Source organism: Diadema setosum, chromosome 3 (assembly GCF_964275005.1).
Source record: "Diadema setosum chromosome 3, eeDiaSeto1, whole genome shotgun sequence".
NCBI lineage: Eukaryota > Metazoa > Echinodermata > Echinoidea > Diadematoida > Diadematidae > Diadema > Diadema setosum.
In genome coordinates, this window is record NC_092687.1 from 40,484,041 (window position 1) to 40,611,042 (window position 127,002).

Sequence of the window (127,002 nt, forward strand, 5' to 3'; positions counted from 1 at the left end):
TGCCATAGCTGTGGCCTTCCAGTGAAGGAATGACGATAGGCGCATTTAAAATCTTTTGAAGCTTTTTTTTTTTTTTTTTCTTTTGAAGCTAAGGGCATAATTGTTTTTAAGGCGCATTTCCGTGTTGGTAAAACATTCATTGTCTTGCAAGTTAATTATGCTAGTCTGTGCTAAATGCATGTATAAAGATAAAAAAACAACAACAACAACAACAACTTATGTGCATGGCGTTCACCCCGGGATATGCCCATGTTCTTCCAATAACGGGAGAGGCGTGATACTGTTTCCTTTTCCAGGTGATATGGGATATGTATGCAGGCCTATGTTTGTATGTATATCATACATGTATTTCTTCATCTTCTCATTTACGAACAATTTTGATCCGTCAAGTAACACAGAAGAAAAAAACGTACACACACACACACACACACACACACACACACGTAAACTAACATTCACTTATACACTGTAGGTATTAAATTCGGATACAGGTCAGGCTCATATTACGCACACGGCTTACACTAACATTGCATAAGTATACACAAAGATGATTTGGTTCTGATCTGTTTTACAGAGGTTTCTTGCCACAGTCCCATATCTCCGCTACAACCATGCCATCCCGACCTGAGGCACGTTCTCAATTGGCAAAACCTAACGGCAAGTTCTTACCTTGCCAATCCCCTTTTGCACAAACAATTACGATAAGAAAATAAAAACACACCAAACCACTCAAACAAAAATGCACACACTTTAGAAATGTGCAGAAAATAATTCCGTTTGAAATTTTCCTATATATCTTTCTGCGTATATAGTAATACACACGTTAAATGTACATGTATAATAGCGGGAACTTATAATGCGCCAATTTCACATAACTAACGTGTTCGAGGCGCGCAGTAGGAAAAGTAGTACAAAAATCAATACAAAAACATGCACATGAAAATGAATGCCATAATAATGATGATGAGAAAAAAATCATTATATGCAATTCTACTGGAAAACGGTTAAGAACAAATGAGTCTTAATGGCATCTTTAAAGGAGTCAACATTCGAAATGTAACGGATAGCTTCAAGGCAACTGATTCCACAGAAGGTCCAGTATGTGCGAATAACCGATCCCCCTTTGATTTTTTTTTTTTTTTTTTTGAACAAGCAATCTAAAATCGGGTGATCTTAAACATCTGAGAGGATTATAAAATGTAGGCAAAATTGATCATATAATATCTTACAGCAATACTTTTACAATAAATTTCATATTTGCTTTGCTTCACTGTAGTAAGGATAACTTATTTTCGATGGCTTTCAAAGATGTTATCATTTACTTTATTAGAAAGTGAAGGTTGTAATAACCTTCATCAACTTAATCAAGTAGTAGTATCAAAATGTAGGAAAATATTATATAAATGGACGGATATATTTTATGAACAGTCTACGCTTTGGCAGCATCAGTATGAATTATTCTACATATGAGTAAGAAAGTAGCCTACAAAGCCAAATATAATTCACTTTTGACATACAGTGGTAGTTAATTGCTATGATGCTCTCACCAAAGAACAAAAAAAAAAAAAAGAGTAACCACTGTACTGCATTGGAACGTGACCTAGGAGTCTTAATAATTCACTTTTATTTAATGTTTTAATGGAAAAAAATAATGTTTTCCCCATTATTTTCCTTCTAAAAACATCCAGGTTTGGTATAGTCAGACAAGGCACACCCACACATGCTTTGTGTCTGTCTTCAAACTGCTTCAAGACTTAGACGTTTGCTAACCAAGTGCCTAAATTTTGATTTAGTGACGTCATAAAATCTGTGTATTAACAGATTTGACAGTGCTTTACATAAAAGGGTAAGGAATGACATTAAATGAAAGCACGAACGATTTGGTACACTACAGCTCTTCATGGACGTCTCGCTTCCGTCGTTTCTTCCGTCGCCTTGCGTCAGGGTACGTCACCTGGAATCGGCCGGCATCCAACGTGCTGGCTACGAAGTTCGAGTCGCCGTAAATTCTACCATGGTTGCCGTTGGGGGAGCTATCAACGAGCATTCTTGAACCTGTCATGGCAAAAGATTACATTTGCAGTAGGCCTACCAGGAGACAACCATCGATGAAAGGATAGTCAACCGTTGTAAAGAGAAGATAGCGAGAGGGATGTTTTATACACACGTAAACGAGTGAAACCTGCTGACAACAACTGCTTCTTTGAAATGTTTTGTTGGGCTTGGCCTTTATCTACCGAAGCCTGCACGTTGGAATCTTATGTCGCCTGATATTATATTATTATTATATTGTACATATTATGTACAATTTACATGACATACACATAAGACATGTACAAATAGTTTGTTTCGTCACTTAAGACAATAAACTATTCTAAAAAAAGAACATGAACGTGGTATTGTTTATGAATTATATTCCTGTAAAGTACCTAACTTCGGCCTGCGCGCTGCCATGGCAGTTGTTTGAAAACCATTAACCAACAATTGTTATTCAACTACTGATACATAAATGAATAAACGTCAATGTAAGACTAGTTGGATGAAAAAAAAAAAATGATAAGAGCCACTGGGTTTAACTGTGTTCTTTTGTACAGTGAAAAAAAGACAGAAAAAAAAAACCCACTAAAGGTGTCCCCTGTCTAGTTGAGTAACTCTCCTAGAAGAGTTGGGCGGTCGGACACACTGTAAACTGTCGTCTCGAGAAAACTGATAGGCAGGTGGTCGCTATTAAAGACTTTATTAAAGTAAACAACATGAAAGTAAAAGATCACTTGACTTACCACTCTCTTCCTCGTCCATGGTGTAGTGTCCGTCCAGCAGGTTTTTGTGTTTCTGCCACTCAAGGCTGGGTAATCCCATGTGTTCCCGGATTTCGTCGTCGAAGAGAGGAAGGCCCCAAATCCGTACCTTCGAAAAGTATTTTGTGACAATCAGTCATCACATTACAGAAACCCTACCTTTTTACGCCTTTATTTTGGAATAAAATAAAGCCCCCGACCCATGATCGATGCATGCTCAAGATATTGGAACAGCAAAAAACAAAAAACAAAAAACAAAAAAATAAAACAAAACAAAACAAAACAAAACAAAACAAACAAAACAAAAACAAGAACAAGAACAAAAAAACAAAACAAAAAAAAAACAAAAAAACAAATCTTTAAAGGACAAGTCCACCTTCATATACATAAGGATTGAGAGAATGCAGCAATATTAGTAAAACACATCAGGGAAAGTTTGAGGAAAATTGGACAATCCGCTCAAAAATTACGAATATTTTAAGTATCTGCGCAGTCACTGCTGGAAGAGAAGACTACTACAGTGTATGATGTCACATGCGTACAGCTATCTAAGGAAAATAAAAAAGAGAATTTCATAAAACTTTACTTTTTGAATAAAGTGCACATTTCTTCGACTTGCTACTGACGTATGTTAAGGGTAATATTATTCCCCCTGCCTTCTGAAAGGGAGAAGTCGAGTGTTCTTTTGTTATGCGAGAAAAATGGAAATATGTTGAATTGTCTTTATTCTTTCTTTATATCGTTGTACTCATGTGACATCACAAGCTACAGTAGTCTTTTCATCCAGCCATGACTGAGCAGAAACTTCAAAAATTCATAACTTTTGAACGGATTGTCCGATTTTGCTCAAACTCTCACTGATGTGTTCTACTAATATTTCTGCATTCACTCAACCCACATGTCTATGAAGGTGAACTTGTCCTTTAACGGATACATCTTTAACGGATACTACTGATTCAATCCCATGGTGTTTGTATATGGCAGACGTGTCCATGAAAGGTTATCACATAATTACTTTTAACGTTAAACGAATTTTGATTTCCCAAACGGCTTATCACTTTTTTATTTCCTTTTTTTTTGTGTAAGCATATCACCTTCTCGAAAATGGTTGGACAAAGAATGAAAAATTTTTCTTACAACATCCTGATGATCTAAGTGAAAATAACATTTTCAATTTGAAAACAATCAACATTAAATCCGTGTTTTATCAGATCCGTTTCGATTACATCTTATGCAGACCAAAGGACATTGTATACATGCATAAAGCATGGAAACATAAGTGAAATCCGCTTTACCTCATCCACAGTCCCTTGAAAAAAGAATCCGGCAAGGTTTCTTCCTAACTGCATTTCAGTATCGGTTTCCTAGACAAGAGGAGATTAAAACGCAAAGACGAAGGAAACAAAAATCAAACACCGTTTCATAAACAAAATTTCATATCATTTTCACGGAAACAACCAAGGAAAATGTACTTTAGTAACACTGAAAAAGAATGACACTGAAATACGCACCGAAGACATTCCCCCTCATCCTGGCATCTTAATGTCTTTTCCACGTACCAAACATTTTTACATATTTGACATCAGCTGCAAGTTGACGAATACCATCAGAGATGTTAGAAATGATGAAAACGTAATAGTACATCCAATCCCCTGCATCAAATCATTGTATTATTGGTACACGAGTTTGAGAGTTACATGTCGAACGGTATGGATATGGGTATATCAAACGATACTATCGATCCTAACAGAACTTTCATAGAACGTGAAGAGACATGTGTCAGTCAATTTTTATTTCAACTTGACGGGTTCAAAAAGGAGGAAAATATCAGAAATATAATGAGCTTACCCAAGTATATGTCTCAATATTAGAGAGTGTGGCTTCTTTCGTCCCATTGACAAACAAGGACATCGAAGAATCTGACGAAAATTTGGAATTAGGAAAGCAAATTGCATTATATCACAGAAAATTTTGTGCTGTTTTTACACAATATGCAGGGAATATATGAAAAGTTTGTTTGCAAAAACCGATGTCCATATTTGCCAAATAGAGATATTTGCGATTAACCCGTTTAGGACGGTTTGCTTTGGCGAGCGAACACCCCCACAGACGGACAGGTTTTCCAAAATCGAACCCGAACCGAGGGTTACTAAGGGGGTGTGACTTACGGTCCCGCTTTACCCAATCATCAAATTGCCGTGTATGCGGTGTAGGAATCCGCTTTCTGATTGGATGAATAACGACCGCTCATGAATAATAATGTCGCTTCCCTTCGCTATCTGGGTTCGCGCGCGCGGTTTGAACTTCACGTACTGAACGATCGTCAATTTACGTTCCCTCGTCAACTCAAACTTGTCAAATAAATAGCGTCTTTTATTATTGAGCACCAGGCTATGTCGAGGGTGTCGCAAATTTCTACTACATAATTGTCTTGAATTTACTGATTCATGGAGGCAATCTTTTATGGAAACTGTAATCCGTTGATCACAAGCCTTCAAAGTCTTTCAATGAAAAGCGATCGATCGTAGGATTGTGTACAGGCTTGCGTATTTCCATTTACACGACTGTAAGACACGCCAAGTAAATCTCGTATTGTGGCGATATCAAAGGCACACGAACCCACTTTTGACTTCCTGTTGTTCACAAAATTCCTTACCATAGCTAGTCAATGAATTTTGGAAACAGAAGGAAGTTTATTCATTTTGAAAATCTGTTACACCTTGTTTGTCCCCGCTACTTGTATCCAAATACAAAGCTCGCGTGTCTGTAACAGAAGCACGTGGCTTTATTTCAACACTAGGCAAACCATCAACGATGTAATATTACAAGTAGAATTGGTGATACTGATTTATCAAAGTCGAATTTCGTAATAGAATAACGTCCACTTGAGTTTATTTCTTGGTTCTGTTTCAGTAATTCCCATAATATTGACAAGAGCCTGGAATATGTTCAATATTCAAACAAATCTTTGCATCTTTCTAACTTTCTTTGAGACGAATACAAATGCATAATCCACGCTTGCGCGATACCTGCCATCCCCTGAAGAAGTCTGTATAAAGAAGTATGCTTCCTGAAATTATCAATCGTGAATACCCACAAATCAAGGTCAAGAAAAATGAAGAGAATAATTAAAACATTTTTGCTTCTTTTGACCATTACTTCAAAAATATACCTTTATATGTAGTGACCAATATATCATTTAAAAGGTATCATTTTGTACTTTATGACAAAGATCTTCAAAAATGGACTTATCGGTTTTTGCAAACAAACCCTTCATATAATACCAACTGTTGTTTGAAATAATAACTCCAGAATCATGTTATTAAGATAGTAAAGAGGAAAGACTACGTGGTCACTTGCAAATACTTCCGGAAGTATAATAAATATGCACAGACACGACATGTTTAAATTATCTCTTTTGAATTTGTTACTGCAAAAAAAAAAAAAGAAGATGTTGATGAATTAGAACAAAAAAATAATGATAACATTTTTATCAACGTCCATTTTGTGTGCTTTTCAAGATTTTCAAAACCACAGCGAAGGATATGTTCAGTAAAGTCTTAATAAGAATATTGTTATTATTATTATTATTATAGAGCCAGATGACAAACAGACAAATGAACTCAGAAAGGGGTGATTAAGAACAAGTGAAAATACCCCGCCACACAACGATCCCTTATACTTGTTTGTGCTCATTAGGTGATACGCTATCAGCGTATCACCTATTGTGATTGTCAAAATGTCTCTTTTTAGGTGATACGCTATCAGCGTATCACCTATTGTGATTGTCAAAATTTCTCTTTTTTTTATTCTTCTTTCTTTCTGCCACATTTTGTGTCGTCAATATCTCAAGAATGACATTACGAAATAACATGACATTTTCAGTCAACATGTCTCATGACAAAATCTAGCCACAATAAGGTTTTCATGACAGTAACATATCTATGACGTCATCTAGGCGCCATTTTGTGATTTTCGGACTTTGTCACATGACAACTAGATGTCATTTCTGTATCATTTTCGGTGGACATAAAGTTCAGGTCACGCTCTATCTTACTTTTTAACGCTAGTTACCAAGGTCATCATTAGGCGCGCGTAAGCGCGCGTCAAAATTTTAAAAGGCTCAAAACGACTTCCCAATGGGAAATCTCGAAGTTTCAGACAATTTTAAGCGTTTCAAACATTTTCTCGCGTGCGCGTCCGTCCGCGCAATTTCGCGCGCAGAGCCCGTAAGCAACATGAAAATGCAATTTTTTTTTCTGACTGATTTGGATTCCTTATACTTTGAGTAACAATATCCATTGATTTCCGATCGATTTCGACCTATAACAAAGGAATGCACTGGCGTCAAATTTGAAATTCCGCGTGCGCGTCTTTCTGCAAATATAGTGAAAAAACATGTCTTTGTTTATTTCGCCATAGCTCTTTAAATCGTCCGTTGACCCTATATTTCTATTGCATATTACAAAAGTATATGAATTGTAAATAACATTCCAAGTATCAATATTGCCAGGAAAACGCGATGACGTCATCATATCGTCATTTTAAATAAAAAAGTGGAATTATTTTTTTTGAGGTACTGTTTCAGACATTCATTTGCTCGTATCTCTGTTGTTTAAGCTTAATATTATCCCAAATTCAGATATGTTGTACTTTGAACATTTGCCTCTCAAGTCCATGTGATGGTTTTGAAATACGATTACGTCATCATACTAGAAATTGTGATTAAAGGTAAAGACTCAAATTCAGACAAGTTTACGTGTTATGTCTATGGGAGGTGATTTTTTTTTAAACCATGCATTGACTTGACAACGTTTAAGCACCTTTAACTCATCTGATTTTGCTCCATTTCCTCTGAAACATACGTATGTTGTAGCTGAGACAATAAGCTTTAGTAATCGTGCATTTTATGTTTTCAAATCTCCTCATTAGGTTGATAATTTTGTAGTTTAAAACTGAAAATGAGAATGCAATCTGTACAGAACGATTCCCAATTTTTCTTTGCAACTGTATATTGATCGAATCCACGCTGCCACTTGTGAGAAGTTGAATAGCGCCATCACAAGTCAACTAGTCACGATAATATTATTATATATTTAAGTTTCGCACTCAATCTTCAGGACAGCCGTGTGGCGTAATCGCTTAGCGCTGGGTGTTCATAACGCCATACCGGAAGGAGAGAAGTTCGACTCCCGCAGGACTTTTCCCGTTCTTTATTTTATTTCTTTTTTTTTTCGGCAGGTCAGCTTTACTCCGATGTCATTTATCATATTATTTTATCAAGTGTACGTATTGGAGTTTGGAGATTGGGTTTGCTTCATTAATTTTTTTCACACTTAATGTTGTAAATTGCCCCTTGTTACAGTGTCCCGCTTGCCACCTTTCGTTTGCTCTTTCCTTTTCTCTTCATTGGTTATTGTTATACTGTAACAGGATAGGCAGGAACATGTACGTTTAGATAACTGGCAGGAATCGGAGCTGAATTGATTAACTCTAGTCCAGGTGTATGGCGTCTCGCTCATCTCTTTGAAATTCCAGGTTGTTATTGTTTGACCCAATAACCGAGACGTAGACAGGTTTTATGTTGCTATAGAGGTATCTTGTGCCACATGAATGGAAGGCATCACTGTTTAGTAGTAGTGATGAACTTTTTCATGTTGTAAATGATATAAAGATATGAATTTCACATCCAATCTTCGGGACAGCCGTGTGGCTTTATAGTCGCTTAGCGCGCTGCATGGTCATTATGCACTACCTTAGGACGAGATGTTCGAGACCCGCAGGACGCTATTATTTTTTTTCTCTCTCTCTTTCTTTGTTTTTCTTTTGGCAGTTCAGCTTCATTCCAATGTCATTACCCCACGACACACAGTCACTCAAGTTCCTTTTTTTTTGTCGGAGGCTGGAGGTTGGATTTGCTTCATTTATCATACGTACACTGCAAAAAGTCCGGTGTTAAATAGTGAACACCGAGCTGGTGTTAAATTTTCGGTGCTCATTTATGGTGTTAAATTAACACCCACAGGTGTCATTTCCAAATTTTAAAATGTTTTTTGAAGAGTTTCTTAGTAACTGCACTTCTTGTTGATTTTTAATTTAAACAAGACGATCAAGAATTTTACATTAAAATACTAGATTTTTGAAAAAATGTGAAAATGAATTTACACCAAAGTAACACCAGCTGGTGGGGTCCCTTATTGAAGCTGGACGGGTGTTAAACCATTGGTATTAACACCAGCAAATATCAAATCAACACCATGTGGTGTCATTTTTGAATTAACACCAGTACAGTGTCAAAATAACACCAGGTACAGTGTCAAATTAACACCACGAAGTGTCAGGTGAACACTTTTCAACACCATCACAGTGCATTTTTAACACCTGTGGGTGTGGTCCTTTATTGAAGTTTGATCGGTGTTAGATTTAACACCCGTGGTGTTAAATCTAACACCGATGTTTTTACAGTGTAATGTTGTAAATTGCCCTTGGTATACAGTGCCCCGCTTGCCACCTTTCGTTTTCTCTTTCCTTTTCTCTACGTTTGTTCCTGTTACACTGCACAAGACAGGTCGGGAAATAATTTACATAACTCAACTGGAGCAGGAATGGCGACTGAATTAATTAACTCTAGGCCAGGTGCATGGCGTCTAGCTCATCTCTTTGAAATTCCAGATTGTTATTGTTTGACCCAATAGCGAAATTGTAGACAGGTTTTATGTTGCTATAGAGGTATCTTGTGCCACATGAGTAGAAGGCATCACTGTTTAGTAGTAGTAATGAACCTTTTCATGTCCCTCCATGTCAGTTATAGGGGTTATAGGGGTTGTGTGTCTATCTGCCAAAGAAAAGGAAAACTTATTTTCGTCATGGCTGTTTCTTTATACGTAGTCGTAGGTGATGAGTGTTGTTGGTATCTGAGCAGTGAATAACACAACATCAGGCTGAAATCCCCCTTATATACGCGCTAAGCGTTCAATTGATATTTATCATCTTGATTTATGTAGTCAATCACTGCTAATGGACGGTTACAGAATATATATATATGTTATGACACCTTTCACTGAAAGTTTGTAAAGCAAAGTTTGTGGACAAGGCAAGCAATTGTACATGAATAATACCATTGATTTCAGAGGGAAATTATGGTATACCTAAATTAATGTAAGGGTATCATTGCTTTGGAATTGCTGAGACAATATCTTGGCACGAGGGCTTCCACTTCTAATAACTGATCCCTTTGAAGATGTGTCAGTCACGGGTGATCGTCATGATTCACCTTTCACGTAGAAGGTATACGTTCCACACTCTTAGTTCGAGAAGACTTACCATCATACTTCAAATTGTGATTAAAGGTAAAGACTCAAAATCAGACAAGTTGACGTGTTATGTCTATGGAAGGTGATTTTTTTTTTTAAACCATGCATTGACTTGACAACGTTTAAGCACCTTTATTTCAGCTGATTTTGCTCCATTTCCTCTGAAACTTAAGTATGTGGTAGCTCAGACAATAAGCTGCAGTAATCATGCATTTTTATTTTTTCAAATCTCCTCATCAGGTTGATAATTTTGCAGCTAAAAACTGAAAATGAGAATGGAATGTGGAGAAAACGATTCCTGAATCATCTTTCACATATAAGCTTACGTTCCTCATATTTTCTCGTCAAGACGTACATGGCCGAGAGGATAAAGGCGACGTCACAAGAGACGTGAGGTTGCACACGTACGGGTTCGAACCCCATAAGAGCACGAAACAAAATACTTATATCTTTTGCTTTTTTCCTTTTATGGAGTATTCACCTTCGTCCATGTAGAAATCACGTTTTCATGTAAACGTACACACACACACACACACACAAACACACACACACACACAATATCCCTTTGTTTTGTGTTTGAGACCACATTGCTTTGACAGGTAACTTGGACTTGAAATTACAAATGTTAAAGTGAAGATGACTCTTAAAAGACCGCATGGCCATGTTTGATTTTTTTTTTTTTTTTGCAATATAAAGACCTATTGGTAAATATTCATTCACATATCCTTTCCAATCAACTTACTTGGACACGCCGACACCAAACGAAATTTTCAATTAGTTGCATGACAGAAACAATTTCATCTGAATTATGTAGGACTGTATAAAGAATTGGACTTCACGAACATTTCTCAATATTACTTCAAGTCGCTACTTAACATTATTTTCGTTGTCGATCACTGAAAATGAGAATGGAATCTGGTTGAAACGATTCCCCATTTATCTTTGTAACTGTATATTGATCGAATCCACGCGGCCACTCGTGGGAAGTTGAATAGCGCTATCAGTCACTTGACGTATATAGCCAAAAAACTGAATATCAATGTATAGCATACATAGATATATTTAAGTTTCGCAGAAGATCTTCGGATCTTCCGTGTGGCAGATTTGCTTAGCACGCTGCGTGTTTATAATGCCCGACCGGAAGGAGAGAAGTTAATCGAGTCCCGCAGGACTTTTTCCTTTTATTTGTTTTCTTTTTTTTTTCTGCAGTTCAGCTTCACTCTGATGTCATGAACACAGCTACTCTATTTCCCTTATTTTGTATTGGAGTTTGGAGGTTGGGTTTGCTTCATTAATTTTGTCACACGTAATGTTGTAAATTGCCCCTTGAATTAAAACAGTACCCCGCTTGCCACCATTCGTTTTCTCTTTCCTTTTCTCTTCATTTGTTCTTGATATATGTAGCAGGATATTTAGGAACGTGTACGTTTACATAATTAACAGGAATGGGATCTGAATTAATTAACTCTAGTCCAGGTGCATAACGTCTCGCTTATCTCTTTGGAATTCCAGGTTGTTATTGTTTGACCAAATGACGGAGTTAAAGACAGGCAGGGAAGGAAGTGACGTGATATTGCTTCATAATGAGGAATTTCGGGCAACACCTTTCCAAGTGTAGTGATTATGACGGGGTTCTCTGTCGTTTATTTTCGTCATGGTTGTTTCACTAGTTCAGCCATAGGTGACATATGTTGTTGGCATCTGGGAGAATAGAACAGATCTGTACCAAACTGGAATAGCCCTATAAGCAATGTGGTAAGCGTTCAATTTTTTGCATTATCTTTCTTCTTTAAAGTCAGTCACTACTGATCGAAATACACAATATAATATGACACGTTCTACTGGTAGTTTAGGAAAAGGGAGTTAATGCACGATGCAATGATAAGTGTGCTACCACTGATTTTAGAGACGTCATTGTGGTGTGGTACTGGTGATGGTAAGGGAACCATAGATTGCTTTTAAAGTAATGAGACAATCATTGGACCTTTGCATCAAGACCGTATTCCCATCTAGAATATAATGCATGTTCGTGCGGCGTTTTTTTTTTTTTTTTTTAATCTTGACGTGGGCATTTTCTTTTTCTTGTTTTTAATTCAAGAATGTTATATCTAAATTTGTTTCTTTCCCCTAACATTTTTTTTTTGTTGAATATAAAGTTGGACGTTCCGTGACCGAATAGAAAAGCAGCGATTTAGTTACAGTTTCAATGCATCTTGTTTACCATCTTCTCTTACATTAAATTGATGGTTTTTATATTTGAAATGGTCTGTCTATTTGCCAGTTTATGCTTATAAAACACTGCTATAACAACTAATACATTTGCTTCACTTGTCACACGCAATGATATGGATTGCAGTTGTGCTTGCAGTTTTCCTTTTGCCACCTCTCGTTTTTCTCTCCCCCTTTCCCTCACTTTGGTTTTGTTATACTGCAGATGGGAATGATTACAATAACATAACCCAACTTGAGGTAGGAATGAGAACTGAATAAATTAACTCTAGGCCAGGTGTATATAGCGTCTCGCTCATATCTTTGAAATTTCAGGTTGTCATTGTTCGACCAACGGAGTTGAAGACAGGCTTTATGTTGCTATAGAGGTATCTCGCGCCACATGAATGGAATGCATACGCTGTTTAGTATTAGTAACGAACTTTTTCATGTCCATCCCTGCCAATAAAAGTGTGTTTGACGAGGTTCTGTGTCATTCTGCCTACGAGAAAATAAAGTTTTATTTTCGCCATGGCTGTTTCGCTATGCGTAGCCGTGGGTGATGGATGTTGTTGGCATGTGGGCAGTAAAGAACCGAGTATCATGCTATAATACCCCCCCCCCCCCCCGTTAGGTTCTAAGCGTTCAATACGGTGATATATCTTTCTTCTTTATTATATCAACCACTGCCGATGGAATTACAGAATTATGTTATGACACGTTTCACTCAAAGCTTAAAGAACTAAGTTTATGCACGATGCAAGTAATGGTGCATGAGTCCTATATACCATTGATTTTAGATGAGAAATTATGATATGCCTATAGTAGGGGTGTCATTGATTAGGAATTAATGAAACGATTAAGCACTCCTTCCACTTCTAACTGTCCCCTTTGAATGTGTGTCGATCACGTGAGATCGTCATGAATTATCATCCACGTATAAGCTTACGTTCAAAGTGTACTCTTAGTTAGAGGAGACCTATAGTTACATGGTTAAAGGCGATGTCTCTTTCGCTGGAGCCGTACGTTTGGCCCATTTTTCTTTTGCCCTTTTCTCTTTAATTGAGGTATCACTTTCGTCCAGGATAAATCACATTCTTATGTAAACAGACTCACTTGCTCTATATCCCTTGTTTTGTATCGGAGGCTTCATTGGTTTTAATGCTGGTAAATCTCACAGGCTTGTATATATAGCTGTAAGAGATCTCTGAACTGATCATTGTAATAGCAAGATTAGAGGGAGTCATATTGGTTATGTAAATAATGGTCAAAGGTTATGTTTTAAAAGGCCACTGTTAATGCCAGGATGGTTATAAACACTTAATTGTCATGTTTTATTTGTACGTGCCGAGGATCACTTGGACCCCGTTTACAGTGCGAGGCTCGGCCGCGGCTCGGCCGCGCCGAGCCCACCTTCATTTCGGTGTAAACGCGCAAAAGGCCAAATGCGGGGCCAAAATTGGCCTCGCATTAGGCCACGCTCTGGAGGTGGTCTCGGCCGCGGTCGAGCCGCGGTCGCGCCCGGCCTTTTTCGCAGTGTAAGCGCAAACTGGGCTAAATGCGCGGCCAATTTTAGTCTGGCTTCCAAACCCTCGCCTGTACTATTTCGCTATTCAGGATATTAACCACTTCAACGTCGAAAACTAGGATAGTTTAAGGTGGTTTTGTCCTCCTAAGGTTTTTCTCCTTCGGCAAAGGCCTTTGCCCGAACGGCGACTTCGTCGCCACGGAATTCAGTTGGCAAAGGATCTGAAAACCAGACAATACCAAATTGCGTTTGTTTAAAAGTAGATCGCCACTACGACAAAATATTGAAAGGTTTGAATCAAAAGTGCGGCCGAGCCCGGCAGTGTAAACGGACTAAATTGCGGGGCTCGGCCTCGCAATTGAGGTTGACCTTGGCCGCGGCTCGGCCGCGGCTCGGCCCAGCCCCGCACCGTAAACGGGGTCTAAGTTTATGCACTGTACGTACTCAAAAAGTCCGTAAATCGACTTAGTCGCACACGCACAGAATTTCCACTTAGTTTGTGTGACAGAAAAACAAATGTGATCTGAATAATGTAGGCCCAAAAAAAGTTCAACGAAGTATCTCATTATAACTTCAATGTGCTATATTACATTCTTTTCTTTGTCGATCACGGATGACCGACATCTGATGACCCCAAGCGTATCACCTAACTCGTCTTCAGTGTGACGAGTTTCATATCTCGTTCAAAGTTGTGTGTATGTGTTTTTCTGTGTTAGGAATAAAGGCTAAAACGCCCTACCCTGTACGTCAAGTCGAACAGCCACGTGGGCCCAGCTTCCACCAATCAGAGGACTTGTTGTAGAAGTTATGTTGAATGATCCGTATTTACCTTGAAGATATCTGCATTGATGTAACCAGGGAAATAAGCGTTAGCGAATTCTGATTGAGCGATGAAAAAACAAACCACACATATACCCAGACACACACACATGCACACAAAGCACAGCAGTCACTAACAATAATATTGCCAAGTGTCAGTAACTTTGAAAGAACGTAACAATGCTGCGGTAAAATAGTACTAGAGTATTACATGTCCTACTATTACTGCAGTACAAAACTATAACAGTGATGATAATGGTTACAGTTCGTTATTCCGAAGGTTCGTTATTCCGAAGGTTCTTTGATCCGAAGGTTCGTTATTCCGAAGGTTTGTTATTCCAAAGATTCGTTATTCCGAAGGTTCGTTAATCCAAAAATGTGATAAGGTCTGCTATTCCGAAGGTTCATTAATCCGAAAATGAAATAAGGTTCGTTACTCCGAAGGTTCGTTAATCCGAAAAAAAAAAAAAAAAGCTCGTTGCTCCGAAGGTTCGTTACGGAACCTTTTTCACTTCGGATCAACGAACATTCGGAATATTAAACCCTACTTCATTTTCGGATCAACGATCCTTCGGAATAACGAACCTTCGGAATAACGCCACAAATGTTCGGATTAACGAACCTTCGGAATAACAAACCTTCAGAACAACGAACCTTCGGAATAACGAACAGCACCCATGATAATGATGATGATAATGACAATAATAATATTAATAATTATAATGGCAATAATGATAACAATAATGGAAATAATACTAGTAATATTAGTTGTATAGGTTAGTAGTTTTATCATTATTATTATCATTACCATCATAATCACTATCATTGATATCATTCGTTATTCGAGATTATTGTGATTGAAATACGATGACTGAACAAAAGCAGATGCTGATATTTTAGTAATTTCCGTACTATTGTCGTTTGTATCAAATGTCGGTTCTTCTTTTTCTTTTCTTCTTTTTCCACTGGAAGAAGATAAGAATTCATGCCGGAGTTGATCCATCATTAAAAGACATCTTACCTCTTAATAGACTAAAAGGTAAAATGAACTTCAGTAACACTTAAACATAATGTCTACTATAGGTTCACAACCATCACAATAAGCACAAAAGGTCACTTCGGTCTTCATCATGTCCAACCTCATGTAAATTTTTTTTAAGTATTATTATTTGGTTGTTTAATGTGTCATAGCTCTGCCGTTTCCATGGCAACGTACCCATCCTGTATGACGAGCGAGATGCTATCATCTTCCGCTGCGAAGAGGGGAAGAGGAGAGGAAGAGTAGTTCTCCTCCAGAAAACACCAAGCTTCCAGCGTGTAGCTACCAGTGATGCCCAGCCGCTGAATGAAGGGCAGGATTACGTAATCATCCACCCCATCAAATTTCAAAGCCATGTTGAGTCTGTAAAAAGAGACTAGATCTGTAAAAAAATTCCAAAAGCAAATAATGCTAATAACTTCTTTTTCGTTTTTCTTGTATGTACTTTTCATACTAATTAATTCTACAACTAAGCAAACAAACATATGGAAAGACAAAATGAGAGACGTTGAACCCGAAAGAAAGCGAGAAAAATAACAAGAGAAAGGGAGAAGGAGATAGGAAAAAAAGTTGAGAAAGAGGGAATTATGTTCCATAAATAACATACAAGGAACTTCAAAAAAAAAAAAAAGAGCATTAAGGGTATGTGGGGTATGAAAAGAGGATATAGTAATGATTAACGAGGATAAATGATGACGGAAACAATTACATGGAAAATAGTTAAGCTTTCATTAATAATATTGATATAATGAATCATGATAAGCAATAGCCACTATGGAGATAGTATATTGTGTTTGTGTGTGTGTATGTGTGTGTGTGTGTGTGTCTTTTTATTTCTCCAATGACCATCACCACCAGTATTATCACCATCATCAGTTTTAGAAGTGGATCAAACAGACCTGTCAGCGCATTTGTATTGCATGTTTGAGAAGATGACATTTGGCTGGTCGTAGACGAACACTCCTAGATGACCACCAAGGAAGGTAGAGTCAAATAGATCACCAGTGTCCGTCAAGATTCTTCCTTTGGACTGTATGACCAGTCTGTTTGAAACATTGAAGTCATTAAACATCATCGTCATGAGCATAATAATTATCATCATCTTCATTTTCAATCGTGCCACACTCACTATTGCTGTCATCATAATCATCATTCTCAACATGATTTTTGTCATTAATGGGAGTGTGATTATTTCCATGACCATTGCTATCACTATGATCAACGTCATCGTATTCATTATCTCTATATCTGTAGTCACAATTGACATTGCTATCATCACCTTTACCATAAACTTTTTTTTTTCATAATTATTAACAGCGTCATCATACTTGCCTCCGTTGTGATCATGTCACTGTCTGTATCATCACTATCAACGTCATTACCTTCGTTATCCTGGTAATACGTATCATTGTTATCATCAGCATCATCCTTATCTATACCATCATCATTATTGGCTTTGTTATCCACGTTGTAATTAAATTTGCCACCACTATAACCATTTAATGGTTATATCATAACAAATTTTGTTATGATCATCATTATCATTTACCGCTAACATTATCACTACCAACCTCATAATAGTCATGTATTTGTGTTTATGGTTATTATCATTATCGTCATTTCTATTGTCATCGATTTCGTCATCGCCAACATTATCATCATCTTCATCAATATCTCAATTGCCATCGTCACTCCCACCTGATGAGGCCAAGTGAAGGTCTGAAAGTGAGTTGCCATAGATACGCAGTCCTGTGCTGCCATCCCTGCATCAGCGGGTCGTGCCAGATGAGCTCCACCTCATCGTTGGTTGTGTAGGAGTGCCACAGGGCGTTGGCCAGCGTGGACCCAGGCCCGGTGGATGAGTGCACTCTCTTCAGTTATGATGGGTAAGGGGAGTTAACGGATTCATCTAAATAAATTGTGTGCTTTCTCACATTCTTTGCGCATTAGAAGGAAATGAAACACGTCGTACAAATTAGATTATTGAGAACATAGTAGTAAATGTAGAGATTATAATTGTCATTATGCTAAATATGTAAGGTCGACTCATTTTGAGAGTAGAATCAGACAAAAGGCACATGGCTCTAAATTGTTTTTCAGTCTATCCCTGACACTTTTTTTATTTATTGAAGAGATTATGATAACAGCGTAAGCACCAACCGGATAGATTATATCTTGCCATACTAAACAATGTTATATCTACACTTTTTGGTCTTGATACTATATATATATTTTTTTTTTCACGTCCTTGTCTGTAGTATAATTATATTCTTCTAATTCAGATAAAGAAACGTATTTCCATCCTGACATTGCACCACAAAACCAACAAGAAGTTGTACCTCTATCATAGCTAATTTTGAAATTTTCCATATTTTGTGAAAGATCCAGTATTCCTTTTTTTCATTCATCTTTAGTTTGGAATCATAAAATGTATGGGAAAGAGAGTTTCAACGTTTTTCTTCTACAATATTTTGTTTGTTTGTTTGTTTGCTTGCTTTAGTATGAGTAGTATGATCAGGTACGTGTTACAGACGCCTTGTCATTTCTTGAAAATCCTTTGCACACTCTTCACTTTCAATTCTAATCACTTTTGAAAGGGTAATGATACTGCTATGAAAGTTGACATCAATCGTGAACAGAATAATAGAGTTAATAGAGCATTTTCAATTTTTGCTTTAATAGCCTAAAAATCCATTCATTGTTGTTGCTACAGTGTTTTAAAGTCTATTTTTGTCCCATTCATCGCACAGGTAGCTCGGCTTATCTTAAAGAGTAAAGGCCCGGTCACACCGCCCAAACTTTGTTGGAGCGTTCCTTGAACGGTAGGGAGAGGGGGCCGAATTTCGACAACGCTCGTCACCGCGCACAAAATGGGGAAAAAATCGAAAACACGGGCGTTGCCTTAGCGGTGCACCGCTGAAGCCGGGGTTGCTTTAGCGTTGGTTTAACGGTAGCGAGCGTTGGTTTAGCGGTGACGCGAGCGTTGGTTTAGCGGTGACGCGGGCGTTGATAGAGCGGTGTTCTGCGTATGTGGGCGTTGGCTCGGCGGGGGTTTAAAGTTGGCTTAGCGGCATAGCGCTTTTGACTACGGAGCTGAATGGATCGCTTTGATAGAAGTTCTGATAGATATTTGATAGAAGTCGATAGTTGAAGTTCATCATGCCACGTGGACAAAAGAAGAGTAAGGCTGGAGAAGGAAGATCATTACTGAGCAGGCAGCTTCTTCTCTCTCTTCTCCTTCTGTCAACAGCTTGTTGCAATCTGAGGAGGTTCTGATTCTGCTGCTGGACTAGTGCACCAATCATAGCAAGTCTCTCAGCATCCATGGTAGTACAGTTTTACTGTAACTTTGAGCAAATTCGATATAAATGAGGTCTGCACTCAACGGCAGCTCGATTCCAAATGGGCTCCTGGTCCATTTCTCCCCGTATTGATAGCCAAATTCTGGTCCCGCTCCGACACCTCCACACCAACGCCAAACCAAAGTTCATCACCACAATGGATCGCTGCTTCAACGCCTGACACCGTTCCAGCAATCCTGTGTCCGCTCGTAAAACGCTTACAACCGCTCCACCAAAGTTTGGGCAACGTTTAATCACCGCCAGGGCAAAGCTGGCGAAGCAGCGGTGGTCCAGCGTTCAAGATTTCTGCGTTGGCCTAGCGGACCCAAGCGTCCACGAACTTGCGTCTAGCGGTGCCAAACTTTGACTGGGCGTTGTTGGAGCGGTGGTGAACTTTGCCGGTGCGGAAAATTGCCCGCTCCTCACCGCTCGCAATATTTTGTGCAGCTCAAAACTTTCGGAGCGGTAGGACGGACCATCAGCGGTGGCCGAGCGTATACGGCGTTGCCTTAACGGAGGCCAACTTTTGTTAAACGGTGGTGAACGGTTACGAGCGGTGATGAATTTTTTTTCACCGCTCCAGGAACTCTCCAGCAAAGTTCTGACGGTGTGACCGGGCCTTTATTGTGACCGTGCAGCACAAAACAAACAAAAAGTCGCACCCCTTCATTTTACTTGAGGACTCAAAAAAAGGTGAAATGGGTTTACTGAGTCAATCTTGAGTTTTTCATATTTTCTGAAATAAGTTTCTTTCTTCTACATTATTCTTTAGAATGGGATCTTAACAGGACTATGAAAGGGTGTTTTTAGCAGTTCTTCTACAACCCTTTTTTGGGGGAGAGTAGAATGATCAGGTATGTCTTAGAGTCTGCTTTTCATTTCTTGAAATCATTTGCAGACTCTGCACTTACAAGTCTTATACGTATTGAAAGGATGAGGTTACTGCTTTGAAAATTAGCACTAATCATGGGCAGAATGTGTTAATAGAACATGCTCAATTTCACCTAAATCTGACAATACCTTCATTGTCGGCGGTCCAGTGATTTACATTCTGTGTTTTGTCCCTTTCATGGCACTGCCAGCACGGCTTGGGAAAGATTATGGGCTTAAATAGATCCTGTAACTTCAGAGCCTCTTTTTTTTTTAGTTCACACATTTCCAGACTGCGTGCTATCTTTCCAATATTCAGATAGTTTAAGAGAGTCCATTTGAATTGAGTTATATACATTTTTTTTTTTAAGCTTAGAGTTTGCTCTTTTAGAATCTGCCCTTAACTAAAATCCATGTATGGCGACTTTTTGTTGGTTTTGCGATGCAGGGTCACAATTATTACGCACTTGAATAGACCGTGTACTTCAGAACCTCTTTTCCCAGTACACACTTTTCCAGAGTGTATGTTTTCTTTCCATGTTTTAGATGTATTAGGAGGGTCCATTTGAATTGAGCTATACATCATTTTTAAGCTTAGAGGCTGCTGTTTTAGAATCTTCCCTTAATTAACTAAGAAATCCATTCCTGGCGAGTTTTTGTTATCTAAATGGTACAGGGTCACATTATACATACTTTATGTTGACACTGAAATAACAGCTTGGATGTATTTCATCAATACGACTAATAACTCACACCTACAGACGCGTTACCATCTCAAGAATTCATATCAATCGCCGTCATACCTTAATTTGCAGCCCCCTGATGCCAGCAACATATTTGTTCCTGTTAAGGTTGCTGTGCCTCCACATTGCGACGTAAAATTTCCTGTTGCTCTGGTAACCAAATACTAAACCGATGTAGCTGCCACCCTCGTCTCCATTGACGAACGTTGTGCAGCGAAAGTCTACCGGTCCAACGGTGTCACGCCCGATCAGCATTACTGGGGATGGGGTTGAGCTTGGTTGTGATAACTGAACTTCTTTGCCCTATGAAAATACGGGGGGGGGGGGGAAAGATACGCACTTGCTGTAACAAATGAAATGACAACGAAGAATAACAAGAGCGGAAACGTGTGGGCCTAAAACATTAAATAGTTGGAGAAAAAAGAAAGTAGAAAAACAAAAAATGTGGATCATGTTAGCACAATTTTGCAAAGAATCGTTGGGACGCCAATAGAGATGAAGTGAACATAATTATAGGGGGTCTACAAACGAAGAAAATCCGGCACACTGTGACACTCATGAAAGCAATGCTACAATATTTCTTTCAATGGAAAGTTGTTAAATGTCAACGTACACGTTGTGATATCGCTCTCCCTGTCAGTACAGGGTACATTTGAATTCATTCACCACAAATGCCACATTACAGTGATATTATCATTTTTGTATTTTTGTGACCACAAAAAAAGACAAAATAAGACAGCTTTTGTAACATTCGTCAAAACGATTCAGATACAAGATACTTTCGCCATTACTTACAGAATCAGTGATATCCCACGATGGCTGGGAGTCAGTGAACTCAAGGTTGACCGAATAGTACGGGTCAAAGGTCGTAATGTAGTATCGATTGCTCTTAGGGCAGATATCGTAGATATCGCTGGTGCCGTCTCCGTCGTAGTCTGTTTCACATTCGTCGCCGATACCATCATCTGAAAGATGGGATAATTGACGTTTTTTTTTTTCTTTTCTGTCTTTGTTTTGTTTTGTTTTTGTATGTGTGTTTGGTTTTTTTTTTTGCTTTGTTTTGTTTTGTGTTAATTAGGCCTACTTGCGGTGAAATACATTCATAGTGAATGCATTCATTGTCTACTTATGGAGCATATCGCATCAAAGGTGCATAACGGTATGCAGTTGGTCAATGCAAGAGCGACTAGAAAGTCTAGAGCCACATTCAAACTATTTTCTTTATACAGTCTCCTGTCCCCTTCGTTTAACTCTTTATGTGCCACGTTCTTCGCACCTCGAACTCAGTCGACGGCGTGCCATCTTCGCATGTTCTACTCAAAAGCACAAAGCCACCCAAACGGACAGATAAAATCGCCAAATACCACGGTACGATGAAAGCGTTTGTCGTGATTCCATTCCTGTCACAGGTAGCTGGATTTCATGTGGTGATTGGCTACCAAGTGGTGTGCTCTACTGGATTAAGTTTCTGGGTACTGGTTTGCGTGCAAAAGAAATGTCTCTACAATGATATACTAGTAGCAACTGGTCATTTGAAAGAAAAACGAGAGTTGATTTGTCATACAGATTACATCAAAGCAAAGTCTGGCATTTTCTCGATAACTTTGCTCATTACATTTACAGGATAACAAGGATCTACTTTAAACTGAAGAGACTTGAAAAGCGGATTATTTCTCCAATGCATGGCTACATTGATGTCTCAGAATAATGTGGCACACAAGGGGTTTACACAATGGCACATAAATAGTTAAATGTCTTGATAGATTATAGTGCCTAGATTTCAATTAATATGTTGCAAAATTAATATACCCTCTCTCCGTCCAACAAAACAAAGTCATGTCATATTCACAATATTGCAATATCACAAAGTATCTCATCCGGTTTTTTTTTTTTAATGCAGTCAACATTTAAACTTAACATCCAAAAGATCAATAATAAAGCTGACAAGATAGAAAAAAAGAACAATTACTACTACCTATTAAACATTAAACTTAACATTCTCAAAATTAGAATGAGACAAACAAGCAAACGGGACATACATTTTAAAACCAACTACGCGTTACCATTTGTGTCTTCCTGGCTTGGGTTGGCATATAGAGGGCAGTTGTCAAGCCCGTTTGGCATTCCGTCACCATCCTTATCATCGTCACATTGGTCGCCTAGCAACAAAAGAAGCAACCATGCTAACAACAATAAAGAAAAAGAAGATATGTAGCTCTGCCGCTGCCTAGTAGAGAAACATGGTATCTACTTGAACTTCGGTGGCATCAAAGACACTCGCTGAAACGTCAAGAAATAGTATTCTCGTAATGCTAGGACTCTGTAGTTGAACATTTCAGAACTGAATAAAAGATATAAAAAATAGAACACAAATATGTTCTCCTTCAAGATTCACACAATTGTTGTTCAAATTTATAGGCCTTAATATGAAAAGACAATGTCGAAAAGGAAAGGATATTTGCAGTCTGCACTGTTTCTGTAAGAGGAAGCTCGGCAGCTGTAAATATTCAAAGCAAATAGGGAAGCTGCATCCACTTGACAACGCCATCTATCGGCTAGATTCATCCTAACTTTTCTTGAATTTCCTATTCACATAGAGGAACTGTAGTCTAAAAATAATATTGTTTTGTTTTCCTTCTTTTCTTGCAGGTACCTTACTAGCCTTTTGTCAAGGCCCTCTCGCTGTAATGGGCGAGCGAAGCGAGCCCAGCCGAGCGCGCCAGCGCGAGGGCCTTTTGAGATCTGCTTCACACATTATTATTCATGACACGTGAACCCTTCTGAATACTCATTTTAATGGCTTCCGGTCAACCAATGGAATGGCGCGCTCCCCGCATCCTCAGCCTTGGTGGTCATGCCTGTTCGCATGCATCACTGACCACCCGAGGAGGTCTGCCACGGAACTCTACACACTCTGTGTGTAGAGTTCTGTGAGGTCTGCGGCAGCGGCGTGCATTCGCTCTATTCAAATCGGGTTCGAGCAGACAGACACGCTGATTGGACCCCGACTTTTGCTCCCGAAATCGGGGAGCAAAAGTCGGTAATTCAAAGGGCTAACAAAAGGATGCGAAGCAGATCTCAAAAGGCCCTAGCGCAACCCCACTCAGCTGGGCTCTCTTCACCATACAGCGAGAGGGCCTTGACAAAAGGCTAGTACCTTACCTGTTCCATCACCGTCAGTGTCAGTCTGATCAGCGTTGGGAATGATTAAACAATTATCTGAGATATCTAGAATGCCGTCACCGTCCCTGCAGTAAAAATAAAAAAGAAGACATGATAATGTAACAGTCCAGCCTATCATTTTAAGCGCAAAGCTATTGTGATTGCTTGGTATAAATTTAAAACTTCTGTAGAAAGTCATTTCAGCGCCCACAAGCTTTACACCAGCTGAGACATTAATGTATTTTTCTATGGCACGAGAGAGTCATAATCATACACTGTGGTGTAATTTGATCAACGATCTTATTTCAGACATTCATGCGGAAGGTTTGTGGTCACTAGTGGTAAGCATTTCTTTTTTCTAATAAAAACAAGGTTATCGACGCCTTTATGAGAATGTGAAAGAAGGACTGAAAATATGAATAAGGAGAAAAGGAAAAGAAGAAACAGTTGTATTATAAACATGTTTTATAATGTATATCATGATGTCTTGGTGATTATACCACACACTTAAGAAATTCAAAAGCTCGGCACAAAGCATTGCATTGGCTTCGAAAATATGCTTTCAAGTCAAAATTATAACAGACAGATAGAAAAGAAATAACGAAAGGAATGAACTTGTAGAAAATTCATAAATATCGTAGAATGGAAAGAGGTGGGTCGGATATAAGAAAGGAGATAATAAATAGAGATAGAGAGAGAGAGAGAGAGATTAATGCTCACATGTCTAGATTAGGTTGACCGACGTTGTCGCACGAGTCGCCGTATCCGTTTTGATCGGAGTCGCCTTGATCTGGATTGGCATGATCCGGGCAGTTGTCGCACAAATCGCCCACCCCGTCCCCGTCTCGGTCAGTCTGGTACGTGCTGTTGACCAGTGGGCAGTTATCGGCCTGATCTGGGATACCTTCGAAACCAAAGAAGAGAGGAAGAGAGAGAGAGAGAAAGCGGAAGTGGTGGCAGAGAGCAGTATGGAAATTCAAATTAACACTGGTTTATATAACTGTGCTGACTAACTTTGACTGTTCCATTACTTCTGTCAACGGCTGCAACTCGACAAGAATTCATAAAACTGCTACAACATTACATCTTTTGGTTCAATTAGCATTACCATTTTCGAAGGATTTTTAAAGAGGTTTGTACGCCACTTACCTGTCTTTGTGATTATGTAAATCTATCGGTTGATTAACCTTTTTTGTTTTCTTTCACACATATCACATTGTCATCTCTAACAAAAAGAAAGAGGGAGGATAAAGCGTAATTATACGTGAAGAAAAGAGTAATGGAATCCTACCATCGTCATCGTCATCATCGTCGCAGTCATCTCCAACACCGTCCCCGTCGGTGTCGATCTGTCTGCTGATATTAGACGGACAGAAATCGCAGAGATCGCCAAATCCGTCGCCATCGCTGTCCCGCTGATCTGGGTTCCACACAAACTGACAGTTGTCCTAAGAACGAAGAGAAAATAATAACAGACTTCTAGGTCCGGACGTCTGTATTTTATACATAATTATGCAGACCCTCGCGCTCGCATAGGTGTGTGCATACGTCTAGATTTGATTTTGATTTGATTTATCTCTGCATTTTTAACAACGTATATATAACAACATAACAAACAATTTTTCTGTACTATGCATATTATATCCTACACAAGATGAAAAGAAATACAGTCATAATGTACCGACGACGAAATATTGTTTAGGTGAATTATCATCATTCAAAAACGATTGAAAAATCATTGATTATTCAATCGACTTAATAATAAAAAAAAAATGTTGGAGACTGTCATCTTAAGCTGTAGCTTCAGTTTGATGGCGACCTGTCTAAAAGGTTGGTGCGCTTGCTTCTCATATCGGAGGTGAAACTCCATATCTTGTTAGGCTATTTCACACCTCGAGTAAACGTCAAATTTCTTGAATAACCATTTCATGATTAATGGTGTCATCATGATGATAAAATTTTGAATACCAGCAGAATCTGCAGTTTGACGCTTATACAGTCTCAAGTAGTAGTTTTAGGGTAAGATAATGATAGTACAGTATCCATTTGGTGGGAGTCTCGTCGCTAACACATCTAAGATCAAAATAAGGTCAAATTGTTGCACGTACCCTGACTTTAGAGTACTGTACTTTAGATTGTTAGTTTCTCAATTAAACGGAATAAAAATTTAACGATTTTAGATTTCTGCGCAAACGTTCTTCAATCATGTTTACATTGCATAATAATTGTATGGAGCAATGGAAAAAGGTAAACTTTGTCCTAAATGACTGGAGGACATATATTCTATGTTAAGCAAGGCTTCATCCTCTGCAAACCAGCACTAAAAATAATCATCTCAACCCTCAACATTTGTTCTATGACATTTGCTCCTACGACACTTGCTCCCTTGAAATATGTTTACAAAAAGTCAAGCATAAATTCTACCCACGAGGTAATCCTAACCTATCACCATTATCCTCACATCAAATGAAACCTAAAGACCTGTCACAACCCCTACCCCAAAACCTATAGAGAACATTGGAGAAAATAAGACCGGATCAATTGTCCAAGGAGAAAAAATTCATTGTGCTAAAAACGCTTTGGGTGTTTTGTGTGCGTTGCATAATATACTAATGATGCACAGGATAGAGTGTGTTAGTGAAGGTGCGGCGCGCTCGAGAGTATTGACAATGGTGCGACATGCACGAGGCGCAGCCGAGTGCATGTTTGCAACCGTTGTCAATACTCGAGAGTGAGCCGCACCTTCACTAACGCCACGAAATAATCCTGTGCATCATTTGTTTTATAAAATGGGTCGAAAACTAACAGCATTATTCACGTACCTTTGTGGGTCAATACCAGTCAGCTACACGTAGCACTCGCTCAAAAGTCAAGATGTCCGAAGATGTTCGTCCCAAACATTTACGCACGTCGCACACGGAAATCCAGCACATAAGTACTGTACGTACGTATAAGAGTATACGTACGCCACGTACTATGCACAAGAAAGGCCGCCGGCTGTTGTGGCAGCCCGCGGCCCGAACTAGAAGTTGTTTACAGGATTAACAGCGCGTATAGTAGCGCGTGACGCACTTGTAACAACTGATTGAGTGCGCACTGCTAGTGTAAAACATTGTGACGTACGTCAGGGCAGGGAGGTGGAAGAGAGACTCTTCTTAGTGCATACCTGAAGAAAATAATGCACGCACACGTGACTCATTTCAGCGCTTCCAATTGGCTACATTCTTGAACCCATTTTATAATATGCTGCCCTGAACTCCGGGACTGCTATAGGCAGGGCTAAATCTCATGCGACGCGTTTCCAAGTTGTAATAACATAAGAGTTAAAGGGATGACACAGTCTTGGTGGAGATGAGAATTAGGCGTTTAACTTTTTTTCAGATACCAAGAAAACGCCTATAGTAGAGCATAACATTTTAAGAGGAATTCAAAGTTTATTTGATAAAAATCGGGTTTGGAATGACTGAAACATCCAAAAACAAAGCAAAACAAGGCGAACGTAATAAAAGGTGGGTCCCAAACTTTATTAGAATTGCTTTGTTTTGGATACCTCAGCCATTTCAAAACCAATTTTCATCAAATGTTAAATTCCTTATGGAATTACATGTTCTTTTATATTTCTAAAGATGTTTCTCATTATCTCATCAAAAAAATGTTAGATACCTGAAATTAGGTCTCAACCAAAATTATACAATCCCTTTAAGCAGGAAGGCCTATTAGTTGCTAGTCCTATTACCTTGGCATCTTTTATGCGATCACTATCGTCATCCTCATCACACGCGTCCCCGAACCCGTCACCATCGACGTCTTCCTGGCCACTGTTCGGGAACGTCGGGCAGTTATCTCCCTGGCAACCGTCAAAGTTGTCAAGGTCGCAGGCCAGAGTCGCGGCTGGTCGTCCGTCCGCGTCGTCGTCGAGTTCACAAACGACTCCGTTTCCCGCAAACCCGCCGTCACACTTTATAGGAAAGTTAAAATGACAGAAATGTGCACATGTGATATCAATATGATAAAAACAACAACAACATAACATCATGCTCAATTAACACTACTGAAAAAAAAAAATCCACATTGATTTGCTTCTACCTATGGCTCATCAGCCTCTCCCAACCACGATATTTATAACATAGTCATGTAAAATATAACTGTTATTAAAAAAAAAGAAAAAAAGAAGAAAAATAGCTATTTTGGTAGATATGTAAAAATCATTATTGCTGACGTGGGCAATTCTACTGTGTAGATTAGATTTGAATTAAAAAAAAAAGAAGGATATGCGTGGTGTTGGCTTTATACCTCGCATTGGAAAGTCCCCTCTCCCGTGGTTGTACAAGATGCGTTGCCATGGCAATCGTCCAGATCCAAGAAGCAGTAGTCTCCCGGTGTACATCCTCGTCCATCGTCTCCGATGATATAACCAGCCTCACACACGGTTGTGCAGGTGAAACTCCCCTGTTCGATTTAAAGGGTGGTTATAAAAAACGCTGGTATTTCTATTTATTTATTTTAACTCATGTTTCCTTTGTGATAAAAACATACTGGTAGAGTAATATTACAGAGGGGAGGAAAATGATGGTGGCACACCAGTATGTCACCATTTCTTACAGCAAGCAAATCATCACCACTAAAGCCGAGTAAGTTCAACCATTCCTCTCCTCGACACAAGCCCCATCGCCCCCATCTCGATCCATTCTCTTTTCCAACGTGGGCCGAACAGGCCACACCCACGTTGCTGAATATGCATGTTCATGACAGTATACACATAGTTATCAGAAATCTGTATTTCAATCTGTATTTGAGCAGGATGCAAAGATTGGTGATTCTGATTCCTACAATTAAAAAGAGCAAGACGAAAAACAGGAGAATACCAATGTTGAAAAGATAGGTGAGGGAAAGAGAGAGAGAGATGGGGGCCTGCATAGAAGTGGAGAGAAAATGGAATATGGAAATGAGAGATTAAGGTTGACGTAGTAAAGCACTGCTCACTGCGCAGACAAGTTTGATGATTGGTCATTCTTCGCTAATTGTATTTTTTGGCCTTACAAATTATTGACAGAAAAAAGTACTTCAGAATTTAAAAATCTTTCAAAGTGGGAAAATCACAATTAATGTTGACTTCATCTAATACTGACGCAATCGTATAATGGTGTTTCCTCATTAAAATTCAATTTTTAGGGTTGCAGTAAAAAAAAAATATATAGATATATATGTATATATATATATATATATATATATATATATATATATATATGCAAAATGTGATGTGATGGAGAGGAAATTTTGTGATCTGATATGGCATAAACAAATTTAAGGACACACATTTAATACAACTGACCCCGTTTCAACATGCTTCCATCTTGAAAAGCGACATAAAGATATTTAATTTCGTTTTACCGGGACATGGGGTTTTCAGTGAAACGGGTTCGGAAAAATAAAAATAATAGGTCAGGATAATATTTCCTCCTTTTTTTATGTTATCTTAATCATATAAATGTAAGGCATTGTAAACGAAATATTAAGTAATGAGATGGCCTTTTTTGTATATAATCATTACATTTAAAATAGCGTGACACAGAAATTATGACCCTGATGCGCGCATCCGCCAAACAACCGCACGAAGTGGGATACTCACTATAGTGTTCTCGCAAATCGCATGAACGTCACATCCTCCGTTATCAGTGGCGCATTCATTGATATCGGTGCAAACCTGCAGACAAAAAAAAAAAAACAAAAAAAAAACACACAAACATGAAGACACTGATCAAAATAAGAGAAAACGAAATGTCCCCATCATAAGTTTGTTTATTGTTTTTCGTAAATGATGCATGTTATTAAAAAAAATAGGAAAAGGCTTGAAAACAATATTGTTGTTGATTTTTTTCATTCTATAATCTGGTCATCAATCAGAAAGATAACAAAAACTCTAATAACATGCTTTCAGGTGAGGGCTCAAAATAGGTAGAATGGACCCGTCTTGTCAATCCTGAGTTGTTGTAAACCCGATGATCACTTTTAACACAATTCCATATATAAATCTGGTTCCACGTTTTATTTTACCGCAATGCTCTCATATTATTATTGTGTGTGTGTGTGTGTGTATGTGTGTGTGTGTGGTTCGTAGATACTATCCTGCTGCAGTTGCTGCAAAATATAAACTTCGTGTGTTCCATGTGCGAACACGGCTAACACCATAACCACTATTATGATTATGAGAGAATGGACAGTCGTATTACTCCAGACTCGTAATCCTTCGAGACGATCAATGATCACGTTGTCTACTCGAATTCAAGATTGGCACACTCATTGCCCCTCCCCCTCCCCTCCCCATGCCCTCCTTCAACTTTATCTCCCAACTGCAAGATTTTCAACCCACCTGTAGGTGGGACCGAGCGTACTCCAAACCGATGCCGTGCGGTACCTTCCCGTTGAAACCCGGCGGACAGCTCCCGCACTCGAAGCCTGGTTCCAAGTTCACGCACGAGGTATTAACATAGCACGGGTTTGCCTCTGAACACTGTCAACACGGCAAAATGAATAGTTATACATGTCGATTGCTAATTTTCAAACGCTCTTGGTTTCTTTGCGAAGAAATAAGAGAACAAATGAAATGTTGTACAGAGACACATACTTTCCTTCTTGTTTATTATTTGAAAAATTGAATTCATTATTACGAACGTATTATTTTGAAATTCGAATAAGAATCTCTACCGTTACAAAGCAGTGTTTACGATGACATTCAGAATGGTACTTCATTTGGCTTTACCTTCGTATATCAAACATGTAATATATCTGCATAGGCTAATCTAGAAAATGCAAGCCATTTTTTTTAATCAATTTTGTCCTTAGGCCATGTGTCATCGGCAATCATCTTACGTAATTATTATTTTTTTCTGTCTTCTACAGTAATCTTGCTACTGGGTGAACGATGCTTATATGTAAATGTCTCTCCGTCATAAGGCATTATAAAATGTGCGTTTGAATCTCTGCATTCTGATTGGTTAATTGTTATGCGCTGATTTTTATTGTTCCACACTGAGCCATGCGTCCGGTAAAATTCTGAACGCATGGCTCAAGTCATGTATAGTGTAGTGGGTATAGCGGAAGCACGATGGGGGAAAATGGTTGTATTTCATGAATTTACTGGCTGATTTTATTACACACATGATGCGAAGGCCTAGCTGGTGAATCAGTAAAAATTGGATGCAGCCTAAATTTTGGAGCAGCCTAAAACCAACTCGCAGTTCCAAAGTTAAAGTTATGCATCCGATTCATTTCAATCTACTCTGTCCTGTACATCCTTTGTATACTAATTTATCTTCAAATCTTCTAGACTTATCATGTATACTTCGTTAATGTCTCGGCAGTTATCTCCCGTGCCAGTAAATCCCTTAGGGCAGTCCAGACACCTGTAGCCTCCGTTACCTCCCGTGTTCACACACGTCACCCCCTCGGTGCATGGTCCAGGGAGAGAGAGACATGGACCTGTTTGCCGTGAAGAAATTTAAAGTAAAAATAATTGTATATGTGCTACATACCACCATACAAGACTATATACTTAATTGCCACGTCTACTCTGTATGATAAACCCAGGAGAATCTGGACAAAGGCAAAACATATAATTATGCACAACTTCCAAAACAAAAATTAATACAAATATTGAAAAAAAAAAGGGGAACGACAAGTACAAATATTGTATGAAACGAAAAGTGGTATATCGCATTTTAGACGAGAGGTGTCATTCTTCTTCTTGAACGTAAGAGATCATCCAAAGAGACTCGACTGAAAAGTACCCGATTTCCTTTGAAAACTAAATGCTACTTTTATCACATTGGTACAAGGTTATTCAAGAGCAAGCACTTTGGGCATGATTGTACAGGGTGAGGATGGTAAATTCTAACATTCAGAAAAAAAAAAACAATTTTTCGTGATTTCATTTTATTTTTTTTTTTTGGCAGAATCCTCTTTTGCTTATGGTTATTAAGATAATAGCAGCATGTTTAATATTAGAGATGCCACACTTTTGAGAACGTGTCATAGTGGGGCAGATATGTGAAAAAGATGCTCACATCCGGCAGAAAGTATGAAATTTTGCATATAGAGATCTGGCCACGGGGTCGGCCGCCATTTTGAATTCCAATAATATGGCCGCCGTCAAAGAGCCCTATCTTCAGTTCTGAATGACATAAGCCACTGAAATTTGATACATAAAAGAATGGTGATATGATGACTTCAATAACAGACTTATTTGATATGTCTGACAAGCTGCACGGTAGCCAGTTTGAATTTTCCTACATGGTTGTCATGTTGGAGTGTTGAAAATCTCTCTCTCGGGTTTGTAAATTAGGCTACTTGATTGAGCACGCGTTTGTAACTGATTGAGTGCTCGCGGTTGTATTAACATTGTCACGTCAGTGAAAGGTGCATTATGCTTCATTTTTGCTGCACTCTTTGGCATGCCCGTGAATATTAGTCGTGATGTCTGTCTTCGCAGCCATATTGGATTTCAAAATAGCGGGTATTGCGTTAGTCAGACACATTACATTAGTCTATTTTTAACTCAGTATGTTAAAATAGTTGTTTGCACCTAATTTCAGCGTCACTCACCACTTAGAACTCGAGATAGGGAGTTTGAACATTTCGTCGAGGCGGCCATGTTGGAATTCAAAATGGCGGTCATTCGATGTTCGTCAGACACTTCAAATTAATCTGTCATCAAATTTAAACATGTCAAAACGCTCTTGTGTACTAAATATTGGTGCCACATGTCAGATATCTTGGACCCGGCAATTTTTGAAATTAGCGCCACAAAATACCCTTACGTGCAAAATTTCATACTTTCCGCCGGATGTAAGCATCTCGACCATTTTTTTTTTTTTTTTGCAACATATCTGCCCCACTGTCGCCAAGCCCCTTTTACGCTTTCACGGATTGTTTCACGGATGACCACGGATCGTCATCCGTGGTGTTCCGGCATGCAAAATATCGACTTTCCTCTCAATGCCGGTGTGAATACGATGCCAACTGGATGTCTACACGGACAAGTATGGAGGCTTCACGGACCGTAGCGGAAACAATACGGAGCTAACACGGCCATATCAAGGAAGAGCACGGATGCAACTGGGTCCCTTCGCGGTCTTTACACGGATATCCCTAAAGTGTTGACAGATGACATTTATTTTTGCTTTTGATACTTTATTGTTCTCGGGGAACATGCATGTCTCCAGAGCTAATAACAAGCACATCAGAAAATCTACAGCAGCCTACGTATGCCTCGGCTTGTCGACGTCAGGGAAATCGCTTTATTGCAAACTCTCATTTTGCGAGAACATCATCGCATAAACAAAGCAAAGCAAAACAAAACAAATCAAAACACGCACAAAAAAAAACTTCAAGGAAATGTGTCGGGGTCACTGAAGCTTTTCAGGCGACCATTATACGAACAGAGTATGGGGGTTGCTGGCTGTACTGATGGAGGGAGATGTGAGCAAATTTAACGGACTTCTTGAGCTTGTACTGGCGAAAAACACGAATTTTTCATCCCGGATGGAGCAGATGCTAATACGGACGTCCCGATGTCTTCATGGATTGACCCGGAATGAGTCCGGAGGCAACACGGAATAGCCGGTGCCTACAAGGAAGGAATACGGAAGCAACACGGAATAGACGGTGCCAACAAGGAAGAGTTCGTATTGATTTTCATCAGTGATGTCCGGGATAAAGAAATTGAGCAAGCTTATTTTTTTTTTTCCGCGCACATTCCGGATGATCGAGGATAATGCCAGATGACTTCACGAAGTCAACTTTTACACTTTCACGGATGGCATCACGGATGACCACGGATCGTCGATCCGGGATCATTCGTACTGTTTCTGGCATGACCGTATTGACTCCGTGAAGTCATCCGGCATTATCCTTGATCATCCGGCATGTCCGCGGAAAAAAAAAAAAATAAGCTTGCTTTCATTTTCATCCCGGACATCACGGGTGAAAATCAATACAAACTCTTCCTTGTTGGCATCGTATACTCCGTGCTGCCTTCGTATTCCTTCCTCGTAGGCATCGGCTACTCCGTGTTGCCTCCGTACTCATTCTGGGACAATCCGTGAAGACATCGCGGACGTCCGTATCAGCATCGGCGCCATCCGGGATGAAATATTCGTGTATTTTGCCAATACAAGCTCATAAAGTCCGTGAAATTTGCTCACATCTTCCCCCATCAGTACAGCCATCAACCCCTCATACTGTTCTTACAGTGGTCGCCGGAGTAATACCCACACATACCTCCTTGCGTTTTTTCTTCTTTGTGTTTTTATTTGTTTTGTTTTGCTTTGTTTATGTCTTGATTTTCCAGAAAATGAGAGTTTGAAACAAAGAGATATGCCTTAATGATGTCCACAAGCACAGAAGTATGTACGCTGCTGCAGATTTGTGGTGTGCTTGTTATAATAGCTCTGGAGGCATGTTGCCCGAGAATGATACAGTATCAAAAGCAAAAACAAAAGTCATCTGTCAACTTTTTAGGGATATCCTGGTAATGACCGTGAAGGGACCCAGTTGCATCCGTGATCTTCCTTGATATCCGTGTTGCCTCCGTATCGTTTCCGCTGTGGTCCGCGTTCATTCCTTGTCTGTCCGTGTAGGCACCGTACTTGTCCGCGTAGCCTCCGTACTTGCCCCTGTAGACACCCAGTTGGGATCGTGTTCACACCGTCATTTAGATGAAAATCGATATTTTTGCATGCCGGACCACCGCGGACGACGATCCGCGGTCATCCGTGTAGCAATCCGTGAAAGTGTAAAAAGGGCTTAAAAGGAGCTTTACTCACAATCAGCTTCCGACAGACATGGCTGGCACACCGAACAGTCTCCCAACGAGAACTCGCTGGGCTGACATGGGGTGCACTCCGTCTTTCCCTCGGTGCTGCTAAACCCGCTGTCACAACAGGTGCACTCAGACTGGAGAGATTCGTTGTTGTAAGATCCAGGGGCGCAGGGTTTGCAGGACTCTTTGTAATAGACATAGGCCAAGAGTAAATCCTGAATACCACTTTGTATTCAAAAGGTAATAGTTTCATTGAAATGTCACTATGCGTATAACACATTCAATTTCTGGATTATTATTTTCCTCCTTTCCGAGGTGACACTGAAATATGATTAACTTCAGGTTAGCAATTGTAATTGGAACTATACTTGCATAATAAAAGAAGAAAGATATGGTTAAAACAATAAATATAGAAAGAAATAAAATCAAGCGTTAACGAATATCGACATTGATTTATAAAGCGGTCAAGTTATTGTCCGCGAAAAACTAACTCCAACGAATGAAAATATTGGAAATACTATTAATAGTTCCATTCATGTGACTTTCTCTTAAATCACTTGCGATATTGAGGTTACCTGTGTCATATCCCCTAGAGAAAGTCCCTGGTCCGCAAGGGAACCTCTGTCCATCAAAGCAGGCTGTCCCTGCCTCACAGGTTGTACACTCATCAGGACAGTACTGTGATAGAGAGTATTGGACAATGAAAACTTACAATATTGTATCTTCACAACTAACAAAAGCGAAATTTTATAGTTCAGTCTCATACCTCATATACATTAGTAATCAAGTGCACACTTTCATCCTTCATTATTGAACATCTTCCGTTGGCGTCTTTCCATACGAATGTAGCCATGTACTCATTTTCAACATAATCACTAATATAGTTGTGACCGTGCACCTCAAAACGAAGTCGCACACACTGACTTTGCGTGAGGACTGAAAATAAGTGAAATGGGTCAACCTAGCCGAACTTGATTTTTTCATATTTTCTGAAAGAGCGGGTATTCTTTTACATTATGCTAAAATTTGGTATCATAAAACTGGCAGAAAAGTGTTTTTTTTTTTTTTTTTAGAAGTTTATCTCGAACTTTTTTGGTAGAATAGTGTGATTAGGCGTGTCTTTAGAATCCCTTTTTCATTTCTGAAAAACCTTGTCCACACTCTTCCCTTTCAACTCTAATAACTTTTGAAAAGATAGTGCTACTGCTTTGAAAGTTGGCATTAATTATGGACAGAATGTGTTAATGAGGCATGCTTAATTTCAGTTTAATCTGATAATCCCTTCATTGTTGTTACTCTGGTGGTTTACTTCCTGTTTGTTGTCCCATTCATTGCACAGCCAGCACGGTTTGGTAAAGATTATAGCGCTTGAATAGACACTGTACTTCAGAGCCTCTTTTCTCAGTTCACACTTTTCCTGAGTTTGTGCTTTCTTTCCAATATTTAGATAGGTTAGGAGAGTCCATTTGATTTGAGTTATACATCATTTTAAAGCTTAAAGTCTGCTCTTTCAGAATATGGTCTTAACTAAACATTCATGTCTGGCGACTTTTTGTTTGTTTTGAGGTACAGGGTCGATATATTATATATATATATATATATATATATATATATATATATATATATATATAGTGCTCTATTTTTGCCGGGATATTACCTTCCGAAGTGTACAGTAGAAGTTGAACAGAGTAGTATCATATCTTCAAACAGGTGATATATAGAAAAGCAGTTCATAAGATTAATGTTATTAGGGGGATGGAGATCTTGAATGAGTACTTACTGTGGTGTTGCAGGTAACATACGTGTACGTTGGACAATGGGTAGCATAGCCGTCAACACACAACTTTGGGGAGAGATATAAAAGAAAAAAAAATAACCAGAGGCATAAATGGAAAATGCATAGAAATCACCATGCGACATCAAATCATGGTGTGTGTGTGTGTTTTTTGTGTGTTTTTCTTTTTGTGTTTGTGTGTGTGTGTTTTGCGTTTTGTTTTGTTTCTCTTTGTTGCACATTCAACATTCTTGATGGAGTGATCGGAATAGATGAAAAGCGGCTCTTACAAAGAAAGTAACTCAGATATCCTTATAAACCACACAGTTCTTTTGGAGCAATGGAGCATTACCATCATCATCATTACTTTTGTAAGTACTCACATTAATTTTGTAAGTAAAATTTTGACCGGAAAAATTGGAGTATTGAATAGAAAAGCTTAAACATTTCTTTCCTGTTTATATTTTGCAGAGTATAAGTATATTCTTCTTTAATATCTCCACACTTTAAGTATGGAATTCTGGCGTGGGGAAATGCAGTTCACTCATTATTAGATTCCCTTCTCCGTATTCAAAAGCGTGCAATAAGAATCATAAACCACGCCGGATATTTTGCTCATACCAACTGTTTTTTTCATCAAAACAATCTCGGAATTTTCATGTATAAACTAACAACTAATGAATTACCATCTTTTTTTTTTATCCACTCTATCCACTGTTATCCCTATCGCCAGAGTGACGCCTATCACCTTCCCTGTACTCGCACTATATTTGCAAAGAAAACAATAATTATATCACTGGACCCAGATATTGGAATGACCTCCCTCAAGATATTACTTCTTCCTTATCTTTATTCACCTTCAAACGCAAATTAAAACAGTTATTACTTAGTGGATACACACTACCACGTGTTTAGCAACTTTTCTTTTATACTCCCAGTCTTTTGTCCTTGTCCGCAGCACCAAGTTATTAAAGTTATTTAATGGTACCAATACATCTTTGAATATATAGCATTCTTTTTCAAACACCGCGAGATCCGTATGCAGTCTGGTTTGTGTCATATCTTTGTGGTTCATTAGTTCATTCTTTATCGATTTTTTAACTGGTATAATTTTAGTTCGTCAAGACAAACATATCCGTTCTCCGTATAATTAAATGCCTATGAATTTGGGAACCTACAGTTTTACAAGCGTTAAAGCTTTTATGTAGGCCCCATCATATTTCTGATACTTATTTTTGACATCTTCATATGATATGACCATGTGCATTTGTATCAAGAATGTTTTTTTTTTTCTTCTTCAATCAAAAGACATGATTGTATATATTTTGTATTCTTGTTTTATTGTCAAAAATTTTGTAATTTCATCATTGAGAAAGTGGAAATATGAAATAAAATTTGAACTGAACTGAACTGAACTACATTTGCACTACAAGAACCTATCAACACCGTAACCATAATCATTATTAATATTTTACTTCTAAACTTCTTCTTCTTGTACTTGTTGCCATTATTATCATTTCAATATTTTCATTAATATTACTATAATTGACACTCTTATCGATACGATCCTTATTGCTGACAACTCCCAAAGGCAATGAGGTGCGACACACCCATCCAATGGGGCACTCGGAGCATTCTGAAGCGTGGCCGAATGAATGCTCTGTGGGCGAGCGAGGGCAGTCAACCTGTGGCGGATCGCATCGTCCACACGGCCTCTGGAGACCATCCCCGATGCAGTAGTTTGTAGTCTCGCATCGCTCGCATTGTGAAAGATCTTTGAAGGAAGAGGGGAGAGACAGACAGAGAGACAGAAAATAAGAACAATTGAAGAAACAATTAACCCGTTCCTTACGGGAACCTGGTTTACCAGGTTCCCGTGGGAGCAACTGATATACGGGAACCTGGTTTACCAGCTTCCCAAAATGAAGACAAGGGTGCCTGCTTCAGTGGCCTAAATGCATGTTTCTTTGTGTTAAAATGCTCAGAAAAGTGGGTTTGATAAAAAGATCAGAGTTTATGCTATCAGGATTTGTTCTCCTGCTGTTTAAAAAAAAGGGGGGTTTTTACCGTATTATGTACCTTTTCCTGATTTAGTGTTTTGCTTGTTCTGCTGTAAACTCGTACGAACTGCTCTCATGTACATAATGATCAAGGCTGAGATCAGTTAGAAATGCGGGTTCGCTGACCCCAGTCACACCTCATTCAGGTACCTGGTTTTGTGTAGAACAAAAGATTCTGAGAGCTCATCAAACGCTCTTTTCATACCTCGCACCCGATCGATATTTCCATTGTTCACGGGCACATGTACCTGTACATGACCGTAGAAAGGGGGACACAATGAACCGCTTGACTGCCTTCACACAGCTGGATTACCAACCTGTGTGCCTCTCTGTCGACGGGCGAAAAGAATCTCGTTTGGGGGCATTAAAGGCACTCAGAGAATTGCGGAAGGAACGGGTTAACCAACGATCAACAGCCCTTCACAAGCAAAATACTTATGAAGATGTAAGATCTGCAAAGATTGGTATAATGTGCAAAATAATTATTCACAAACTCTTAGCATAATAACCGACCAAAAATGTGCTCTTCACATTGACACCACGAAAAAAAAAAAAAAAATATCAGAAGGAAATATCGTCAATGCAAGAGATACAATCTGGATAGTGATGACTAAATACGAAAGTTTGACTAATTAGACTAAAATCATTAACAAAAACAGTAATATAAGCTCTTAATGACACATTTTTTTTCTATGGACAATGGAACTGGGGGATGACCCAATAATAATAAGATAATGTGATTTACGTCGGAATCTTCTCTCTGTTGTACAGCCAAGTATCTCAAAGCGAAGCCCGATCTCAATGTTCCACGTCTTGGGGTATATCCTGATGTACCTGGCATAAACCTCCTCAAACATGTTTAGTTTCACCCCATTCTTGTTTGAGTTGGCGGTAAAATTCTGCAAGGAAAAAAAAATATTCTTGAAGCTATTGTACACATAGTTCTTCACCAACCTAATGTTAATTAAACATCATTATCGACTGATTCCCCGGATCAGAGTTTCTAAGAAAATGCTGGGTCAGGTATCCCCCTTAGGCCGCATACTTTTCCCCTCAAAGCATCACTTTTACGTAACAGCATGAGACATTCCCAATGCCATCTGAAGGGCCGTTTGACAACATAGACGGACTTGATCTCCACATTCTTAACAGAAAAAAAAAAACGCCCTCAAATTTACGACGCACAACATCAATCGGCCCTTTTAAAGAAGTAGAAGATCGGTGCAGCCACATCACTCATTGAAAAGGTGAGTTTATGTTTGTAAATAATAAATGATACTTAAACTACAAATTGTGTTTCCTGCTACTTGTACTTCTTACATGGCAGTCATGGTATGTATGGATTTACGAATCTACGGTCCATGGTGAGTAATGATAACTGTTTTATCGACGTCTGATGATCATGTTATTTATGATTCTCAGGACCGACATCAGAGTTCAAATTAAGAAAAAAAAAAAGGTTACTGTGAATTAATCATTATTCCTGTCCAACGGTGAATAATAATAAGCTGTCAAAGATTATGGCATTGGCTACCGGAGGCGGTTGGGTTGGGGTAAAACGCACCTTGATGTTTCTACACTCTTCAATGTAAGTCCAGCTTGAGGTGTCGTTGCTATAGGCAACCTGGTAGGTCTCCACCCAGTGGTCATTGTCCAGGCTACCCTGGGTCTGGAGTCCAGAGAAGATAGTGACCTCCCCCATGTCCACCTGGATCCACTGGTTAGTGTCCGAAACCGCTGGAACCCAACCTAATCAAGCAGCGATGCAATAACAGCTATCTGCTCTATAGGATTTTTTTTTTTTTGCATCATTATTGATTTCTTGTATAAGGTTTAGAAATTTCCTTTCATTAAAGACTAATTATGAGTAACTATCTTGCATTTTTGCAAACGTTGCAAGTCTCTGAAACAGCAAAATATGGTTTACTGCGACAAAGCATTATTATTTTCAGATCTACCCTTTTAGAGCAGGAACTGAATCACACAAAAAAAATATGCATATATCATATCATACCTATATTTATATCCAATACCACCTAAGTTATTCACCTAGTCTGTTTTGGTTGGTATAAGACGCATTTTCGGTAATCAAACCCATAACACGAATATTCGTATCTTCTACTAACCGGATCCGATTGGCCCACGTTCGGTGGCGGCAGAGTAGAGCCTGGCCTTGTCTGGGCTGTAGTCATCCCTGAGCACGCTTGACGCCGTGATCATGCCATCTTGTATGATCCCGTTCTCCATTCCTCTCGGATCACGGCAGTCTATTGATTAAAGAAGAGAGATAGCCTAATAACCTTACTTTCCTTATTACGTCTTCTTCTGCTCTCCTGTTTCTCATTTTTCTTTTATGAGTTGGAGGAGACCTTTGTACGTTCAGTGGTGCGTCGTTATAACAATTGAAAATCATACATTGTTTGATGAATTGCTTAAAAAAAATCACAAATTGATGTGTGTGTGTGTTTTCTTTTCCGCTAATGGTCACTTTTCTTTTAATGGCATGTATGTCTGGGGTTGAATCAAACCATAGTTGCAAATAACTATATATAATTTTTTTTTCCCTTCCACATGGTGTTTTATTCATACACATATTCAGAAAGTCACATTTACAAATAATTTTTCTAAATACAAAACAGAATAATAATTTGGTTATCGACAAACAGTGGCCTACTGCACTTGTACATATAATAACAAAATTTCTTTAACTTTATTTACAACATATAACTTATATCATTCTTTTATTTTATTGTATATAAATGATAGATAATGATAGATAAAGAATTATATAACTTTCACGAATAAACTTATATAATTAAAATTATTTCAAATCAATTCAGTGTGAATGCAGTCAATTTCAGTCGCAGATAAATCCTAGGGATAAGATGTACAAAAACGTACAGCTAATCATACTTACCGTACTCGAAGAGGTAATACTTTGGCACCCTTAGATGCAATTCTCCAGTCGTTTCGTTAATGTAAATGCTGGACTCAATCGATTCTCCCAGAATATCAAATATGCAAGTTTCGCTGATCGTTAGATTTACTAGCACCACGTCACCAAGTGAGGGCGTTCCACCGTCGATAGCGGCCACAATAACTACGACCATGTAAAAGCTGGAGTTATCCATAGGCCTGGATGGTATCACAGAATAAACGTATATCAGCGTGCAATTATGATGCTTTAGGAAACAGAGTCGGACGGTGATCAATAGATGAATTGTGGTTGCGAACACAGCATGCCAAACAGTTGCACCTAGAAGTCACTTGTTCATGGATATTGTCGACGCTAGTTTTAATCCAGCATTAATTGTCAATAACGTCAAAAAAAAAAAAAAATGCCTGAAATTTCTACACCTGTCTGCTATAATAATGATTAAAATTATCCTAAAACAACAGCAAAAGAATAAATATAGCTTATTAAACGTTTCGGATGACTGAAATCATATTGACATAGTAACGTCTGTACAAAAATGTCCCTTAAAAACAAAATAGATAAACATTATAGCAAAAAAAAAAAATACATTAAACAAAAAAAGACACTATTCTCCGTAATACAAGCACACCCATACCAGGTAATTTCATTTATTATATAATGCCTGAAGAGATCCTTGTCATTTGATTGGTTTTTTGCCCTTGATCATTCGGCCGATTTCATTATGACGTCATCATTTATGCAATTGTGGCTCCATGAACCGTGCTAGTTTGGACATACGATTTGCTCTATTGCAGGCTCCCTGAGAGTCCTGCAAAATACGCATTTAAAACGCTTGCGTTTGCAGTGTGTGTAGGCGACAGCGCGCTGACGTAAAGTGTTCAGTGAGCACTCTCGCAAACTGAGATTCTCTCTTGTTTCTTAATTAAGAAAACAACAAATGACAAAAATCTATTTGGTTTTTGGCGTGATATAAAACAATTAATAAATGTTTTTCATTCATGAAATGGATAGACAATTTCATTCGGTGAAAGATGAAATAACTAATCCATTCAACTCGCCTGCGCCTACTTGAATGGACCATTTCATATTTAACCTCATGAAATATTCTGTCCATTGCACTCATAAACATTCATTATTTGTATACTAGACGAATTGTATGTATCGGAAGATTGGAACTCACATGCTGGAGAGCGTTGCAGTCGTGAATGTAAGCTGTGAGTTTACACCCACGTCCGCATCCGTTGCCCTGACAACAGCCAAAGGTTCTCTGCTCAGCACGGGAAGAGGGAAGAAGCTGTGACTGTCGTTGCCATGGAGAATGGGACAGTTGTCATTACTGTCCTCCACAAGGATCTGTAGATGTATTTGATAAGCACACATGCACATAGAGTGCGTTTGTGATAAGAGATTGATTTTACGAGCATATTGCGGGCAGAAGTTGACGAATGCAGAGCACAATCAACGGAAAAAAGGATCGAAATACGATATGCATACATGCTATTTAAGATAAAGAAAAAAAAAACAATATATGTTATTGAAAGAGACAGACAGAATAACGCAAGGCGAGATTCTAACAATTTCGTTATAGGGGGATATGGAAAAGTTTTAAACAGTTAATCCTTCGTAACACACCTGGATTTTGATGGAACCAGTCCGCGTCGGTACTTGAGAGTCGTCTTCGACGAGGATAACAAGAAAGTATTCGGTTGCCACCTCGTGGTCGACAGCGACATCAAGCACCAAGTCCGCAAAGACAGTGGTGATAATGAATTTTTGGATTCCAGTGACGTTAGGTTCCTGGTCTAGATATCAGAGTTAGAAAGAAAAATATAGTATTATGATATAAGTTACAGTGTTGGTACAAAAACATAAAATACCAAAAATTAATAAATTAAAACAATAATGATTAAGAGACGTATTGCATTGGCGTGTTAAACCAATGCTACGTTAGCACCAAATGGGAAATACGACAAGCTAGTTAGCGCATTGTATGAAGTGTTCACAATGTGCTCTAACCGAGCATACCACGTCGGAAATAATGACCATGTTGTGAGCATCCACGAAGTTTATGTAAAATTTACCATGGCTCTTGATAATTATTACCCTGGATATTTTTTTTTTTCTTTGCTACTTCTTTTCCATATAATCAGTTCACCACTGTCACAATTTGGGGACAATTGAAGTATTCTGCTTAGACACTTAAATAAAGATAGCTGCATCGTTACTAAAAAAATTGATCAGTGCAGTCAAAAGAGATGAATATCGAAAGTTTCTCACTTAGAACTGGGTCAGTCGGGCACGTGGAGAAGACAATTCCATTAACTTCATAGGTAGGACCATCTTGTGCTATTCCGGTAAAGTTCCCAGCTCCAACGTTTGGTCCAGTGCTGTTTTCAAATGCAAAATGTCGTGCCTCATTGCCTGCCGGAGGAAAAAAAAAACAACAAATAATAAGGAAAACAATGAAGATGACGACGGAGACGCCACTACCAATAATGCTGCTGCTATTACTACTAACGTTTCAGCTACTACTACTACCACAACCGCTGCTGCTACTACTACTACTACTGCTACTAGTACTACTACTACTACTGCTGCTGCTACTTACTACTACTACTGCTACTACTACTACTACTAATACCCCTATTAACTCCAAGCTACTACTACTTTCACTAGTTCTACAACTAATACTGCTTCAAGTTTTATTACGAATAATTAGTTGTAATAATATTCCACTAGTATGATAATAGTATTGCTAAGATTAATAGAACATGATCTTCTTAATCAATGCTGTTCCTCGTTGTATTGTGAACAGTGATAGATCCAAGACTGCAGGGTCCTCATAGAATAGATGAGATAGAATAGATAGATAAATAGACAGACATATAAAACGATTGATAGATAGCAGCTGCTATAAAGTAACTACCTATCTAGGTAGATAGATAGACAGATAGATAGATGGATAGATAGATAGAAAGATGGATAGAAAGATCGATAGATAGATAGATAGATAGATAGGTATTTTCATGATTTCCTCCATCTCTCACCGCTTATGATCGAAACGCTGAGGGTGCTTGTCGAGAATACATCTCCGACCGTGATCGTTGCAAGCGAGGAGTTAACCGAGAGATCTTCGCTGATGACAACGTTGTACACGTCGACTCTGTCATCGTCACCAAGAAGAGAGAACCCTCTCAGCTCGAGGAGAAAATCAGACGCGCAACTCTGCCTCTCAGTGTGGAATATGTCCAGGCGATACTTCTCGCCGATCTGAAATCAAATCATACAAAAACACTTATGAAACAAACGCTTCTTTACATAGGCTAAACACAATTGTTTGAATCCCAAAAGTATTAAAGAAATAATTTGTATAAGTATTACCTTTCTTATGACACTTATATTATATGAAAAACAAACTTCAATTTAAGACTGCTCTCCATCAATACTGAGTAGATACCTATTCATCTTTGCTATTTTGCCTTCCACGTGTTTATGACACATATTTTCTGTACTTTATTTTCTCTTCAAGTGTTTACGCTATTGTGGAACATTTTCCTACAAAATGACTGCGAAAACGAAGGGCCTTTAGGTCAAAGGTTCACGTCACGACACAACATAATGTTTATTAAATTTCAAGTGATTAACATTATTGACGCAAGGTTAGCTAATATGACGGCAAACGGTGTAATCCCTATCTATGTCTTGACTAAACCCTTAAATCAAAACATCGAGAAATTTTGGTGTAATTTCGTAATAAAAAAAACACAAACACTAAGCACAAAAAAGTGGAAAAGGCTGTAGAAAAAGGAGATAGAAATAACCTTACCACTAAGTCTAAATACTGCACGTCAGATTGATCACTGTTTACATGACATTCTCCTGCAATCACGTCGCCCTCCCGGATGGCGAAATAAGTGCCAACTAAAAAATCAAAAATAAAACAAAACAAGGGAAATGGTTATAGTGCATTATTCTTAAACATAATGATATTGTTTCTCGCCAGACATTGAAAAAAAAAGTGATTGAATATCACACACAGTAAGGCAGTACCAATATAATATAATGGAGTGAGCCAACTATATTTCATAACTGTGTTCATTGCACTTTTGACAGACAGTGCAAGTGACCATAATCTCGAACTTAAATTACTCTTCTTCTTTATTTGGGGTCATGTCTTGATCATTATATGATTTAGTGACTGATGAAAATTGTTGGCAGAAATAAACTTACTGTGATCTTGCCTAAGGGTAATTTTCTTGCAGTTTGTTGAAAACTGATATCCTCTGTGTAGCTCTACGACCAGGACTTTGTTTAGGAAGACCCAGATTTCTTCGCCTCCTCCGACGGCGAGTTCTTCATTCCCGTTGAAGTGAATCGCTGTCCTGATAGCGCTGGTAAAACTTCACGTAAATATGTATTATTTTCGATTTCAAACAGTTGGTTTATTACCCCGATGAATGCCGAAATCGACTGTTGAATTTCAATCACCTTCAGTTTTACTTCAAACAATGGAATCATGCTTGAATCACATGCAGTGAATGCATCACATCGTTCTCATCATGTTCATCAATAACATGATATACTATCAATAAACTAAAATGTACATTGTTTTATTAAAACTATGTATCTTGAAAAAGCAGCGGTACGAGTTATTATGACATCAGTGATAGCCAAAGTACACATAATACGCACACACACTCTTGCCCACACTCACGTAATACAATCACATACCCTTGACATATTAATGGACATACAATGTACATACGATACTACGTTTTTGTTTTCTAAAAGTAAAAACGACAACGTTCTCGAACCCAAAATTGTGAAGCTGGAATACACAGTCTCGCTGGGATTGGGAGCCATACCCAACGTCATCCAATGGAAAGAAAGAAGCTTCCCAAAATCTGCACAAAGACACAAATAGAATTGGAAACACATTTACCTTATTTTAATCATTTTATTACCATATTTTAAGGCAGATACTAGTAGTAAAAGTGTCATTTTGTTCATACACTACAAACAATAGTCGTCATTAGATCCCTTGCCTCTATATTTTCAAAAATTACGAAACTTTCGATACGCAACAGGAAAACCGACTGGAGGCGGAAACAATCAGCTTTGATTTTTCCCGTACTCGGACTCCCGTACTCATTTCTAAGTCTTTGTGAAAAAAAAAAAAAAAAAATCATCGAACAAGGAAGAAACTAGGAATCAACGAAAGTGTTAGACACACTCCAGTGTACATAGTACCGAGAACATGAATTATTATACCAACCTGTATATTGACTGATTTGTTGACGTTATATTGACCAGTGGGAGCACTAGCTGGGCCTCCGTCACAAAGTTATTGTCGACGTCATGAAACCACCTTGAGAGGCCCCCACTGGTTGGAGGGTCGGTCTCGCTCAACCAGGAGGTAAATGGTGTTTCGACGTAATGTGGGGTGGTCTTCAGCATTTTCACGGTAGAATCGAAATCTCCTTCACTGGAACTGGAGTGTGGTTGGCGAGAAACACACACACACATACACACACACACACACACACACACAAATGAATACTGAATGTAAGGCAAATATCATGAAGAACCATGAAGTGTGAGCGTGAATTTGTGATCTTTGCTTTGTGTCTTTGATTACCGCATGATAAACGAGGACATAAAGATCTAAAAGAAGTTTTATGTACTCAAGATGACTGAGGCATTCGAATTACAGTTTTGTTCTTTGTCGGAATATTGCATGGGGTCAATATTTCACTACATAACAATCTAAAATCATTGATACACTGGTATAGTGTATGTCCATGACACTACCTATCAGCAGCTGCATGAAGGGATAGACATAATTATTATACGATGTTTGACAACAATTAAGTTATCCGTACACCATAATGAGGATTTCATTTACCTGAAATCATAGTAGGTTATAGGCAAGGTGATGTTGCTTTCCCTGTCAACTGAGCCATTGACGCTATCTGTTGAATGTGAAACCCCAATATTGAAATAATCAATCATATTACATATTGGATCACATAGATACCAAAGGAGAAGGGAGAGTTAAGAATGAAGGACAAGGTGATTATTTTGATTGAATGTTCTATTAGACAGAAAGTATTTCTTTTTTCTGTCTCTCCTTTTTTTGTTGAGAATTGATGAGTATAATTAATGCTAAAAAATGATTGCCTGTCGTTTATATTCTTTCCGAACAAAATGCAGATTACACATAATAATAACTAAAAATGGATAAAACGCTAGTACATTTCAGTAGGTGTTTAGAAAGTTTGAAATACATGTAAAAAATAAAAAAAAATATTACACCGTAAAGCAATTTATGAGAATGTAATAAATACAATTTGAAATAAGAGCAGTTGTCTGAATGAATATTTATAATTGCATTACTTTGTAAGGCGTCTCTAAAGGTGAAAACTGTGGGAAATTATGATACACGAGAAAATAATCATTCAAAAATGTCTGTTAGTCATACTTTGCATATGTAACACATTCATAAATAATATGATAGGGCGATATATTCTAAGCAGAGGAAACAATTAAGATGTCGCACGATAGCGAATAACATTAATTTCTGCGAAATATATTAATTTCAACATTCAAATTTAGACCATCCATATTCAACAAAATCAGTTGATTTTCAAAAATTCACTAAAATTACTCTTTAACAGGCAGGACTAACGCTTGTACACAATTGTGCTCCTGTAGGCATCAATTTATGGAATAAAGTAACCAATCTTCCTGACTTTAAGGCTTTCATCACTATCGTACCATATTAGATTATGCCAAAACGTTATTTTTGAATAAATTGTATTATATTTACTTATTTCTTTTTTGCTCCCTACAAACAGAACGATGATATGTATAAGGTGCAGCTTCACTTTCCTTTCCTTCAGTCACGAAACTTACTTAGTTTTGCCAAAGTCAAAACTGATGCACTGTTTCCAGCCACACTCGTGTTGCCATTAAACGTTAACGTGGCGGAGCACGTGTACAGGGTGTTCTCCTTCACCCCGTCGTCTGGTCCGAGAAGGAGGAAGAGCTCAGTCGTGTTGCCCGTGGCAACGAAACCTTCGTCACTGTTGCAAGTGACTGTGTACGTGTATGTCCTTCCATATCAGATAAAAAAAAAGAATACAAAAGGAGAAACATGTTCAAAGAAAACTGCAAAGTTGAAGAGAAAAGAAATTACTGAAAACTAGTCGGTCGGGGAAACGTCATGTAGAAAAAAAAAACAATTAGCTTGGTTTGTTTTTATTCTATGTCCTCTTTTCCTAAATTGTGTTTTCTTTGTTGTTTTTTTACAGAATAAAGAATGACAAGAGAATAACAGTAGTAGACAAAATATCAGCAACAAATAAATATGCGCTATAAAATAGAGATGCGGCATGAAAGAACAATAGTTCACATTATTTGATTATGTATTTTTTTAGTAAATATTACATATCATGGTCAAACTAGTTTCGAAACTAATTATTGCTTAATATACTTGACAACACCTGTCTCTCACAGGGGCTTTGAATCGAATATGCAACTAGTGACAGAAGAGTAAAAGTAATGTTCTAAATATCAGCAGCAGATAAACATGCATTCTATATGACACAACCTGCATAAAGTCATATAATGATATATTTGATTTTTCCTTTTTATGCTAAGATCAAACTTCTTTCGACAGGCGTTGTAGCTTATGTACATATAGACACCACCTTCGTCTATACGAGCAACCTTGACTCGAATACGTATAATACAATAATGTTTACAAGAAAACGCAATTTGACAGACATGTACCAGTCCACATAGGTATTTAGAGCCAGGTTGTCATCAAATATCGGGTAAGGCGTGTCAGGCGCGGACCACTTCGCAATGATTGTCTGGTAGGCAGGGGCACTTGCCTCGAAATCCAGTGGAGCTGAGATGGGGCAATAAAGGGTCATGAAATATACATCAAGAGTTTCGGGGTGCTTGCCAATTTCCTGCTCTATCCTCTCATTTATTACGTGTTGTTTTGGTGATAGCTTTAGCTTCGAATTTCGAAAGAATTAAAAAATAATTATGTAGTTGTTGATTAATGCATTAGAAAAATCAACAACAGTGCTTCTAACGAACAATTAGACCTTAAACATACATTTTTTTTTTGTATATTCGTTGTTTGTTTTGTTTTGTTTTGTTTTGTTTTTGATAGCGGGGGAATTACCTCAAGGGCCACTAATTTACAATGATTGAAAAAAAATTCCTTTCATTTCAATTATATAATTCGGTAAATTATTATATACAGTATATAAATGTACATAATAATATATTACATATATATATATATATATATATATACATAATATGTATATATTATATATATATATATATATATATATATATATATATATAATATACATGTGTATATTGCGTGTGATGAGGGAAGCACCTAAATATCTTATCTTACCCTTGGTAATGTAGTATACGTATAAATGCACGCAGACACTAACACAAACACACACACACACACACACAAACAAACACACACACGCACACGCATAAAACACATCTTAACCCGTTCCTTACGGGAACCTGATTTACCAGGTTCCCAAAATGAAGAGAAGGGTGCCTGCTTCAGTGGCCTAAATTCATGTTTCTTTTTGTTAAGATGCACAGAAAAGTGGGTTTGATAAAAAGATCAGAGTTTATTGTATCAGGATTTGTTCTCCTGCTGTTAAAAAAAGGGGGGGGGTTACAGTATTATGTACCTTTTCCTGATTTAGTTTTTTGCTTGTTCTGCTGTAAACTCGTACGAACATGTACATAATGATCAAGGCTGAGATCAGTTAGAAATGCGGGTTCGCTGACCCCAGTCACCTCATTCAGGTACCTTGTTTTGTGTAGAACAAAAGATTCTGAGAGCTCATCAGCGCACGCTCTATTCATACCTCGCACCCGATCGATATTTCCATTGTTCACGGGCACATGTAGTTGACCGTAGAAAGGGGGACACAATGAACCGCTTGACCGCCTTCACACCGCTGGATTACCAACCTGTGTGCCTCTCTGTCGATGGGCGAAAAGAATCTCGTTTGGGGGCATTAAAGGCACTCAGAGAATTGCGGAAGGAACGGGTTAACTCGGTCAGACACAGTGATAAACTAAAACGTGCTTACTGCAGTGAAAGAGTTTTTCGTCCCTGTTGAGGAAATATAACGGTGATCCTGACTTCTTCCACACAAAGTGAGTGCCTACCAGCGAGGAGGGACCTTCGCACTCTCCGCCGATTATGGCGCTCTGGATTTCATACATGGTGTAGAAGACGCCACAAGTGCAGACGAGGGGGTTTCCCGATATATCACTACCAGCAAATATTATGAAGACGAGAGAGAATTTACAAAAGAAATACCAAACATTGCAAGCTCATGCATAAGTTCGGTGATTTCCGCATTTACCTTCACCACGCAGTAAATACCTGAAAATTATATAGGGCCCAAGTCACCTGCGATAATTTAGCGAAAATAAAAAAAAAAACTAACGTCACATTAGCAATAACCCTATAAAAGCCACTGATGAGGGAACATTGGGTGATTTCAAGTTCGTAACTATCGCTAGTATCTAAAAACTCAGGATCAGACTCTCTCGTTTTTTTGTTTTTTGTTTTGTTTTGTTTTTTTCTTTTTTGGGGGGGGGGGGGTTCATTGATCTTCTGCCAGTGACTTATCAAATTATATGAGCATTGTCCTTTTATTATTTTTCTTTTTGCACATTGCATATTGGCTGTTTTACTGTGATGACTTCAGTGTTGATATACAACCATCGATATTGTCATGTTTCACTATTGATGCATATTTTTTTAATATCAATGTCTTGTTAACCTTATTCTCTTTTTTGAAAAAAATACTATAATATGATTGTGCTGTGTTTGTTTGCTTTATTTTTTTTTTTTTTGTGGCGAAAAATGAAATCGATATTGACGGAAACTCGAAAAGAACTGAATACAGCTCACGAATTTAATGGTGTTTGAACAGGTATACTTCTTAAACTTGTCAACGAACCAGGCTCTACACACTTTACGGCAAAGGTTTGTCACTTTCATCCAGCACTGTTTTCATGTCTATTTCTCTCATTTTAATATTTAATGCTTTGTTTTTCTTCCTTAAGTGTTCATAAGTACATGATTTTTTGTGTAATACATGTACAAGTACATGTATTGTTACTGTTATTTTCATCATTCACACTGATATGAATCTATTTGAAAAAAAAAATATATATATAGTGATTCATTATGTACATATCTAACGTTTGAATACCTCGCCAAAAATATAAGGCTAACACAAGTAAGCTAAGAATATTGTGTTGTTGTTGTTGTTGTTGTTGTTGTTTTCTGAGATACCTCAGTGTTAGATCACTAGTTTTAAAGAGAAAGAGGGGGGAGCATAATTATACAAAAAGTAAACGGTCAGATTAGGCATTTCAAAGTGTTTCACTTACAATGACGTAACATTCAGGTGGCGAATGGAAGAATCGGTGCCAATGGTCTCAATATTATTATTCGCCAAATTTCTGTATATGAGAGAAAAAAATAAAGAAAAATAAAAATGAACAAAGAAAACTCTAACATCAACAGAAAAAGTTAAACATTTAGATATGCTGCCTATGATAATCTATAAGACTATACCGTGTCCGATTCATATAACGTCATGGTTAAAAAAAGACAAAAAACACCCCTCTGACTCCGTCAATTAAAATATGAAACATAATCATTTGTCCACGAGCAAATATGAAACTCAGTCCATCGTTATGACTGCAACAAAAGTGAAAGCTAATTTTTCTGTGCCATCACAATTTCGTACGGACACATTTTCTACACTGCAAGTGAAGAAACAATGTTTACAAACTCTCTTCACGTAATTAACACAGAACCACCCGTTCTTTTTGTATTTGGTTCCATACAAAACATTAATTAATTACTAACCAGTCAACCTGCTTGATCAGTTTTATACTCACATTGTGCGAAGATGTCCTAATCCGTCAAACGCTCCATCATCTATTTCTGATATGGCGTTGTCATTTAGTGTCCTAGAAAAAAAAAAAACGATTTTTTTTTCTGTGTTTGCACTTTCTATAGCCTTGAATACTTTAATAGTTACTACACCAAGTATGTTATTAATTATAAATTGAATAATTAATACGTATGCAAATTATGCTCGGATGAGGGGAAGGTACATTGAAATGTTAATTGTAATTCGAATTATTTCGTTTGAGCAAACTACTGACTATCATGATTTCTTGTTCCCATATTTTATAAATGAGCCTCTCTTCGTGTACGTCATTTGAAAGTTTTGGATCACAAAGTGAATGAAAAAGTAAGTTTTAAGCGGTTTTTCTACAACCCATTTTTGTTTTATTTTTTGTAAAGTAATATAATGAGGTATACCTTTAAAGGTTCCGTTGCATTTTTTGAAAATTCTTTGCACACTCTTTATTTTCTACTATTATAACTTCTGAAAGGATACTTACTGCTTTGAAAGTTTGCATCAATCATGGACAGACTGTGTTAGCAGAGAATGCTAGATTTCAGGTAAATCTGATTATCCCAGCCTTCGTTGTTTGTGCCTCTGTGCGTTACATCCCATCCATCGCACAGCAAGCATGGTTTGGTACTTAAAATATTAAGAGCTTAGATAGATCATATACTTCATCCTGCCTCTTTCCCAGTCCACACTTTTCCAGCGTGCGTGTTTTCTTTCAAATATCTAGATAGCTTAGGAAAGTCAATTGCCATTGAGATAAACAGCTTTTTAAAGCTTTGAGTCTGTTCTTTTAGAATCTGCCCTGAACAAAAAAAAAAAAGTGCACGGTGACTTCTTGTTTTTAGTTGATGACGCACGATCACATTATTCTTGTTACAAAAGAGATGGCCAGGGTATAGTAGATAGACAAAAGTCAACATGCATTTGCATTGCATAGGACCTGTAACCTGTAATGGGTTCACGGTAAAAAAAAAAAAATAATAATAAATAATAATGATAATAATATATATATATATATATATATATATATATATATACATATACATATATATATATATATATATATTGATGGTACTTACAGGATTTCAAGGCTGCTTAGCGGAGAGAAAAGTGCCGCCGAAATACGGGAAATTTGATTCTGCTGCAGATTTCTGCAAAGGAATAGAACATTGTGTTGAATGAAAATTTTAAACCAATGTATTCACTCGTCTTCAGTGAGATTATGGTAACAAGTTTTCTTATTTTGACCCAATGTTCCATTTGCCTTTCTTTGAACGTTATTCAGCATAAATCTTATGTTATTTTTTATTGATATTCATCACTTCAAAGACAAGACAATCAGAGCAAAACAAACTACAGATTATAATTGCGTTGCCAATTGCTGCAGGTTTACATAGTCTCTTTAAAATATCACCCATCTATCTTTCTTTCATTCAACCAATCTCTTCAGTTGCCTAAAAATGACTGAATGAGAATTGCAGACGATATTCATAATTTTGACATAATGTGGCACCCCAACACCCCCCCCAAAAAAAAAAATAAATAAAAATAATAATAAAATAATACAAATGATAATGCCTTGTATATTCCCGGGAAGTTGTTGGATTTCTGTCGTCCTTGATCTATTACAATATTACTTGCCTGACAACTTTACCTGAGTATGCATTTTCTACGCGCTTACGTGGTTTGTTCTACAAATTGAGTCCCCACTCATGCACTCCTATAATTCAGCAGCCCTGCCATCAACCTTTTTCATCATTGCGATTTGTAGATCTTTAAAATAAAATTATTGTTATTCTTCGCCCCAACCACTGTGTATTCTGAAACTCTGTAACAAGTATAACAATTTATACTTTAACTGTTCGAATGAAAAGTTTGAAAATCATACTGAGGTCTCCTTTAAACCATGCGAGCGCGCATGCAGAATGACACTATCTGCAGAATACGCTTAAGAAATCTGTGTTTTTGGCAACTGCAGCAATAAACCGGAATTTTATAAAACGTCATTCCAAACAATGATACAGATGCGCATTCCATGGAGCCCCGAATATTTTTTGGTTGAATTGCCTTGGAAAAATAGCACTGGCATAAAGTTATACCATACTTACTTGACCCTTTTGGTTTTTATCAGCGATATGCAACCAAGTGTAATTAAAAAGGAAAAAAACAAAAACAAAAGGAACAAACCAACCAAGATAACACAAATGTGATATTTTCCATACATGATACGAGTATTCGTGAGGAAAAGGAAAACGCCATCCGGAATCGTTCCAATCATATTTGATGCCAGGTCAATGTGTTCCATGTTCAGAGGCGAAAAAGCCAGTGCTGGAAAAACTTGCAGTCTGTTGTTTTCCAGAAACCTGGTGTGATATAAAACAATAAATCAAACACAATACAAGAAGTATAGCTTCCATAGTATCCATGATAAAGGCAAAAAAAAAAAATGTGTTATTGTAAAAGACCTTCTTTAAAAATCTTAAAAATGGTCAGGATGAACTATTTCAGCAGTATGTCATTTGAGTTCAGAGTACTATTGACTAACCACCGACATCATTCGACATTAAACAATAAAACAAGTGGAACAGTTCTCGTTTGCATAGTAACGGGAATAACTGTCTAGAAGTACACGTTTTTCTCTTCAATCTAAGGTTATGGAATGCACTCAAATTTATTTGTGAGTGTGACAAAATGCATTGCCCCTTTGTATTATTGTAGACAACTACTTACACTCTTTCTGCTGAGACGTCTTCAAATGAATTGTCGGGAAGGGATGCGATCTTGTTATTTTGAATATGACTGTAAATATAAGGAACATTGAGAAATACGACAGTCAGAACATTTTTTTATCGAGCAAATTCATACATTCTATATGCATTTCTGTTTGCGGAGTTTCAATTTCTTCTCAAGCTCTGTTTGACATAGGGACAAAGCAATACAATTTAGACCAAGGAGACTAACAAAAATAATAGTATGTCGAAGTTAGCGCTGTGTTGTTAGCATAATGGTTAGTAGAAGAGGATTTCGATACAACCAACCTTTTCCTAATGTTACAGAAAAAAAAAAATCTTCAAACACCTTCTTAAGGGGAAAGGGGTCAAGGGATAACATTTAAACCTCAACCTACGAACTGTGCTTTTAGATTATGTTTCAACTTGTAAGACATTAGCGGAGAACGCAATATAATGATTATTTATGAGAAACTTCAGCTCTGAAATTATGATACTTTGAAAAATCACAGGGAAAGCGAAACAGTAAAAATACTCACATTTCGTCCATATCGCATGAACCCCCAAAGATCTTGCCTTCAATCTCCTGTATGACATTGTCTTGGAGGTACCTAGAATCGAACGTTTTACAGTTCAACATTAATCCAGTTACTTAAGCACGTCAATCAAACTACGTCAATTTCCACAAAAGGAAAGTAAGAAAGGTTCGTGTGCAGTAACTTTTCTTTGTTGTTCATGTTTGCCAATGCCTGGTTTCAATACCACTGTTATATATATAAAAAATGTGTCTAATCTCCTCTACTAAACGAATGAAAACATGTAATGTTTAACAAAATAAACAGAAACCAACTGAAATTGCATGTCGTCGTTCGTTTCAAATAAAAAGTTTTAGAAGAAAACCAACTAAATACGCACTGTTTTCACTAAACCAGTAACAGGACAACAATTGCGACACGTATCTTCCTCTTTGCCAAGAGCTGATTTTGTTTTCCCCCTTTAGTGTTTATTCTTGTCACTGCTGTTACTAATGCTTTTGAAAGTTTAGGTGAATAGCTTCGAAATATCAAAGTTTTACAATGTCTAGTGTAAAAGAAAAATCAGTTTTATTTACATTTTTTTTTCAAATGTACTTGATCATAAAATATTGAAAACTTTACATTAATATATGAAGAGTTTGTTCGCAAAAACCGATAAGTCCATATTTGCCAAATGGAGATATTTGCGATTAAAAGTCAAGAACAATAAAGAGAATAATAAGAAAATGTTTGCTTCTTTTGATCATAACTTCAAAATTGAACCTTTATATGTAGTGACCAATATATAATTTAAAAGGTATTATTTTGTACTTTATGACAGAGACCGTACTTCAAAATCTTCAAAAGGACTTATCGGTTTTTACGAACAAACTCTTTATATAATAAGAATTAAATATAAAGGTTTTGTTTCAGGAAATCAAATACTTATATGAAATCCATCATTTTCTAAAAACTTACAGTTTTGTAGAAGAGTGAAAACGTCTAGAGATCCGTACGTCATAAAAGGCTTCCCTCCCAATGAATGCTATGTCGTTTCGTTCCAAACGCCTAAAAGATAAAGTAGAGACAGACTAAGGAATTTTACCCCTACAGATAGTTTAACTTCATGACATAGACGCGTGTCAGAAGTTGTCCTCATGTTCTTGTGGCAAATAAATGTTTAGCATATACATCACCTTATGTACATGGAATTGCTTGACAAGACACTTTTGTTTTCCTAAACGTCTTTCGTTATTCTTCTTAACATAAATCCACTAACAGTTACAAAGTTCTCGGACTCTGAATGTGTATGTCCTTGTTAACTCCTTCCGGTTTTAAAACATGAACATTTTGTCCATTGTATGTGCAGAGTGATTTACAACACATTTATCTATCCTCTTGCACTTACAAACTGTCGTATACTCGCAGTCCGTAGAAGGCATGGGTAGGAAGTGACGTCAGAGAGAAGTAAGCCAGGTTTCTATTCTCAGCAGATGGATAAAAATAAACGCATCAGAATTGTAAAAGTAACTATTGGTAGTAACACATTTATTTCATTTCGTACTGACGGCAAAGGTCTGTTGTGTATTGAAAGGTAAATTATCAAGAAAATTGGAAAATACACCAAACATTAACATTAAACAAAACCAACAAGGATTTAGGAAACTAATAATTTGGTTTTGACGTTTCAGTTCAAAACAATTCTTTTTGATAATTTCATACTAATGTTAATTATTACTCAGTCTGAAACCAAGGTTGAATTTATTATTTCATATTATTTTGCTTTCAAAAACAAGAAATGACATTTTGCATTTGTTATTGTTACATCAGATGTATATGAAAAAAAAAGACGTGTATTTTACACAGTGCAATGTATATTTCACTCGGGATGAATTTCAAATGTTCACGTACAACCATTATTGAAAGTTACATATTGTTATATCCACTTACAATTCGGGGAGTTCCACGTCTACGAAGGCTCTTGTTTCAATCTTCTCTAGCAGGTTGTTGTTGATAGTGAATGTGATACTGCACAGTATAATAAAAATGATAATAATAGTTATATTCTTTTTTTTTTCTACAGTCAAGGTAACCACTGCACATAAGGAAACATAAACATTTTCCGTGTTGCCAAAGGTTTAAAAGCCTCGGTTTCAACTTTAACTAGCGAACTTCTTTAGCTCAATGAAATAATTAAAATTGTTTATATACATATACATTTAATGAGTGCCAATGGTTAGAAAAGCCCATTTAATTGCCGAACGTTACATAAACACTAATAGTCAAACATTATTATTCGGGGCCCACGGTCGAACAGGCTTGTTTCATTGTAGGTCCCGTTAAATTTATCTTGAACAATCTGATCTAAACAAGTTATCATTATGATTACAATTTATATCATATATCTCTATTATTTTGTCCGTATACTATTGACAGGATTCAACAATCTGTGCTATTAATGTTTTATCTAATATTGATATTTGTCAAGTATAATATGAATTAACACTTGCGTAGCAATCTGCTTTGATATAAACATTCTGGTGACTGTTTTACCTTTTCAGTGTGTATACATGGAAAACATATATTTTTTTCATTAAAAACAAAATCCCTAAACATTTATGGTATTTCATATTCTAATTCATTCCAAGAAAATTGTCTCTGAATGGACTTGGGACATAGGTATATCAAGGAAATAAAAAAAAAATCTAAAACATAGACGTGAGAAGAGGAAAAAAGAACACGCTATTATGCACAAAATGCAACAACAGCAACAACAACAAAAAGAAATCACCTCACAGATACTTCAACAAAAGATTCAGTTGCAATCACACGAATGTTGTTGTCATGTAGATTTCTGAAATGAGAGAAAACACATTAAGTAAATACTTGTAAATGCAGATTTGTAATTCTATTATTTAGAGTTCTGCCTCTTCGGTATTGTTTTTTTCCTTATTGCCCATATCGATTACTTTTTTACAAATCATTTGAAATGTAAGGACCCTTACACTAGATGACAAAATGATATTTAGAAAAAGCATTTAGGCTTATATAATATATATATATATATATATATATATATATATATATCATTTATGTGTATTACAAGTCTACAAATCACATCTATTATGGTTATATTTGATTAGACTCGAGTGAGAAACGAAGCGTTCTTATTTTGTATATCTATGTATCTGTCAATGATGTGCTGTAATTGTAATAGTTGGTAGTGAAATAAAAGAAATGCAACGAATATGAAAGCATAAAAAATATGTAATCATGCATATGTATATATAACGTATAGATATATACTATATATATATATATATATATATATATATATATATTAAATATTAACGAAAATCTATGTAAGTATCCATAACTTACAAATATGAACAACGAACATTCTTGAAAGCGTCTTTTTCGATTCTGTCGATTCTGTTGTTCTGTAGGTAGCTTTAAAAAAAAAAAGAAATAGGGGAAAAAGTAAAACAATCATTCTAAACAAGTTGTGCCGGAAGTCACATGGGTTCAAATTAGTAATATTTATCTGACAGCTGATGCGTGTCGTGAGTTAAGAAACGGAATCGTTAGATTGTTTTGCTCTGTTAACTCGCATTAATGCAGCATATTTCATCTTGAATCTCTTATGCTATTAGATAAGCGTGATTGGTATCTAAAAGATGTTTATAAAATCTGATTAGTAAGGGCATTATGAATGGAAAGATCTGACAGACAAATGCGGCATAACAAAAAGAAAAAGCAAGAAAAAAAGTACAAGTAAAATATGTTTATAATTTGTATTCGTTCGATAAAAGCTAGTCAGGTGTATCCTATGATGTTCGAAACAAGTGTTTCAGAAATGATGTATGTATATATGCATTAAAGAGTTTGTTTGCAAAAACCGATAAGTCCATATTTGCCAAATGGAAATATTTGCGATTAAAGGTCAAGAAAAATAAAGAGAATAATAAGAAATTGTTTGCTTCTTTTGGCCATAACTTCAAAATTATACCTTTATACGTAGTGACCAATATATCATTTAAAAGGTATTATTTTGTACTTTATGACAGAGACCGTACTTCAAAATCTTCAAAAATGGACTTATCGTTTTTTGCGAACAAACTCTTTATTATGTATATGTATATATGTATATGTATATATATATATATGTATACATATGTATATATATATGTATATATATATATATATACATTTGAATGTCAAAGACTTTTTCTCTCAATCACAGGATGTTATATATACTGCCTGCAATAATGACATGTTTTACCCTATCTATCATTAATATTCAAAGCCCTTTTTCAGGAAATCGCGCTAAAACAGAAAATAATATGGTTATACTGTGAATTAGAATCTGAATTTCAACTATTGTAAAGAGGTATACTGTACAGATAGGTTGTTTGAAGGTTCCAGAATGTCCTCGCTTTGATGGAAGTGATGCGATTAGACTGTAGATTCCTGTTAAAGAATTGATGTAGAAAGATGAATTTAACATTCTAAAAGAAAATGTAAAAATAATAGTATATTTATAGCTTTTAAAATTCTTGCTATCAATTCCAAATCACAAAATCCTGTCCGCAAAATCTGCTTAGTGTCATTTTATTTAAAGCGACAATGGTTGGGAATCATTCCATTGTAATATCTTAAGCTCATATATTTTACATTGCTTACTAATTTTTTACCTCAATTTTAAAAGACATAATCACTAACTTTAGATCCTAAACTGTTTTTGTTTATGTCTTGGTGGAATGAGATCCGATATGCAATATTTAATCAATAATTTTAGTAAACATTGGTTCTCCCCAACTCTCCAAGAAAAGAAATACTAATAAAGGCGGTCCTAACGAGTCCTAGGACTAAAACTATTGATGTCTTCTCACATATTAAAGAACAATAATTTACCACGCTTGGTTCCACTTTACTTACTACCAAGATATAGGTAAGAGACCAAAAAAAAAAAGAAATATCAAGAGAAGAAACTGGCAATTATAAGTAGGTTATTCTTAAAATCACCTTTTTTATTGTTTGTTAATACATGTAACTGCTACAACTTATCTTACACCTTTGAATACTCAAATCGTCTACTTTTGAAATGTGCTGGAAGTGTGACGAAGTTTTGAAACATGTCTACCAATCAAAACAGGATAAACAATTAGCTTACAGATACGTCAGTTTCTTGTTGTGGAATCCCTTGACAAACGAGATATCTGTGAGCTCATTTTGTTCCAGATAGACAGAGGATATTCCTGTGACATTTGAAAATGTTTCCTCTTCGATATACGCGATCTCGTTATTTCTCAGATTAATCTGGCTGGTCAGAGGGCAGTCTTTGAAATGAACCTTCAGGATCCGTCCGAGTCTGTTGTTATCAAGCATCCTTTGAAACAAAAGCACAACAATTTACCCTCCATCATGGAATTTACAAACAAAGTTATAAGGGTTCAAGATAAAGAGTTTGTAAAGGTGTTGAAAAAAAAAATGGAAGGCATTCTTAAGAGCACTATTCTATAAAAAAAAAGGTCTTCAAATAAGAAAACTGCCGAAAACGGTTTGTTTAACCCAAATAGGATTTACATTACCTAGGTAATTCAACATTTTATATGACATTCCAAAAGTGCGAAAAGCAATACAGTGTACTTGGAAGAAAAAAAAAAACATTTTTGGCATAAAAAAACCAATTACAAACACTTATCATAATATACATGATTTGCTTATATAATTATGACTTTTCTTTTCATTTCATTTTTTTTCAATTCTTTTACAAATTTTTCTTTCACAGAATATTGGAAATAATTAGTTTCACAGCACTTGATCCCTCTGCTATTTGTTAGCAGCATATATTTGTAAATACACGAAAAGGCAATTAGCAAAAACAACTTCATTGCTGCCTCTTATGGGCCTTTAGCAGATGCATTCCTGTCATGAGATCAATAATTTCTAAATTTGATTGTGACTATCAGATAAAGAAATTGTTATAAATACTCTCAATAAACACATGCATGTTATCATCGTTATTAAATGATTTGATTTATACCTGTCAGCTACTTATTCTCAAAAAGAGAATCTACTGTTGTGCGCTTCTTTAAGAATTAATGCGAAGTGAATCCTAAACAGTTTAGTAATAGAAAGGGAAGTGTAAAACATATGAAGGACAAAGACATATTTACGAAGAGCGACTGTTTCGTTTCTTTATAACGTCGACATTATTGAAGGAATCTTTTTCATCGATGGAAGGGATACTAATTCGGAAAAAACTTGCTATCAAAAATGGTTAAACTTGTGCTATAAACTCTAGTGTAACATAAATGAAAATTTCTCTTGAAAAAAAAAAAGATTTCCTAGGATCACCCATCTTATCTATACCTAATTAAAGTGGGTAAAGGGGCGTTTGACATTTTGTGACTTTCGTGAAGCACAGTTATTTATAGGCAGCAAAACGTTTTCTTAACATCAATCTAGAATAGTTCATTATTTTATCAAATAAGATTGAAAATGCTGAAATTATTTTTGCATTATACTTACAATTTGATTTTAATTGAAAGGAACACACTTTGTGAATTTTCTTGAAAACAATTTAACATTTACTTCCTCATCCAACATCACTCAACACTTACAATGTTGTCAGGCTAGTGCACCCATGGAAAGCAGTTTTCGGAAGAAAATCTATTTCATTTGTTGACAAAGAAAGGTAACTGAGAGAAGAGAGATTTGTAAAGACATTCTCGTGAAGAAAGTGAAACCTGTTCCCGCTGAGATATCTGAAACAACAAAACAAAACAAATACAACAGTCTATAACATAGTTAATAAGGTGAACATTGATGAACATTTACAATTGACGAAAAACAAAAAAACACAAAACTTTCTCTGCACAAATCAACTGCCAAGCAATACGAAATGGTCTATTACAGCAAACACCTGAAAACAGGACAAGGACCACATATCTTTTTTTTTTTTTTAATAAATCAAATTAAAATTATCGCTGTCGAAAAATTAGTGATGAGGATTCATGGACGGGATAGGATGCAGCAGGACATGTTTGTTTGTTTTTTCTGATATAAATCTGTTGTTAAAGGAAAAGATATCAACCCTTCAAGTGGAATTATGGGAGCTTAAGAACAACTTTAATGGCATTAAGAAACTATGATAGCTATGGTACATGGATTATTTTGGACAACGAAAACCTTTTTTTTTAAATAATTTTCCTTTCTCGTGGCAAATGTTTTGTTTTTTCTATATTGGAAAAGTTTGTTAGATTCGAACTCACACTACGGAAACAGAAAATAGAAGTTGTATAAGAATACTACATTAAGCTGAAACAATTGCAGACATACATGTTTATCCACAAATACATGCATAACCTCAGCAAAGTATTCCTGAAAGAAGAGACAGCATTGACTCACATGTTTGAAATGTCCGCGGGGAAAGTCTCATCTTCAATCGAAATGATTCTATTGCTTCTGAGATACAGGTATCGGAGTGTCGTTAGATTGGAAAAAGTTCCTCGAAGAAGGTACGTTATGTCGTTTCCATCCAGGTTCCTACATGAGCCAACGATACAGACAAATAGCATGATGATCCTACGAGAAATCCAACTGAAGATTATCATCATGACAATACACTAGGAAACCAATAAAAAAGAGTCACCAATACTAACATGAAATATCCAGTTATTGAATGACAGATTTTAGAACAGCAGACTTCTAAGCTTCAAATACCCAGATAACAATTCTCCGTTGGGCCAACGTCAGCAATATGGTCGCCACGGTCGCCGCCGGCTAGATGACGTTGGCTCTATGTCGTGCCAAAGTCTTAATGTTCGCCATGGTCGCGGTCTTTGAGATGATGTTGGCTCAACGTTGGGTCAATGTCTTTATGATCGCCACTTGCGGTCGGTGGATATAGTTGCGTATCCTACGTTGGGCCAACGATGGCGATGGTCGGTACGGTTGCAGTTTGTAAACTAACGTTGGCGAAACGTTGGGCCACCGCCTCACCTTGTCGGTGATGCAAGATGGATATTGGTTGGTAATCCTACGTTGGGGCAACGTTGGCAATGGTCGGCGCGGTCGCAGTCGGTAAGCTAACGTTGGTACAAGGTTGGGCACTTGTTTTTCTTTCGTTCCCGGGGGTAGGTGGAAATTATTTGGCAAACCTACGTTGGGCCAACGGTGGCAATTTTTGTTTTCGTACAGCCGGTAAGATAACGTCGGCACAATGTTGGACCACCCGTTTCACTTTTGTCATTGATGCAAAATGGATATTGGTTGGCTATCCTACATTGGGCCAACATTGGCGATTTGTCGGCATGATCGCAGTCGGTGTGCTTATGTTGGAACAACATTAGTCCATTGCCTTGCTTTTGCTTTTGCTTTTGCTAGTGTCGGCAATGGTTCGCACGGCTGCAGTGAAACATACAGTTGGCAGGCACAGCCTTGGGTTAGGCCAATATTGGCCTAAGAGGCAAAGCCTGACGGTTATATAACTATGGAACAATAACAGACCATTGTTATATCAACCATTTTTTTCAAACTCGAATGAACCTTTGGGCCAATATCGGCCCAGCAGTGAAAGTCTGACGTTGGACTGACATCGGTACAATATCAGACCAACATCATATCAACTATTTCTTCCACATTTTCCAATGTTAATTCAACTTGCGAGTGTGTATGCTGGCACGACATTAAGAAATTCGACGTCGCGCTAACGTCATTTTGGCCACCGGGCCAACATTGGCCCAACAATGAAAGCCTTACGTTGGAATGACGTTGGTTCAATATCAGACCGACATTATACCAACCATGTTACCACTTTGAATGCTGCGTTGGCCCAATGTTGGTAAAACGCCATGCGCGCATGTGGACACAACATCGGAATATGACGTTGGTTTCACGTCATGTTGTTGTCGGGGCAACACCGGTCAAACAACGAATGTCGGACGTTGGTAAAATGTCAAATCAACATCACATCAACCTTTTTTTCACTTTGAATACTGCATTTCTCCAATATTAGTCCAAAATGGGAGTGTGTATGTTGGCACAACGTTCGAAAAATGAGGTCACTTCGACGTCATTTTGGCCATCGGCCCAACATTGACCCAACAGTGAAAGCCTGACGTTGGAACGACGTTGGTTCAATGTCAGACCGACAAAATACCAACCATGTTACAACTTTGAATGCTGCGTTGGTCTAATGTTGGTACAACGTCATGGGTGTATGTTGACGTCAACGTCAGAATAATTATGACTTCGGCTCAAAGTCATTTTTGTCGTCGGGCCACCACTGCCCAACATTGAAAGTGTGACATTGGAATAACATTGGCACAATGTCAAATAAATATCATATCAACCATGCTTCCACTTTGTTCACTGCATTTTTCCAATGTTAATCCAACTTGAAAGTATAAATGTTGGCACAACGTTCGAAATATGGCGTCGCTCCGACAACATTTTGGCCATCGGGCCAACCTTAGCCCAACAGTGAAAGCCTGACGTTGGACTGACGTTGGTTCAATGTCAGACCGACATTATACCGACCATTTTCTACTTTGAATGCTGCGTTGGCGTAATGCAGGTAAAACGTCATGCGTGTATGTTAGCGCAACATCAGAATATGACGTTGGCTCAACCTCATTTTGGTCGTCGTTCCACCACTGGTTCAACAGTGAAAGTCTGACGTTGGAATGACGTTGGCACAATGTCAAATCAACATCATATTGACTACATTTTCACTTTAATCCTGCATTTGACCAATGTAAGTCCAACTTGAAAGTTTGTATGTTGGCATAGCGTTCAAAACATTACGTCGCTCCGATGTAATTTTCGCCAACCCGCAAACACTGGATGACGGCACAATGTCAAATCAACATTATTCCAACCATATTTCCACTTTGAATACTGTATTTGTCCAATGTTAATCCAACTTGAAAGTGTGTATGCTGGCCCAACGCTTGAAATAAGGGCCAATGTTGGCCCGCTGGCCAAAATGACGTCGGAGCGATGTCATATTATGACATCGCTCCGACGTCATTTTGGCCAGCGGGCCAACATTGGCCGAACACTGAAAGCCTGACATTGGACTGACGTTGGTTCAATGTCAGACCGATATTATACCAAAAATATTATGATGTATAATTGTATTCGCATTGACTCTCCCAAACTATTTTCTTTTTGACAGAACCTATAGAAAAGAGTGTGCCGAGAAAAGACACTCTGAATTGTAGTGTACAGCCCTTCAACTTACAAAGGGATGCTCTGTGCAATGAATGAGACAAAAAAAAAATAAAATGTAAACCCCAGCAGCAACAAATATAAAGGGATTATTAGATTGGTCAGAAGCTAAGCATGTGCTTTCAACAGATTTCATCCATGACTAATTATGCCAGCCAGCAGAGAGGTAGCATTATTCTTTCAAAACTATACGAGTTGAAAAGTGAAGAGTGTATACAGGATTCTTTTTAAAATATGAAAAATGAGTTTTTCAGATATGCTTAAGAGTTAACACTATTCTACAAAATGTAAAAAAAAAAATAAAATAAAAATAACGCAATGTTCATAGTTCCATGATCCCCAACTCTGACTGGTGATGAAAGATAATTGTTACTTTAGAAATAAAAAACCTACGATTGACTAGGTTAACTTGTTTCACTTTTTTCTGTCCTAACGTAAAATCAGGGGGGATGATTTGTCTGGTTTTCTAACGCTCGGTCACATTAATTATTGTAATGGCAGACATATTGTAATTTCTCCAGTTATTGTGTAGAATCTTTTTTGGTAAGTTCGGAGACGCCTCACTCAGACTCACAACGATCACATTATATCGCATCATCACGCCGAGACAGCATCATTCACCGAGTTGACAATCGAAGTGAGTACGAAGAGGAACTTTATTACCGTACTCGCCAATCCGGCCACCCGTCAGGACCGGTCGCCTGACACGATGCACCACTGTATCGCCGCACGAATGCCCAGTACACACAGCGTTACAAGACTTTAGTGTACAGTACACTACAAAAACCACGGGGAGACACCGCGGGCACGTCTTCCCCCGACGAGTTTCAGCTCACCACTCCTCGCTCCTTCTACCCGAGCGAGAATGTAACCAGGTGCGACCCGTGACCCCCCCCCCATCCCACCCCCCCCCCCCATGGGGTCACGCACGCCCCCAAAGTCCTAACCAGACGTACCAGAAATACAAACTCCAGTGCTTTAAACGTATTTCATTACTATATTCTTTCCTCTCGAGACAGTGCTGGTAATAATCATGATATGATTTCTTTTCTTTATTTGAAGAGCTTGCTTCCAAAAGGCGCTAAATCCATCATTTTCAACAGATTTAGCGCCCTTTGGTTGCAAGCTCTTCATTTGGTTAAATGTCAAAATCATTTTGTACCTTAGAAAATGTCAACTTGTATTTGATATTCATGTTTTAAAGGTTTTTCCCTGTCGTTCCATGCTATAACAAACTTCAAGATGAGACGAAAAATAAAATGTAAACCTCAATAGCAATAAAAATAATGTTATTATTAGACCTGTGTTAAGTCTTTGTCTGGGCACAGGTGTTATCAATTTATGTCATCCATGACTAATGCCAACATGCAGAACAGTAGCATTATTCTTTCTGACGTAATATAGGATTTGAAAATGACGAATATGTAAAGGGTGTTGGAAAAAAAAAGGTCTATAAAAATAGTCTTAAGATAATGTTTAAGGATTAACGCAATTCTACAAAAAAAAAAAGTGTGACAGAATAAAATATGATAAAAATAACATAATGTCCGTAGTTTCCTTTCAAATTTAATATAGGAGTGTAAAGTGAAGAGTGTATAAAGGGCAATGAATGAAAAATAGGATTATGCTTCAAGGGATCATATGGATTTGGTTGAGGGCTAAAATCATGTTTCTATAGGTAATGAGATATCTCTTATGAAATATGAAACAACATGAAATTCCGCGAGGAATTCGAAGTTATTTTGATGAAAATTGGTTTTGAAATTGCGAAGATATCCAAAACGGAGGGATCCTAATAAAGTAAAGGACCCATACTTTTTTTTTCAAGATCGCTTTGATTTTACTTTGTTTTGAATGTTTTAGTCATTCCAAACCTGATTTTCATTAATAAACTTTGACTTCCTCTTAGAATGGTTTTGCTCTTTACTATTTCATAAGTGTTTTCTTGGTATCTCGAAAAAACGTTAAAAGCCCAATTGTCATCTCCACCAATACTATATAGAAATTGTTTGATAGAGTGCGGATAATAATCATGATATATATTTTTTTCCTTGATTTGCTTCAAAGTCAAAGTCATGTCGTACTTGGGAAAATGTCAAGTTTTGTTTGATATTCATCCTTCATTTTTTTTTTTTTTAACTGTCGTTCCATGTAATAAAATACATTGCAACCTGCTGTAGACCCACTGTGCCTTTAGCTCATTAAAGTAGTATACGAATAACTTGTATGGGAAGCCACGTGCCTTCGTTTTTTTTTTTTTCTAAAAATGGTATGTTGGATTGTTGGATATTGTCAACATTTTTTTTTTGTTTTCTCCCTTTACATTGTAGTGGTAAATAATAATGACATTTAAGTTTGATTATAATTTTTTAATACACTTAATGGAACTTGCATCCTCGTTTTTAATATGAAATCATGTTTCCTATGTTAATAGGCCCTTGTGATATTTATGCATTTACGACCCGAACACGAACACACACACACACACACACACACACACATACACACACACACACACACACACACAAATAATGGGCGAAGATAATATTAACATGTTAGGGTTTAGGACAGCTTTGAGATGACCGAAAAAAAACCACCACTTATTTTTGCATAATGTGGCTGTGTGTGTGTGTGTGTGTGTGTGTGGGGGGGTACGTGCTTAATTCAATGTTACAAAGAAGCTGAATTTACAAATATCAAACTAACGATGAAAAAAAGGTAATTCCAGGAGTACATACGGAACTCTGAAAATTAACTTTTTTTTTTAACCAAATCTCAAGTCACTTCCTCATGTGAACTTCCAAAAACATGCGTGTTCAGGGTATTACCGACAACTGAAACACTTAATTCCATCCATTCCGTTTCATTTTATTTCATCTCCGACAATAGGGCAGATGTTCTTTTTTCACCAATATCTTACTCACAGGGAATAAATTCTTGGCAATCTATCTGCATGCTGAGTGGCGTTTGGAACATAATCGAAGTCGTTCCCGTCGAGTTCCCTGCAGCATAAAAAAAAAAAAACACGAACTGCACAAGTAATTTAACCTTACTAAAAATTTGTATGCCTGTGCAATGCACAAACACACACACACACACATATACACAAACATACTTTGTCCTTATTTTATTTGGCTATATGTATATATATTATACACACACACACATATATATATATATATATATATAGAGAGAGAGAGAGAGAGAGAGTGAAAGAGAGATTGGGATGATGCTGATACCCCTACCGTACGCCTCTGTCATTTACGAAGAATTATCATGTTTAATTACAACACAAATGACCTTCCCAGCATTTTTATTTCAATGTTTCCACGAAATCAATCTTTTCATAATTATCCCACCAGGCGATCTAATGACTTTTATTTACCCCTTCTGAGAACTTTATTGGCTCGAAATTCATTTATATACACTGGCACTAGATTGTGGAATTCTTTAAGCTGTGATATATATAAAAAAAAAATCTTGATCTTTGAATTCGTTTAAGCGGAAGTTGAAACTGTTTGTTTGTTTTTTGTTGAATTCATACTAAGTTAACATACTATGTATTACTTAGCTGGTCTCTTTAACCTAAGGGTTCATCGTCAATCATTGAATTCAGCATCGTGTATTTTTCTAGATTATCTTATTTGTACAAACTTTGCTTAGGTGCACAAGCTCTGAAACACCTCAATATTACTTCTTCCGATCCCGATGTTCAGCTTCTTGGCTTTCCTTTCATTTCCTGTTTTCTTTCTTCCCTTTCTCTCCATTATTATTTTGTGCTTTATTACTTTTAATGGTATACCCTTCTGACGTCAAGTCATGTAATGTCATTGTGTTTTTCCTGTCTTGTTCTGTCCTGTCTTTGTAAACAAATGATATGTTCACAAGAATCCTTTGAATGGTTCACAATTTACAAGCATGCTTTTCAGTGGACCTCTCAATACTCTTTCTTTTTTTCTCTCCTGACATAACTTTTTGCCGGTATGCATGTATAATTTTGTATTTTGTTAATCATTATCTATCATGTAAAGTCGAATACATGCCTATGTTATATCTTCTGATTCACTTCATGTTATGTTTGCCGAAGAGAAAGGAAGAATGAAGTAAAATGAAATGAAATGAAATAATCGTCGAGACAATGTTGTGATGAAAGAAGATGTTGCAGGATGGCGGCTGGTGGAACCTTTCGACCATCTGTCTTCTTCAGCTTTATTGTCTGCTAAGCAGACGTGTGTGTTATCGTGGGTCGCCCGCCAAATAACAGGACAACCCAAGAAACACAGACACTTCTGCTTAGCAGACAGTAAAGCTTAAGATGACCGGAGGTCGAAAGCTTCCACCAGCCGGAATCCTGCAACATCTGTTGCCATCATTACATATGATTTCTCAATGATATATATATATATATATATATATATATATATATATATACAGATATATATATATATATATATATATATATATATATACAGAATATATATATTGAGTTGTTCAATAAACTCATTCTTATTGGCGAAATAATGCATTACTATTCAAATTTATGAAATAAAATAACAAAGCAGTACCCGCTGCATGATATAAGGATTAGAACCAACACTTGCTGTCGGGCGAAAGCTCGGTGGTCTAGTGGAGATGACGCCTGTCCGGTGATCAGGAGGTCGTAGGTTCGAATCCTGCTCGAGTATGTACGCCCATGATTTTTTTTATCATGGCTACTACTAAAACACTGATCAATTCAGTGCTTATTTACGTCGATGTAGGGCAATTTGTCAATCAGTTGCAATAATGCATTACTAGTTTATTTCTTGATTCTTCGCTATATATATATATATATATATATATGTATATGCAGACTATATCATTGAGAAATCATATGTAATGATGGCAACAGATGGCATTATATATATATATATATATATATATATATATATATATAATCATATATATATATATATATATATATATACATATATAATGCTATTTTTGGCATAGGGGGAAATCCATAATTTGTTAAAGAAAAATAATGATAATTTGGTAATTAGGGAGAATTTTATGAAAAAGACAAAAACAAGCATTTTAATGAATTAACTGATCCCATAATTGATAAATGTAAACTAGTAACTTATATAAACTTTACTGTATAACCATAGGATACTATTTCCTTTGTTGTATATGATTAATAGTGCTTGATAGATTTTTGGTTTATTTTTTTTTTAATTAACAATTTCCCTTAGTGCATTAAAATGCGCTAAGGTGACTTATATAACAAATCTATGTGGCAAAATATAGGGTGAATTAGAAGAACTCTCCCATAGTACAATATTCTCTGCTACCCTCTACACTTTATTTCACGCAGTTCCAAGGGTGTAAGGGTACAGGAAAGCTAGTAAACAAGCGTTGAAAACGCTAAGGGGAATCGAATATTTCCCCCAAAGGACAGATTCCCCTTTTCAATAGGATATGGCCCAAATTATATAATTTTTTTTATACATGTTATATTATGAAGACTTGAATATAACAACGACCAAGTCCAAGTTTTGGCCAAATTCAGTTTGCATGACAAATTGTAGCTTATGGATGGACTCATCTTGTGTATTAATGGTAAATCCTAAGTACCCGCGGCAGTGCCTAAAATGAATGATTTAACTTGTATATGAATATAAGAATGAAGAACTTGGGTCATTTTTACATTCATATTATAGCGCCCTCTCTCATCTTTCTCTCATCCTCTACAGCAGAATATCATGTATATGATTCAAAGAACGACCCAAGTCCATACGAATCAAAGAACGACCCAAATCCATCACACAAAATGCCCTCTCCACAATTAATGTAAATGTTAATTGTCTTATATTGTATGTTTTTGATAATCAGGTTATACAATGTTGCCTTCCCATCAAAGTGAAAAAGAATATTATTAGACACAAACACAAAATGAAGGTTTGTTTTTTTTTTTAAGTTTACTCGAAATGGTCTTCCATGGTCTTCCATGGACTTGGATCGTTCTTATATTCAGATACTTATATATATATATATGACCGTGCACCACAAAACGAACAAAAAGTCGCACACACTGATTTTTGCGAGAGGACTGAAAATAACTGAAATCGGTCAACCTAGCCGATCTAGACTTTTTCATATTTTCTGGAAGAGCAAGTCTTTTTTGACATTATGCTAAAATTTGGGGTGTTAAAACGGGCGGGAAAGTGTGTTTCTTTTTAGCAGTTTATCTCGATTATTTTTGGTAGAATAGTGTGATTAGGTGTGTCTTTAGAGTCCCATTTTCATTTCTGAAAAACCTTGTATACACTCTACACTTTCAACTTTAATAACTTTTGAAAGGATAGTGTTACTGATTTGAAAGTTGGCGTTAATTTTGACAGAATGTGTTAATGAGGCATGCTTAATTTCAGTTTAATCTAATAATCCCTACATTATTGTTACTCGGGTGGTTTACTTCCTGTTGTTGTTGTTGTGTTTTTTTCCCCCATTCATCCCACAGCCAGCACGGTTTGGTAAAGATTAATCGCCTGAATAGACACTGTACTTCATTGCCTCTATTCTCAGTTCACACTTTCCCTGAGTTTGTGATTTTTTCCCCATATTTAGATAGGGTAGGAGAGTCTATTTGCTTTCAGTTACACATCATTTTAAAGCTTAAAGTCTGCTCTTTCAGAATATGGTCTTAACTACAAATTCATGTCTGCCGACTTTTTGTTTGACTTGTGATGCAGGGTCATATATATATATATATATATATATATATATATATATATTATATTAACGTTTGTGAAATACATCTCTGTGACATTACAAACAAATGTATAATAATGATTCATGCTCACAAATATTGCAATTGAGGAAGACAATCAAATGCATGTGGATCCAGCGTATCATCGTCCAAGGCGTTGTGTTCGTTTTCGAGATAAAGACGGCTAAGTGACCGCAACTGGCACAAATCTCCTTTATTTACACCAGAGATGAAGTTATTCCCGAGGTATCTGAAGGTGGATAGTGATAGAAAATGAGACACAACCAAAAGGAGGTACAATTTTCATTTTTTGTTTTCATTTATAAAGACAAGCACTGCAAACATCATCAATTATGTAATGATTTCAAAGCCACAACTGCTGTCATTTATCGTTATGAATGTTCTATAGGATCTTGACCAAGTGTTCTTTCAGTTGGGCAGATGTTTGAGACCTTTCATTATTCACCTGTTATTATCATGTTTTCCATTGATCTCTACTAGCAGTACTGTTCGAAAAGAACATCAATGTTTTAAAAAGTATCTATCTATTTCCATTTGCAGATCAAATCTCTGATTGACTGATTGATTGATTAAAAATACTATCCATTTTGTGTTCACAAAAGCAATAAAGGAATATGTAGTTACTGAGTTATAAGAATTAATGATTTCTAATATACAATATCAATTTTCCTATTTTAACGGAGAAAAATAATTAAAACAAGTATACAAATAACATCACTGGTAACAGATGGTAGTAGTCCAAAGAGCCAACATAGCATTGTGGAGGTTTAATCAAAAGTGCACCTTCCATTGATCAAATTAATTAACAACCAAAAAAAAAAAAAGGATGATAATTATTTTGACAACATGATACAACAATAGAACATACACAGGAATGGTATAAAGAACCACATCAACTAAAATAGCTCCGGTGTACAGAATGAAGATGAAATTGCTTTTGATTAGCCCCCAGATTGATATCTGGGGTTTTATGTTACACTGTTCTAGCGTTTCCATTGAATCACAAATGACGCCATAGCAACAGTTTAAAATTTCATTATTATAATTTTTACTATTGTTATCATCATTATCTTCATTGTTATTGCTTTTTCATACAATTGACCTCCAACATAACGCTAACCAGACTAATCATAATTAGTCTGGATCGATGCCCTAACAGGCATCGATCATCTGATTTTAGTCGAAATTTACGATCACGCAATTGAAAAAAAAAAGAGAGGAGAAATACGGAAATTACACGATAGCTTTTTGAATCACTTACAGCTCTTGAAGATTTGGAAGAGTGCTAAAAGGCACGTGACTGTTAAATCTCTTCCGGTGGAGGTCATTTGAAATCCCTCCGAAAGCATCGACAGCAAATAGGGTTATGTTTCTTATGAGGTTGTGGTCAACGTGTCTGTTGTTGGGTAAAATGAAAAACGTATCCAAACATGCTTCACGACAGAAGAAAGTTAACAATCATAACAATGTTTCCATTGTACATGTACATCTACTAATAATCTGATAAGATTGACTTTATTATTATTTTTTTTTTTGTTTGGGAAGGGGGGGGGGGGAGTAATATCTTAAGAATCTCTAAACCAAACTTGGTACAGCGGTGTATAATGACATGTATAGAAGAAAATAATGATTAGATGTGGATGATTAGGTCCATTTCAGGTAAAATTACCACGGACTCAAACCATACTATACATTGTAGGAATAGTGGAAAATTTTGGTTTATTTGTACTTAAGAAAATGCTTCAGCTTAGTATAAATTCATTTTACCGAGTGTATTACTGCTACAGTGAGATGACTGATTGAACGAGAGAAAAAAAAAACTGAAAGCAATTAGTATCCCTGCTTTTTAACGTTTCTGTTTTAATAGCAAACCGCCGAGAACGATAAACAGTAACGGATGTGCCATTATCACAGTAGCATACAGCACTGTAATAGCAAAACAACAACAAAAAGTAAGATCTGTCTTTTGGTTGATTTTCAAGACATAATGTACAGCTATCGTTGCATTATGTTTTCCAGAATTGTCGGAAAGTGTGACTTGTACAGCTTTACACAATGTTTTGTTTGTTTGTTGTTGTTTCTTATTTTCTACATTTTGCTTGATTCTAGGTTATAATGCGTTGTTACCATGGTAACACAATTTCACTTACTATTTAAAAATTTGTCGTGCATAGCTAGTTATTAAACTAAGCATGTGTATCATATTTCATTTGAATCTCTTGAAACCTGGAGAAATAGTTCTACCTTCAAGTCTTATCCGATTTAGGAATATAGGCCCCAATGTGCTGTTACTTTGGAAAAGATACATTATGTTGAAGCTGTGTCCTGCATCTTCACAAAGAACTCAACATGACTGCCAGAATCCATATGAATTGCTTGAATGCTAAATGGTTCGATTAGCAAACATTTTATCTGATATGTGTGTGTGTTAGAGTCAAAGAGTCACACCGTTGAATGTTCATGTATGTCTGTACGTTCGCGGGTGCTATAACTATTAAACGCATGTGCAGGGGTGTGCCTGTATGACGTCACTGCATGACGTAGGATACGATACTCTCCTGAAGAGTCTTAGTTGTTATGGTGTGACTGATCAAACGATGTGTGTGTGTGTGTGTGTGAGTGTGTGTGTGTGTATGTGTGTGCGCGAACGAGTGTGTGTTATTTTTGTTTGCCTTCACCTGTATGTATCCAGTGATGTACATGTGTCATGTATGTATTATCCCTCGGAGTACTTGTGAATGTGTGCATGTGCCACGTACTTAAACCTTTTGCATAAACGTATCATTTCTATTTCCTATTCTATTCTTTCCATGGTTGTTGTCTGTCAAGATTACTACAGCCAATGAAATTCCCTATCACCAATATTCTAATTAGTATTCATATATAAATATGAATTTCTATGAAATGTCTCGGCGTATTACGAAATTGATTTAAGAAAAATACACATTTCTGGTTTTTGAACTTGACCATCACATAACAAAAAATGCGGCGAATATCACGTAATGTAAGCTTTTGGCAAATCTGTAATAATTTTTTATACCATTTTTTTTCTATTTTAAGAAAACTCTTATGGTGATAAATAGGGATGTGTTTATGACATAGGTCAAGAGTGTGACTTCGTTAGAGTTTTTCCCTTGAAGAGAGAAAGGATCAAAGTCAGAGCTATAAAAAACACGATACTTTTTTGCATTAGTAGAACGAAAAGTGTCCTCACGAAAGGATAGGAAATGTGCGTGACTTTTCATAGTTGAGACAGTATGTTATGTTGCTATTTATATCAAATTTAGGTCCTAAAGCAATCATTAAAATGCTCGTTTCGTTTCACTGGAAGTATAAGCAAATGACTTTCGAGTAAACTTGGATCAGAGAGCCGCTGAACAACATTTTTTTTTTTTTTTTTTTTTTTTTTTTTTTTTAGCTGTTGCTGCGTGTCACATCGCCGTGTCCGCAGCAGGCCTGCGCTTTTAGTCCCACCTTGTTAAAACGCGCACTCACACTGTACGGACAAGGACCAACTTGCCCATGACGTTACGTACCTATTTTATCTATGGTAATTTGTATGGAATGCAGAAGTAACTAAATTGGTTATGATTGAAGTAGAATATTGATTGCAAATCACCTGAAATGCTTAGATTTTGGATTCTAACTGCACAAGCACTGAGTTAGAAGTTGGGGGAATCAAGAAAACGCAGCTGTAACATTAGGTTCTAGGCACCTGACTGTTGATTTATCAGACTCTCATAATGACTGTAAAATCAATATGCAGGGTAGAACTTTTATTCTGCAGTTTGCTAGGAAGCGACAGTAAACTGTATCATGATTTTATATTCTGTGTCAGTGTGTGATTAGTACTAGCTGCTCAGACGCGGCTAGATCTCTAATCCTACATAATTCTGGTTTATGAAGTTCTATGCATTTGGAATAGAGGCTAAATCTGGAAGTGTAATATTAAGTTTGACACATTTGTGAATTATGTCAGAGAAAAAACAACCAAGAACATCACAATAATTTTGTTGAAGTGTCACAGCTCAGTGCGACAATTACCGGTAACTAAAAAGGCAGTTACACTATAGGTAAAAAGATCAACATGTTTCCTTTTACTTGCATGGTGAATTTCTATTTACGTATACCCACTTCACCTGGATATGTATTATAAATATATGTATTTCTTTATTAATCTTCACATTCAGGGTTATGGTTCCATTTATTTTTTTTTAATGGTATAGTTCCCCCCCCCCCCATAGCAGGAATAAATCTCTACCATCTACCAAGCCATCAAAGAATTATGGAAAGTCTTGATTCCCTCATATTTTGCATGTTACTATAATTACATAATATTATGACCATATGACCTTGGAGTGAATGAGGGAATTGCAGCAATAACCATCGACCAATATAACTCAAGCCATATCAAAGAATTATGGAAAATCTGTCCAGTTTTCTGATTCCCTCGTAATCTCGTAATCTTTAAGGTTCATATGACCAAATATGATAACATAATATGGCTATTCAATGGGTTGTCACTGACTGGCAGTGGGCTTGCTTTGCTACACCATGCCCTGCGTAGGCCTACAGTAGCACTAAAAAAAAAAATCAGAATCTAGCTGGATAATTGGTCCCGAAACAAGCCTAAATCCAGGTTTACGACAGATTGAAGTAATTTGTGATTATGATTATTCAGTTCAGTTTCTTTTCTTAAATGAAGCACCCTTTTAGTCAGTCAACCTCTGTAGCACGGTGGGGCCCATTTCGATCCAGCTGGCTAGCTACGCGGGCGGGCATGTGTGGAGGGGGGGGGGTGCAAAGGTTTATACGTAAAAGATGTACTTCCTCAGAAAGGACGAACTTCACGTTTTCTTAACTTGTTTGTTTCCTTGTTGATCGGTAAATATAATGAATTGTGATGCATAATACATTTGTAATGATGTATGTGTTTGCCGTATTGTGATTATGAATTATGCTTGAATAATTGAGTATATAAGGACATTTTATCTATTTGTATGTGTACATGTACATAAATATTATCATTTATGTTTGTGTGGATGTATGTATGCAGATATTCCTATGTGTATGCCCATATGCCAACAAGAAGAACTTCCTAAATGGCAATAATGAATCTGAATCTGAATCTGAATCGGAAGCTGAATATGATTATATGCATACCGCTCCACCCTGGTCAGTCAAGAATAAGTCATGATGCTGTTCGCTGATTGGTCATTGGGGGAAGGGACTGTCTTCCTGGCTTTGGCAGGTTTTGGAAACAAACCTATATCAATATGTTATGAATCTCTCATGATACTACACTGAAATTCTCAATTCATTAAAAAGGAAGTTTCAGATTGTGGGCATGGTGATCGATAAAGCATAGAACACACACGTATGTCAACACGTGAAAAATTACCTTTTTTAAGTGATTTGAACAGGTTTTGGAAACGAACTATTCTACATTGAATATTTACATTGACCTTTAACAAATATGTATGACTTAATGTTGAAGTTTCGTTTATGGTAATGCAACACGTCAGGTACGTATACTATGACACTAGAAAACACTTACAAATATTTCAGATTTTCGTAGTATTCCGTGGAAAGGACACCGTGGGGGAAGTACGCAAGTTTGTTGTCACTTACAAACCTGTATATCGTTAAATGGTATGTTAAACCAAAGTTGAAATAGAAAATATAAATACATATATATATATTTGCAAGGTTTGCATATTAACTACTCAGTCCATTTGAATCAGAATGATTCCAAAGTACCAATTGAAAATATCAAACAATGCTATTATACCATTATTATCTATTTGACAATTCAGTGTTTAAACATGTATGCATTAATATCAATCACTACATTATGTTTCAAATGTAATTGATTGCTTGCGAAAAATTTGGGATGGATTGGCTAGTAAATATTATTGTTTTTTTTTTCTTTCTCTTTTTTATATGTGACCGTGCATCACAAAACGAGCAAAAAGTAGCACACACTGATTTTGTGTGAGGACTGAAAATAAGTGAAATGGGTCAAACTAGCCGATCTTGACTTTTTCCATATTTTCTGAAAGAGCAAGCCTTCTTTTACAATATGCTAAAACTTGGGATCATAAAACGGGCGGGAAAGTGTGTGTGTGTGTTTTTTTTTAGCAGTTTATCTCGATCATTTCTGGTAGCATAATGTGATTAGGTGTGCCTTTAGAGTCCCTTTTTCATTTCTGAAAAACCTTGTACACACTCTTTACTTTCAACTCTAATACTCTTATACTTACTAGTGACATTTTCACACAATATGACCTTGTACATTTGTGTCAAGTATATTTTCTTTTTCTTTTCTTCTACGATCAAAAGACATGATTGTATATATTTTGTATTCTTGTTTTGTTGTCAATAATTTTGTAATGTCATCATTGAGAAATGGAAATATGAAATAAATTTGAACTTTGAACTTTGAACTTAATAACTTTTGAAAGGATACTGCTACTGCTTTGAAAGTTGGCATTAATGCTTAATTTCAGTTTAATCTGACAATCCCTTCATCTTTGTTACTCGGGTGGTTTTCTTCCTGGTTTGTTTGTTTGTTGTTTTTTATGTCCCATTCATTGCAGCAGCAGAACTGCACAGCCAGCACGGTTTGGTAAAGATTATGCGCTTAAATAAACACTGTACTTCAGAGCCTCTTTTCTTAGTTCACACTTTTCCTGAGTTTGTACTTTCTTTCCAATATTAAGATAGGTTAGGAGAGTCCATTTGATTTGAGTTATGCATCACTTTAAAGCTTGAAGTCTGCTCTTTCAGTATTATGGTCTTAACTAAAAATTCATGTCTGGCGACTTTTTGTTTGTTTTGTGGTGCAGGGTCACATATATGTAAAAGATTCTAGTTCTGCAGCACTCTCTGTATTGACTATCTCATTTTTTTTTTCTTTATCGAGAAGATAGAGTTCCAGATTTTATATAGAAGAGTGGATCGTATTACCGGACATTTCTTCTTCTTCTGCTCTTCACAAAGCACCAGTTATTCACAAAGTTCTGAAAATTACGAATTGGGCAAACTCATGAAAATTATTCTGTCCGATTTTTGGAAAATAGACTTTAAATGTACCCCCCCTCCAAGAAGTTGTTTCTTTTTACCGCTGTAAACTGGCATTATGATTCCGGACACGATTTTCCTAATGGAGTTATCGACGTCTTTCCCACCTTGTCATTATACCGGAATCACAATTTATACCCACGATTCACGGTACACATTCTTAACAAGCGGACAAGAAAAAAAAAAAACTGCAAATGATCATCAAAGTAGTAAAGGTTAAATGTGTAACTTGAACCTTTGGAACAATTCACGTCATAAAATCTTGTCCTATAAAATCGACATTTTCTTCTCAATCTGGGATGAAATGTGAATTTATTTGCTTTTGATACTTTTATGTCATTTTTATGAGCTTAGAGCATGATAGCTTGTAGCTGAAAGATACCAGTTGCGACGGTGGCCTTACAATCTGGTAAGATGTCCGACGTCACGAAAGGCATTATATTTTATCGTCGTCAACTCGAACCCAGTTTTTTGTGTATGCAGCCGTCTAGACAACGAAGGAAACAAAAAAAAAAAATACATCAACGTGAAACTGTCAAAATGATGGTAAAGAAGCAAAGAAAAAAGAATGCTTGAAGAGTTCCTTTCCAAAAGGTTGTAAAATCAGTAAGATCAATGTCTGTTGTTGTTGTTGTTGTTGCTGCTGCTGCTGTTGTAAGGATAAGAAAATATTTGCTTTGCTTTAATTCCCATGCTTGAAATATCTTGCACGCAATAATATCCTATTTTAAATGAAGCATTCTTTTTTTTTTGTTGACCCATCAGCAACTTTTGGAAAAAAAGCACGGTTGTGAAGAGCAAGTACATATTCTTTCAGTTATAAGTTGTCATTTATCCATTAATTATTTGTTATTTGTAAAGAAGTGTCTTATCTTTGTCCATCTCATCTCTAAAGAAATTGTATGCAAATTGATTGCACTTCAAGCCCAATAATCGTCAACATTGGCAACAAGCTGCTAGCCAGCCTTGCTTGACTCTGGGGGTCACAGTCTTATCAAGCAAGCGCTCAGGTTTGGATTCTGCTGAATTTAGCACCTTTTAAAACAAAACAGAAATGTATTTAGGACCTTTGGTAAAAGAAATTATCATCATTGCCTGATTTCCCCATTTTCTCTCAAGAGTTTCATTTTGAAAAGGTTTCTGTCAAAAAGGCCAAACTGACAAAATATGAACTTAGCAACATTTGGAAGAGAACTTTTAATTCTTGATTTGTATGTTTTCAAGAATACAAGAGTTGGACGTTAATGTTGTATAAAAAGAAAATGATATGAAAAATGCCTAATATGCATAGAAAAAAAAAAGACAAATTACAAAAAGGCCAAACTGACAAAATATGAACTTAGCAACATTTGGAAGAGAACTCTTCATTCTTGATTTGTATCTTTTCAAGAACGCAAAAGTTAGACGCTAATATGTATAAAAAGAAAATGATATGAAAAATGCTTAATATGCATAGCAAAAAAGACAAATTACAAAACAAGATGAAGTAAAAAAAAATGGATATTCAGTTGTTATAGAAAAAAAAAACCCTGAATGAAAACTCGGATTGCCCATTTTTTATTTTTGATATGATTTGATCTGCTGAAAGCAATGATGTCGATCGCGTCGACAAACGTACACACGCACACCAAAAAAAAAAAAAAACAAAACAAAACAAAAAAATGATGATGCCGTAACCATACAAACCGCACTTTCCTTTAGATTGATAAAATCGGAATGAATGTGAGCGTTCACTCAACGCTACATTTTCATATGCGTTTATTTGTCCATGCACATCATGTAAATGAAAAATTAAGAGAAAACATTGGTATAGTGCTTTTTATAAGGTTATGATATCATTATGCTTACAATGTTCTCAAGTTGGGTAGCTTGGTAAACGCATTGGCATTGATGTGCTGTATTTGGTTGTTGTTGAGATCGCTGCAAATATAAAGCAAAGTACAAAGCAAATGTATTTCTATCTACTAGGATATTACAAGGGTCGTATATACACATCATTGTCTCTATCTACAATAGCACAATATTCCATCACATAATATTCCGTTCTCGTAAACAGAATGCATATATATATATATATATATGTATATATATATATATATATATATATATATATATATATATGAAGGGTTTGTTTGCAAAAACCGATAAGTCCATTTTTGAAGATTTTAAAGTACGATCTCTGTCATAAAGTACAAAATAATACCTTTTAAATGATATATTGGTCACTACATATAAAGGTATATTTTTGAAGTTATGGTCAAAAGAAGCAAATATTTTCTTATTATTCTCTTTATTTTTCTTGACCTTTAATCGCAAATATCTCCATTTGGCAAATATGGACTTATCGGTTTTTGCAAACAAACTCTTCATATATATGTATATATGTATATATGTATATATATATATATAAATCATATATATCTGACTGTGCACCACAAAAGAAACAACAAGTCGCACCCCTTGATTTCACGTGAGGACACGAAACAGGTGATATTGGTCAAATATGTCAATCTTTAGTTTGTCATATTTTCTGAAATAACTATCTTTCTTCTATATTAGTCTTTAGTTTAGGAATCTAACACGCATGGGAAAGTGTGTTTTCAGCAGTTTTTCTTCAACCCCTTTTTGGGGGTGAGTATAGTATGATCAGGTATGTATTAGAGGCCCCTTTTCATTTCTTGTATCTTTTGAATATTCTTCACTTTCAAATCTAATAACTTTTGAATCATGGACCGAATGTGTTGGTAGATCATGCTCAATTTCAGTTTAATCTGGTAATCCCTTCATTGTTGTTGCGCCGGTGGCTGACATCCCGTGTTTTGTCCCTATCATCTCAAAGCTAGCGCGCCTTGGTTAAAGATTAAGCGCTTGAATCGACCCTGTACTTCAGAGTCTCTTTTCTCAGTTCACACTTTTCCAGAGTGTGTGCTTTCTTTCTAGTATTTAGATAGGTCAGGGAAGTCCATTTGAATTGAGTTACACATCATTTTTAAGCTTAGAGTCTGCTCTTTCAGAATCTATCCTTAATTAAAAATCCATGTCTGGCGACTTTTTGTCGGTTTTTGTGGTACAGGGTCACACACACACACACACACACACACACACACACATATATATATATATATATATATATATATATATATATATATATATATATATATATATATCGGGTGACCGTACATCACAAAATAAACAAAAAGTGACACCACCTGACTTTACGTGAGGACCCGAAACAGGTAAAATTTGTACACTAAGTCAATCTTGAGTTGTTCATATTTTCTGAAAGATCTATCATTCATTTATATTGTTATCTAGTTTTGGATCATAACAACAATGGGAAAGTGTGTTTTCTGCAGCTTTTTCTACAACCTTTTTTTGGGGAGAGAGTAGAATGATCACATACATGTATATATAAGAGGCCCCTTTGCATTTCTTGAAAATCTTTATACACTCTTAACTTTCAAGTCGGATAACTTTTGAAAGGATAATGCTACTGCTTTAAAAGTTGACATTAATCGTGAACAGAATGTAGTTAAAGGAAGTCCATTTGAATTGAGATTCACAACAGTTTAAAACTTAGAGTCTGCTCTTTCAGAATTTGCCCTATAAGTTTAAATCCCTGTGTGGCGACCTTTTGTTGATTTTGTGACGCAGGGTCATATATGATATACGTATATGTATACGTGTATATACATTTATTTAATCATTCATGAGCATATTATACATATACACACACCTCCATGCTTTTTTATTATCTTGAATTGCCATAAGCGCTTCTATGTTAGGAACAATAACTACGACAGATGTTAGAACCGTAATTGTTAAACTACTAAACTGCTTACATGTGTAATATGTTACTGATCCCGTCCAAAACGCCAGGTTGGATTGCGGATATGGAGTTCTGGTGAAGCTCCCTGTAAAATAATATAAATCATAGTTGCTGCACTGATAACTTGATCAATCCAATTAAGGTAAAAACAAAAACAAAAACACAAGAAACTACACACATATACAGACGAACATAAATCATCAAATAGGGTGTTGGGTTAAAGCAGGATATATCTTGTTTGAAACTTAGCTATACTAGTACTACCGACATGAATAATTCAGTTGTACAATAAAAGGAAGTTCTACATGTGTTCGGAATGTTGTTATTTTCTTTCTAACAGTTCTCTTTTGTGTTCTTATTATTCATTAGTATAAAATCCTAATATCATCATGAAGAACGTAAAATGATTATATGAAAACTAACCTAGGCAGACACATAAAACACACACACACACACACACACACAAAGATTAAATGTGACCCTTTACAACAACTATCTGAAAGTCGGGGCAGGTCGACAAAAATGAAATGTCCATACATATTCTGCTCTAATTTAACAAATAAAAAAACTCATTAAAGCACTTGGTTGAATAGAATTCGATGAATAATTTTCAAAAGAACGAAAGTGGTCTTTTAAATCAGATTTTCGAGAAAACCTCCTTATAAGTTCATTCAGGCTTACTGCCAACAGTCTACTCACGTACGCCCAATCAGTATGCAGGATGTCATAAACTATATGCAGCGCTCAGTCCAAATCTTCGAACACGTTTCAGAATACGAAATTATGTCAAAAACAGAAATTGAAAGGTTGAAATCTATTTTGATGATCTGACTTCAAACTCGATTTTTTCGGCTCAACCTCAGTGACCGTCGGATCATTTTGTTGTTGTCGGTCACAAATACAAACGCTGGATAAGTTTTGTACTTGAACACTGCGAATATAATTCCCAATTCTAACTGTTATATATATATATATATATGCGTGTGTCTGTGTGTCCCTTTTCACGAAATAAAACAATGTCAATGCTTATTATTTTTTTTCTCTCTCTCTCTCAACACAGTTTAAAAGTAATTTTGGTAAAATTTCTCGACAAAACGAAGCAAAGTGACTTTCAACAAGCACACGTTGTGCGTGCTACACGATTTTAGCTATACGGAACGATACAAAACGAAGGGTTATGATTATGAACACTGATGCGATGAATTTCCTTTTCCTTTTCTTTGAAATTAATTCTGTTCAAAGATCTTCCCAAATGTTCGAAAATAGTTGTATCTTCAAATTTGATTACATTCTTACGGTGAAAATTATGAACAAATCAAATATGAAATGTAGACCAAATAATCTGTTATGTTTAATTCAACTTACAGAATCTTCAAATGCGTCAATTTAGAAAATCCTCGTGGTGCCAAGTATGAGATTTCATTGTTGCTTAGATTTCTGCCGGAAGAGGAAAGGAATTGATAAAGTTACTGGAAGACTTTAACTATAGCCATGGACTATATTGGAGATTTATTTCAACGTCCTTATGACATTTCTTCTTCTTCGAAATTGGTTTCTTTGCCCTATTTATCAGTCGTATATAAAATTAACTAGAAAACCTTTAAACGGAATGTAATAGTAAGCTTTTGTATTTTTACCGCATGATGTAGTCATTATATATGGGCCTAAAAAAGAAAAACGAATATAAAATTTGTCAAGAATGCTAAGAGTAATGGTGCGCTTCTTAAAAGTGATGCCATAATCCGAATCTTTAATATAAACTATTCTTTCTGAACTGCTCATCATTTCCCTTGTCTTAATTCTTTACTCTTATTGTGTCATCATCTCTGTAATGACTGATTTTTTTTTTTTCTGTATTTTACTCACCTACTCATGATTATAAGGCATTATTCAAGTCTGATCAATCAATTTCATTACCTTCTACAACGCAAAGTACAAACTCAAGTACGGCAATATAATTTCTGGAAGCAATATATCGTTTAATCCATTCCGTATCCGTATCCATTCTTTAATACGATTTTTCGCAACGTTAGTTACAACGCACATAATTTACAGGTTGCCCTCCATCGGTGAAAACAAACACAGGTTATCAAATATGACCGTATTATCTATGACAAAAAAGGGGGAAAAATTGTTAGATACTAGGCTGTCATGTCCACCGTAGTATCGAGCTTTCACCGGATAGCCGGGAAGGGTGTAGGAGGGGGGAGGGATGAAATCTTATAACGGTGGGTACTGCCCTAAGCCAGCGCTAGGTGTTTGTTTGTTTTTTTGAGGAAACAGAAAAAAGGGGCCTGATGGCACCTTTTTGGTGACACTTACGGGGGAAACAGCTGGAGAAAAAAAAATAAAAAGGGTTCAATAGGCATTTTCAGTAAGACATTAGGTATTCAATGTACTGCCAACAAAAAAAAAGAAAAAAAAAATGGTGGCTCGACCCATGTGATGCGTATTTGCTGAAATAGATGATTCCTTTTTTTTTGTTGTTGTTGTTAAGAAAAACAAAACATGAAACACAAAGACAAACAATAACAACAACAATACATGCAATATAATTTATTTTTGTTTGGTTTTTTTTTTTCATCTTGTTTTTTATCGCAATGGATTGACAAAGTGTCCTAACTTACAAATGTTGCAGAGGACTCTCCGAGAGGGTAGCTAGGTTGCGTCGAGACACGGATGTCAGCTTGTTGTCGTCCAGAGACAGGAATATTAGACTGGTCATTCTCCGCAGCGAGTCCGACGGGAAAGTCCCGATCTTGTTCATGCTTAGACCTCTGCAAGAAGAGAGTTAAGATATGATGAGTAAGGAATAGAACCATTTTATGTATTGAAATATTGTGTGTGTGTGTGTGTGTGTGTGTGTGTGTTTAACCGGACATAACTTTTTGAAAGTAGGCCCTTCATTTACATTAATTTCATGCCAGTATTCATAAATGTTATGACAGAATAAAGTAGAAATGAAGTGTGTTAATTACTTTCATGCCCATTAATATGGAGATGTTTGATAGATATGTGTATGTCTATTCGCGCTAATGTAACTTAGTATAAAAGTGTTCTAAAATATGTATCACATTGAGGAACAGGACATTGTTTTCAAAACGAGGAGAGCATTGTTGCCTTTTTTCCCATGAACCGAAGCGTCTTAAAAGTATTTAACTCGGCATAATTACAGTATAATGAGCAAGTATCAATTTATTGACAAAGGTTATCACCAAACAAAAACAGTCACAACAACAACGATAATGATGACACTATAATTACCATTATTATTATAATATATATTTGTTATAATGATTATTAATATTATTATTATCAGTACTGCCATCATTGATATTATCATTATTACTGTTGTTGTTGCTGTAATCACCATGAATATCATTACTATTATCATTAGTGCTATCCAATATAAAATAGCTTTCTTTATTCATACAAATGTAACGGATTATATACCGTCAACTTACAGGTACTGTATGTTTGTTCCTGAAAAGAAATCGACCGGAATCCTCTCTATATTGTTTTCCATCAGACTCCTAGGTTAAGGACATTCAAGCAAACGTATTGTCATACAAACATCATTGCGCAAATAATACTGTGAAACGAAATATAGGTTTTCCCGGCCAATTTCGCACTTTTTTCATTCCAATTCCTAATTGCTGCATTCAATTTAGCACAATTTAGACCAGACGGCATGTTCGGTGTTTCAATCTTATAATCTTTTCATTCAAATTCATTTTGGAGCATTCAAATTACCTTTTACATCATTCGAATCAGCACTTTTTCAGTTCAAATTCGTAAGACAAGCACCATTTCGCAAATCGTTCATTCAAGTTAGCACGATATAGTCACGTGATCACGTAAACGCTGCGCTCGTTCATTCGAATTCATTCTTGGGCATCCAATTTCGCATTTGCTGCAGTCAATTTAGCAGACACGTTTATGCTTTTATTCTGATATCACCTTTGCAACAGTACTTTCAAAATAAGTGTATGTGTTTATAATGTTCGATAACATTATTTCATTCACAGATACATTGATCTTAAGTTTGTTTTGTCAATAATTGGGAGAAGGAGGTTTCAATTTACATTATTATTTCTTTCATCTGCATGTTTCATTATTTTCATTTGGTGGGTGCTAGATTGCGTTAATTATCATTAGGAATAAATAAAAGTTCTTGGATCAGCTCTAGCCATCAATTTGTCAAGGTTATTACCCTCAAATGCTTCTATGATTCTTTCCCTGTTTTCTTGAGAGATACGCCTGTATCTAACTCGTGCTGCCATGACTGGACATAAGAAAGTGAAGTGAATCTATGGTACTGGTGCAAGCATGGCATGTATAGTTCTGATAACATGTATGGAAGAAGAGGGGCGTTACAAAACAACAAACTTGAGTTATTTAGGGTCAAAAATACCTTTACTATATACTTAACAGTGTGTGGATGAAACAAAAATTCACATTTAAATACGTATAAATCACGGTTCTCACCTTTTCAAAATAGAAATAACATTACGCCAATTTGAATGAACATGTTTGGAATTTGACTGCCCATACGCGAAATTGAATGACTGAAATACCATTTTCCGCCAGTGCTGGCGAATTTGAATGACTGAAGAGCACGTGCCAATTTGAATGCCCGTTTTACGAATTCGAAAGGCACATGTGCGAATTTCATTGACCGAAATGCTAAATTGAACGAACAAGTTGCAATTTTGAATGACAGAATGTGCAGTGACGAGGATTTTCGCTAAATTGAATGAACGTTTTATCAAATGGACTGAACAAAGTGCGAAATTGGCCGGGAAAACCTATAATAAAATGTCAAATGCGGCTCCATTTTCTTGGTCTATTTCAGCACGGTAATTGCGATTCAGCCAAAGCTCATTGCTTATACAAGTCCGTCCCCAAATGATGGCAGAAAATAATGTCAAATAGATAGAAAAATCCTATCTTGAGGTGAAAAGTATGCCAATTTTACCAATCGTTTAAAAGCTCTCAAGTCACTTAACGTGGTTTTCTTTTGTCACGATGGAAGAAAACCACGTTATGTTTGCATTTGTAACTCTAATAGGTTATGCATTTCAACATCTTTAAAAAGAATTCATAATCAAAATATCCGTGGTGTTTTCATTTAAATGGCTTTAGGTGTACTATTTTTTTTTTTTTTAGAAAAATAACGATTGCATACAGGAAATTGCAACTATCGTGTATCTATCACTAGAAACGTGGTGAGTATAAGTGTTGTATTAAAGAAGTTGAAAGGAAAACACAAATGAAAAGAAAACACAGAAGAAAAGGCGAAAGTTCTCAAAAAGAAAAAACAAAATCAAAACGCTTACACGTGAGTGAGAGAACCGGGCAACGAAATTCTCTTGTAGGAGTAAATATCAAATGCAATTTTATTCCTAGTAAGATCCCTGTGGAGAGAAAATATACCAATTTAGTATAATATATGTGACCGTGCGTCACAAAACGAACAAAAAGTCGCACACACTGATTTTGCGTGAGGACTGAAAATAAGTGAAATGGGTAAACCTAGCCGATTTTGACTTTTTCATATTTTCTGAAAGAGCAAGTCTTCTTTTACATTATGCTAAAGTTTGGGGTCATAAAACGGGCAGGAAAGTGTTTTTTTAGCAGTTTATCTAGAACGTTTTTGGTAAAATAGTGTGATTAGGTGTGTGTTTAGAGTCCCTTTTTCATTTCTGAAAAACCTTGTACACACTCTTCACTTTCAACTCTAATAACTTTTGAAAGGATAGTGCTACTGCTTTGAAAGTTGTCATTAATTGTGGACAGAATGTGTTAATGAGGCATGCTTAATTACAGTTTAATCTCATTATCCCTTCATTGTTGTTACTCGGGTAGTTTACTTCCTGTTTTTGTCCCATCCATCAAACAGCCAGCACGGTTCGGTAAAGACCATGTGCTTGAATAGACACTGTACTGCAAAGCCTCTTTTTGTGCTTTCTGTCCAATATTTAGATAGGTTAGGAGAGTCCATTTGATTTGGGTTATACATCATTTTAAAGCTTAAAACCTGCTCTTTAAGAATTTGGTCTTTACTAAAAATTTATGTCTGGCGACTTTTTCTTTGTTTTGTGGTGCAGGGTCACATAGAGTAAAATATCCTGTTTGCGGCAGTTTAAGCATTGTTAAGAGTTTTTCCAACTTGTAAACAAATCAGGCAAATTATTTTCAACCATTTCATATATCATAGACAAGATTATTCATTAACGCAATTGTTTTCATGAAAGAAAATTACCATTGACCAACGCAGTTTTCATGATTTACCAGGGCAAAACCCGGCACAATTTTCGCCGATAAGGGCGATATGCGACGTAGTATTTCTGCTTGCGGCACGATGTACAATCCCTATGCAATACGCGCGTGCTCCGCGATCTTTAGCTGAACGCCTTCACATGTCTCGCAAACATTGCGTAAGCGCCAATTCCCATTGCGAAAGCACGTGAAAATAGCGTGCGCACATGCATTGGCCGCAAACAAGATCGCACTTCTGGCGGTGTTGTTGATGTCTTTCCCGTGTTTTTCTCATTTTTTTCGATGGTAACATCCACTTTCTGAAAAAATGGCGGCCCACATCGGCTCGCGAAAATTCTATTTTACGTGAGGATATGTTTTCAAAATCCATGAACATCGAGAAAACGAAAAAAAAAAATCCAGTTTCTTGGACCATTGTTTCTTAACTGTTATGTTAAGAAGTACCGAAAATTTCATTTTGGATGCAATATGTTGTCATTCAGGTGAGAAAAATTTCAATTTCGTCAGAGATCGTGCCCATTTTATCGGTTGGTTTTTGTTGATTGCTAGTGTGTTAGTATATGTGTAGTGTGCATGTAACAGTGCAATGCTGTGTTTAGCTGTATATTACCGTGTATGTTGTACCTGCCGCGAACGGCTGCACGGCCGCTTACTGACGCAGTTACTCTCTCTCTCTCTCTCTCTCTCTCTCTCTCTCTATTTATATATATATGTGACTCGCTACAACAAAAGGATCCTAAACTCGCTGACCGCCGAGCCGAGAGAAATGAAGTTTGAAGACAGATCATAAAAAACAAAAACAAAACAAGTCAAAACGATCGGATTTGTGTGTTTTGCATAACTTTGTAGTCTAATGTATCATCTATCATCTGCGAAAAGATCACAGGAAATACAGGAAAATAATGTGTTTCTTTTCCAGGATTTTTTTAACTTTCAACAGAACAGAAACGTGTCCGAAGATTTGGATTTAGCTTCGCAGCTAGACTCCGCCCATGGCAACAAGGGAGTGATCTTATTGGTCAGTGCTTGACATCCTGATTACTGACTGGTCATTGGTAGACTGCTGGCGCTAAGCTTGAATGAACACCGCAGAGGTTGCTAGGATCATACCTTCTATTGTCAAGTTGTGAAAACTGTCTTGCCTCCCCTTGATCATGATAGCGTCTAAAGGAAAACTTTGAAGGCGGTTTTCTCGAAGCGCTGATTTCCAAAACCACTTGATATGCACTAATAAATTCACGCAACTGAGTACTTTTGTTGGTCGTGTTATTTTTGACATTACAGTGGAAGAATAAAGGGAAGAATATCATGTCATTTTTAGAAAATTGTCCTCCCCGACTTTCGTATCCTTTTGTTGTAGCAGGTCACATTATATAAAACAAATTGACAGAAAAATAGATGGCACATTATACACATGAACACCCTATCAAATTCTAAAAGAATAGGATTGGACTTGTAATGAAATTTTCATTGTTTTATAGAGCAAGGTGGTGCAACGCGGGTCGACCTGAAATGCATTTAAGAATGGTGAACGAGATATTAACATCAAGAAAATCATATAAAAGAAGGTGTTAAGGGAAATGTCTCCTAAAACCATTTTTAATGTGACTTATTAAAAAGCATTCGCGCCACTGAAAAATCGCGAGTTAAACTGACTCATTTACTTCGCCAATTTTCGCTCCGGAGCAGCCGTCTTTTTCGAGCCCTAAAATACGACGTCATGAAATGAACAAAATCCTCTACGAGTGCAGCGCGACATCGAGGCCGCCATTCATAAAGCACGTATTTCTTGGTGAGCTGGTGCAATATCTGGTTTGTCTTTAGTCGCATCTGCTTTCTCGGTTGAGATATTAAAACGTTCATTTTTACCTTATATGGTACGAAAAGACTTTGAGTTTGACATCGAGAGTGAATTGAGTGATGCCAATGACAATGACACTGATAGTGACAGTGACATTCCTGGCAAAGTCGGAGTGGTAGAAGAAGCGAGGGAGAGGCGACGGATATGGAAGGCCCTTGTGGACATAATTCGTTTGGGGCATACGTATGCAACTGCCTTTAGCAAACGTTTGCTAATTGACCAATCAGCGAGTGTTGTTTGGAAAACGTTTGTACGGTGTTTAGGAAACGTTTGCATGTTATCTATTTATGTATGCCCCATTCCATACGTATGTTAATTTACTGCACATATGTATGCAATTGATCAACCAATCAGGTACTTCGTTTAATATGCAGCTGTATATGTGTGCATGTTGGGTGTGTGTGGCCACGGTACGTACTCACGCCCGATCTGAGCAAGGAGGTACTAAGTGTACGTATATGTGTACGTGAAAATCTCACACCGTACCTTGTTAGTTCCTCAGCTGGAGCATGGTTAAAACAATGAGCTGAAGATGTTTTTATTGGAAACTTTTGCACTTACCGTAATCCTTTTCCACTTGAATCATATTGGCCATACTGGGCTGATCTGAGCAGTACTGAGCGGCACTGAGCTGATCAGCTGGTTCTAATAGCTATTTTCATTGGTTGCCTTGAAAATCAATTTACTGGCATTCTGTGCATACGTATAAAACGGCATACGTTTGCCAGACAACACTCGCTGGTTGGTCAATTAGCAAACGTTTGCTATTAATATGCAGTTGCAAACGTATGCCCATTTCCATGCACATGGTCCAAACGAATTATGTCCGCAACGGCCTTCCATAGACTGAGCCCACTCTGTGGATGTAGTGCTTAGCACAGCGCATCAGCGCAAGGCTGATGCGTTCATCTCGTGACGTCATAATTTTGGTTATCTAAGTTTCACATACCGTCAGATCGGGTTCAGGTGGTCTAAAAAAGTGTCTCAAACCACCATCTCTCAATCGTTCTAGAGACGTTTTTAACTTCTGAAAGTTAATTTTTCATATTCCTAGAAATTTAATCCAGAAATGTATAAATAACCTTATTTATTTCTTCTCGTTCACCATATTTTAATAGCCTAACATTTGTACATCAAGTCGGAATGCGGTTGTGCATAGTTGTACATGACCATAGATTATTTGGCGTATACATTGGCAAGCTTCCTGCGTAAACGTGACCGACCACCAATATTTCCTAGCGATGATTGTCTTATACCAGCACAGACATCATTCACAAACTGTACAATTTGCACACATCAATATTGCCTTCTTTTCAGATTACGTTAGCGACTTTTACAAACAATCACATGTACACGGGAAGAACTTACAGTTTCTTCAAATTCACGCAGCGCGAAACATCAGGGAATTCCGTAATCAGTGTGTTGTGAATCGTCCTACAGACATGGACAAAGGTTTATCTGTGTCAATATATTTGAAACATTATTTGGCATGATAGCACATCTTGTCATTGTATTCCTGTCTATTCTACTGACATTAAAAAAAAAGCAAATCAAGTAAATACTAATTCAATGTTATTATTGCTTTGAAGTTTGCATTTAAATACTGCCTTTTGAATATTTTGTCAAGAGCAAAGTAGTGTGACAATAATTATGATGAAATGTTCCTCACATCGATTACTTGAACGAAGTACATATGTAGTTCTCCCCTAGTCATCAAACACGTACAGATCTTTAATCAGAAGACATGGCGAAGGAAATCACATTTGTTAAAACCTCTTAATATCATTCAAAGCGAAAATGGCGTCAAAACTTATTTGTCCACATAAACTTTGGATAGCGTTCGAAAAACGTTATATAGTCAGGTCGTTTAGTGAAATCACCGTTACAAGGCGGATAAAAGCATCAAATTAGCACAAGGATTCATTGAGGACTATCAATCAATATTAGAGTAGGAGCCCTCCGGGATTTTTTTTTTTGAAAAAAAAAAAAACTAAAATAATCTAATTTCAAAATGGCAGACACTTACTTGCCAAACCCTTACTTTTATGTTATATGGGTGATAACGATGGCATTAATTATATTACATTAAATTGTTTTTGTAGGAGTATTTTTACATAGTTTTTGTTGTTATTGTTGTTGTAATATAAACTCTCTTAACTGCTGGAGGCGGGGGGTAGGACAAAAATGACGGGACCCCCCTTAAAATTTGGTTGTTCTTTTGCGTGTTTGTTTTGTTTTGTTTGTTTGTTTGTTTGTTTGTTTGTTTTTTGATCCGCTACTGAGTAGGAAAACTGTTTATTTCAAAAACTCTTTTCTGTCTACAAAATCTGTATGAATATATTTGATCCGTATACAATATATGGATATTACATTAGATGAGTAATTAACTCTACCAACTCCATATTTCCAATACTTTGACGTTGACAAGGGTCTCAACTTTGGGTTTATATTTTTAGATCCATGAAAAATAAATCAATACACAACAGAGTTTAACGTATATTGTTAATATTCCATTAGTTATATGCCATATGTGCATATATTTCTATCATAGATATAACGAAGTTTTGAAATGCAGCATTTTCACCAATATAAAAAAAAAAAGAAATCCAGAGGGCTTCTACTGTAATATCAATGAGTAGGTCTTAGGGGAACCCTTCTCTAAATTTGGTGGTTTTATCCGCCCTGTTACGGTAAGCCCAAATTTTGACATTAAGTGACCTGACTAATGAGGCTTTCTTTGGCAAATATTCCATTTTAGATATCGTTCAACCCGGTTACAGACTACAGACTATAATTATAGACAACAAAATAACTTACAAAGACTCCAGCTGTGTGAGGTGATGAAATGTATCGGGGAAGAATCTTTGTAGTTTGCCAATGATGGTACTAAAATAAATGATACAATTACAAAAGAGTCATCATGATCATCGGATATTACAAACACTAATTTGCATTTGTCATGCGAAAGAAACTGCAGAGTTTCTTGCCCTCTCTCTCCTTCAGCGCACAGACAACATTTTCTTTTTTCATGTCTGTCCAGACAAAAGAACACAAGTTGTTGCTATGTTACCAATCAACATAACACATTGATCAATTTGGTACTTGATGTTAAAAAAAGAAAAAAATCCCAATTTGGTCGTTAATAGTTCAAAAACTATACATCAGATAACACTTACATTCATACAATGAGTAATAGCTTAACAGTGTACAATTTTGTGGCGGTACTATCGGCCTGATAGCATAAGCCAGTTACATTAAATTCAAGATTTATGTAGGTTTCAGATTCTGATCTGTTTTCAACCCTCTGTAAAAAAAAAAAAAAATGTAATTTTGCGCAGGAGTCAATTGGTGTGTATGAGAGTGTATAGTTAACTCCCTGAACTTCCTGAACAATTGTCAGGATTGAAATGCTGTATTACATATTCATTAGAAAATCCACTATCACAAAGCTAGTCTTTGTTCATCCCGAAATGTAGTGTATGCATAAGCAAACACATGAAAACATACGTTTTTTTTTTTTTTTCGTTTTCACGTGAATGCACTTTATTCTTTACCATTAATTCAGACTAGCAGTGCACAGGGCAATCCATATTATGTAATAACGTATATCTTATTCATATCGCTGCGATCCCTCTCAAAAAAGTATGACCAATCTTACGCTTTCTACTCATTTCAGCTTGATTAATGTCTGCACTCTCTTTAAGTTGCACTTTTTGAGTGTTGCGATATTTTCATCGTTCACATCCATCATTCTTGATAATCTTATAGTTCCTCACCCACTTTCTGCCCAGAAAAAAAAAATAAGGAGCTTCCAGTTCTTCTTTTTCTAGTTCTTCTTTTTTGTGCTCATATACCCTGTACTGATTCTGCTAATTTCCATTTTCCAGACCTTGTTATTTAGTGTGTACGTTTTCTACTTGTGTTAGTTATGTCTTATTTGTTCTTTCATTATGTTGCTTGAATTCATATGTTAATAAACAAACTAACTAAAACAAACTAATAAACAAACTCTTCAAATATCTGTAGCAGGTTTAACAGAAACACGGATATCATCTGACATTAATTTACCATATGCCTTGAATGGTTATGATTTGGTTGTAAATAATAGAGTGAATAGGACCGGTGGTGGGTTTGCGATTCATTTATCTAATGAACTTGAGTTTAATGTTTGTGATGATTTAAATATAATGAATTATATTGTAGAGTCTTTGCTTGTTGAAATTTCCATCCCGCAAAGCAAAAATATTATAGTTGGTGTTGTTTATAGACCCCAAAACTCCAGTTCTAAAGATTCTTTAGATAGTATCACAAATTTATTAAAAGGCCGTCTGTTTGTTAATAAATGTGTTTATATAATGGGTGACTTCAATATTGATTTCATAGAGTGATTATAACACGCCACAAGGATTTCTTGAATTATTACTTTTGTCATCCTCTTTTTTGCCATCAATTTCCAACCCTACCCGTGTTTCAAATCATTCCGCCACCCTCCTTGATGTATTTTTACTAATTCTTTGCAAGTTTTGAATTCTTTTATAATTTTATCCGATATGACCGATCACTTTCCAATCATAGCATGTTGTGATCTCAAGCATTCGGCTAATAAGTCTTATTTCCTTCATTTAAACGTAGAGCTACACCGGAAAATATAGCTAGTCTTGGCGCTAGCTTAGATAGGGTTGATTGGTAGGGTTCACGTCACGAGACCGATACCCACGACTCATACAGCCCAAGAGTCATACAGCTCACAATTCATACAGCCCATGATATATACCCCTCACGAGTCATACAGGCCATCAGTTTGACACTAAGCCAACAAGGCCCACGAGACCGATACATTACGCGCCATGTTGTATCTGTCGAACTCGCAGGCTGTTCTCACCTAGTGTCGGTCTCATGAGCTTTATTTGCCTAGTGTCGAACTCATGGGCTGTATGACTCGTGAGGTGTATGACTCATGGACCTGTTTTCAATGTCAAACTCGTGGGCTGTATGACTCGTGGGTGTCGGTCTACTTGGATGACCCCGATTGGTCAAGCATTGTGATAATGATGATGTTAATGTATCAATTGATAATTTTATGGAGATAACTAATGAACATTTAGATGACTGTATTCCCAAATTAAAAGATATGTCAGTTAGTTATAAAACATGACCTAAACTTCCATGTATTTCGAAATTTCTCCTCCGTTCAAGTAATAGGAAGAATATGTTATGTTATAAATTCAACATGAAAAAACAAATGAGGAGTCAAAGAATAAATATACATCATATAAGAATATTTTGACTAAGGTTATACGATCGGAAAAGCAAAAATATTACATGATTCAGATAGAAAAATATAAACATGATGTGGAGAATACATGAAAGATATTAAAGCAAGCCATGAATATGTTTAAAAAAAGGAATTGAATATTACAAAAATAAGATTTAATAATAACAGTTTTTAAGATTCTGGTGATAGAGCAAATGTTTTAATTCTTATTTTACAATGATTGGAGAGAATGTGGCAAAAGAAGTACCACAGTTTGATACGCATTTTGCAAAATTTTTTGATCAATCTAATCCCAGTTCTATTTTCTTTGCTCCAATTACGAAATATGAAATAATATACATTGTTACTGCAATGAATAATAAACGAAGTGCCGGTTACCATGATATAATTTTTTTTTGTTTTTGTTTTTTGGTTATAAAGGGAATTATATTTTGGATTGCTGATCCACTGTCTCATATATATCATATACATATATATATATATATATATATATATATATTTTTTTTTTTTTTTTTTTTTTTTTACTAAATCCATATTACATGGTGTTTTTCCTGATTGTAAGAAAATTGCTAAGGATTTTCCTTTATATACATAAGGAGACAGTTTTGAAATAGTAATTATAGACTTATTTCGTTACTTTCATCCCTATTCAAAGTTTTGAAGAAAAAAAAATGATATCTACAAGAATGATTAAATTTCTTAATCATCATAATGTTTTTACGAATTCCCCATTTGGGTTTCGTCAGAAACACAGCACTATTCATGCTCTTTTTAAGTCTATTGATAACGCCGAACACACTATTGATAACCATTCTCATCTTGTTGATATCTTCCTGGACTTCTCAAAGGCCTTCGATACCATTAATTACGAAATTTTACTTTATAGATTGTCTCATTTTGGTATACTAGGGAGAGCCTTGGAGTGGTTCAGGAGTTACCTGCAAAACCGAAAACAATACGTCTTTCAAAGGGCACAGCTCTAGTCTTGAAGTCATTAAATGTGGCGTCCCTCAGGGTAGTATATTACTTTTCATCATTTATATTAGTGAATTTTGCAGATCATCCGACATACCTTCTTTTATACTGTTTGCCGATGATTGAAATATTCTTCCCCCACAAAAATCCATTTAACCTTGTGCGTACTGTCAATACTGAATTGAAAAAAAAAGTGATTCAATGGATAAGAGCCAATAAATAATCGCTAAATCTTGAGATAAGCAAGTATATGTTTTTTTTTTTGTTAGTCTATAGAAGTTTTACGCACAGATATCATTTTTGATGATCTTTTGATGATTTTTGATGTCACATAAAGTTTCTCGGTATCACAGTGGACGATAAACTTTCGTGGAAGCCTCATATTTATCAATATTAGTAAAATGATTTCGCGTAATATTGGTATTATTAATAGACTTAAATCTCATATCCCGTTGTCTTCTTTGTTGATGTTGCATTTTTCATTAATATCATCTTATCTTAATAATGGAATTTTAGCATGGGAAGTGCCCATCAAATTTTATTAGATAAAATATTGTTATTACAAAAAAGGCACTTCGTATTATTTGTTGGTGTTTCACCACGTTCCCATGCAGATCCATTGTTCGTGAAATATAAGATTTTAGATATTAAAGATTTGTTGTTGTTTTTTTCTTTCAGCTGGGTCAGTTTATGTGTGATTATAACAAAAATGCACTTCCCAGCATCTTAATTCATTGTTTCCAAGAAATCATTTTCTTTTCATAATTATCCCACCAGGCGATTTAATGAGTTCCATTTACCCACTTCTGAGAACCTTGTTGGCGCAAAATACATGTATTTACACTGGCCCTAGATTCTGGAATTCTTTAAGCTGTGATATGAAAAACTCTTTATCTTTGAATTCGTAACATGAAACTTTTTTTTTTTTTGGTTGAATTCATACAAAGATAATGGCCCATTCTCAGTAAAAGCGTTCAAATACGGAATGTTGGTGTCGCCGACATTCCATGACATTCCATGACAGTTTGCGGTTCCCTGAAACCTATTAGATACTATTTAAATGTTTATAATATATCACGAGGAACTTATTTGTTAAAAGTAAACACGATCAAATGCGGTTGTCTGCCTTTTTGTATAAAATTTTGCTGTTGAACTTTGTTAAGACGCCCAAAACGCAGTGTCGCCGGCTATTTTAGACTTATGTTCTATTGCTCCTCTCCGTCCACAAACACACTTTCCAAATATCATTTTCATGGACGATGAGCATATCATATGTGCTAATCACAATACTCGAAAAGTTCCAAAATTTTTATTGACTTCTTTTATATAGCCTTTTGAAACCTGTCGCCAAGTTCACCGCCAGATACGTTACCAGTTTCTTTAGTGTTACAGCATTGCGAAAATAACAAGACTATGCAATGACCCTGTGTTTATCAAACCCTGAGGATATACTTCGTACATTGCAAGGACTTAGATTTTTTTGTGCAACAGCTATTCATTGAGAATACGGTACAATGTTTAAAATATCGTTTTTTTACATTTTTATTTGGACAGATACATTACATACATTTCACGCCACCCACTGCGACAGATATTGCAATGTCAGACAAATTGTATGTTATACATTACTCCTCGGAATGACGCATCGATTCAACATTAAAGTTTAGTACAAGTGAGAAATATTTGGTAGATATCGCTCTCATAATAACATGATCGACCATATACGTTACCACAGATACGTTACCGCAGATACGTGACCGAATTTTGCTCATTGGTCTTGTGCTTTCAGGGGATCAAATCTGGTCAAAATTCATCCCTACACATTACATGCTTCGTTTTGTTGGACCTCAGGATTATATTCTTACACCAAAAGGACAGAGAGGTGAAAAGGAGCAACGCTTCCACATGATTTTTCTTTCTGCGTCAGTGTCTCACAACTTAATGCCAAGTTTTCCGACAGATACGTTACCACATAATCAAAATGCTGAAAAAAAAAATTGTAAATGTTTTGACAAACAAATCGTTGTGTGCTCACAAACTCCAAAGTTCTATTCTATAAAACCCAGCCACTTTCATATTCTATGCAACAACTTTGAACGTTTATTTTACAAGACGAAGCTATGATTCAGCATATCAGTTTTTTGCTTTTCAGATTTAGCAGATACGTTACGTATTATTCAGGGCACCCACGGTGACAAATAATGTTATGTAAAACAACGTGTTCATAAAAAATATTCTGCGTAGAATGATACTTCCATAAAAAATTAAAGTTATGTTCAAATGAAGAATATTCAGTATAAATTGCTCTGTAACTTCACCGACAGATTCATTTACGGTACGCCAGATACATTACCAAACTTTGAGAGAGTAAAAAGTAGTTTATGAAAAGCTTCCGAGAAAAGATTCAGTGTTCTGTTGCATATTTATTCTAGTGTTTTTCAACATATGAAGAACTACTCAAGATTCATTGATAAGTTGAACAATTATTTATTCATTTTCATTAAAGGGGTGAGCCAAATACGTTACCATAGGCCAAACAACTTTTTAGTATATCGAGTTCATAGAGACTGTACCTACTTCCTTCTAAGTGCCTGCAAAAATATATTTTTTTTGAACCTTGTTTGCATTATCCATTAAAACTTAATGAATATCTAGAGTCAGATGGATAAAAACATTCAGACGTAAGATGAGAATATTCTGTGAATGAAGAACTCAGCTTTCACAGTTAGGCCTCTTTTCCACTACATTTCATAGTTTGAATATTACGAACATTGTTTGAAATCGTTAATTTGGGCTTACATCATTCATTTTTACATCAATTCATAAGGTAAATAATTACACAGGTGATATTCATTCATTCATACACAACTAAAATTATTACTTATATTTTACCAGATACGTTACCAAAGGCGATTCGATGTTTTTCAATAGTTATTTCCCCAGGAAAGCAATTCATATTTGTTTACTGTGGAAATTCCAGATCGGATCGTTCCCTTTGCATGATTTGTGGGATTCGAAACTTAATTTGTAAGCGAAATTTGTTAGAAATACAAAGTGAATCTCAAGATTATATTTTATTTCAGCAAAAAACATATTTCAACCTTCCACACAGAAATAATTTCTACCAATTAGCAAGGGATGACAACATCTTTACCTCTTGAAAAACCTTAATATCTTTAGGGGGGACAGATGTCTTTTCGTGAACAGAAATTGGATTAAAACAATACATTTAATTCAAAGTTAGGAGTCCATTACAACATGTAAATTTGCGGTAACGTATCTGATTGGTGATCAAAAATCATATATGATGCTCTATTTCAATTCATTTTTACTCAATGAATGGCCATCATTTAGCTTGTTCCACTTTTTGTTTCGTATTTGACCGGTTTTGAAGTTACCGAAAACACATCTTTGAATGTATTTCTTCGTGGTTGATTTTTCGGTTTTACTCACATGGAATTGAACACTTAATCTGAGAATGGCCCTAATATACTATTCATTACTTAGCTGGTGTCTACAACATAAGGGTTCATCGTCAATCATTTAATTCGTCAATAATTTCATTCATCCTTGCCTATTTGTTTTTGTTGGGTTTTTTTTTTACTTTATCTTATTTGTAAAAAAAAAAAAAAAAAAAAAAAAAAAAAACTTTGCTCAGCTGCTCGAGCTCTAAAGCACCTCAATTCCCTCTTTCGGTCCCGATGTTCAGCGTGTTGGATTTTCCTTTCATGTTTCTTTTTCTTTCTTTCTTTTCTTTCCATTATTCTTTTGAGGTGCTTTATTACTTTCAATGGTATACCCTTCTGTCAAGTCATGTTATGTCGTGTTCACATATGTTCACATAAAGATCCTTTGAGTGGTCCACAATTTACAAGCATGCTTTTCTGCGGACCTCTAACTCTTTCTTCTTCTTTTTCTCCAGACATAACTTTGTGTCCTGCCGGTATGCATGTATAACTTTGTATTTAATTTTGTTAAATATTATCTACCATGTAAAGTCGAATACATGTTATATCTTCTGATTCACTTCGTGTTATGTATGCCGAAAAGAAAGAATGAATGAAATAAATGAAATGAAATGAAAAAAAAAATAAATAAATCATAAATTATCACTAAAGAATTCATGTTCCTTGGAGCAGGAGACCAGGAGCCTAGTCAGCAGAGCTCTGAAAAGGTGGTATTCGTGGTATTTATATTGTTCAGGGTCATTGTAAGCACACACTCACATACACATCATTGGTTCTTGTGTAAAGTTCAATTTTGTACAGAGTTTTCAAATTTGACCAAAAATCTTGAACTTGTCTTAAAAATCAATCATAGATTTAACGAAGCTGATTAATGTTCTCATATTCAAATCATCTCCAACTGGATTGTACACTTTTCAGCTACTAATCATATCAATGGCAGAGTAATCTGATGTATAGTTTTCGAACTATAAAGGGATTTACTTTGCTATTACCTCGTACTTGCCTTCAAAAAACCTAAAATAGCAACATAAAGGTTTTCTTAACTCTTTTTAACCTAAATCTGTATCAAAGTTCTGAAGGACATAATATCATGTGAAAGGGTTCCCTATTGCGACAGTTTTTTATTCGATGAAATGTTTGAATATCTTCGGAATGACTTACATTTCTTGCACACTGGGCGAAAATGTCGTTGAGGTCAAATTCTCAATATCCATGTTTTTGAGTACTCTAAATAGGAACAAAAGGGGAAAAAAGTTAACTGAAAGGAATCTGCCAAAAAAGTATCAATGCACCAAAATGTTGTGAGATCACACACATACATACGAACACACGCACACACACAAACACATACAAACACACACCCATATATGTGACCATGCACCTCAAAACGAACATAAAGTCGCACACACTGATTTTGCATGAGGACTGAAAACAAGCGAAATGGGTCAACCTAGCCGAAGTTGATTTTTCATATTTTCTGAAAGAGCAGGTCTTCTTTTACATTATGTTAAAATTTGGTATCATAAAACGGGCAGGAAAGTGTGTTTTTTTGTAGCAGTTTATCCCGAACATTTTTGGTAGAATAGTGTGATTAGGTGTGTCTTTAGAATCCTTTTTTTTCATTCCTGAAAAACCTTGTCCACACTCTTCACTTTCAACTCTAATAACTTTTGAAAGGATAGTGCTACTGCTTTGAAAGTTGGCATTAATTATGGACAGAATGTGTTAATGAGGCATGCTTAATTTCAGTTTAATCTGATAATCCCTTCATTGTTGTTACTCTGGTGGTTTACTTCCTGTTTGTTGTCCCATTCATTGCACAGCCAGCACGGTTTGGTAAAGATTATAGCGCTTGAATAGACACTGTACTTCAGAGCCTCTTTTCTCAGTTCACACTTTTCCTGAGTTTGTGCTTTCTTTCCAATATTTAGATAGGTTAGGAGAGTCCATTTGATTTGAGTTATACATCATTTTAAAGCTTAAAGTCTGCTCTTTCAGAGTATGGTCTTAACTAAAAATAACATGTTTGGCGACTTTTTGTTTGTTTTGAGGAGCAGGGTCACATATGTGTGTGTGTTTGTGCGTGGTGCCTTTAAATGGCACTAAATCCATTGAAACATTAGGGAGTTAGCGATTTTTGGAAGTAAGCACTTCATTATAATATAACAGATTATAATGTAAATATAAAACATGTTTATATAACACGTACTGAGGGAGATGATGAGAAATGATTAACCCGTTCCTGTAGGTTCCCGTTGAAGCAACTATTATGCGGGAACCTGGTATACCAAATTGACAATATGAAGGCAAGAGTGTCTGCTTCCATGGCCTAAATTGATATTTCGATGTGTTTTAATGGCGTGAAAATGGATTTGATAAAAAAAAAAGATTTTTTTTTTGTTACTATCAGCATTTGTTCTCTTGTCGTTGGACAAATGCGTAAATCACAATATTATTTTTCTGATTTAATTTTCGCTTGTTCTGCCAGAAAAAAAAAAAAAACTCGTATGAACAAGTACATATGCTATCAAAGATGAGCTCAGTAGATTTGTGTGTTCGCTGAACCCGGTCATACCATTCAGATGCCTGGTTCTGAGTAGAACAAATAGTCCAGTCAAAATAGGGTTTCACCCACCACTAATTGCAAAAGTAGGAATTCCACTGCAGTGCAACTTGTTATGGGCTCCTAAACACCATACTAAAAGTCCCAAGAAATCCAGTGGGGCAAAGTGGCTAGATTTGCATAATATGCAAATAAGCTCCCATAATCATGTTTCCATGAAAACTAGGCTTCTACGTTTCACATTGGAACACCGAAAGTGTTGAAACCTATGTTAACAATGTCAGTTAGTGCGATGCAAACATTTCTATGTACATAATCTGGGCCTCATTTGCATAATATGCAAATTAGCTCCCATAGTGATAAAAATACAGTCTTTCCAGGAAAACTATGCATCTAGATTTCACATTGGAACACCGAAAGTGTTGAAACCTATGTTTACAATGTCAGTTAGTGCGATGCAAACATTTCCATGTACACAATCTGGGCCTCATTTGCATAGTACGCAAATTAGCTCCCATAATCATAAAAATACAGTCTTTTCAGGAAAACTATGCTTCTACGTTTCAGATTGGAACACAGAAAGTGTTGAAACCTTTGTTTACAATGGCAGTTAGTGCGATTAAGACATTTCCATGTACATAATCTGGGCCTCATTTGCGTAGTATGCAAATTAGCTCCCATAATGATAAAGATAGTGTTTCCATGAAAACGATGCTTCTAGGTTTCACATTGGAACACCGAAAGTAATGAAACCTATGTTTCCAATGTCAGTTAGTGCGATGCAAACATTTCCAAGTACATAATCTGGGCCTCATTTGCATAATATGCAATGGGTACCGAGCCAACGGAAATTTTCTAAATGCATAAAAGTGCCCGATATGAGCATATCAAGAGTGTTCAAATATGATATTTCAGTTTCTCTTCACCAAAAACGCACTTTACAGCATTAGTAACCTAGCATGAATAATATCATGCAAATTAGAGTTTGTTATCAGACAGATACTGATAGTTATGTACTGATACTGATACTGATAATTATGTAGAATCAATGTACGAAATGAAATAAGTGTCAGTATCTATGACTTGTCCGATTTTGTAATTAATGAACATTATTTGGAGGGTGGTTATGCGAATCTTGATGATTCAGCTGTTGCATCCTTGAGGGTTTTGAGATATTGAAGATGGCACAGTCAAAGGAAACCCTGTGGGTAGTGCCCAAAGCTACCCCTATCGATCATGTTATCCCCACGACCATTTACAAAACATGCATCAACCAACGCCATTTCCGTTGTTCTAAGCGTACAAGATTTTTTTTTTTTTTTTTTTTAGTCGTTTGGTTGTGTAGCAAAGACTCTTTTATTTCCATGAAATAGAATTGGCATTGACAGCGGAGACATTTTTCTACAATGTGTATATCTTTAAAAGGTGGTGCACAGTCAAAGCAACTCGCAGGGAGGTACCCGAATTTATCCCTACAACCTCACGGCTCGGTATATAAAACATAATTATACACACGTGAATACAGTTTTTTTGAAGCGGAAGAACCTCTCGAAGGTCTTTTCCGTTTCATTTCCATTGAAATTCAATGGAAGTTAAAGAAGAATTATTGTTCTACAATATTTTTAAGATGAAAATAGTTCACATACAAAGGCAACCACGTGGAGGGTGCCCAAATTACCCCACCCAAAGGCAGTCTAAGAAATGCAATAATCACGTACCAACGCAAAAACATAATTATGTTATGGGTACATGCCTTTAAACAGTCCTTCTGGTCCTCTAGCAAAGAAACTTTTATTTAGTGAAATTAATTCAATGGGGTTAGCAGAAGATGTGAAGAGTTTGTTTGCAAAAAAAAACGATAAGTCCATATTTGTCAAATGGAGATATTTGCGATTAAATGTCAAGAAAAATAAAGAGTATAATAAGAAAATATTTGCTTCTTTTGACCATAACTTCAAAAATATACCTTTATAATGTAGTGAGCAATATATTATTTAAAAGGTATTATTTTGTACTTCATGACAGAGACCGTACTTCAAAATCTTCAAAAATGGACTTATCGGTTTTTGCAAACAAACTCTTCATATATTTCTCTGCAATTTTGACTTACACTGACATAGTTAAAGTGGTGATCATTCGAAGGGAGCCTACTATATGGGAAGTGCCCACATTAATTGCCTTCATACAAACCACGACCCTTATAACGCAAATACTAACGCAATTACAGTCGTTCAAGAAGTGCATGTCTCAAAAAAGGTCATTCCTTGAGTTTTATGACTATCACTTGAGTTTTATGACTATGTATGATTAATGTAAGGTGCTACAATCATTGTACATTCTTTTTCATCCTCATAATTTTAGTTTTACACATCTCATTTTCTGTTACAAAACAGTGATGTCTATGTTCTTGTCGAAAATGAAATAAAAATTGAATTGAATTGTATTGAATTGAATTCCTGCCATATCCAGATACTTTTATTTCTATAAAAATTACCGGGGTAAAGATACAAATAACAAAATTGATCTACGATATCTATACAGTCCAAAGGGGTCACTTGCAGAGTCCACCTTGTGGGAGGTACTCAAAGTAGCCCCATGCATCCTGAAGGCAATGAAAAACATGCAGTGTACACAACCGCGAAAAATGTTCCATGGGTACATGCCTCTGAAAAGTTCTTCCGCCTGTCTAGCACATACGCTTTTATTTTCGCAAAATGCAATTGAGGTAATATAGGAGACGTTGCTTTATATTATCTATTTTGTCAAAAAGGTGGACATTCAAGGGCAAGTCCTTGGGAAGTGCCCAGATCAAACCTACCCTGACCGTCGTGGTCCCAAAACAGGTTAACAAAACATGCATTATATGCCAAAGCAAGCTCAGTTGTACATGCATGTACAAAGTCGTTTTGCAGGGTGGTAAATAAAAACACTTTACTTTTCATGATTTATAAATGGTACAGACACTGCTTTACAATAATCATATAGTCAAAGGGGTGCACATTCAAAGGCAACCAAGTGGGATGTGTTCAAAATGATAAAACCCCCAGGGCAATATAGGAAACATGCACTACCATATAGTACGAATATGTTCCAATTTTCAATGCCTTCACATAGTTCAGTTCAGTTCTGTTCAGTTCAGTTTTTATTTCTGCATTTCAAAATCAATACAAATCAACAAATCAACAAAATACTTACACAGTCATTTACAGAGCTAATATTCGTAACGTTTGGATCATACATACATTTTCTTTTTTTCAAGAACGAATATCATATATGAAAGGAAGCAATAGGAAATGATAAAGATGACATGCAGGGGACCATCATCATAAACTAAGCTTGACGAGGAAGATGGCCCCAGTTAAAGAGATACATAAAGAAAATCTTGCCACTCACTGAGTGGGGGGTAATTGTGCGAAGGGCACAATAAAGAGATACATAAAGAAAATCTTGCCACTCACTGAGTGGGAAGTAATTGTGCGAAGGACGCGCGGTGCAGTGCGGTGTGCATTGTGTTGGGATGAATCTTTGTTTGTACGTTGAGTGTTACTTTGTGTATCAGTGTGATGAGGTGAATGTTACTTCAGTTATGGCCGTGAACTCATTGTTTAGGGTGTTTGTTGACCAGGTGGTATGAATATCTATGTATCAGAAGTATACTGGATTATGAGGGTGTTTTTTAGTTCTCGTTTGAAAATGTTCAACGACGTACATTGTTTTAAATTAGGGGGTAAAGAATTCCAAATATCTGGTCCATTATGTTTTAATGATTTTTGAGCTAAAATGATTCTGGGGTTTTTGAGATGGTAATCGGACGACGACGTGTTGGATATGAATGAACGGTGGAATTTGGAGTGAAGAAGCCATCAAAAAATTTTGAAAGACAATTAAAATGTATATTTATACATAAAATAGTCGTTACGGTTGCACAGCAATTGCCCGTTTGTTTTCAAGAAATGAAATATAATTACAAGAAGAAAAAAAAATAAATATTGTTAACGCGAATATACTATATGTTCCAAACGTAGGCCTACATGTTTTCAAACTTCGATCGTGCCGTACATCAAGGGCAGTTTTGTTTTCAAAAATACATTGTAGTTAATAGAGGAGACATCGCTCTACAATATCCGTATTGTCAAAAGGGTGAACGTTAAAAGACAATCCTTGGGGAATGGTCCAAAGTTACACCTATGCTCACTCCCCTTTAAGACAAAACACAGATATTAGCAACGTAAACACCGTTGTTCTAGCGTGGATGGTAGTCCCGGCAATACAGCAAATACACTTCTTATCAATGAAAAGTCATGGAAATGATAGAAGAGACGTAACTTTACAAGATCTACACAGTGAATAGGATGCACATTAAATGGCAACCCTGTGGGATGTGCCAAAAGATATCCCACCCTCACGGCAATATAGAAAACGTATGATATCATATAACGCGAATATATTATGCTCCAAACGTACATGTTTTCAAAATGCCATCGTGCCATATAGCAAAGGCACTTTTGTTTCCCAAAAAATACAAGTAATTAATAGAGGAGACATGGCTCTACAATAACTATGTTGTCAAGAGGGTGAACATTCAAAAGTAATCACTTGGAACGTGTCCAAATTTACACCTACGCTCGCGCCCCCTTATTGCAAAACACAGATATTAGCAATGGAAATACCGTTGTTCTAGCGTGACTGGTTGTAAAAGTAGTCCCAGCAACACAGCAAATACAATTTTCCTCGATGACAAGTAATGGAAATAATAGAAGAGACTTAACTTTTCAAGATCTATACAGTGAAGAGGGTGTGCATTAAACGGCAACCCTGTGGGATGTGCCAAAAAATATTCCACCCTCACTGCAATATAGAAAACATAATAATATCATATAACACAAATATTATGTTCCAAACGTACAAGTTTTCGAAATTCCATCATGCCGAATAGCGAAGGCAATTTTGTTTCCAAAAATGCAACTAATTAATAGAGGAAACATTGTTCTACAATAACTACATTGTCAACATGTGAACATTCGAAGGTAATCTCTAGGGAGGTGTCTAAATTTAAACCTACGCTCACGCCCTTTATAACAAAATATGGATATTAGCAACGCAAATACATTTGTTCTAGCGAGAATGGTTTAAAAAGTAGGTCCGGCAATACAGCAACACTCTTATATAAATGAAAAGACATGAAAATGATAGAAGAAAATTTGCTTTACAAGATTTACACAATAAAGAGGGTACTTATTGAAGGGCGATCCTGTGGCGTGTGCCCCTAAAATGCCCTTTATCCTCTTGGCAATATAGAAAACATGATGACGAATATATATGTTTGAAACGTACATGCTGTCAAAATTCGATCGTGCCTTATAGCGAGGGTACTTTTGTTTCCAAGAAATGCAATGTAATCAATACAGGAGACATTGCTTTATAATACTTATATAGTAAAAAGAGGTGCACATTTAAAGCGGCACCTTGGGAGGCGCCCAAAGTTACCCCCTCAACCCCGCGTCCCCATATGCAAAACGTGCATGTGTATGCCAACGTGAGTACTGTTGTTATGAATACTCTTACAGTCACCGCTAATTTGCATTTTATGCACATTTTTTTGCATGACCAATTCGAAAAGGCATCCATCGTGTTCATTGACCTACAAAGTACAGGTTTATACATTTAAATCTTTAAAATTGGATAACGGGAACCTGAGATCTGTCAATTTTCACTCATTACAGGAGGTAATTTGCATATAATGCACATTTTACTATTTTGCCCCACTGTATTTTTGGGGACTTTCAGTATGGTGTTCAGAAGGCCTCAACGACTTGCACTGCAGTGAAATTCCTACTGTTGCAATTAGCGGTGGGTTACCCCCTAAAAAGCGCTAGATTGACTGGACTAAAAAGAGGCAGTTATTATGAGCCCATCAGCGTACGCTCTATTTATACTTCGCACCCGATCGATATTTCCATTGTTCACTGGCACACAATTGGCAATGGAAAGCGGATACATGCATCGCTTGCTGCTCTGCACATGTGGTTTACCAACCTGTCCGATCTCTGTCGACGGGGCAAAATGAACCTCATTTGGAGCAAAAAAGCACTCATAGAATTGCGAAAGGAACAGGGACGCGAGCAGACATTAGTTCGAATGATTTTTTTGATTAAGAAAATAAAAATCTCAATTTCTTTATACTGATATATCGCATGCGTTTCTTACAAAACGACTTTCAAAACATTTTGTAACGTATACACTATTTTTTTTCTCCGTTAAAATTTCATGTTTTTCTCGGTCAAATTTTATCATATGTGACCCTGCATTACAAAACCAATGAATAGTTGCCAGATATGGATTTTTAGTCAAAGGCTTATTCTGAAAGAGCAGACTCAGCTTTAAAATGATGTAACTCAATTAAAACAGACTCCTCTAACCCATCTTAATACTGAAAAGAAAGCACACACTATAGAAAAGTGTGAACTTAAAAAAGAGGCCTGAAATTCACTGTCTTTCAAGCGCTTAATCTTTACCAAACCGTGATAGCTGTGTTATGAGAGGGACAAAATGCAGGATGTAAACCACCGCACTTGAGCAGCAACAATGAAGGGATTATCCAATTAAACTGAAATGGAACATGCCTTTAATATAAACACAGTTTGTCCATGATTAATGCCAGAGCAATAGCAATATCCTTTCAAAATTTATTAGACCTGAAAGTGAAGAGTGTGCAAAGGATTTCAAGAAATGAAGAGGGGCGCAGAGACATACCTGATCACTCTACTACCCCCCCCCCCCAGAAAAAGGGTTGCAGAAAAAAAAAATGCTGAAAAAAAATCCTCTTTATGTTATGATCACAAACTAGAGAATAATGTATAGTAAGGATAGCTCTTTCAGAAAATATTACAAACTCAAGATTGACTCATTTGACCCATTTCACCTTTTTTGAGTCCTCAAGTAAAGTCAAAGGGTGCGACTTTTTATTGGATGCATAGTGACATAATTATGTTGTACAGAATTTCCCACAAACTTTGAGACTAAAATGCAAGTTAATGGGAGTACGTAAAAAGTTGCAAAAAAAAAGACTTACACTGAGATAGAGGCCGAACAATCTGCGGTTCGCTCGCTCTCGTCCACTTGACAGCCAGAGGATGACCGCACGCTATAGTCTCCAATGGGTCGCCCATATCCACCGGTTAGGGCGGTCGTGGCGGACCAGATGCCATTGTAGCGATCTGTGCCTTAAAATGAGTTAGTAAACGACAAATGCTTTAAGGGATGGAAATAAGAGGATGCATTTATTACCCAGTGTGTACAAACATACACTTAGGCCTTCTGACAGTCTGCTACTTCAGATTGGATAACTACTTTTCTTTTCTAGATTGTACATCGTTGTGTACTCAAACTGCAGTTAAATGTTGTGCATAGTCTATTGAATGCATCCCGTCCTCGGCCCAGGGGAAAAATGTAAAAGAGTAAAATGCATGAAATTGTTTCATAAAGAGAGAGAGAGAGAGAGTCATAGTGTGTGTGTGTGTGTGTGTGTGTGTGTGTGTGTGTGTGTGTTTGTGTGTGTGTGTGTTTGATAAGTTGTGAACAGGGATGAGTTTTAGGTAGGTAGAATGAGAGGATAGTGGTTGGCGGTTAGAGTTGATTTGGGGGACATGGGCTATGATTTTGAGGTAACAGACTAAAACAAAATGATTTCGTTTGAACAATTCAGGAATGTTTTATGAGATTTTAGTTTTTAATACGATGGCTCTCATGCCGTGCTATCATTTCATTTGTTAATTTTATACTCTTAAGCAGGATTTCATGTCATGCTGTACTTTCATTTGTTTAATAAACTTGTATAATTAAAGATAATAAAAAGTTTTGGTACTTCAAAAATTTCCTTGTCTTAGTTTGTGTTTCAGGTTAAAGTACCTTTCATACAACTAACACTGTGAGTCTTACTCGCCCCAAAGTGCTCTCATGTCTTAGTAATCATGCAATTAACTGCGACCAGCAGCCCCATACGCATAGCGTAATCGGGCTTCGCATTGTAGCATTCAGGATCATGACAGATTTAGTATCGCGGGATAAATGTTAACTTAAAATCCCAAAAATTCTTCAATTTGAAGACTTACCAATTAAGGTGAAGTATTGAAAACAGGCTTCGGGCAACGTTTGGTTCTGCCTATAGTCCTTTTCTGTTCGAATTGATGACTGAATGTGACTCGGCCGAGAAGACCTTGGGAGAACTACATACACCATGTACACTGAATACTACAGCCAGCGCATGCGAACACATCACATGCGCACAAATTTCAAATCCCCTATCAACGGATAAGACGTTTGTGTGCGCATGCGCTGGCCGTAGTAGTCAGTGTATGCATCGGTCCATGGTGTATGTAGCTCTCCCAAGGTCCTCTCGACCGAGTCACATTCAGTCATCAATTCGAAACGACTGTGAAAGGGACTATTGGCAGAACCAAACGTTGTTCGAAGCCTGTTTTCAATACCTCAATTTAATTGGTAAGTCTTCAAATCGAAGAAATTTTGGGATTTTAAATTGACATTTACCCGCGATACTAATTCTGTCATGATCCTGAATGTTACAATGCGAAGCCCCATTACGCTATGCGTATGGGACTGCTGGTCGCAGTTAGCTATGCGTTCAAAGGGCTGCACGCTGCTGGTCGCAGTCAGTGGTTTCGTACAATACTTATCGACGCTGTACGGCGACGGCTCTGGTACGAAACCATTATTGCATAATTACTAAGACATGAGAGCACTTTGGGGCGAGTAATTCTCACAGACAACGTACTTTAACGTGAAACACAAAAACAAAGAAAATTCAGGGAAACTTTTGAGGTACCAAAACGTTTTATTATCTTTAAGCAGATTTCTTTTTTATTTGATTCCGTTGATTTAGTCTGTATTCGTTTTATTCTGAAAACGATGGTGCATTCAAACTGAATTAAAATAAAAATTTCATTAAAAAAAAGGCGTGTATGTAGTGACAAGGATTATTGGTGAAAGTAAAATTGAATTGAAATCTCACTGTCATATTGGATTCCTAAATGACCGTAACGCTGGTTCCAGTAGTCGGGTCCATACCAGTAACCCGTAGCGATGGCACAGAAATTGAGTAGGAATATCAGAACAATGGACAGGCGGTGGTTCGTCATTCTTTAAAGGCCCTTTGTAGTTTAGATGCACACAAATATCACTCACATAACTTCAGGGAGGAGTGGCACAGTGCAGCGGGTAACTCCAGGTCCTGTTTACCTTTGAGACCAGTGATTAAAAAAAAAAAAAATGTTCAAGATATCACTTTTGTTGCATGTGTGTAGGTCAGTTGTATCACCAAACATCCTACCATACAAATTGTTTGCAATAAGGCCTAAAATATAAGGAGATATCACTATCTTTCTCATTAAATCATATTACTGTCGACGGTTTAGCTGGAAACAGTTTGAACATAACTATTGTTCACAATATTTAACAATACTTAACATAGATTTTACCGATTACAATTTTTACAGTGGTTGTTTCTTTCCCCAACTCACATTTTAGAACTGTTTTAAAACACTGATGCTGGGTTTTTGTTTCATATACAAATGGTAAATTATGCCTTTAATTTTAGGGCGAGGAAGAGCGAGAGTTCCCTGGATAAAGTAGGCTGAGTCAAAAAGACACAAAGCAAGATAATGAAGCAAATAAGCATTAACGCACTTTAAAGGATTTCAGCTTTGAATGTAGGTAGGAATGGAATATCATATCATCCTCAGTTCCTCAGAAAAGATAGCAGATCATTTTAATCATTATAGCTTCCTGGCTAATACATAGAAAACCAAAAAAACGGTAGAAGCCACAGGCACAAGGCGCTCAAAATTATTACAATTTAAAACCCAGCATGATATTTATTTCAATGTCGTATTGTCCTTTTTTCAATATGTGTCACTAATGTTGTCAAATTCGAAAAGAACATAAAAGCAAATAAAAGCAAATACATGTGAAGAAATAAGACACAGTATCATTGAATGACATGGTGAATAATTAACATAAAATCAAGCAGTTAAGAAATCTGCGTAATGATAGTCATATGTGACCATGCATCAAAAAAACAACAAAAAGTCGCCAGACATGGATTTTTAGTTCTGAGCAGACTCTGAGCTTTAAAAAGATGTATAACACAATTCAAATGGACTCCCCTAACCTAGCTAAATACTGGAAACAAAGCACACACTCTGGAAAATGTGAACAGAGAAAAGAGGCTCCGAAGTACAGGGTCTATTCCAGCGCTTAATCTTTACCAAGCCGTCCTTGCTGTGTGATGAAAGGGACAAAACACAGGATGTAAACAACCGGAGCAACAACAATGAAGGAATTATCAAACTGAGCTGAAATTAGGCATGCTCTATCAACACATTTTGTCCATGGTTAATGCCTACTTTCAAAGCAGTAGCGTTTATCCTTTCAAAAGTTATACGACTTGAAAGTGAAGAGTATGTAAAGGATTTTAAGAAATGAAAAGGGGCCTCTAAGACATACCTGATCATCCTACTCCCCCCCCCCCAAAAAAAAAAAAAAAAAACAGTTGCAGAAAAACTGCTCAAAACGCACTTTCCCATTCATGTTATGATCCCAAACTTAAGAATAACATAGAAGAAGGATAATTCTTTCAGAAAATATGAAAAACCTCAAGATTGACAAAGTTGAAATGTTACAGTTTTTTTTTTTTTTTTTTTTTAGTCCTCACGTAAAATCAAGGGGTGCGACTTTTTGATCGTTTTGTGATGCATGGTCACAAATGTAACAAATACATTATTCGTTATTAAAAAAAAATGAATAACTTCATAAGTCTATGCTTGAGTCCCTATTTCAAATAGTGATGATTTCTATGTTTGGTTGAATCCAAACCAATAAGCCATAATATCGCAGCTGCAGCCAAAACGCCATATTTCAAACAACTAAATGTTTCTGTTAAGTTGCCATGTTGTAAAAAGGGACAAACCAGACGTCTGGAAACGCAATTTTGCTGTAATGGTGTTTGCAAAGGTGCAACAAAGAATAACTGATTTAGATGGTTGTCCGATTCTGCCACCCGCAGGAACGACAGTATGTTTGAATGTTTGTAGATGAAGAAATGTATATCATGGAGAAAAATAAAATGAAAGTATCGCCGCTAACTTACCGTCAAATGTAAGACTTCCAAAATCACCCAAGCTAAATTTGGGATGACAGCCCGCGTCACAACAACGTAGCTATATCAGACAGAGTTTGGGTTTGTTTCCCTGCTGCCAGTAGCAACTACTCGTCCTTTGGGTACATTCATGCTACCAAAGTAAACTATAAACAAACGAGTAGTAGACCTCGTGCGCATGACATTTCATAATGATAATGTGTACTCACGTGTGTACACACTGCAGATATGCAAAGACATGTACAAAGCTCAGTAGGAATCAGAAAAAAAACTAGAAATGTCGCTACGGCGACTGATGCCTCCGCCATAATGCATGATTCTCCCAATAGGTGTATAGTACAATGTCTTGACAATGTGTGATGACAGTTTCACATAACTGGCAAAATATCGAAATAACAGGTTTGTCAGAAATATCTTGAATGTTCACTTTCCACGAACTGGGTTTGCTATAATTGTCTATTAAAGAGTGCAGGTACACATATTTGGGGAATTGAAAATTTTTACTTGACTTCTGACCGACCTTATTATAAGTTTATGCATTGAGTATAATTTTCAAGGTATGAAGAAAGAGTGTAATTACAGTACAAAATATTTTTTTTTCATTTAAACCTGACCTTTGACCCTTAACCTTTGACCTTCGACCTTCTGGCTGGAAATTTCCAAGAGAATCTCCATCAAGTAATACATGTACATATATTAAACACTTTTAAAACTAATAATGCAATCATTGCATATACTGGTATGCATGTATGAGGGAAATACATTAGTAACATTTTGAGGAGTTGACCTTGACCTTTGAACCCCTGACTATTGACCCATGACCCCTAAATTCCCTAGATAATCCCTGCCAGTCAGTACATGCATATGTTCCATGCTCCATGAAGATACATTGAACCATTTGCGAGAAAAGTGATATTGCAACATTTTCACCTAACCTTTGACCTTTTGACCTTTGACCTTATGACATGAAACTCTCTCTGGAGAATCCTTACGCAGTAGTACATGTCTACACTAAGTTTCAAGAAAATAACTGCGGGAATTGCATAGATATGGGGGAAATAGCAACATTTTTAGCATTTGACCTTGACCTTTTGACCTTTGACCTCTTGTCAATGTCACTAGAATCTACTTAACTAATTGTCCTATCATACATCATCCTTGAACCAAGTTTGGTGAAAGCTGCTTCATCCAGTTTTGAGTTATCACATAAACAGATAAATTTTAGGATTTGACCTTGATCTTTGACCTTTGACCTCTGTCCGATTTCACTGAAAAACTAATCAAGTAATTGTCCCATCATACATCATCCTCCAACACAGTTTGGTGAAATTTGCTCCATACAGTCTTGAGTTATCGCGTAAACGTATACAATTTCATGATTTGACCTTGACCTTTGACCTTTGACCTTTAGCCGATTTCACCCAAAATCTTATCAAATCGTTGCCCCATCATACTTTATACTTGGACCAAGTTTGGTAAAATTCCAGTAAATATTACTCAAGTTATCGCGTAAACGAAAGCGGACGGACGTACGGACGTACAGACGTACGGACGTACAGACGTACGGACGTACAGACGTACGGACGTACGGACGTACGGACGTACGTACGGACGGACGGACAACCCGAAAACATAATGCCTCCGGCACCACTTCGTGGCGGAGGCATAAAAAACGTTTCATAATCATGAATGATACCGATTGAGCTTAAATAGATATCAACAAAGTAGATAACTTCAAATGTTCATGTGCTGTAGTATGTATCAAAATGTGTTCAACTATATGTTTTGCAAAATATCAATCTGATTTTTGTGTTGACAACAGAACAACGCCTTTGCATCACTAGACATGTTTCAAGTGACAACACGCTAAAAGTTAACAGTAAACAGCATGTTAACGCTCTCTCGGATAAGTGTGGTTCCCCCCCCCCCCCAAAAAAAAAAAAAGTCCTTCTCATTTGCCATTTCATTCAGCGTCTTTTTCCCATAACAACCTGAGGAATTCTGAACTACATTGTGGTTAAATCGTTCGATAAACAGGTACAGATGTTGGACAATAATTAAAATATGAAGGGGAAGGAAAATGTATGTTGATAATAATCAAATAAACGAGATGTAACAGACTGAGGAATAATGGAAAAATGACATTTTTTTCAAGCGATGACATAATTTCATGTATATATTCCTCTTTGACTACAGATCCTTCATCTTCTTTGAGACGCCAAAAAGAGGGTAATTCCATCAAGTCCGAGAAAACAAAATAAAGAAATGAACATCTTTTCTTGCTTCTTACAAAAACACTTTGATGTCTGTAGATAGATAACTATAATTATGATAGAAACGGTTGAACAGATCACAGAATACTAGATGATACAACCACATGCAAAGAAAGTTCAAGGGAAGGCCGGATTTACAATACGATTATACATAAACATAAATAGAAGGGTGATAAAAAGACCCTTATCAAGTATAACTCAGAACAAATTGTCGAGGAAAATGTATTCTAAAATGGGAACAGTATTTTGTTTTGATTCCATTTTGTTGTGTGGTGTTCACATTCAACAGATGCACTCTTTGCCAGAGACAAGTCATTAACGGGCGTATCTCATGTGATACATCAGTAAGTGGAGGGATAGGTTTTGAACACTGTTTTGACATGTACCCTCTTGAAGGAGTTGCAGTTGCGATTTGTTCTAAGTAAAATAAAAAAAGAAAAAAAAAGACTGTACAATAACAGATCCCATGCTAAGCAATTGAATCAACAGCTGTTCATATTTACATTTGGCAAATCATGCTGGAATTGGGACATTCAGAAGATCATTTTGCAGGTGCACTTCCACGGAACGTTGCTCGATTCTGGGACTCACTCGAGTAAGCAATCTTTTGAAGAACAGGATGTCGACAGTTCGGCACAATGATGGCGGGGGGGGGGGAGGGGTGGATGCAAGTCATCTATAATTCCACCTGCAGAGTGGTGGCCGAATATCAAAACAAGGGAAAACTGCTGAATTATGTCTGAGAAAGATCATTGAAGATCATGGGAAATCAGTGTATTTTCATTGTGCCTGAATAGCAATGCCTTCAACAATCGGAGGTGATGACTGAATTGGTAAAAAACAAACAAACAAACCAAGAAGACGCAACTTTAAACAACGTTTGCTTGTCACTCATTGTACAATCATTCCATTTCCAATTGCTTTGCCAGAAAAAATAAGAAGAAATGAAACAGAGAGGGAGAGAGAGTATTGGACCTTGATTTAATAGATGGATAAAAATTACATGGTTACTGGACATACAAATCAAGTTTTGAGATATGTGGATGGCGTATATACCAAAGGTTGAGGGAAATGAAATATTCCATGTATTCTATGGCAAATCTTTTAAAACGCTTTTCGTCTTAGAGGCTTTTTCCGTATGGTTTGGATATTCATTCTACAACAAGTGTTGGGAATGATCATCGCAAAATCAACAAAAACACCCCCCCCCTGATTTTATGTGAAGAGTAAAATTTTGAGAAATGAGTCATCCTAATCAAACCCACTTTTTATCAGTGAAATAATATCCACTCTTTTATTAGTTCAAAATATTTTTGAAATATATATGAGTTATTGCTTGCTTGTGATTTTTAGATATTTGAATAATTTATTCCCAAACTCTCTTTACATGTCCTTTAAACTGAATATATATTGTTTATTCTTATACCACTCATGATATGTCACATTTTTATTCAGTAAATCCCAATTTAATTGCACGAAAAAAAATACGACATAATGTATAACAACTTGGAAACACGCTTGAAGAATAATGTTGAATCATGTTTGTTGTAAACTGTATACTGATATGTTGTGTGATATTACTTACAAGAATTTTGGATTATGTATGTTATTATGTTCGAAGAGAAATAAATAAAAAAAAAGCAAACTTGCGTTTTTCATATTTACTGGAAAATCAATATTTCTGCTACATAATCAAAAGATTGGGATCATAAAATAAATGGAAAATTATGTTAGTTCCAGGTTGTCTAGAACACTTAAATGATAATGCTACTGCCTTATATTGATAATAGCATAAAATGAAGCTCCTTAATATTGCTTCTCTACCTTTTGAATTCAAAATATTTTTACCAACTCCATTTTTTTAATGAAAATTTGTATTTTTTCTAAGTCGTAATTTTACATCATTACTGTCAATTTTGCTTTATTCATTTAATACAACTTTTTTCTTTCTCTCTCTCATACCGGTATACCTTGGAAAGCTAGGGCTGGTGTACTTTGGCACGTGACACCAGACCGAGCCCTTGACGTACTATGGCCCTTCAACTCCTTTTTTTTTTTTTTTTTTTCATTCGCCCCTTTCCCTGTCCCCCCCCCCCCCCATTTCCTGTCCACTTTGACCTTCTAGATTTTCTTTTAACGCTTATCATTTTCATTATAAAGATATTATTTAATGTATATGAGTATGATTTATGTTTCCCATAGAATTTCGTTTGCCCTTTACAGGTAGTACTGCACTCTACACGCCAGGCTGGCAGTTCCCTCCATTTTCGCCATGTTTCTCTTGATACAATTCAGGTACAATTTGCCTATCATGATTGCATTTTCTTAAATTATGTTGTCCGGAACAAAGATGAGCCGAATTGATTCACTATGTATTATGCACATATTATTTTGCACTGTATACCTTTGTTAGAAATGAACTAATGTAAAGTTTGCCAAGTTACCAGTGTGTTTTCGACTCCATGTTGATAGAGGGTTTAGCAGGATCTGTGACATCTACGAAGAATGATGATACATGGACTGGCGCGTGATTGCAATGGATTTTGAGATCAGATGGAAGGAATTGTTTAACTCAAGAATCAATCCTGCAATTTCAATATCAAAGTTGAGTTCATGTTTTTGATTTGATTTTGATTTGACTTGATTTGATTTGATTTATTCTCTGTATGCCATTTTTTCCAACATCAACTTTTTGCAATTTCATTAACAAAATTCAAAAGAATGGTAGTATACTTTCAACAAATTCTATCTTTTTCGTCAATTATACAATGCATCTGTAAAATAATTACATGAGCAACATCTTGATAATTTGCATACAGAACGATTGTCAAGAATAAGCAAAAAGCTTCACTGTTTGGCAACCGATAATAAATAATATCACAATAAAGAAAAACAAGACGATCCAACATGATGCTCGTGGAAAAGGGTTATAGAGAGAGGGAGAGAGAGAGGGATAGAGAGAGAGGGAGAAGAATGGAAGGGGAGGAAATGGTAAAAACCTCCCGATACTAGTCTCGACAGATCAACACGACATGCTTATATACCTAGACAATCATACACATATTTGTACTTACAAGTTACAGTGATGTGTTCACATAATAAGTGTTGTTTTTATCATGTAAAAGTTACATTGAATGAGAAAGAGAGAGAAGGAGAAGAATACAAAAAGCAATCATCTACACAGCATAAATTTCTACGTGCCCTTTGAGGGCACGATGTTATAAGGCGTTTTCACATCAGCCCGATGTTTCGAAATAGCGCGCTATTTTTCTGACTTGGGACACTAAAGAATATCTCGACCATGGATTTTTATCGGGCTGATGTGAAAACGCCTAATAGTGAACCATGATTTGCCCGACGTAACATGAATAATGAACAACAGAGAAGGAATGAATCCCAGTGGATCAGAGGAGCAGAGTATACTGCAGGTGCATCTGCACGTGCAGAGACTCAGAAAGAAATATACATAATTAGATACAACAATGACCAAAGAATGAGTCGTTAAGTGTTTCTACAGAAAGTATCTCTAGAGGCGTTTTCACATCAGCCCGATGTTTCGAAATAGCGCGCTATAGTTATGGTCAAAAGAAGCACAAATTTTCTTATTATTCTCTTTATTTTTCTTGACCTTTAATCGCAAATATCTCCATTTGGGAAATATGGACATCGGTTTTTGCAAACAAACTCTTCATATATATATATATGAAGAGCTTGTTTGCAAAAACCGATAAGTCCATTTTTGAAAAATTTGAAGTATGTCCTCTGTCATAAAGTACAAAATAATACCACATAAAGGTATATTTTTGAAGCTATGGTCAAAAGAAGCAAAAAAAAATCTTATTATTTTCTTTATTTTTCTTGACCTTTAATCGCAAATATCTCCATTTGGCAAATATGGACTTATCGGTTTTTGCAAACAAACTCTTCATATATATAAATATATATATATATATATAATCTTCAAACTAAATTAAATTACAAAGAAAAAGAATGGACATACTCGGTCACAAAGTTAATCTTCTTGACAACACGCAGTACATACAGGCTTTCACCCTGTTTTATTTCATTCTGGTTAGACTGTGGAACGGGAAAGACACTATCAACACAATACAGCTTGCAAACAACGACTAAAAGAAATAGTATTTCAGTATAAAAGCTATGTGCGTAGAATAGCAAAGCGTCACATCAAACAAGCAAACAACAGAATGCAGTTTTGCCATTTCTTGACACCAACAGATGGCAAAACTCCGATGTACTCCGCCAGAATAAAGTAGTTAAATAAAGTCGCCCTACTTTCGACACACACGAAAGTTTGTGTGTCCGCCATAACTCGAAGGAAACTACACAACGCATAAAACAAATCCTGTTAGAATTCCTGAGAATGCAGTTCTGCAGCAGCTGATATCTGCAGTTAGTTCGTGTTATATCCCTCATTTAAAATCACTTGCATTATGACTGCACAGAGCTCGAAAGGGGACATGCTTACTAGAAATCTACGAACAGGTGAGGGCGCTGTAATGACTTACTATGTAGCGTAACATAGTACATTTTGGGATTCACGATCTACAAGCAATCGCGATTCTGCAATCGATATCAAGACTTCTCACCTTTTTTTTTTCTTTTAATTTTTTTTGCATGCATTGCGCGAAGGACAATTTTTTTATCTACTTTTAGTATCTAGCTAATTAGCTCCTGACAATGCAATCCCGCTGCCGGGGCAGCATAGATACATTGTATCTGATCTGTGGTACGGTGGCGTGCGTGTGTGATCAGTGTAATTCAGCTCAATTGACAAAATGGTAGATTCAAGTAACGGAGGAAATGCGTAAATTGCAGCAGAAATGCGACATATCAAGTATAAGGTGGCAGGATTAAATCAGGACACGAAAACCGATTTTGATGATGACCTGGATAATGAAGCTTTTTTTTTTTTTTTGGACCTACAATCGTCCATTCCTAGACCACATTTTCTCGCAGTTCTACAACGGTCAGTTCTAAACAAGTGGTCCGGAAGACTATTACATTGGTACACCGTGGTGTAGCTACTTACATTTATACCTACTGAGCGGCCACGGCCTACAACTAATGTTACACGTTTTCAATACAGAAGCGTATCATCATTCTAGTAAATGCTCGAGAGATATATAAAACAAATATTGACTGGTTTCTTTCGGGTCACGGTTAGAATTATTTGCTCCGGTGATTATTCCATAGTGCCTCGACTTCGTCACTTGGCATAGAACTGTTGAGAAATAACCCCCGTGCAAATAGTTTTCAACATCCCCCTCTGAAGCAGTCGATAAGAATATAAACAAACACACACAACGCATATGAAACTGGTTAAAGTTTTCTATGGTGATGAAAAAAAAAAGTGTTCATAAACACATCAAACTTACATAAGATACAGTGAAATCCTCACACACAAAACAACCTAAACATCCCCACAAAGCAGCGTCCAAACAATTCAATTATAGAATATTACTATCCTCTATTCAGAAAATGAAAATGTTCACATTGTAACTGTAACTATGAAGGTACAAAATAATATTAATGAACAAAAACCTGCAAGCTTATCATTGTCTATAGATACAATCATTGTGAAGTATAAATCAAATCAAATCAAATCAAATCAAATCCGTTCTACACTAAAAAAAGTATTTACTGACTCTCGGTTCGCTGAAATCAACTTGATTGCAGCATTCAGGGATAATTGTTTACATACAGCCATTCCAAAACAGTAGTACTATCAACATCAATTATAAGGCAGGATTTCGCTCAGCACTTCCTAACAGTTGATCTTGAACTTTTATTATGCGGAAAATAAAAGGGACCAAACTTGCCATGTTAAAATCATAAACTTTCTATGATAAAGACGTATATTTAAACAGTTGTTTTGCGTTAGAGCAAACAAAACCAACGAATAAAGAATGCCTGAACATTGTGCAAGCGCATTTATAGCAAGTACTGGAGTTGTTTTGTTTTATTTTATTTTTGTTATATTGTCGCTCATTTTTCATTGACTGATGGAGTTTTACCGTTGCATCCATATACGTTTGCTTCATCGCGTAACATTTATGATAACAAACTGTTTCCAAATTGAGCAAAGATTGACACACAATAGAGAGAATGTTAAATGTCGGCTCCGATCTTACAAACTTTATGTAATTCGTCTGAGTATCTTATCGATGGAGACTCTCAGGGTCGGTAGCAATTTCATGAGCGCCGGCATGATCTTTGGCAAGCCAACAAATAAGCCGATTAGCTTCCGACAGTTTATCGTTTAATAAAGATACGTGAATCTTCCTTTTGTGATGTTATAGCCTTCTAGTGTGGTTCGGGTGCCAACGTGTAACCTTTGTGGGCATCTGATTTGTTTCGGGTCTTCAATGTCTTTTAACATGATTCGGGAGTAACTTGGTGCGAAATGGGAAATTCCATATTCCTGGCGCCATCTTGTGTCAGTTTCGAGACAGTGTGACGTCACAATACCACCCTTCATCACTGTGACAATGGAGAGACGCACAAACGACAATTCCAACTTTACCCCGAAATCAACTTAGTTAAAAACATAATTATAATAGGTACACCAATAACATTCCTGGGGCAGTATTATACAAGTATTATATAGTCCACACAATGGTAACCCAACAAAATTACGACAGTGTGAATTTTATCAAACATAGTACGTTTCTATGTTTTGTTTCTGAAACCAATTTGTGCATTTGTTCAATTCTCCTCATACGCCAAAAGAAACATTCCAATTCAAACCAAGGTGATTGAAACAAATAAAAAAAAGAAAGTGGCTAAAAAGCAGAATGCAGAGTTTTATCGCAAAATGGTGTAAGCGCCATAATTAAACATTTCAAAGTGATTCCATCACCAGGTAATACCGATTGTAAGATGACAAGGAATGTTTTTGAAGTTATGAGTAAAATATCTGGTATTTTTATCGTTTTCTTTTTTTAGCAGCTTTAATCAGAGATTAAGATTCAACTTATGAATGGATTTACCTCGTTTTGCGATAAAACTGCTCAAATGATGAAGAGTGACATATTCGAAAAGAACTAAGCTCCATTTCTCAATTTGAGATAATTGATATCAAACGTGCTGAACCAAAAGCAATTCACAAAATGACAAAAATATGGAGAATTTGCATTCATAAAACAAAAGATTCCTTTTTATCCAACAAGTGATAATTTGTTTATAGGAGAAACAAGTTATTTTATCTGTCTGACGGTGAGCTTATTTTAAAATGCTTAGAAATGACACTTAACCTATTTTGTGGAAAGCTCTTCAGTAAAGTGGCCCACTATAGTTACTCCAACTTGAGGAACCAGAAAACAAACATGGTCAAGGTCAGAACGATGCTGGGTATCACTGCGCCGGAGGAGTTGCATAGGTCTGAATTGCAGCAATAGATGCAGACTCTGGTATCGAATAAGTTGGCACACACGTCAGTACAATTCCCCGTTTGGCAGCTTCGTTGCACAGTGGTAACCCCGTCTGCCTGTTGGACGAGTTTCTGAAGTCATTATATGAAAGAATGAAACAGAAAAAAAAATACAAAATAAGAAAACTGAAATGGTTAACAAAACAGAAGAGTATTTGAGTAGAGTTTCACAAAACCAAGCTAAAGGCATTCTAAATCCTTAACTGAATAACTTTGAAATAATAAATGTTTACCGCCCACCCATGGCGCCTTAAAACTACTACACTTATGGACTTTGAAAGAAGGTCTTTTTTTCAAATCCCACCTTATGCATAATCCCATCATCATCATCGCTACCACGTGATTACGTGCACGGTAGATGTTTGGAAGATGTCGATTGTGTAATCGAGCTTCGACACTGACAAAAGGACCGTTTCCCTCATCCTGGTCTTTTTGGGCTCAGGTGCCTCTTGCCTTTGAATTAACACTAGTGAGGTGGAGATGAGAAGGAATCCTGAAAACAGGATAGATTCTCTGTCACAAAATTGGTAAGAGGACATCTAATTTCGCTCTCTTTATGTGCCACGTTCGCACATCCGACTCAGTCGACGGCGTGTCAACTTCGCATAATATGCTGCTCAAACGTACAGACCCGCCCAAACCGATGGATAAATCGCCAAATCTTACAGTACAATGAAAGCGTTTCTGGCGATTCCGTTCCTCACAGACATTGCTTGCATCTTAAGTGGTGATTGACTAGGAAGTGGTATTCCCTTAGGATTTGCGTGTAAATTCTATGTTTCTGACACTATTTTTATGTACAAAAATCATGCTTTACAATTATGTAGCTACTGTTCATTTGAAAGAAAAGTACCCATTGATTACTCATACAATTTACATCAAGGCAAAGTTTGTTTACAACTTTGCCCACTATACGTCCAACTTAACGGAAAACTATAAGAAGGTACATACATTTGAAAAATAGAATGTTTTCCCAAAACATGACTATGTTGTTGTCTCAGAATGATGCGGCACACACGGGTTTCCACCATGGCACATAAAGAGTGCTTTACTGTTACTACAAATTTATTCTCAATGAATTTGCGGAAATATGAAAATTAATGATATATATATATATATATATATATATATATACATAATGTTAATCGCCAAACCATACTTCAAATGGCTTTGTTTTAAATGACTGCATTAAATCCGAAGCAATGCCCATATCATAAAATGGGACTTTTTTTTTTTTTACATTATACTTTATGTACATTAAATTCCAGTATCAAATAAAAAAAGTGGATCATTCGTGTAGATTAATTTCTTCTTTCTCATTTCTGGTTTGTTTGTTTGTTTGTTTGTTTTTTCCTTATCGTAATCCGTCCTTGACATATTCAGGTATCAAGCTTTAGATTTATTTCAAATGATACACAAACGAACGACTCGAAATCTAATGTTAGACTTTTCATAACACTGTCCCTGTGGACTTACCGCGCAAATTCCGGAACAGGTAACACTGCCTAGAGAGACTTCTTCCCCGGGGGAGTATTCTTCAGGGCAGGTCGCGCTAACACCAACCGAACTGGTGTCGCACTCATAGCATGAAATCGCTAAGGCCGGCCCAGCTTTGAGAAATAAAAACGATGAAATATGCGTGACGATTTTAATTCCTGCGAAGTAAACGTCATTTTCAAACCTTTTCATGGAAGTAGCCTATTATCATTATGTAATTAATAGAGTAAATTAAAACGTGTCCAGCTATTGCGTATTTGTTACATGTAGTATTTTGTGAAGCAGTATAATGCAATGAATAAATCCATGCTTATCTACGAGAGTCTACCTTTCCTTTTCACTGTCACATTCTTTTTTTTTTATAGTTTTAATCATCATCATTGTCATCGTCAACATTACCAACATCACTACCACTACCATCATTATCATCATCACCAACATTTATATCATCATCATCATCACGACCATCATCGCCATCATCATCGCCATCATCATCGCCATCATCATCATTCTTATCGCCATCGTTATAAAAGTTGGTGCAGTAAATCCCCTTATACATCCTCACATACATTATTCTAGGCTGGTTGTGTGTTGA

At 36.5% G+C, this 127,002-nt stretch overlaps 1 protein-coding gene and 1 long non-coding RNA gene across 2 annotated transcripts; both read right to left on the bottom strand.

Annotated features, from left to right (window-relative positions):
- Positions 1 to 1,888: 1,888 nt before the first annotated feature.
- LOC140246863 (uncharacterized) lies at positions 1,889 to 113,169 on the bottom strand. Its single transcript, XM_072326190.1, has 55 exons — positions 113,043 to 113,169; positions 111,087 to 111,231; positions 93,103 to 93,168; positions 88,931 to 89,008; positions 87,056 to 87,124; positions 86,219 to 86,368; positions 84,957 to 85,028; positions 83,605 to 83,676; positions 81,611 to 81,682; positions 78,237 to 78,314; positions 63,082 to 63,219; positions 62,295 to 62,438; positions 60,842 to 61,057; positions 55,693 to 55,764; positions 53,504 to 53,575; positions 51,883 to 51,954; positions 50,565 to 50,749; positions 49,207 to 49,327; positions 48,328 to 48,527; positions 47,318 to 47,384; positions 46,688 to 46,903; positions 46,227 to 46,316; positions 45,643 to 45,812; positions 45,239 to 45,333; positions 44,460 to 44,682; positions 43,690 to 43,833; positions 43,045 to 43,214; positions 42,593 to 42,765; positions 41,392 to 41,609; positions 40,601 to 40,741; positions 40,055 to 40,223; positions 39,220 to 39,401; positions 38,025 to 38,188; positions 36,421 to 36,483; positions 35,216 to 35,318; positions 34,645 to 34,824; positions 31,164 to 31,300; positions 30,192 to 30,332; positions 29,451 to 29,525; positions 28,115 to 28,270; positions 27,558 to 27,779; positions 25,113 to 25,269; positions 24,542 to 24,725; positions 23,822 to 23,907; positions 22,723 to 22,818; positions 21,455 to 21,624; positions 20,720 to 20,962; positions 17,404 to 17,576; positions 16,605 to 16,748; positions 15,883 to 16,068; positions 14,587 to 14,687; positions 4,647 to 4,717; positions 4,094 to 4,162; positions 2,781 to 2,907; positions 1,889 to 2,055 (listed from the first exon to the last, which is right to left on the bottom strand). The coding sequence occupies exons 1-55, from the start codon at positions 113,167 to 113,169 to the stop codon at positions 1,889 to 1,891; spliced, it is 7,422 nt and encodes a 2,473-aa protein (XP_072182291.1).
- LOC140226382 (uncharacterized) lies at positions 57,626 to 59,118 on the bottom strand. The gene is made up of 3 exons (XR_011900943.1): positions 59,050 to 59,118; positions 58,460 to 58,522; positions 57,626 to 57,696 (listed from the first exon to the last, which is right to left on the bottom strand). It is a non-coding gene; the product is annotated as an uncharacterized lncRNA (long non-coding RNA).
- Positions 113,170 to 127,002: the final 13,833 nt, after the last annotated feature.

Bases quoted from the DNA above. Each gene is read 5' to 3' on its own strand.
- LOC140246863 (XM_072326190.1), bottom strand. From the start codon at position 113,169: ATGACGAACCACCGCCTGTCCATTGTTCTGATATTCCTACTCAATTTC. The intron at 86,369-87,055 runs GTAAGTTGACGG...CTCTTCTTGCAG, and splicing joins GGAACAAACATACAGTACCT to AGGTCTAAGCATGAACAAGA. The intron at 34,825-35,215 runs GTAACCTCAATA...TCTATTACAAAG, and splicing joins CTCTAGGGGATATGACACAG to AGTCCTGCAAACCCTGCGCC.